Genomic DNA, 141,466 nt, shown 5'->3' with positions numbered 1-141,466 from the left:
AATGTTGGAGGATTAACACTAACCTGAAATTTACTTTGCACCTTCAACCAAAAGTTGTAAGCAACTAGGTGTCTATGAAGAGTGAATGGATATAGAAAACGTGGTGACACCGGTCAGAACGGCCACCATCAAAAAGTCTACAAACAACAAATGCTGGATAGGGTGTGGAGGAAGGGGAACGCTCTCACTCAGTTGATGGGAATGCAAACTGCTATAGCCACTGCGGAGAACAGTGTGGGATTCCTTTAAAATCTGGGACTAGAACTGCCATGTGACCCAGCAATCCCACTGCTGGGCAGACACCCCGAGGAAACCAGAAGTGAAACAGACACACGTACCCCAACGTTCACTGCAGCACTGTTTACAATAGCTAGGACATGGAAGCAACCTGGGTGTCCATTGGCAGACGAACGGATAAGGAAGTTGTGGTACATATACAATGGAATATTACTCAAGTATTAAAAGGAACGCACTTGAGTCAGTTCTAATGAGGTGGATGAACCTGGAGCCTGTTATACAGAGTGAAGTAAGTCAGAAAGAGAAAGAGAAATACTGTATATTAACGCATATATATGGAATTTAGAAAGATGGTACCAATGACCCTACATGCAGGGCAGCAAAGGAGACATAGATGTAAAGAACAGACTCGGACTCAGTGGGAGGAGTGGTTGGGATGATTTGAGAGAATAGCATTGAAACATGTACAGTACCATATGTAAAATACATGACCAGTGTTAAGTTCCATGCATGATGCAGGGCACCCAAAGCCGGGACTCTGGGACAACCCCGAGGGATAGGGTAGGGAGGGAGGTGGGAGGGGGGTTCAGGATGGGGGGACACGTGAATCCCTACGGCTGATTCACATTGATATATGACAAAAACATCACAATATTGTAAAGTAATTACCCTCCAAATAAAAGAAACTAATTTTAAAAGAGGAAATGTGGCGATATATACAATGGAATATTATTCAGTCAGAAAGAAGAAAATTCTGCCTTTTGCAACAACATGAATGGACTTCAAAGGCTTTATGCTAAGTGAAAAAGGTGAAAGAGAGAAAGACATATATTGTATGTTCTCACGTATATGCAGAATCTAAAAAAGTCAAACTTACAGAAATAAGAGTTTAGAATGGTGGTTTCCGGGCCCTGGGGAAAATGTTGAATACAGGGTACAAACTTACAGGTATGAGATGAATAAGTTACGTGGATCCAATGTATAGCATGGTGAGTATCATTAACAAAACTGTGTAATACAGTGAAAGCTAAGAGGGTAGCTCTGAGATGTTATTTCCTCAACGTTTTTTTAAAAGGATTATGTGAGGGGATAGAGTGCCAACCCTGCCATGGTAATCGTTTTGCCAGATATGTGTGTACCAAACCATCACATTGGCATCTTAAACTTACACGTTATATGTCAATAATACCTCAAAAAAGGTGGAAAAAATAAGAGAGTCCTGCATGTTTCTGGTGGGAGAGCCCTCAAGCTATATTCTGTGGCCCTCTGACATCTCCCCATCATTCTTGAACCTTCCCTTATTACTGACATGACAAGGTGAACCAGGCTCATTTATCCTTTCCTTCCTCAGCCTGGGAACCCATCATTTAGTGGAGAAAGGTGTTCAGAAGCTAGGATCTGGGGACTGGTGTAATTAGTGCCATTGGAATGTTGCTGTTTCCAGTAACTTGGGAATACATGTGTGTACACAATCACACACACAAACACGTAGACACACATCTATAGTTATAGATCAGTCTAGCCACATATGCACACCTATCGAATACAAGAAGTTTGCACGGAGACCTTTAATTCCAGTAGAATTCCTCAGAATTTGTTCTAGTTTACTTCCTTTCCATACTGGAAATTCCCTTTTCCAAAATTGACAGACGTGGCTCTCAGCATTCTTATGTATTTGCCGAGTTGATGAATGCCAGTGCATATAAGTGATCCTTCCTCCACAAAAAGGTCCTCCTCACAGTCTATGCAGAACCATCCCTGGCCCTTGACTTCCACACCTCACTCAAGCTTGAATGCAGGAAGCAGTTAGCCTCCTTCCCACCCAACCCCCAGGGATATCCTTCTTTCCACCTTGGGCTCTGAGTCTTCAGGCAGGGATGCCCCTTTACACATACACATGCCTTGCCTGGCAACACCTAATGGCTTTAGGACTGACTTGCTCAGGCACAAAAAAGGGAAGGGAAAGAAAGGGTAGGGACAGGAAAAGGTGAATATGTCCTAGTACAGTCAGCCAATCAACGTGAACTGGACCAAACCCAAGCAATGTGATGAAGCCAGCCCTGTTTTTTTTTTCTCCCCCTCATTGTCCTCCAGCTTCCCTTCCTTTGCCCCAGTTCCTTTTTCTTCTTACGTCCTGCCCCCCATCGAGAGTACCAATGTTACGAGGCATGATTCCCACATTATAACTGATCTCTGTTGCTTGGCTGACATTCAGCGTGACATCCCTGCAGCTAGGACACTCAAACTTTCTCTCTCTCTCATGATGGACCAGAAGGCTTCACTCCTAATTTCAGGGATAGGTAGGAAAGACGGTACAGGCCACATGTTGGAGCCTTTTGTCCTTCATCTGTGAAATGCGGATGATCACAAATTGTGGGCGAAACAGAGACAGCAGCAACCAGACCCCTTTCAATGAGTGCTACATGCCAAACCCAGTGCATCACAGGACTGCTTGACATTCAGGAGCACACCAAGTAGATTTCCATGCCAGGACAGTTGCATTTCTTGTTCCTTCTGCCTGGAACGCTCTTCCCTTAGATAACCCCATGGCCTGCTCCCTCACTTCCTCCAGATCTCTGCTTACTTGCCATCTTTCAGGGAGACTTTCCCTCATTACCTTGAATAAAATAATAACCTCATACCTACATATACCCTTTCCCCTGATCTAGCATTATCTTTCTTCACAGCACCTGCCACCCTTGATTTATTTACTGCCCACCTTCCCAAACTCGTCCAATAGTGCTCAGATTTATGGCAGGTGCTCAGAAAACATTTGCTGAAGGATAGTCTGAAGCCAGGCCCTTTGCACACAATGCTAACACGCACAGGTACCCTGCAAGACGCGCACTGGCCCCCCTGTATTAATTATGATACATACTGAGATTCCAGGAGACAACTGATACGCTCAATAACACACAGTCAGCATGTGAGTTTCAAGGCCTCGAAATCATGTCTGCCAGCTTCCAAACCCTCAGTTCCCGGACAGAGACCTCCCAGCCAAGAACATAAGAGGTTTTATTTCTGACACAAAGACTACAAGCAGCTCAGAGAGATACCCAGAGACACCAAAAAGAGCTCACTGAATCTCTGCACAGAGAGCACATAACTCGTGTCAGACCCTCAAACACAACTGAGACCATAACAATACACACTGTGACAAAGACCCTCCAAACAGACCAAAGTCTTCCAGACAGAAACAAATGAAAACTGCACAGATACTTCACATCATGGAGAATCACTCCCAAACCACTCGACACTTACCAATCTAATGCAAAAACCCTAAACAGAAAGAACTTTTAATAACTTTTAATAACTCAAGAACATCATATAACCTTTAGATAAAGTCCCCAGACAAATGGAAACCCTGCACCCTGTTCACAGATCCCCAAGCAGCTGATAGTTTACATCTTCACACAAACCCATCCTTAAAGCAGCTCAGAGACATCACAACTTAGGGCCCAGAATCAAAATCTCAGAGCTCTCACAATCTCAGGTGCACACGCCTACACAGATATCTCACACCCAGGGACTGAAATGCCAGAAAGCTCCAAAAATGCACACCCCGGAATACAGGGACATGCATCCTAGGGGCTCTGTACTATGGCTCCCAAAAGCCACTCAGATCAAGTATCCCACCACGCACAACTCCGCCCAAAGGCTCAAGGAGATCAAATGTACCCGAACAGCACCTGTGTTGTCACATGTAGCGATACACAAGCCCAGGCTCCCTGACACAGGTGACCCTCCGGGGAGAGACAGCAAACTCAGAGACCTCTCCCTGGACATGAATTGCATGCATTTCTGCGAATAACCGTGCGCTGCCACACGATCCAGACTGAGCGAGAGCTGAACAAGACTGAAACGCCGTCACCGTGCACAGCCAGCGACTGCGCCAAACCTAGCCACTAACCAGGGTAGCTATTCGACCCCTTCCGGAAAAGCAAAAAAACTCGCAGAACAATTGTATGCTCTAAAAAGCCGCACAGGGCAACAGGCCTCTCGCCCTCAGCTTTGGCTCTGCGGTCCCAATGTCTGTAACAGCCAGCCAGCCAATTGGAACTGGGCAGGAGACGAAGCACGGCGGAAGTCGCGGGACTTCCGGCGCCTATTCGCGCCCTGGAAGAGCTAATTCCGGCGATCACGCGGTGACCAATCAATGCCCAGAACGCTTCCGTGATGCTATACCCAGAACTGGCAGCCCATCTCGCTCCGTAGCCGTCCCCCCTCGGATGTAACCATGTGGAAACGAAGGGGTCGAATTGGAAACGAGACGAAGACAGTTGAGGCTTAATAGCGGTGTCTACTCGGACTCAAACGCAGCGGGAAGACGGAATGGAGCGAATGGGGATGGACCCAGTGATGCCACGAGTGCCTCCGCTGGGAACTCTGGTCGATGCCTGACGCGGTGTAAAAGTACTCTCTTTGTTGTCATACGCCCCGTCGAATGGTACCTTCCAGAGTGGGTGGTCTTTCCGCTACCCCTTTGTGGTACATCCCAGGACAGAACAGTTTCATCTCGCGCGCCCCTTGGTGGTGAGACTGGGGAACAGCCGATGTGGATGCTGGTGGACAATTAGCAGATGATCCTCCAAGGGTGGAAAGGTAAAGTTAGGATGAAAACCCCACCGATTGCTGCAATGTTGGCCTCAGAAAAATGTCTTCATAAATTGAAGATTACTTCTCTGTAGTGGCCACTGTCATAACAGGAAGCACTGAAAGCATTTTCTCTGTGCTGGGCATTGTGCTTGTTTGTGCTTTCCTGTTTAATACAGAATAGGTCTCAATGGGGAAAGCCAGCCACAGTCCCCCAGCGGGCAGGGGACAGAAAACTTCGGACTGGGATCTGAAGGTCTGGAGTGGGGAAGGCCTCTGTCGTTGACTGCGAGTAATATGTGAGAAGGACAACAGGACTTTCCATTCTGTTAGGAAACGGTCAACCCCGAGGGGACCCAAGGACTCCGTGTAGGTGAGATAAAGACAATGGCTTTGTCACCATCCTGTCATCCCTGAATATGTCCCTAGCAGAATCTTCAGCCTGTTTAGCTATGCCTCTCTCAACAAGTTTAAATTTGCTTTTTTCATTCCGACATTCATTCATCCTCTCCACGGTTTCTGTCAAGCACAGCTATGTGTGTTAGGAAAGAGAAAATCAACTTTGGCTTCATGGAACTTACATTGTGTTGGGGTCATACAGCCCCCAAAGATAAGTAATTTATCAGGTGTTCATAACTGCTGTGGTTAACATTAAACCGGGATAGTGAAATAGAGAAAGGGGATGATATCTAGAAAGAGTGGCCAGGGAAGTTCCTTCTAAGATTGTGAGATTTGAGCAAAAGCCTAGAGGAGATGCCTATCTGGGAGAAAAGTATCCCAGACAGAGTTAAGGCCAGTGGAAAAACTAGGCAGTGGAACTCAGTGTAGTGTGTATAAAAAGAATGAGGAGGGCTATGTGACTGTCACAGCATGATGGAGGGAGAGCCAGGAGATCCAATGAGAGCAGTGATGAGGGGCGGGTCCCCTAGGGCCTTCTGGCCATAGCGGGGACTTTGACTTGAGCCACAGGAGGGTTCTTACCAGAGAAGCCCCCAGGGTTCTTTCAGAGGCCCAGATCACCCAATGCTTGTTGAGGAGCTCTAGATTCATCCCAGGAAAACCACAGACCCTCTGCAGCTGAACGTGCCTTTCCTGGAATCCCCTACACTCAAGGGGAATCCCCCCTACTGCTCCCAGTGAACAACCGTGTCAATTGATGATACCCTCAGCAGAGACAGAGGAAGGACCCTCACGGTATGAGTGAGGTCACGGTCAGTCTCATAAAGGCAAAGAGGGAGGATGTAACAGGCACAGAGATGGCAGGCAGAAAGACAAAGATGGAACATTGGACAGGGACAGAGAGACTATTTCTGGCAGCAAAGGATCCCCAATTAGCACCCACATGTGGGCCCCCAGCCCTGCTACTGGATGATGTACCTATCTCTAGAGGAGAAAAGAAACTGCTCCCCCTGCCCCCGCCCCTCACCCCCCCACCAGGGACTGTTTCTAGAAAATGACTCAGTTGCCCATGGCCTGGGTCTTAATCATGCTCCCTTGGCACACATCAGGGTCCTCTGCCCTGATCAAGACATGGAGATGTTCCAGTCATGGGGAGGCTCATGCTGTACACAGGGTCCCTCACAACCTGTCCAGCCCTGTCTGCCCTCCTGCTGACCTCAGTGCCAATGACTGCTTTAATGGGGGAAAGAGAGGCATGGATCTCTGCATTTGTGGTGGAGCCTCATGCAAATTGGTGAATGTGAGGTTTCTCCCCACCTGCTTGGAGGCTCACCTCTGTATTTTCCACCACCATGTCCCCAGGGAATGTGCAGATTACATTCCATACATCAGGTAAGAAGCTGGATGTGTGATGGGGAGACACAGAGACATATCCTGACAGTGAGACAGTCACGGGGTCCTTGGGGCCCTGTACCAACGCCTCCCTCCCCCACTACCTGGCCAGGGTTCTGCTGAGTCTTCCCTGCCTCCTCCAAGGAGCCCAAGCCTGCATCCAGTTCCTCCTGTCCTCATGAGCCGCGACCTTCCGTCTGCACTGGGCCTTGGGCTCCCATCTGCAAATGGTGGCCTCTTTGTCGTGGGTTGGGCAGATTGTCTGAGTGAGTGTGTGTACACAGTGTTTTCACAGGGCCCCTATCAAGGGTGGTAGTCATGTCAGGAAGTACTGTTCTTATCAGTATTCTTATCAGTATTCTTATCAGCAGCGGGCTGCTTTGTACTGCACATGACTTGCCCTCCCTGAGGATGGGGCCACAAGCTTTTATCTCTGTAGGGAGGCATGGTAGAAATCGTAGCGAATGTGATATCACAGGTCTACTTCTAAGACCCACCAGAGTGGGGTCCATCCAGCCTTCCTCTTAAGACTATTCTCATATGCGGATCCATGAACAGCTCAGAGACCAACCCTCTGGACAAAACCCTCCCAAAATAGTTCAGAGACTTCATGCCTGGGACAGAGATCCATGAACAGTTCAGAGAGCACTCATCCTGGAGAGCAACACAAAACAGCTCAAATACGTCACACCTGAGGACACAGACCCTAACCATCTTAGACAATTCCAACTCTCAGTTCAGTTCGGTCATTCAGTCGTGTCCGGCTCTTTGAGAGCCTGTGGACTGCAGCATGCCAGACCTCCCTGTCCATCGCCGACTCCCGGAGTTGACTCAAACTCACGTCCATTGAGTCGGTGATGCCATCCAACCATCTCATCTGCTGTCATCCCCTTCTCCTCCTGCCTTCAGTCTTCCCCAGCATCAGGGTCTTTTCAAATGAGTCAGTTCTTCGCATCAGGTGGCCAAAGTATTGGAGTTCCAGTTTCAGCATTTGTCCTTCCAATGAATATTCAGGACTGATTTCCTTTAGGATGGACTAGTTGGATCTCCTTGCAGTCTAAGGGACTCTCAAGAGTCTTCTCCAACACCACAGTTCAAAAGCATCAATTCTTCAGTGCTCAGCTTTCTTTATAGTCCAACTTTCACATCCATACATGACTACTGGGAAAACCATAGCCTTGACTAGATGGACCTTCGTTGGCAAAGTAATGTCTCTACTTTTTAACATGCTGTCTAGGTTGGTCCTAGTTTTTCTTCCAGGGAGCAAGCATCTTTTAATTTCATGGCTGCAGTGACCATCTGCAGTGATTTTGGAGCCCCCCAAAATAAAGTCTGTCACTGTTTCCACTGTTTCCCCATCTATTTGCCATGAAGTGATGGGACCAGATACCATGATCTTAGTTTTCTGAATGTTGAGTTTTAAGCCCACTTTTTCACTCTCCTCTTTCACTTTCTTCAAGGGACTCTTTAGTTCTTCTTCATTTTCTGCCATAAGGGTGGTGTCGTCTGCATATCTGAGGTTATTGATATTTCTCCTGGCAATCTTGATTCCAGCTTGTGCTTCATCCAGCCCAGCCTTTCTTTTGGTATACTCTGCATATAAGTTAAATAAGCAGGGTGACCTTATACAGCCTTGAGTTACCCCTTTTCCTATTTGGAACCAGTCTGTTGTTCCATGTCCAGTTCTGGTTGTTGCCTCCTGACCTGCATACAGATTTCTCAAGAGGCAGGTCAGGTGATCTGGCATTCCCATCTCTTTCAGAGTTTTCCAGAGTTTCTTGTGGTCCACGCAGTCAAAGGCTTTGGCATAGTCAATAAAGCAGAAGGAGGTGTTTTTCTGGAACTCTTTTCCTTTTTCTATGATCCAAAGGATGTTGGCAATTTGATCTCTGGTTCCTCTGCCTTTTCTAAATCCAGCTTGAACATCTGGTCTCAGGTAAATTCAGATCCTGAAGACAAACAGCATTACTCACAGCCAGTTCTACAAGTGTTAAGTTGTAACCACTGTGGTTGCTGACCTAAAGTGCATTCTGAAGGAATTTAGGGTGAAAAACAGTGTGAGGCACACTGTGCGCTGGAAACGTTGGCTCAGGAAAAAGTTCAGTGACCGTAGATTCTTGCATCTTCCACACACAGAAAAGCATGAAAATAATGAACTTGTGACATCTGATCTCTGTGTTTCACAGTAATCTTTTACCACTATGCACGCTTGACTGCATGTACTTCCCAGGCAAAAATCATACTGACTTCTCTGCTACCTCCTCCAAGCCATTTCCTCAGAGCTAACGGAGGAGCTGTGTCCTGGGTTGTAGTTCCCAGGAGACTCCAAATCCAACTTAAACTCATAACTCTCCTGTTGTATGCTTTTCTTTTCTTTTTTTTAAATTTATTTATTTATTTTGCTGTTGACTGGTTTTTCTTAAAGTCCATAAATAAGAGAGTAATTCATACTCAAAATGTTACAGACATTGTTTACATAGTGAAACTCTGAAAACTGTTTTGTTGTTTTCTGCTTTTCTCTACTTTTCAATTTTTCTCTAATGAGTATGGAGTTCTTTTGTATTTTTTTTCTTTTGCAATAATTTATTTTATTTATTTATGTTTTTACTTTACAATATTGTATGGGCTTTTGCCATACATCAACATGAATACTCCACGGGTGTACACGTGTTCCCCATCCTGAAGCCCCCTTCCACCTCCCTCCCCATCCCATCCCCCTGGGTCTTCCCAGTGCACCAGCCCCGAGCATCCTGTATCATGCATCGAACCTGGACTGGCAATTTGTTTCACATATGATATTATGCATGTTTCAGTGCCATTCTCCCAAATCATCCCACCCTCGCCCTCTCCCATAGAGTCCAAAAGACTGTTCTATACACCTGTGTCTCTTTTGCTGTCTCGTATACAGGGTTATCGTTACCATCTTACTAAACTCCATATATATGCGTTTGTATACTGTATTGGTGTTCTCCTTTCTGGCTTACTTTACTCTGTGTAATAGGCTCCAGTTTCATCTACCTCATTAGAACGGATTCAAATGTATTCTTTTTAATGGCTGAGTAATACTCCATTGTGTATATGTACCATGGCTTTCTTATCCATTCGTCTGCTGATGGACATCTAGGTTGCTTCCATGTCCTGGCTATTATAAACAGTGCTGCGATGAACATTGGGATACACGTGTCTCTTTCAAGTCTGCTTTCCTCGGTGTGCATGCCCAGCAGTGGGATTGCTGGGTCGTATGGCATTTCTATTTCCAGTTTTTAAAGGAATCTCCACACTGTTCTGCATAGTGGCTGTAAGAGTTTGCATTCCCACCAATAGTGTAAGAGGGTTCCCTTTTCTCCACACCCTGTCCAGCATTTATTGCTTGTAGACTTTTGGATAGCAACCATTCTGACTGGCGTGAAATGGTACCTCATTGTGGTTTTGATTTTGTATGGTTTTAAGTAGACACTACTCTAGCTAACAGCTCTCCTTTAGCTCGGAGGCTTCACCACCCTCCCCCAGAGCCTACAGCCTGCACCCTGGGACACAGAGCCCCACATCTTTCCCTCTGGGCTGCTTTGTTGGCATTTGCACTGACTCTCTGTTCCGTCAACCCCAAGGGAGCGAGGCCTCCAGTCCTGCAGTCCCTGCAGTCTGCATTCATCAGCATGTCATCCTGAGGAAGGCAGATTCATCCCAGGGGTGGGGATTGCCTGAGAGCTGAGGGGTTCTGAAATTAATTTCCCATGTCTGGGTCCTCGGAATGGACTTAACCCACCCTGGCCACCTCTGGTCGTGGCGACTTTGTATCCTGCCCCACGGGAGGTTCAGAGGGAATCCCAGATTCACAGAACGAGTCCCAGGGACCTGGTCCTCTCTGTCATGTCTCAGCACACACTGTGGGCCACTGAATTCTGGAGATAGGAGAGGTCTTCCCCTCACTGTGCCTATGACAGCTCCCTTACATCCCTCTAATCAGCTGTCATTTCCCAGAGTCCCTCGCCTGGTGACAGCTGCCACAAATCCTCTCTATCCCCAAATCCCCACCCTCTCCCCTCACCTTCCACCAGGCCTCCCTCCCACTCCAGGAGCCTCTTTAGCCCCTCTCCTAGCCCTGCTCACAGGGCCTCAGGTACATCCTCACCCCATTTGTGGCCTCTCACCCAGCACCTGCACTGCCTCAGACGATCCCCTGAGGACCTTGCCTGGTCCCTGCATTCTGCAGGACACCTCTCTCCTGCCCACACACAGGTGTCTGTCTTAAAGTCCTGGTGAGGGCTGAACTGAAAATCTCTCCAGGATCCAGAGAAAATCCAGACCCAGACCAGGCGTCCAAGGCACTTTCCTCAGGGCTGGGGGGAAAGCGAGGGGGTCTCTGAGAGAAAGAGCTGGGCTCAAGGTCCTGCAGGGGTGACAGGGTTTTCTTCAAGTGAGATGGCACCTTACAAGTGCTTAGGACACTGCAACTCAGACGATTGATTGCCTAGAACTCAGAGATGCTTCCACGAATGCCAGCTGACTCCTAGAGTGACGTCACTAAAGCAGCCACTGACTGGGGAAGCGTCTCCAGCCTGTTTACTGGGCAGTGAACACTCCTGAAGACTGGGTTCCACTGGTCCTGCAGTGCTCAGGCCCAAGACCCCCACTGTGAACTCTTGCCCATCAACCTCAGCACCTAACTTTGTGAGCCCTGGTCTGATCTGAGGTCTCTGTCCCTGTACCCCGTGAGAGCCTGAGCCTGTGTTTTCCACGTGGGCTCCCCAGAGTGGTCTAGGATTCCTTGCCTCCCAAGCCCCACAACCAATCGCTGCTGCTTGTGAATTCAAATCTGCAGTGGGCGGGCATGGCCAAAATGGGGCTGGAGTGTCCTCCTGGACATCTGAGAAAGGTTTGAGGTTTGAGGCCTGGGTCGCAGGGTAGCAATCCCCCCATCTGTGTCAAAGGCTGCAGTTGGTCACCCTGGGCAGTGGGGGATGGTTTGTCCTTCCATACGCAGTACTTGCATTGGTACCAAATGGAACCCTCTCCCCTGTAGTGCCTTCTGCTTCCTGTGGTTGTGCTTCCCATCTCTGCAGGCACAACGGAGTGTTCCAGTCTCACACCTCACCCTCCAACACCCCCAGGAGGTGAGACCCCATGGGGAGCCATTTTGCACTCAACTTGTTGGTCCTGGCTGGGACCTGACTATTTGCATGTCTAACCATGGTGTGATCACTCACCTAGAGCCAGATATCCTGGAATGTGAAGTCAAGTGGGCCTTAGAAAGCATCACTACGAACAAAGCTAGTGGAGGTGATGGAATTCCAGTTGAGCTATTTCATATCCTGAAAGATGATGCTGTGAAAGTGCTGCACTCAGTATGCCGGCAAATTTGGAAAACTCAGCAGTGGCCACAGGACTGGAAAAGATCAGTTTTCATTCCAATCCCAAAGAAATGCAATGCCAAGGAATGCTCAAACTACCGCACAATTGCACTCATCTCACACGCTAGTAAAGTAATGCTCAAAATTCTCCAAGCCAGGCTTCAACAATACATGAACCGTGAACTTCCAGATGTTCAAGCTGGTTTTAGAAAAGGAAGAAGAACCAGAGATCAAATTGCCAACATCCACTGGATCATCGAAAAAGCAAGAGAATTCCAGAAAACCATCTATTTATGCTTTATTGACTATGCCAAAGCCTTTGACTGTGTGGAGTATGGATGTGAGAGTTGGACTGTGAAGAAAGCTGAGCGCCAAAGAATTGATCCTTTTGAACTGTGGTGTTGGAGAAGACTCTTGAGAGTCCCTTGGACTGCAAGGAGATGCAACCAGTCCATTCTAAAGGAGATCAGGCCTGGGATTTCTTTGGAAGGAATGATGCTAAAGCTGAAACTCTAGTACTTTGGCCACCTCATGCGAAAAGTTGACTCATTGGAAAAGACTCTGATGCTGGGAGGGATTGGGGGCAGGAAGAGAAGGGGACGACAGAGGATGAGATGGCTGGATGGCATCACCGACTCGATGGACGTGCGTCTGAGTGAACTCCAGGAGTTGGTGATGGACAGGGAGGCCTGGCGTGCTGCGATTCATGGGGGTTGCAAAGAGTTGGACATGACTGAGCAACTGAACTGAACTGAGTGAACCGTGCTCAGCCTCCCTCCTACACAACTGGTGAACTCCCTGATGAGCAAAGGTCTAAGCATCCTGTTCACTGCAGCAGAGTGTCTGCTCCAAGAATGATGTGACGGGGTAGTAAACAAGCTTTACTTCTCCTGCTTTACTGATGGACATCAGCTTTACAATGGACAGCATTTGGGAAGCATCTATGAAAGTGAAAAATCCTTACAAAATCTTTGTCCTTGTGGATTTAATATTAAGAATCAAATAATTTAATATACCACATCAGTAGAATGAGGGAGAAAAACCACATTATCCTCTCAGTAGCTACATAAAAAGCACTGGACAAAATTCAGCATGCGTTCAAAATACAAAGACTTAAAGTAGAAGTAGAAAGCAACATTTTCAATCCGATATAAAACATCTATGAAAACCCCACAGCTATCATCGTACTTAATGATAAAAGGCAGAAGTAGTTCCCCTGAAAATCAGGAAGAATAGAAGGATGTCCTCTCTTACCACTTCTATTCCACATTGTCCTGGAGGTTCTGGACAGGGTAATTAAGCAAGGGAAAGAAATAAAATGAATCTACATTGGAAAAGAAGTAAAACTATTCTATTTGCAGATGACGTACTCTTTTGTGGGAGCTCTCAATGACCTTTTATATATTCCACAGACACAGAGTCTGCCTGGTTGATCGTGTGGATTTCATCTGCAGCTTGTGCAGCTGGTGGGAGGGTTTTGGGTCTTCTTCCTTAGTCACACTGCCCCTGGGTTACACTTGTGGTTTTATTTCCACCTCTGCATATGGGTCGTCCACTGGGGTTTGCTCCTGAGGCTGCCCTGGAGGACTTGGGTTTGCCCCTGTGAGGGCCAGGTGTGGAGGTGGTGCAGCTGCTTGAGTGTCAGGGGTTCTGGTAATATCAGGTACTCAGAGGAGTTGGCAGCTATAATTCCTCAGCAGGAATTATAGTGCTGTAGAAGGGTATGGCAACCAGTATTGGCCAATACGCTCCAGTATTCTTGCCTGGAGAACCCCTCTCCCTGACAGAGAAGCCTGGCAAGCCACAGTCCACAGGGTCGAAGAGAGTCGGACACTACCAAAGTGACCCTGCATGCTTAGACATAAGACTTTTTTTGCCTGTGGCAGCTCTGCCCCAGCGGGGGTTGAGCGTGAACGTTGCACAGCAGCTTGGCTTGTGGGGACCCTGGCGGTGCCAAGTGTGCAGGGACACGGATTGCCTCCGCTGCAGGAGTTATGGCCCTATGGGAGCCTTTTTTTCAAGCCTCCTGTAGCTGGCAATCAGAAGGCCTCTTTGGCCAATCTTTCTCCATAGCTCCGCCCATTCAGACACTTAGAGGGCTTCCTTACGTGGGGTCCTTCTCTGTTGTACGCACATCAGGCACTTAAAGGGGCACCCTGGGTGGGGTCCTACTCTGTAGTTCAGTGCATCAGGCGTTTGATCGGCCAGCCTCTCTATTGTTCAGCTGCCAATGCTGGCATGTGGGGGTTGAGAGGCTATGGTGATGGCTCCACCCCCCTACACGGGACTCAGCAGAATCACCTTACTTCCATGGCTCCGGGGATTTCCTCCACAGGCATTTCCCACCACAGTCTCCTCCCTCACATCCCCTCCATCTGTCTCTCTGCAGTCAACAGCAGCCCTTGCCCTGGGATTGCTCCACAATCCCTAAACTCCAGCTCCCAGCCACTGTGCCATCTAGGGCATGTATGGCTGCAGCAAGGATGTCTGATTCTCATTCCATTTAGGCTGCCACAGATGGGCTGTTTCACTCTCAGCCTTAAATGTTTCTCCTCTGACTCAGACAATTGCCCCGATGTGGGGATCGGACCCCTGCTTCAGTTCCCCCACCTGCCAAGGGCAGGTCCAGCCCTACTAACACTCCCGTTTTTCCCCCTAGTTCCTTCATCCTACCGAGTTTTGCGTGGGTCTATGTATTCTTTTCCACTGGTCAGGTACTCCTGTCCGCACTCAGCTGGTGTTCTGCATGCACTTCTGTGTCTGAGGGTATATTCCTGATGTATCCGTGGAGAGAGATGTATTCCCCATCCACCTACTCCTCCGCCATCTTGTCAATCCATGATATAACCGTGCGTATAGAAAATCCTAAAGAACCACCCTGTCCCCACAGAGACTATGTATTAGACCTATTACAGGGGCTCGACAGGTTTACAGAATACAAGGTCATATACAAAGAGCAAATAGATCTCTATACACGTTCAAGACTTGTACAACACAAACTAGAAAACGTTGCTGAGTGAAATTATAGACCATCTAGATAAGTGGAAATTTCACTGCAGTTCAGTCACTCAGTTGTCTCTGACTCTTTGCAATCACATGGACTGTAGCACGCCAGGCTTCCCTGTCCAGCACCAACTCCCGGAGCTTGCTCAGATTTTTATGAATTCGGGAGATCACATTTATGGGTCGGAAGACTTACTATTGTGTTAAGATGGCAGTTCTCCCCTAATAGAGGCCTATCAAAATTCAAACTGCTCTTTTCCCCCAGAAATCAACAAACTGATCCTAGAATTGTAAGAATTAAAAGGGTCCTGGGAGAGCCAAAACAGTGTGGAGAAAGAACAAGTACTTACACTTCCCAATTTCAAAACGCACTTCAAACCTACAATAATCAAGACATTATGGTACTGACATAAGGATTGTATATAGACAGATAACGGAACAGAATGGAGAATCAAGAAACAAGCCCATATCTCTATGGTCAGTTGATTATTGTGAGGGGTGTAGAGGCCATTCAATGGCAAAGAATAATGTTTCAACAAATGGTTTTGGGATAACTGGATGTTCACATGTAAAAGAATCAGTTTTGACCTATACCTCACACTGTAGATAACAATTAACTAAAAGTTGATGAAACACCTAAATATAAGAGCTAAAACTATAAAGCACTCAGAAGAGAACAGAGATGTAAATGTTAATCTTGGATTAGGCAATGATTTCCTAGATATGATACAAAAAGCGCAAGCACCAAAGGAAACAAAAATAGGCAATTTGGAATCATCAAAATTAAAACTTTTATCCTTCAAGCGATACTATCAAGAATGTGAGACATCTAGGGCACCTACTGGACGCTGGCCGGGAGCCTTGAAACCCAGGCGGACCAGAGGAACACCAGAGCAACCCTGTATGATGTGGGGGTGGGGAGCGAGGGGGGAGTTGTGAAGGCTAGTTGGGGTTACTGTTCCTGACGGTCAGCTAGGGGAGAAAAGGGTTTCCTACGCCTGCAGAGGCACTGAAGGGGATCAGTGGGGATGGCGAGAGACCCTTGGGTTTTTGTTTTTTTAATTAATCTATTTATTTTAATTGGAGGCTAATTACTTTACAGTATTGTGGTGGTTTTTGCCATACATTCACATGAATCAGCCATCGGTGTACAGGTGTTCCCCATCCTGAGCCCCCCTCCCGCCTCCCTCCCCATCCCGTCCCTCAGGGTCATCCCAGCGAACCAGCCCTGAGCACCCTGTCCCATGCATCGAATCTGGACTGGCGATCTATTTCCCATATGATAATACACATGTTTCAATGTTATTCTCTCAAATCATCCCACCCTCACCTTCTCCCACCAAGTCCAAAAGTCTTCTTTACATCTGTGCCTTTTTGGACAGAAATGTTATGGATCTAACAGAAGCAGAAGATATTAAGAAGAGGTGGCTAGAATACACAGAAGAATTATAATGCCCCAAATATCCACGATGGTGTGCTCACTCACCTAGAGTCAGACATCCTGGAATATGAAGTCAAGTGGGCCTTAGGAAGCATCACTATGAACAAAGCTAGTGGGGTAGCTTTTGCACCAACTCGATGGACATGAGTTTGAGTGAGCTCCGGGAGTTGGTGATGGACAGGGAGCCCTGCCATGTTGCATTCCATGGGCTCACAAAGAGTGGGACATGACTTAGCGACTAAACTGAAGTTGTTTATGGTAGCCTATAGCTAAGGAAATAACTTAAACATTGTGGGAAAATCAGTAAAGAATTTTAAATGCTACGTTAGAAAATACCCATTTAATGCAAAAGAAAGCTGTAACATGAGGACCGTAGAATAAAAAGGCATGAGACAGAAAAATATATTGGCAGATGTAAGTCTGTATCAACATTAAATGTGAATAGATACAACAATACAATCAAAAGGCAGACACTGAGATACCAGTTTAAAAATCAAAACAAGATCCAACTCTATGTTCTCTACAGAGGACACAGTTTAGATTTTAAGATAATAAATTACTGTGTATGTGTGTGTGTGTGTCTGTCTTCAGTTGCCCAGTCGTATCCAACTCTTTGGGGTCCCGTGGACTGTACCTGCCAGGAATTCTGTCCATGGAATTTTCCAGACGAGAATACTGGAGTGGGTTGCCATTTCCTACTGCAGGGGATGTTTCAGACCCAGGGATCCTACCTGAGTTTCCTGCATTGGCAGCTGGGTTCTTTACGACTAGCACCAATGGGAAGCCTTATATGACCCAGCAATTCTACTCCTAGACAATTTTAACCAAAGGAAATGAAAACATGCTCACCCAGTGGCCTGCACTCAAATAGTCCACACATGTATTCCCAATAGCCACACGTAGAAACAGCCCAGTTATTCAACAACTGGTATACAGATGAAAGAAAAACAAAAGAGTATACCTGTGCAAAGGAATACTACATGGTAAAAAAAAAAAAAAAAAAAAAGAAAGAAAGAAAGAAACTACTAATGCATGTAAGAGCAAGGATGTGTCTCCACTGTGCAAATGAGAGAAACCAGCCACAGAAAGCTACATATTATATGATTTCCTGTCAATTGATTTGTGGAAAAAGCACAACTCTTCGCACAGAAATGTATCTGTGGTTGCCAGGGTATAGGAGTAGAAGAAGTCTGAATGCAAACACCCCACGGGAGCATTTTTGAATGATGGGCTGTTTTCTACATTTTTATTGTGGTAGCATTTATACCACGGTATACATTTGTGAAAACTCTACAAACTATAATGTTTAAAGTGTTGTCTTTTATTGTATACAAATTATACCTTAATACTTTCTTTTAAAGGAAAAGGAACATTTAAGTTTTAAATATTGGTTATTGTATCCATCTAGACCATGAGCTCAGAAATATAAAACTCTTATTTTGGAATTCTTCCCAGACCTGGCCAACTTCTAGGATTCCCCATGACAGTTTCATACCCTTATGACAGAACACATAAACGTGTTCTTAACCACGTTTACAACTCCCTCTCCTTCACCTCAAGTCCAAATTCTTGCTGAGTTCTGTCCATTTTATTTCATAAACGTCTAATGTGTCTCCTTTTACCCATGTCCATCACATCTGCTCTAGTCCAAGCCTCCCTCCATTTAATTGTCAACCCCCCTTCTCACTGGTCTCTTACATCCACTAAGTGTGTCTGTCTCCCTATTCCCGCCCTCTCCCTCCCTCTCTTACAGTTGCAGAGCTGTCTATGTGTTTCTAGATAAAGGCTACTCTCCTATACAAGGACTTGAAGGCATGGTCTAGCCCCTGTCTACCTTGCTAGCAACATCGAAAGTAGAGCTTCATTTTCTTGTCCCTCTTATCAGACTTCCTTCACATCCGCCAATTTCCTAAGCTTCTCCACTTAGATTGTCCCCAAGTTCTGAAGCCTCCTGCTTTGTAAACTCCTTCAAACTAGGCCTCAACAGTACGTGAACCGAGAACTTCCAGATATACAACTTAGGTTTCGAGGAGGCAGAGGAACCAAAGATCAAATAGCCAAGATTTGTTAGATCATGGGGAGAGCAAGGGAAATCCCACAAAACATCTGCTTCTGCATCATTGACTACGCTAAGACCTCTGACTCTGTGGATCAAACAAACTGTAGAAAATTCTTAACCACAGCGGAGTACCAGACTACCTGACCTGTCTCCTGAGAAACCTGTATGCCGGTCAGGAAGCAAGTTAGAACCAAAGATGGAAGAGGTGACTGCTTTAAAAGTGGGAAAAAGTATGACAAGGCTGTATGTTATCTGGTAACAGTGGCCTCATAATATGAGACAAAGGAATTAACTTCCTTGGGACTTCCCAGGTGGCGCTAGAGGTGAAGAACCTGCCTGCCAATGCATGAGGGAGTCTGGTTCAGTCCCTGGCTTAGGAAGATCCCCTGCAGGAGGCCCTGGCACCCACTCCAGTATTCTTACCTGGAGAATCCCAGGGACAGAAGAGCCTAGCGGGCTATGGTCCATAGGATTGTAAAGAGTCAGACACAATGGAAGTGACTTAGCATGCACACACATGAACTTAATAGATAGAAAGGTACTATTCATCGTCATTACTTTTTGAGTGAACGTTGCTCCTCAATATTTTTAAAGAAATGTTCTCATTTTATGTAAGTATCAATTTTTTGGAGAACATTTTTCTGCTCTCCTTTTTTAAATGTCTTTATTGAAATAGAGTTGATATACAGCAAATTGTATATTTAATGTGTACATTTTGATGAGTTTGGACATATGCAAACAATGATACTATTATCACCGCAATCAATGTAATAGACATACCCAACACCTCCTAAAATTTCCTTGTGTCCCTTTAGTTTTGTTTTATGTTAGACTCTGTGTGTGTGTGTGTGTGTGTGTGTGTAGTGAGAACACAATATTCGATTAACTCTCAACAAATGTTGGGGCTACCCACGTGTCTCCGTGGGAAAGTATTCACCTGACATGCAGGAGATGCAGGACATGGGGGTTTGATCCCTGGATCGGCAAGATCCCCTGGAGGAGGGAATGGCAACCCATTCCAGTATTCTTGCCTGGAGAATGCCATGGACAGAGGAGCCTGGCGGACACGATTCAAGAGAATTGGCACACACTTGGCATGTATGCACAAGTACTTATAAGGTGCCATTTCACTTCATCCTCACTAGGACCCTTGAAGAAAAGCCTTTCACCCCTTCAGGATTCTGAGACCAGAAGCTCCTCTCAGAGACCCTCTCCTTTTCCTTCCAGCCCCACACGAACTGCCCTGGACTGCTGGTCTGGGTCTGAATTTTATCTGGATCCTGAACAGAGTTTTCAGTTCAGTCCTCACAGGGACATTGTGACAGACCATGCATGTGGGCAGAAGATAGGTGTCCTGCAGAATGCATGGAGCAGGCAGGGTCTTGAGGGGATCTTCTGAGGGAGCGTGGGTGCTTGGTGAGAGGACACAAATGGGGTGAGGCCCTGTGAGTAGGGCTGCGGGAGGGGTTAAAGAGGCCCCTGAGGGGGGAGGGGAGGCCTGGTGGAAGGGGAGGGGAGGGGTGGCAATTTGGGGAGAGGGAGGAATTGTGGCAGCTGTTACCAGGAGAAGGACTCTGGAAAATGACAGAGGTGATTAGAGGGATGTAAGGGAGTTGTCATAGGCACAGTGGGAAACCTCTCCTATCTCCAGAATTCAGTAGCATAGAGTGGGTGCTGCGATAGAGAGGACCAGTCTCTGGGGCTTCTTCTGTGGATCTGGCATTCACTCTGAACCTCCCATGGGGCAGGATACAGAGTTACCATGACCAGAGTTGACCAGGGTAGGGTTAGGGCCATCCTCAGGACCCAGACCTGGGAAATCAATTTCAGAGCCCTTCAGCTCTAAGGCACACCACACCCCTGGAATGAACCTGCCTTCCTCAGGATGACATGCTGGTGACTGCAGGCTGCAGGAATTGCAAGACTGGAGGCCTCTCTCCCTTGGGGTTGACTGAACAGAGACTCAGTGCAAATGCCCACGCAGTAGCCCAGAGGCAAAGATGTGGGGCTCTGTGTCCCAGGGTGCAGACTGTAGGCTCTGGGGGAGGGGTGTGAAGCCACTGAGGTAAATGGGAGCTATTAGCTAGAGTAGTGTCCACTTAAAGAAACACATACAACAGAAGAGTTGTGAGTTTAGGTTGGATTTGGGGTCTCCTGGGGACTATATCCCGGGACACAGCTCCTCCGTTAGCTCTGAGAACACTGCTCTGAGGAGGTAGCAGTGAAGGCAATATGAGTTTGGCCTACGAAATACATGAAGTCTAGCATGAATACTGGCAAAAGATTACTGTGAAACACAGAGATCAGACATTGCAAGTTAATCATTTTCATGCTTTTGTGTGTGGGGCAAGGATCTGGGGTCACTGAACCTTTTCCTGAGGAAGCTGTGTGACTAAATAAGGGCCAGTTTGTCCAAAGCACAGTGTGCCTCTTCCTGTTTGTCACCCAGAATTCCTTCAGATTGCACTGTCATGCAGGAACCACGGAGGTTACAAGTTAACCCTGTGGAACTGGCTGTGAGCAATGCTGTTTCTCTTAGGGATCCTAATTCATCTGAAGCCACAGTTGGTATTTCTGAGTTGGACTGCATCTGTGTCCTCAGGCGTGACCTATTAGAGCTGTTTTGGGTTAGTGTCCAGGATGAACAGTCTGAAGTGTTTGCACATCTCTGTCCCAGGGCATGAAATCTCAGAACTATTTCGGGGTCCTTTGTCTAGAGGGTTGGGCCTCTCAGCTGTTCATGTATCTGCACATGAGAATAGTCTTAAGAGGAAGGCTAGATGGACCCCAGTCTCACAGGCCATAGAAGCAGGCCTGTGATGTCACATTTGCTACGATTTCTACCATGCCTCTGCACAGAGATAAAAGCCTGGGGCCCCAGCCTCAGAGATGGTAAAAATGCTCAGTTCACAGAAGCCCAGGTAATAACCCTGTTAAGAACAATACTTGCTGATATGACTACCACCCTTGATAGGGGCCCTGTTTCAGAAACTGTGTACACACACTCCTTCAGTCCATCTGTCCAACCCACAACAAGGAGGGCACCGATAGCAGATGGGCACCCAAAGCCCAGTGCAGATGGAAGGTCTCAGCTCATGAGGAGGAGAGAGACTGCATGTAAGCTTGGGCTCCTTGGAGGAGGCAGGGAAGAATCAGCACAACCCTGGCCGGGTAGTGGGGGAGGTGGGCGTTTGCACAGGGCCACAAGAATCCTGTGACTGACTCACTGTCAGGATATATCTCTGTGTCTCTCCATCACACACCCATCGATGTGGTGGGGGAAGGTACAGAGGTGAGCCTCCAAGCAGCTGGGGAGAAATCTCACATTCACCAATTTGCATGAGGCTCCACCACAAATGCAGAGATCCCTGCCTCTCTTTCCTCCATTAAAGCAGTCATTGGCAGTGAGATCAGCAGGAGGGCAGTCTGGGCAGGATAGGTTGTGAGGGACCCTGTGTACAGCATGAGCCTCCCCAGGAATGGAGCATGTCCTTGTCTTGATGGGCAGAGGGCCCTGATGTGGATGAAGGGAGCATGATTAAGGCCCAGGCTATGGGCGACTGAGTCATTCCCTAGAGAGAGTCCCTGCGGAGGAGCTTCTTTTCTCCTATAGGGAAAATGTACTGTACATCATCCAGTAGCAGGGCTGGGGGCCTGTAGGTGGGTGCTAACTAAGTGGGGACAGGTTGCTACCAGAAGTAGTCTCTCCGTCCCTGCCTAATGCTCTATCTTTGTCTTTCTCCCTGCCATCTCTGTGCCTCTTATATCATGCCTCTTTGCCTTTGTAAGACTCAATGTGCCCTCAGTCACACCAAGAGGGTCCTTGCCCTGTCTCTCCTGAGAATATCATCGGTTGACATGGATGTTCACTAGAAGCAGGAGGAGGCATTCCCCTTGAGTGTAGGGGATTCCAGGAAAGGCATGCTCGGCTGCAGAAGGGGTGGGGAAGGGTTTTTCTTAAAATAAACCAAGGGCTCCTCAACAATCATGTGCGATCTGGGCCTCAGAAAGAAGCCTGGGGACTTCTCTGATAAGAACCCTCCTGTGGTTCAAGTCAAAATCCTCCCAATGGCCAGAACAGCCAACGGACCTGGGCCTCATCACTTTTGTTTCCCAATCTCTTCGCTCTCCCTCCATCATGCTGTGCCTGTCACATTGCCCTCCCCACTGTTTTCATAATCACTACACAGGGTTCTACTCCCCAGCTTTTCCACTGGCCTTACCTCTGTCTAGGATACTTTTCTCCCAAATAGGCATATCTCCTCTAGGCTGTTGCTCAAATGTCACAATCTTAGAACTTCCCTGACCACTCTTTCTAAATATCACCCCCTCTCTCTGTTTCACTATCCCGATTTAATTTTAATCACGGCAGTTACAAACACCTGATATATTACTTGTATTTAGGGACCACATGATCCCAACAGAATGTAAGCTCCATGAGGAAAAGGTTGATTTTCTCTGTCCTAACATACAGAGTTGTGCTTAATGCATACTTTGGAGAGAATGCATGAATGATGGAATGAACAAACAAATTTAAACTTGCCGAGAGAGGCATAGCTAGACAGGCTGAGGATCCTGCTAGGGAACATATTCAGGGATGACAAGATGGTGACAAAGCCATGGTCTTTATCTCACCTACGTGGTGGTGTCCTTGGGTCCTCTCAGAGTTGACCCCCTTCCTAATAGAATGGAAGGTCCTGTTGTCTCTTCCACATATTACTCGCAGTCAGCGACAGAGGGCTTTCCCACGCCAGGCCTGCAGATCCCAGTCGGAAGCTTTATCTATCCTGCCCCTTGGGGGACTGCGGCTGGCTTTCCCCCATGAGACCTATTCTGTATTGAACAGGAAAGCACAAACAATCACAATGCCCAGCAAAGATAAAGTGTTTTCCATGCTCTCTGTTACGACAGTGATCCCCATAGAGACGTAATCTTCAGTTTACGGAGACTTTTTTCTGAGTCCCAAATTGCAGGAATCTGTGGGGTTTTCCCCCTAACCTTGCCCTTCCGGCCTTTGTGGATCCTCCTGGAATGGTCCACGGGCATCTATATCTGCTGTTCCCCAATCCCACCAGCAAGGGGCGCGCGAGATGAAACAGTTCTGTCCTGGGATGTACCACCGAGGGTAGCGGAAAGACCACCCACTCTGGAAGGTACCATTGGGAGAGGGCGTGTGACAACAGAGAGGGTCCCCTTACACCGCGTCGGGCATGGACCACAGTTCCCAGCAGCGGCACTCATGGCGCCACTAGGTCCATCCCCACTCGCTCCTCTTCGTCTTCCCACTGCTTTTGAATCCGAGTGGACACAGGTATTAAGCGGAAACTTTCTCCGTCTCTTTTTCAAGTCCACCCCTTCGTTGGTGGGACGACTACGGAGCGAGAGACTGGCTGTCTGGGTGTGGAGTCAGGGAAGCGTTCTGGGCAGTGATTGGCCACCGTGTGATTGCAGGCAGTGTGGTCGCAGAACAGGAACTGAGGGCGAGAGGCGCCTGTATACGCGTGCGCCTGCGTTGGCGTGCGAGACTTTTCAGAACATACAATTTTCGTCCGAGTCTTATTGCTTTTTCCAAAGGGGTCTAATAGCTGCCCTGCTTAGTGGCGAGGTTTGGCGCAGTCGCTGGCTGTGCATGGTGAAGGCATTTCATTCTGGTTTAGCTCCGCTCAGTCTGGATCCTGTGGCAGTGCACCGTCATTCACACAGCTGCTGCTGCTAAGTCACTTCAGTCGTGTCCGACTCTGTGCGACCCCATAGACGGCAGCCCACCAGGCTCCCCCGTCCCTGGGATTCTCCAGGCAAGAACACTGGAGTCGGTTGCCATTTCCTTCTCCAATCCATGAAAGTGAAAAGTGAAAGTGAAGTCGCTCAGTCGTGTCCGACTCTTAGCGACCCCAAGGACTGCAGCCTACCAGGCTCCTCCGTCCACGGGATTTTCCAGGCAAGAGTACTGGAGTGGGTTGCCAGTGCCTTCTCCGTCATTCACACAAATGCATGCAATTCATGTCCAGGGAGAGGTCTCTGAGTTTGGTGTCTCTCCCTGGAAAATAAACTGTATCTGGCAGCTTGGGATTGTGTATTGCTTCGTGTGACAACACAGGTGTTGTTTGGGTACATTTGATCCCCTTGAGCCTTTTGGCAGGGTTGTGAGTGATGGGATATTTGATCTGAGCGGATTTTGTGAGCCATAGTACAAAGCCTCTAGGATGTGTGCCTGTATACCGGGATGTGCATCTTTGGAGCTTGCTGGCCTTTCAGTCCCTGGGTGAGAGATCTCTGTGTAGGCATCTGCACCCCAGAATGTGAGATCACTGAGCTTTGGATTCTGGGTCCGAAGTTGTGATGCCTCTGTGCTGCTTTAAGGATGGGTCAGTGTAAAGGGGTAAACTATCAGCTGCTTGGGGATCTATGCACAGGTTGCAAATTTTTCATTTGTCTGGGAAATTAATCTTAAGATTATATTGTGTTCTTGAGTTATTATTAAAACGTCTGTCTTTCTGTTTAGGGGGTTTTGTGTTAGGTCGGTAAGTGTCCCAGTGGTTTGGGAGTCAGTCTCCATGATGTGAAGTATCTGTGCAGTTCTCGTTTGTTTCTGTCTGGAAGACTTTGGTCTGTTTGGAGCGTCTTTGTCACAGTGTGTATGGTTATGGTCTCAGTTGTGTTTGAGGGTCTGAGACGAGTTGTGCACTCTCTGTGCAGAGATTCAGTGAGCTCTTTTTGGTGTCTCTGGGTATCTATCTGAGCTGTTTGGAGTCTTTGTGTTAGATATAAAACCTCTTATGTTCTTGGCTGTGAGGTCTCTGTCCGGGAACTGAGGATTTGGAAGCTGGCAGATATGATTCTGAAGCCTGGAACCTGACATGCTGACTGTGTGTTGTTGAGTGTATCACTTGTCTCCTGAAATCTCAGTTTGTATCATAATTAATACAATGGGGCCAGTGCCCATCTTGGAGGGTATCTGTGCATGTTAGCAATGTGTGTAAAGGACCTGGCTCCAGACTGTCCTTCAGCAAATGTTATCTGAGCACCTGCCATAGACCTGAGCACTATTTTTTTTAAATTTTATTTTATTTTAAAACTTTACATAATTGTATTAGTTTTGCCAAATATCAAAATGAATCCGCCACAGGTATACCTGTGTTCCCCATCCTGAACCCTCCTCCCTCCTCCCTCCCCATACCATCCCTCTGGGTCGTCCCAGTGCACTAGCCCCAAGCATCCAGTATCGTGCATCGAACCTGGACTGGCATCTCGTTTCATACATGATATTTTACATGTTTCAGTGCCATTCTCCCAAATCTTCCCACCCTCTCCCTCTCCCACAGAGTCCATAAGACTGTTCTATACATCAGTGTCTCTTTTGCTGTCTCGTACACAGGGTTATTGTTACCATCTTTCTAAATTCCATATATATGCATTAGTATACTGTATTGGTGTTTTTCCTTCTGGTTTACTTCACTCTCTATAATAGGCTCCAGTTTCATCCACCTCATTAGGACTGATTCAAATGTATTCTTTTTAATGGCTGAGTAATACTCCATTGTGTATATGTACCATAGCTTTCTTATCCATTCATCTGCTGATGGACATCTAGGTTGCTTCCATGTCCTGGCTATTATAAACAGTGCTGCGATGAACATTGGGGTACACGTGTCTCTTTCCCTTCTGGTTTGCTCAGTGTGTATGCCCAGCAGTGGGATTGCTGGATCATAAGGCAGTTCTATTTCCAGTTTTTTAAGGAATCTCCACACTGTTCCCCATAGTGGCTGTACTAGTTTGCATTCCCACCAACAGTGTAAGAGGGTTCCCTTTTCTCCACACCCTCTCCAGCATTTATTACTTGTAGACTTTTGGATCGCAGCCATTCTGACTGGCGTGAAATGGTACCTCATAGTGGTTTTGAAGGAGTTTGGGACAGTACTGCTGCTGCTGCTAAGTCGCTTCAGTCGTGTCCAACTCTGTGCGACCCCATAGACGGCAGCCCACCAGGCCCCTGCCAGTCCCTGGGATTCTCCAGGCAAGAACACTGGAGTGGGTTGCCATTTCAACCAAGTCTCTCATTTCATAGACTTGTTGGTCAGTAAATAATCAAGGGTGGCAGGCGCTATGAAGAAACATATTGCTAGATCAGGGGAAAAGGTGTATGTAGATATGATGTTATTATTTTCTTCAAGATAATGAGGGAAAGATTCCCTGAAAGATGGCAAGTAAGCAGAGATCTGGAGGAAGTAAGGGAGCAGGCTGTGGGGTTACCTAAGAGAAGAGCATTCCAGGCAGAAGGAACAATAAATGCAACAGTCCTGGCATGGAAATTACTTGGCATGCTCCTGAATGTCAAGGAATCTTGTAATGGGCTGGGTTTGGCACGTAGCTCTCATCGAAAGGGGCCTGGTGCTGCTATTTCAGTTTCTCCCTCAGTTTGTGGTCATCTGCATCTGTAACCTATTTCTTTCCTGATATTGGTAAGTTTTGTCTTTAGTTATCTTTTTTTTTTTTTTAATTCTTGTGGGTGGAAACTTATGAATTCATATTGACCTTTTGAAAGAGCCAGCTTTGGGTTTTGTTGCTTATCTACATATTTTTTCTAATATCTGTTCTGATCATTATTTCCCTTATTTTGCTGACAGTCTCACTACCAAAGGGGTTTAATAAAGTCCCTGAGAGTTTCCCAAGTGTAGTGAAATCTCACAGATTCTGGGGCACTGTTGTAGCCCCACTGAGTGAGATTCACTGAGTGTAGATCATGGAATCTGCACTTTTTAAAAGAATTCCTCAGTTCTGATTGACATGGACAACTTGTCTAGGCACTAGCAGAGCAGAGGCATGGTCTAATTTTGCCTGCTTCCAGGCTCTGTCTCCATTGAGAGCATGTGACAGGGGTTTCCTGCTTTCTCTGATGCACAAACCCAAGACCACCAGTCTAGGAGACTCACTGACATGCTGTCTGATGTTCTGAGGAGGCTCTGAGACCATCGTGTCTACAAAACATCCTGATGCCAGTCTTGTCAAGCCTCCATTTGAAAGATTTCTGAAGAAATCAGATTTCTATTCAGTGTGCATTTCTATGATGTAAAAGCCATTTGTGTTATGTGGTAGCTGTTATTCTACATATTTTGCCATAGCCATTGGATCGACAGAGGATGAGGTGGCTGGATGGCATCACCAACTCAACAGACGTGAGTTTGAGTGAACTGCAGGAGATGGACGTGAGTTTGAGTGAACTGCAGGAGATGGGGATCAACAGGGAGGCCTGGTGTGCTGCGATTTATGGGTTTGCATAGAGTCGGACACGACTGAGCGACTGAACTGGACTGAACTGAACTGATGAGCTGAAATAGCTTTTTGAGAATCTTGTAATGCCTGTTGAGTAAAATTAGTCAAAGCATCCGCTCATAGCAGAACATCTGTAGTTCCCAGAGAGGGAACAAACACTGCAGCCAAATAATCATACCAGTGAAATACAGACCTTCCCCACTGAGTTTTAAGGTGTGGTAAATTAGCAGGCTTTTCTGGAAGCTCTGAAAATATGAAGCCATGAGTAAAAGCTAGACCTAGGGTGCATCTCCCTAACCAGCCAGGGGGAAGCCGTGCCCATAGGCAGGAGCCACATATCCAGTAGGTCCCGTTTGGAGCAAGCCAGCGTGACTGAGATATCCAGTCCCAATCAGTGCCTGGCCAGGCAAAGGGAGGACCTGAACTGGGGTTGGAAAATACGGGAATGATTACCTTGCATATTTCCTGAGGCAAAAGTCCCAATTGTTTCCAATCATTATAATTAAGTTGTTGGCTAACTTCTGGGGATGGCTCTATTTGTTCCCAGCATATAGGGGCAGTAGACATTAGATGTCCTTTTCCAGAAGTTAGCCATATAACCTCAATCATCCCATATTTGATAAACGTCAGGTAAAAAGCCACTAGATCTAGACCCATTTACCTTATGTGTAACGAAATAATCATTAAACCAAGACAATGTATAATCAAAATTAAAAGCCACGTTATGTCCACAAACTACAAAGTGTTGCACCAGTCCATCTTAGGGTTGTTAGATGTCATCAGATTAAGAAGAGGCATCACATACGATTGTTGTCGAAGGTATTTGCAGACTTGGAGAAAGTCTTTTCCTTGAAGTGGAGATGTCCACCATGGGAAGCCTTCCACTGATGAAGAGGGGAGCACTCTGCACACCCAGCAGTTAGACTGATTGTGGAATGCAGCATAGGAGTGAGCCCAGGACAGGAAGGCATTGTCTTGAGGATCAAACGGCAAACTCAGGATTTTTGGAGTCAGCAGAAGTAGGCTCACATAGATTATCAGGGCCATCTGAAAAGTACAAAGTCAGAGCATAGAAAGTAAAGACATAAAACGACATCACTTAGTTCTGGTCAGGATGCCACCTCTTAACTTGAGTGTGATGCACTCATGAATCTATTCCTGGCACTTTGACGGCTGTGGGAGAAGAAAGAATAACCTGGTAAGGGCCTTCCCAGAGGGGTTCGAGGGATTGGCCCCCAGATCCCAGTGTTTTTATCAGGACCTCTGTTCCTGGCTCAAATAGAGGCTTGCTTGACGCAGAGGCTGGGTCAGGAGTCACCTGCTGGAATTCCGTTAATGTCTATTGAAAAACTGAGAGCTGAGTTACATAATTAGTTAATTCTAAGGCTTCAGGGTCTATAACAATGTCTGTGCATAAGAAAGGCCTTCCATAAATACATTCAAAGGGGGACAGCCCCTCCTTGTGGGGGGCAGTCGCAGCCCTCATTAAAGCTATGGGTAGAACTTTAATCCAATTGTCCTGTGTCTCTTGAGTTAATGTGCACCGATATCTTTTGATAATGTCGTTAGCTGTTTCAACCTTTCCTGAGGATTGGGGTCTCCAGGAACAGTGTAAGTGAGATTCTATTCCTAGAGCTTTAGACACCCCCTGAGTTAGAGCAGCTTCAAAGGTGGTGCCATTGTCCCTGTGAAGCCTCCGTGGCAGCCCAAACCTGGGGATAATTTCATGGATTAAAATTCTTATAAGCTCCTTAGTGTGTTCACCGCAACAGGGAAAAGCCTCAATCCATCCAGGAAAAGTATCCACCCAAACTTGTGAGCAAGAATAATCATTAACTTGTGGCATATGAGTAAAATCGGTTTCCCAGTCTTCTCCAGGATATTTTCCACTTCGTTGTAATCCAGATTTTGCTAGCTTTTCAGTCTTTGGGTTATTTTTCTGACAAACCTCACATCTTTTGATAATGTCCTTTAAAGTTTTCACTACATTTTTACCTTCAAACAAATGAGAAGCTATCTGTTAAGTACTGTCTACATCTAAATGAAAACTCTGGTGTAAACCCTTAAGAATTTTCCATTGAGTCTTTTCAATAATTATTAATCGTCCATCCTTGGACCGTAGCCATCCTTTATCAGTAATCTTTGCTCCTCTTTTCTCATATCTTTCTAATTCTTCCTCAGTATATTACGGTTTTTCCTGTTCCACAGGACCTGTCCAGATCAAAGGCATCTGCAGTGAAGGGGATTCCCAAAGTGCCACTTTTTCTGGCTTGACATCAGCCAGCTGATTACCTTCAGCTAATTTACTCCCATCCCTGCTGTGCCCTTTGCAATGCCTAACAGCTACTCCTTTAGGACAATATATAGTCGTTAAAAGTCTCTGGATCTCTCTGAAATGCTCAATAGGTTCTCCTGTTGCCCTTTTAAACTGTTTTTCTTTCCATATTGCAGCATGAGCGTGTAAAGTCAAATAAGCGTACTTAGAATCAGTAAAGATATTTGCTCGCTGCCCTTCACTTAGCTCTAGAACTCGGGTCAGAGCCGTAAGTTCCGCTAATAGCACTGGTTCTCTGGGCGAGAGATTTTGCTTCTAAAACCTGTTCAGCAGTCAGCAGGGCATAACTTGCTTTAGGCTTCCCATCCTGATCACCAGCATCAGGGTCTTTTCCTGTGAGTCGGCTGTTCCCATCAGGTGGTTAAAGTATTGGAGCTTCAGCTTCAGCATCGGCCCTGCCAGTGAATATTCACAGTTGGTTTCCTTTAGGATTGGCTGTTTTGATATCCTTGCTGTCCAAGGAATTCTCCAGTGTCTTCTCCAGCACCACAAACCGAAAGCGTCAATTCTTTGTCACTCAGCCTTCTTAATGATCGAACTCACACATCTGTACATGACTACTGAAAAAGCCATAGTTTTGACTATACGGACCTTTGTCGGTAAAGTGATGTCTCTGCTTCATACTATGCTGTCTAGGTTTGACATAGACTTTCCTGGTGGCTCAATGGTAAAGAATCTGCCTGCATGGGTGCATCTATGGCTGATTCTTGATGATGTTTGACGGAAAACATCAAAATTCTGTAAAGCAATTATTCTTCAATTAAAACATGCATAAATTGGCAAAAACAAAAACAAACAAACAAAAAACCTCCCTGCAGTGCATGGGATGCAGGAGTCATGGGTTTCACCCCTGGGTTGGGAAGATGCCCTGCCATGCCCCATGGGAGGAGGGCACGGCAATCCACTAAGGTATTCTCACCTGGAGAATCCCATGGACAGCGGCACCTGGCAGGCTACAGTCCATGGAGTCATAGAGAGTCAGACACGACTGAAGCAATGAGCATGCATGCATACTATCTTTGTCATAGTTGTTCTTCCAAGGATCAAGTGTCTTAATTACGTGGCAGAAATCACCATCCACAGTGATTTTGGAGCCTCCAAAATTAAATGTGTCCATGCATCCACTTCCCCCCTTCTGTTTTCTGTGAAATGATAGGAGTAGATGCCATAATCTTCTATTTTTGAATGTTGAGTTTTAAGCCAGCCTTTTCATTCTCCTCTTTCACCCACATCGAGAGGTTCTTTAGTTCCTCTTCAGTTTCTGCCATTAGAGTGGTATGATCTGCATATCTGAGCTTCTTGATATTTCTGTCCTCAATCTTGATTCCAGCTTGTGAGTCATCCAGCCCAGCTTTTCCCATGATGCGCTCTGCATATAAGTTGAATAAACAGAGTGACCATATACAACCTTGTCTTACTCCTTTCCGAATTTTGAACCAGTGCGTTGTTCCATGTTTTATTCTAACTGTTACTTCTTAACCCTCATACAGGTTTCTCAGGGGACAGGTCAGCTTGTCCGGTACTCCCATCTCTAAGAATTTTCCACAGTTTGTTGTGATCCACACAGTTAGAGGCCTTGAGGTAGTCTGGTCAATGAAGCAGAAGTAGATGTGTTTCTGGAATTCCCTTGCTTTCTCGATGATCTAATGAAGGCTGCAATTTGATCTCTTGTTTCTCTGCCTCTTCAAAACCAGCTTGTATATCTGGAAGTTCTCGTTCCATATACTGTTGAAGCCTAGCTTGAAGGAGTCTACTAACCGGAGGCTTCAGAAATATGGGACAATCTAAGCTTGAGAAATTGGAGGGTATGAATGAAGCCCAATAAGAGAGACAAGAAGAGGATTCTCTACTTTCCATGATGTTAGCAAGCTGGGCAAGGGCTAGACCATACCTTCAAGTTCTTGTGTAGGACAGTAGGCTTTATCTAGAAAGTCATAAACAGTTCTGGAACTGTAAGAGAGGGAGGAAGAGGGCGGTGAGTGGGAGACAGGCACCCTGAGTGGATGTGAGAGACCTGTTAGCAGGGGGTTGACAATTAAATGGAGGGGGGCTTTGGACTAGAGCAGATGTGGTGGACATGGGAAAAAGTCGATGCATTAGACATTTTCAAAGTAAAATGGACAGAACTCAGCAAGAATATTGACTTGAGGTGAAGGAGATGGAATTGGAAACCTGGTTAAGACCCAATTTCTGTGTCCTGTCATAAGGGTACAAAGGTGTCATGGGGAATCCTGGAAGTTGGCCGGGTCTCGGAAGAATTTCAAATAAGATTTTTATGTTTATGAGCTCAAGTTCTAGATGGATACAATAACCAGTATTTACATACTTAAAAGATCCTTTTCCTTTTTTAAAAAATGAGAAGTATTGACATATAATTTATATGCCGTGGAAGTCAATGCTTTAAAGCATTACCGTTTGTCGAGTTTTGACATATGCATACCATTGTGTAAATGCTACCACAATAAAAATGTAGAAAACGTCCCATTGGTTTGAAAATGCTCCCTTGGGCTATTTCCTTTCAGACTCCTTCCTCCACTCCTATACCCTAGCAACCACAGACATATTTCTCTGCCTATAGTTGTGCCTTTTCCAGAAACCCACTGACATGAAATCATATAATACATAACATACAATCATATAATACATATGTATCACGAGTTTTGTGGTAAGGTGCCAAGAGAGAAGTGGACCGGTTGCTCTGCATGCAGACTCACCTCAGCCACAGACACTGAGAAAATCCCATAGTCAGGCTGTAAAGACTGAGCCTTTCTTCGTGTTCCAACTGAATTCCAAGAGAGTTGGGGGAAATAGGTCTGGTGAATAGGAGTGTGACAAGAGCAATAGTCCTGAATTTTTAAATTTCTAGCAGTATTTCACTAAATATCTTCATGATGGAGAATTCTGTTGTGAAATCAAACTTCCTCACAAAAATTCAGCCTTCCTGTGTACCTTAATGTGATTTCTCTGCCAGCATAGCAAAGACAAAAATGGCTTTGCAAGCAACTGTATTTGGTGTAATTGGAATGAATGTACACTCTAACGTAACCAGAATTTTCTTTTGAAAGTATTTTCACATTTAAAAAAAATAAGTCAACATATGGTCAGAAAAGTGATCAAATATAGCTGTGCTCTTAAATACATTTTCTAAATCACAATATTCTACTTTCCGGGAGAAATATCAGTGGGCAAGTGGCGTCAACATTGGGACCTATAGATCAAGATTCCCCAAGCTGGATGAACCTGTGGTTGTGAGTACCTTACCATTTGATGTTTTCTATTAGCACAAGTTTATTTTTGAGAAAATCATGTTAAGTAGTACAGATGCAATGATAAAGGTCTTCCATGCTGATAAAGGGTGACAGTTTGTCTTAGGAAGGAACATTGATCCAGATATATTACAGTCTGGCGTTGCCTATGAGTATACTGTTGAATTCCCTGGAAATGTGCCCAGTGACTCCCTCCTCCTGCTTATTAACAACAGGCTGCATACTTCCATCCCAACATAGATTTAAATAACTTCCAAAGTCTTTCTGGGTAACTCTTATGGGAGCTAACTCTTCTCTGTGGGAAGAGTAACTTTATTAAAAGTAAGTACATAGAATTGTGTTGGGAAAATGTTGTTAGGTTTACATATGCTCAGATATATCTATGTATTAAGTATATTTATGCTATTATATGTATTAACAACAAAAAGTTTTTTATTTGCATGCACTCTCTACTAGGACCAGCAGCCCAGTGTTGAGCAACCTCAACAAGAGGAACCGCCAGCTGAGATTCAGAATATCACACCTGAAAAGGAGGAAGTAAATGGAGAGGATCCAGTGAATCACAATGAAGAGAAGGAGAAGGATGCCTCTGGAGGTAAAGTGTAAGTGTGCATCATGTCTTAAGACATAACCAGTAAGAGGAGGAAAGGAAACATTAGAAAAGGACTTCAGACAGTTCCTAAAAAACTGAGGAGAGTATAGTTCGCAGGTCAGTGTGGTTGCTCAAATTTTCCCTTGTTTTCAAGACAAAGAGAAGGGGGCACCTAAGTTGTCTGAGGACAACCCTGGGAAAGGAAAATGGTGATAGCATTCGGAAAATTCTGCTTTCCTTTTTCTCCAGCAAAACATTCCCAGAATAATGCTCTTGAGGTTCTCATTCAGCACATTTTTACCATACTGGCCTAAGACTTTTAATTCATAATACTGAGGGAATCAATATCATCATTCCCTTGTTTATATTGTATGCTTTACAGCTGAATTGATACTTTTTTTTTAAAGATTCTGATCTGGAAACTGATCTCCAGGAATTGGCTGAGGCAAAGACTGGGGGTAAAGGTGGAGATGGTCCTGATGTCAGGGAGGAGTTTGCATCAAATACAGAGCCTGTTGAAATGCCAGAAGCAGGTACGTCATCCATTCAGAAAGTAATTTATGTGGTTTCTGTTTTCTCAGAATATTATATCTTTACTAATATAGAGGGAACACTACTATTATTTTAATAACAGAGTTCACATATTCTTTGAAAGATAGTTCAGACCCCAGATGCCTGAGTGCCTGATTTACAGACTTTCAAATAAAGAAACAGAAATGATCAAAGCCATATCGAATTGAAAATAGGGAACCGTTTTCTTCTCTTGTATTAGTACTTTAAGCAACAGCTAATAATTTTCAGGTTCTTTTATAATTTCTGCTTGTAGCAAATATGGCATGTATTTGTAATAAATATCAGTTTATATGAAATATGCTCAGGCATTCAGGATCTAGTACCAGCTTTAGCATAACGTGTGTGATTCTGTGAAATCCCTTAACTTCTAAACTCAACTTTACTCATAAAAGTTGTGAATTCAGAACAGATACACTAAAATGCTAAGTTTTCAATGCTGATTTTTGCGTTCTCTGATTCTCTTCGATGGAATGCATACAAGAATACTCTGTTTTTTAGTATTTATTTATCATAAAATATCATCTTGAGTCAAATTATAACAGGGGAATTGAGATTTCATTTTCTGATGGGGGACACATGTACACCTGTGGCTGATTCTTGTCAATGTATGGCAAAAACCACCACAATATTGTAAAGTAAGTGGCCTCCAATTAAAATAAATAAATTAATTTTTTTTAAGAAAATGAGCCAACATTCTTCTTGATGTTTGTTAAATTCTCTCAAATTCTGAATTCTCTAGCTCTTAAAAAAACAGTTGCATTTTAAATCCTTTCCCCAGGGAAGCATGCAATGACTGAATAATAAAATGGCAAAAGATAGTCTAGTTTCCTGTTTCTGTGGCTGATCAAGTTGAGAGACTGCATTTAGTCAGTGATACTCAAGGCAGGTGTGAGTAAGATACATATGCTAAGCACAGTACCTGCCCCCACGTTTGGCATTTTTGGGGGGGCAGGGGTGTTGCCTATTTTAATTGGAGGATCATTACTTTACAATACTATGATGGTTTTTGCTCTACATCCCACTTTCACTCTTAAAGACCTAATAAAAATCTGTGCCTCATGATATAATCGTCTCTAACCATATCAAGTATGTTATTTTTCCTTTGATACCTGCATTTAAAAAGTTCTGAAGGTCAAAGATTGTAACTCTAGTTCTTCCTGCATAATCAACTTAGTATCTTTCACATACGTGTTTTCCCAATTGCTGACAATGAATTGCAGGGTTCTGATCTTAAAGGAAGAACTTCATAGTTAGGGAAGAATTTACTGTGTATTAGCCTTCTAAATATTTTCACTTTACATTTTTGTTCCATTCCGTTAGAACATTTAGACAGAAATACAACTTTCAGACTACGTTCAAGTAACTAGAGAACATGATTAAAATGTTCTCATAGAAAAATATTAGCCCTAAATATGTGTGGTATTTAAAAAGAAAAATACATAAATTACAAGGTACATAAATACAAAATCCTATATCCAACATAAACGGTAAGAAAAAGAGCAACAGAATAAACCTAAGGGAAAAAGGAAAAGATACTTAATAAAAGACAGGTATGAATTGTTAGGAAGAGGAAAATAAACTCAACTAATAAATAAAGAGAATGTGCTAGTTTACATAATTTTTAATATATATATATGTATAGACACACACACACATTTTAAAATATTCTTTTCTGTTGTGATTTATCACAGGAGATTGGACATAGTTCCCTGTGCTGTATAGTAGGACCTTGTTGTTTATCCATTCTGAATGTAATAGTTTGTATCTGTCAACCCCAAACTGCTAGTCCACTCCTCTTAGTTTACATAACTGTGAAGAAAATGGAAAGAGCCCAAGTATACATAATAAGAAATATGAACAAGACACTAACAGTTAGTATATTACAGAATTAAAACTGAATATAATCTGGAACTCAGATATTTTTAGAATATTGATGAAATGGCTAATAGGGTAGAAAAACAAGTATTATTTAACATACCCCAGTAACTAAATAACTAAACATCACCAATACTGGTAATATGCTTGAAAAGTCTATAGAATCTCGAGAGGATTAACTGAAGGTAAGCCAAAGGGTTACCCTTAGTGTTCTTGTTTTAGTCCATTTTGTAAAACTACAACTGCAGTGAGCTTTGTATACCTCTCCTGTCATCAAAGTTCTGCTGAGGAACTTTTCTAATGTTTATATTATACGTGAAGGGCAACCATTTGCTTGAAAGAAGATAAACTGAAACGATTTATGCTGTTCTTATTTGTATATTTGACTGCTAAATTTGTGGAAATAAAGTTTCGTTTTCTACTTGCACATTTTTGTTAAATTTATCCCTGGCTATTTAATGTTATTGAAAATTCATGGTTTGTGATTTTTATTGTCTAGTTGAGGATGTATGTCGAGATAGAATGTCTATATATAAATTTTCTATCCAACAATTCCTCTAAATATGCATATTAATTCCACAAATTTAGATCTAGATTATTTTTGCTTTTCAAAATATATTATTGCATTTGAATATCAACAGTTTCTACTGGCTTAAACCTTAAACCTGTCCTCATTTTTCAGCATTGAACAAACCTAACCAGAATAGTCTTGACTAAAGCAGGTGATAATTGGCATTTTTCCCAATAGGAAATGAAAAATCTTCTCCATTTCAACCTGTTTACATTGCGTTTTTTGTAGATATAGTTTATCAGAGTAAGTTCCATTCTATTCCTAGTTTGCTGTCTTGAATATAGATTAATTTTCATCAAACACGTATAATGTATCAATAGTGATGATCATAGAATTGTTATTCCTCCATTTTTCTATTAGTGTGGTGAAATGCATTGGTAACCTTATACATTTAAACCACCCTTGCACTTCTAGAGTTAAAAAAATTGGGTCATAACATATTCTTTAGGTGTAATCTACATGTTAATGCATATACATACATATATATATACCTACACATAAAAATTGCATAAAAGCCTTTGGTCTTCTCTTGAATAAATGGGTTTACAAAATGTGCCACCCAAATCTCATATGGTGGTGTCCCTGATGAAATCATTGACAGGGAAACATTTTTTAAAACTTAATATGATTGTATTGTCCTATAGAGAAATGGAATGCCAAAGCCATTGTCAAAGGTTGTAGGGAGACAAGAAAAAAACTGCTGTCAAATTCCATGGCAAATGCCACACCATATCTTTCACACACTTCTGACTTGCCTTCCAAGTTTTTTTGGGTGCAGGGAGAGAGCAGCCACAAACATATTTTCTTCTCCATGACATCCTCCATTGGCTTGATAGTCACCAGATCTCAGAAGCCCTCCACCTGTGTGTGTGTGTCTGTGTGTGTGTGTGTGTGAATCACTCAGTCTGTCCGACTCTTTGCGACCTCACGAACTGTAGCCGCCAGGCTTCTCTGTCGATGGAATTCTCCAGTCACGAATACTGGAGTGGATTGCCATTCTCTTCTCCAGTGGATCTTCCCAGCCCAGGGATTGACCCAGGTCTCCTGCAGATTCTTTACCGTTTGAGCTACAGGAAGTCCTCCAGCTGTCTGATTCCTCCCTATTCTTATTATTACATAATAACAAAATGCTTATATATCTGAGGCCCCATCTGTATCCTCACGCACCAAAAAAATATATTTCTGCTACAAAGGACCTATTCAGAATGCACTCTGCTTAAGGAATAACAAGGGATTATAAATAGCAGCTGTTGTGCCCTTACAGAGGTATGAAAACGCAGGTCCAAAAGGACTGAAAATGGGAGGTTCAAATCTACCTTGAGACTTAAATAAGAGTATCCCATCTTACCAAAAAGTATGTGAAGAAGCCCCTAGGTCATGGAGCTGTCTGACAAGATTAGATCCTAGGTAGAAGAAAAGGGAAAGGAATGAGGGGAACTTCGTGAGACAAAATGACTTGAGTCTTATCTGCTCTGTCTCCTTATTGGCTATGACATGACATAACTGGGCTTCCCTTGGTGGCTCAGATGGTAAAGAATCCGCCTGCAGTGCTGGAGACCTGGGTTCAATCACTGGGTCGGGAAGATCCCCTGGAGAAGGCCAGGGCAACCCACTCCAGTATTCTTGCCTGAGGAATCCCCATGGATAGTGGTGCCTGACGGGCTACAGTCCATGGGGTCACAAAGAGTCGGACGGGACTGAGCGACTAAGCACAGCACGTGACATAACTGGTCAGAGTATGTCAGAGTATCAGTACTGGCTCTGACACATACTGTGTGAAAGTGAGAAAGGTATTTTCATCCTTTGGACCTGTTTCCCCATTTCTAAAGTGGAAATTACAATTTTACACTAAATATTTGTTATGAAGAATAAACAAGATAACGTGCAGTAGGCATTACATTGCAAATGGATTTGGCTTATTCTACTCCATTTTTTCATTTAAACATTTACCTTTACAATGACAATTCTCTCACAAGTGATACAGATTTTGAATTTCAAATAGACTATAAGGTTAACTTTTAAAATGAATTGGACTTCAGAAACATATTTTGTCTAAATAAATATATTGATTCAATAGCAGATTCAGTAGCTGGTATCCGACATGGTATTCATTCTAAGGTTGGTTTGTTAATGAGGACTGACAAAGCCACCCTAAGTCATAATATGTAGTAAAAACTGTGCTCCTTGCTGTGTGTGATGACAAAGAAAATAAGCCAGTATTCTGGTCACGCAACATCACACAACTCAACACCAGACTCTGTCACGTAGTCAGTCAGCCAGTCCCTAAGTCGCAGCACAGGACTGGGCACCTCAGGGCACCACTGCAGTTGTTAGTTTGGCTTGTCACCTTCTACGGGCTTGGCCAGTAAGGAGACAATGAACCCAAATGGATTCTGATTCTACCTTACAGACAGTGCAGAAGCAATATGACCCTGGTGTCAGTTGCCTTGTCCCTAGTCCCGCGGTTTGCCACTGAATTGGAAGGACTCAGTAAAGGCACTACAGGTGGTGGGTCTGTGCCAGGAAGGAGCCCGCAGTTGTGCCCTATGGCACTGAGCAACTCTGTAGTCCACAGCTGTATCTCAGCTGGGGCTAGGGAGACCATCCTATGTTCAACTGAAACCAGAGGTGGGTGAGTACCAACTTTGTGTCACCTCCAGCTGGATGAGGAGGCAGGTGAGAAATGGCCTCATAGCAGCTCTTCATCAGGCTGCTTCTCTCCCCTTGCTGCAAGACCAATCAGGAGGTTCTCTGCCAAGATTCAAGTCAGCCTGCAGTTTAGCCTTGCCTACGTAGCCTAAGTGGGGACATGCAAGGGCACCAGGGCACCAAGACAGAGTCACACTCCTACAGTGTCTGGAACAACACACAAGACTGTGTATGGTGCTACAAATATGACGCCTATATACCGACTCCTACATGGAGGAGATGCTTTTCCTGTCAGTCATTAAAAATATTCCTTCATTGAGTACACACACATTGATTACTAGCATGTCTCAGGACGTGTCTGCAATGCTTGAAATAACAAGACCAGTGATGTGAGGTGGATGATGGGAATATCACACTGGTGGACCAGACAGACACATAAACAGAAAAGAAGTGCAAAGGAGAAACACAGGGAATGGACCTAAGGGAAAAGCAAAGCAAAACGGTGAGCAGGGTGGCCAAGAAGCAGGAGGAAAGCTAGAAGATAAGGTTCATTCTAAGAGTGAAAGAGGTTATATATAACACAGCTGTGCTTTGACCCAGGCTGTGGATGAGAGTCACAACCTCCCCTGCATCAATGCCCCTTTTGAGGATGGTGTCTGGGAGTCTAGAGATTCTGAAGGGAGAGAAGGAAAATACATAGTGCAGGGGGTACGTGCATCCGCCCTGATAGAGATACAGGTGCAGCTTTTTACAGTAACCAGGTGGGGATGAGCAGAGTTGGATTCGGTGACTCAAGAAGAAATGTGCAAGGAATGTAAAGGGAGAAAACACATTGAGAGGGTGGTAAACAGCTCCAACTCCCATTTCTGTACCAGAGTAGGTGCTCCATTACTGTTGTGAGAAGGCTCCCTGGTCTGAGCTCTGGGAGGGAGTGATGAGCATTCTAAGGACCCATCATCACCTAAGCAGGGGGCACTGAGTGTGTAAAGACATAAGTCTCAGCTTTTCCCACTGACAGACACAGAAAGCTTCTTCGCCCTGCTGAGAGTGGGGCTCTGGCAGCTTCTGCTGCTGTTGCTGCTAAGTCGAGTCAGTCGTGTCCGACTCTGTGCGACCCCATAGACGGCAGCCCACCAAGCTCCCCCGTCCCTCCCATTCTCCAGGCAAGAACACTGGAGTGGGTTGCTATTTCCTTCTCCAATGCATGAATGTGAAAAGTGAATGTGAAGTCGCTCAGTCGTGTCCGACTCCTAGCGACCCCATGGACTGCAGCGCACCAGGCTCCTCCATCCATGGGATTTTCCAGGCAAGAGTACTGGAGTGGGGTACCATTGCCTTCTCCGTCTGGCAGCTTAGGGAAGCTCAAAGGTAAGGTGGAGGTGGTGGTGGTTGTTCAGTCGCTCAGTTGTGTCCAACTATTTACTACCCATGGCCTGCAGCATGCCAGGCTCCTCTGTCCTACACTATGTCCCTGAGTTTGATCAAATTAATGTCCATTGGGTTGGTGATGCTATCTAATCATCTCACCCTCTGTCGCCCCCTTCTCCTCCTGCCTTCAATCTTTTTGCATCAGGGTCCTTTCCAATGAGTCAGCTATTCGCATCTGGTGGCCAAAGTATTGCAGCATCAGCATCCATCCTTCCAGTGACTATTCAGAGTTCACTTCCTTTAGGATTGGCGGGTTTGTTCTCCTTGCTGTCCAAGGGATTCTCAAGGCTCATCTCTAGCACCACAATTCGAAGGCATCAATTCTTTGGCACTCAGCCTTCTTAATAATCCAACTCACACACCTGTACATCACTATTGGAAAAACCATAGTTTTGACTCTACAGACCTTTGTCAGCAAAGTGATGTCTCTGCTTTTTAATATGTTGTCTAGGTTTGTCATCAGAGAAGGCAATGGCACCCCACTCCAGTACTCTTGCTTGGAAAATCCCATGTAAGGAGGAGCCTGGTAGGCTGCAGTTCATGGAGTCGCTAAGAGTCGGACACGACTGAGCGACTTCACTTTCACTTTTGACTTTCAGGCACTGGAGAAGGAAATGGCAACCCACTCCAGTGTTCTTGCCTGGAGAATCCCAGGGACAGTGGAGCCTGGTGGGCTGCTGTCTCTGGTGTAGCACAGATTCAGAGATGACTGAAGTGACTTAGCAGCAGCAGGATTTTCATGGGCTTCCCTGGGGGCTCTGCGGTAAAGAATCTGTCTGTTATGCAGCACACTTAGGAGATATGGGTTCAATCCCTGGGTCAGGAAGATCCCCTGGAGGAGGGCATGGCAACCCACTCCAGTATTCTCATGTGGAGAATCCCTGGACAGAGGAGCCTGTTGGGCCTCGGTCCATAGGGTCGTAAAGAGCCAGACACTACTGAAGTGCCTGAGAATGCATGCAAGCTAGGTTTGTCATAGCTTTCCTTCCAAGGAGCAAGCGTCTTTTAATTTCATGGCTGCAATCACCATTTGCAGTGATTTTTGAGCCCAAGAAAATGAAATGTGTCACTGCTTCCACTTCAGTTCAGTTCAGTCACTCAGCTGTGTCCGACTCTTTGTGACCCCTTGAACCGCAGCATGCCAGGCCTCCCTGTCCATTACAAACTCCCTGAGTTCACCTAAACTCATGTCCATTGAGCTGGTGATGCCATCCAACCATCTCATCCTCAGTCATCCCCTTCTCCTGCCCTCAATTTTTGCCGGCATTAGGGTCTTTTCAAATGTCAGTTCTTCGCATCAGGTGGCCAAAGTATTGGAGTTTCAGCTACAACATCAGCCCTTCCAATGAACACCCAGGACTGATCTCCTTTAGGATGGACTGCTTCCACTTACCCCCCTTCTATTTGCCATTAAGTGATACGACCAGATGCCATGATCTTAGTGTTTGAATAGTTGAGTTTTAAGCCAGTTTTTTCACTCTCCTCTTTAACCCGTATCCAAAGGTTCTTTAGTCGCTCTCACTTTCTGCCATTAGACTGGTATCATCTGTGTATCTGAGCTTGTCAAGATTTCTCCCAGCAATCTTCATTCCAGCTTTTGAGTCATCCAGTCCAGCGTTTTGCATGATATACTCTGCATATAAGTTAAATAAGCAGCATGACAATACACGGCCTTCCTGTTCTCCTTCCCCAATTATGAAGCAGTCATTTGTTCCAACTCTCGTTCTAATGGGTGCTTCTTGGCCCCCATACAGGTTTCTGAGGAGACAGGTCGAGTAGTCTGGTACTGCCCTCTGTTTAAGAATTTTCTCTATTTGTTGTGATCCATGCAGTCAGAGGTCTTAGCATAGTCAATGACACAGAAATAGATGTTTTAGAAAAAGTAGATGCGTTAGACGTTTACGAAGTAAAACGGACAGAACTCAGCAAGAATTTATAGCTGAGGTGAGGGAGAGGGAATCGTAAACATGGTTAAGACCAAGTTTCCTGTCATAAAATACAAAACCGTCATGGTGAATTCTTAAAGTTGTCCAGGTCTGGGAAGAATTCCAAATAAGATTTATATGTTTTTGAGCTCATGGTTTACATGGATACAATAACCAGTATTTAAATACTTAAAATTTCCTTTTCCTTTAAAAAAAGTATTGTGGTATAATTTATATACAATAAAAGCCAACACTTTAACATATTACCGTTTGTAGATTTTTGACAAATGTATACCGTGGTGTAAATGCTACCACAATAAAAATGTAGAAAACGTCTCAATGTTTAAAAATGCTCCCTTGGGCTATTTGCATTCAGACTCCTTCCTCCACTCCTGTACCCTGGCAACCACAGATACATTTCTGTGCCAACAGTTGTGCCATTTCCAGAAATCCATTGATATGAAATCATATAATATGTAGCCTTCTGTGTCTGGTTTCTCTCATTTGCACAGTTGAGATGCATCCTTGCTCTTACATGCATTAGTTACTTTTTTTTTTTTTTTACTATCGTGTAGTATTCCTTTGTACAGGAATACACTTTTGTTTTTCTTTCAACTGTATACCAGTTGTTGAATAGCTGGGTTGTTTCTACGTTTGGCTATTAGGAATACACGTGTGGAATATTTGAGTGCAGCCCACTGTGGGAGCATGTTTTCATTTCTCTTGGGAAAACTGCCAAGAGTAGAATTGCTGGGTCATATAAGGCTTCCCAGGGGGCGCTAGTGGTAAAGAACCCATCTGCCAATGCGGAGACTCAGGTTCAATCCCTTGCTCTGGAAGATCCCCTGGAGTAGGAAATAGCAACCCACTCCACTATTCTTGCCTGGAAAATTACATGAAGAGGGGTCCTGGCAGGTTACAGTCCATGGGGCCCCAGAGAGGTAAACACGACTGAGCGACTGAACACACACACACACATACATGGTAATTTCTGTATCTTAGATTCTAAACTGTGTCCTCCGTAGACAACATAGACATGGATGTTTTTTTTAACTGTTCTCGCAGTGTCTGCCTTCTGGTTGGATTGTTTTATCCATTTACATTTAATGTTGATACAGACTTACATCCGCCAGTGTATATTTCTGTCTCATGTCATTTTGTTCCATGGTCCTCATTTTACTGCTTTCTTTTCCATCCAATGGATATTTTCTAATGTAGCATTTTAAACCCTTTACTGATTTTCCACTACTTTTAAGTTGTTTCCTAGCTGTATGCCACTGTAAACATCTTACTTTATCACAATCAGCTTGAAACTTACACAAATGCTAATGAGATACAGAAACATTACTCCTATATCGCTCTATTCAGGTTTCCCTCTTTTCCTCATATTGTCACATATATAATAAATCCATAAAGGGTAAGCCCATTAATACATTCTTATTATTATTACATTATATATAATGTTATGTGATGAAAAGCTGATATATGGCAGCATATCAGGTATCTATTTATAACTTCTGTTATATTCACCCTCTTTGTCATGATTTCTGATACTTTGCATATGTTTGTATGGATTTGACACCATCCAGATTTGTTTCCTTACCTAATACAACTTTGCTCCAAACCACCTCCTTTGTGCTGCTACTACAAATATATTACATGCCATGTGTTGCTGGCCCAACAATAATTGGGCTTCTCTGGTGGCTCAGACAGTAAAGAATCTGCCTGCAATGCAGGAGACCTGGGTTCAATCCCTTGGTCAGGAAGATCCCCTGGAGAAGGGAATGGCTAACCACTCTGGTACTCTTGCCTGGAGAATCCCATGGACAGAGGAGCCTGGCAGGCTACAGTCATGGGGTTGCCAAGAGTCAGACATGACTGAGCAACTACTGCTTTCACAACAATAAATTATGTGATATTGTTTTAGACAGTTGCTTTTTAAATACAGGAAGAAAGGAGGGAAATATGTGTCCATAAAGAATTTTTCTTCATATAATTACCTTTACCTGTGCTCTTTGCTTTTTCACATGGATTCACATTAACCTTTGAATTCACTTATTGTAGCATGAAGAACTTCCTTTAGTTTTTCTTGTAAGCCAGTTCTACCAACACATTCCCTGAGGTTTTTTTTTTTTATAATTTGGACATACCTTTACTTTGCTTTCATTTTTATTTTCTTAAACCACTTTATTGTGGTATGTGTGACATGTAAAAAGCTGTGTACACACCCGTGAAATCATCACGAGCTCCAATATACAAAACTCAACTGTATTTCCATACTAGTGGTGAATACTCCTAATAAGTAAGAAAATTCCAGTTACAATATAAAAAGAACTTAAGAATTAATTTAACCAAGGAGGTGTGAGATTTGTACATTGAAAATGACAAAACCAGTTGAACGAAATTAATGAAAATTTCAGTAAATGGTCGCTGACTATCAATGGGCACTAGAGTTTCTCCTAGAAATTTGCTGTCATTGTACACACATCTCTGAGCCTGTGGGAATATTTCGCTAAGGCACATTCATAGCAGGGAGACCGCTAGATCAAAGACTTCCTTGGCTAAACACACATCTGTGGAGTACCTACTATGTGCATGTGCCTGACGCTGTTCTAAATGCCAAGGAGGCATCACAGAATAGGACTGACACTTGTCCCTCCTTCATGAAGGCAAATGCTGCTGAGGGTGAGGACAGGATGGAAAGTAAATTTCTGATGGGTGCTGCCACAGACCCCTGCAAAGGTGTTTCACCAGTTCACACTGGCCTCAGTGGGGCAGGGGAGTGAATGTGCCTTTACGGGCATCTGGGTACCATTTGGAGGGTGGGAGGTTTTGGCAGGAGGCTGGACAACTTGTGTCCAGTTCCTTAGAAGAGCTTCAAGTCCACAACTAGGATTGATCCACGTAGGGATTTCAGGGGACGTGAATACCCTAGGTGTCCATACCCTTGGTTGTGACATCACAAAGTGTATTTGTCAAAGAATGGGAGGGATCTAACCCATCGGTGGTTCTGCACCCTGAGTGTGCCATCTCTGACCTGGAGATAAGTCTGTGAACCCGGGATTGAGGGTGCTGAAACCTTGAGGGGTTTACTCTGCCTTAGGCTGTGAACTTTGCGGTTTGTAGGATGCAGGGTACCATGGTCTGAGGTTTCTTTGTGGTGGCTGCATGGAACACTGTGATAGAGCTGTATGCCTTCACCATACCAGTGGTCTGTGCAGTTGGATTTCTCCATGGCAGCTTATGAAGTTGCTAAAATGCATGTCGGCCTGTATTCGAATTTCATCTTAGGTGATTTCATGTGTCTTGCCTCATTTATTGAGTCTCTAGAGTTTCAGTTTGGTGGATTGTTTGGTGTTGCGTGTCCAGTGCAGTGAGGTCTGCCAGCTGCTATTTCCTTGGTCCATATCTGGTCGAGGGTATCATTGATATTTGGGTTTTGTGACCCATAGTGTGAGGTCCCTTCCTTTCCCTTCCCTAACCTTTCCCTTCTCCAGGGGAATCTTCCCAACACAAGGATCGGACCCAGGTCTCCTGCATTGCAGGCGGATTCTTTACCAGGTGAGCCATAAGGGAAGCCCAAGAATACTGGAGTGAGTAGCCCATCCCCTCTCCAGCGGATCTTCCCAACCCAGGAATCGAACAGGGTCTCCTGCATTGCAGGAGGATTCTTTCACAGCTGAGCTATCAGGGATTGAAACATTTCACATTGTTGTTCAGTGGCTCAGTCGTGTCTGACTCTTTAAAACCTTGTGGACTGCAGCATGCCAGGCTTTCCTGTCCTTCACTATATCCCAGAGTTTGCTCAAACCCATGTCCATTGAGGCAATGATGCCATCCAACCATCTCATCCTCTGTTGGTCCCTTTTCCTCCTGCCCTCAATCTTCCCCAGCAGCAGGGTCTTTTCCAATGAGTGGGCTCTTCACATCAGGTAGCCACAATATTGGAGTTTCAGCTTCAACATCAGTCCTTCCAATGAATACCCAGGAATGATTTCCTTTAGGATGGACTGGTTGGATCTCCTTGCAGTCCAAGGGACTCTCAAGAGTCTTCTTCAACACCACAGCTCAAATGCACCAATTCTTTGGCACTCAGCTTTCTTTATAGTCCAACTCTCATATCCATACATGACCACTGGAAAAACCATAGCCTTGAGTAGATGGACCTTTGTTGACAAAGTAATGTCTCTGCTTTTTAAGATGCTGTCTAGTTTGGTCAAAACTGTCCTTCCAAGGCGTAAGCGTCTTTTACTTTCATAACTGCAGTCACCATCTGCAGTGATTTTGGAGCCCCAAAAAATAAAGTCTGTCACTGTTTCCACTGATTCCCCATCTATTTCCCATGAGATGATGGGACCAGATGCCATCATCTTAGTTTTCTGAATGTTGAGCTTTGAGCCAAATTTTTCACTCTCCTCTTTCACTTTCATCAAGAGGCTCTTTAGTTCTTCTTCACCTTCTGCAATAAGGGTGGTGTCATCTGCATATCTGAGGTTATTGATATTTCTCCTGGCAATCTTGATTCCAGCTTGTGCTTCCTCCAGCCCAGCGTTTCTCATGATGTACTCTGCATATAACTTAAATAAGCAGGATGACAATATACAGCCTTGATGTACTCCTTTTCCTATTTGGAACAAGTCTGTTGTTCCATGTTCAGTTCTAACCGTTGCTTCCTGACCTGCATTCATGTTTCTCAAGAGGCAGGTCAGGTGGTCTGGTATTCCAATCTCTTTCAGAATTTTCTAGTTTATTGTGATCCACACAGTCAAAGGCTTTGGCATAGTTAATAAAGCAGAAATAGATGTTTTTCTGGAACTCTCTTGCTTTTTCCATGATCCAGTGGATGTTGGCAATTTGATCTCTGGTTTCTCTGCCTTTTCTAAAACCAGCTTGTACATCTGGAAGTTCGAAGTTCACGTATTGCTCAAACCTGGCTTGGAGAATTTTGAGCATTACTTTACTAGCGTGTGAGATGAGTGCAATTGTGCTGTAGTTTGAGCATTCTTTAGCATTGCCTTTCTTTGGGATTGGAGTGAAAACTGACCTTTTCCAGTCCTGTGGCCACTGCTGAGATTTCCAAATTTGCTTACATATTGAAAGCAACACTTTCACAGCATGATTTTTAGGATTTGAAATAGCTCAACTGGAATTCCATCAACTCCACTAGTTTTGTTCGTAGTGATGCTTTCTAAGGCTCACTTGACTTCACATTCTAGGATGTCTGGCTCTAGGTGAGTGATCACACCATCGTGATTATCTACGTCGTGAAGCATAGTCAATGAATTTTTTCCCGGAATTCCTTTGCGTTTTCTACGATCCAATGGATGTTGGCAGTTGGATCTGTGATTCCTCTGCCTTTTCTGAATCTACGTTGTACATCTGCTACTTGTCTGTTCACATATCATTGAACCTAACGTGATGGATTTTGAGAATGACCTGGCTAGCATCTGAAATGGGTGCAGTTGTGCAGTCGTTTGAACATTCCTAGCCATGACCCTTCTTTAGGATTGGAATGAAAACTGACCTTTCCAGTCCTGTGGCCACTGCGGAGTTTAGCAAATTTGCTGGCATATTGAGTGCAGCACTTTAACAGCGTCATCTTTTAGCATTTGAAATAGCCAGGATTGTGTCAACTCCACCAGCTTTGTTCACAGTAATGTTTCCTAAGGCCCACTTGACTTCACATTCCAGTATGTTTCACGTTGTTTCCATTGGCACAACCAAATTCATCAAAAATTGTGAACTTGTGTTTCAGAAGCTACAACAATTTGTACTCAATGTGGATGCCAAAAAACTTGAGGCCCAAAGTAAAGTCTAAACATTGAAAATACGTACATTCCTTTAAAGACAGGCGTTTACACTTTGAAGTGAAGCCAGGTGAGTTCTGAGTCTCAGGTCACGGAGCTGCTGGGTTGGAGGTGTGGCTGAAACTGAGGCAGCCGCACCTTGAGGCCCTCTCCCTGCGTGGAGGGAGGGCCTGCCCCAAGGACGAGAAGAACAGGACCCCCAGGGGTCTCACAGGGGAAGCAGGGAGGCAGGCACATTGCTTCAGGCAGCACATATGCATCGAGGCTTTTCCTGGCTCTCTGTGGTGGATATAAGTGGCTAGCCCACAGAAATCCCTGTGCTGGACTTAACTGTCCCCAAAGGGGAAGAGGTAGGGGTAGGAGGCACCCTGCCTCATAACAACCCAGGACATTCTACAGTGTGTTAGGAGGGGGTGGTGCTGTGATCAGATACATGTAAGTCCTGTAAGGGACTGGTACTGTGGGCAGCAAGGGGGAAAGCTGCAAGTCACAGTACTGAACAGAGCAACCAGGGCGGGCTTCATTGAGGAGCTGATATTTTAACAAAGACTTGAAGGGGGAAAGGAGTCAGCACAGCAGACATCTGGGGTCAGGATATTGCAGAAGAGGGAACAATGGGGATAAATGCAGGGGGCAGATACTGCCAGGAGGCCAGGGCAGCTGGGAGCAGGGAGTGAGAGTTGAACAGAAAGTGGGGACTAGATACCATGGCACTGGGTAAGCATCTGCTCTGTCGGCGAACCAACATGGACAAGCAGGGGTCATAGGTGCTGATGAACATGCCTGTGCCAGGCCTGTGAGGGCAGCAGAGGCAGGACAGGGGGAAAGAGCAGAGACAGCTGAGGTGGGGCAAGCAAGGAGTGAGGAGGATGCACGAGGGGCAGCTCCGAGTGAGGCTGACGGCCTCCCCTGGACTCGACACGCCTTTCCTACCTGTACTGGTGTCCCCGCCTCCATAGATGCCTGTTCTCCAGGCACAGTGTCAGAGACTCCACTAGCAGCCTGATGTCATTCAACTGTCCATCGTCTGGACACATAGTTGCGGGGCCTACATTCCCACTTGGTCCTTCGGAAACGTTAAGTGACCTGAATGGTGCTCTCAGGATCTTGACCCCAGTTCCACTGTGAGGCTACAACTGTGGCTGATGAGGCAACAGTGTGACCCACATGTGTGTAATGAACCTTGCAGCCTCTTTGATCAGGAGTTGCCAGAATTAGGGGTCATATGAAACATGCACTCCAATCCCCACCCCCAAAGGGAAGAGAATCTGATTCCACAGATGTCCTGCTTACTCCATTCTCCTGTGTCGTTATTAATACAAAAGTAACTGGTCCACGAAGAGCTACGCTTTATTGACTGAGAATTTACTTTGAGTCCCGGTCCTTCATTCATTGAGGAAGTAGTTCTAAGCAGGGACCAGATGCTATGTCTTCTCCAACTGTGGCTGGATTGGTTAGGGATGATGGGGACTGTCCCCTGCAAGCAGATGACTGCCACGTGCTGTGTGAGAAAAGCGATGGCAGGATTTAAATTATAGAACTCTGGGAACACAGAAGAGAGCATCTGACCCCTGCCATATGTCCGGGGGTGGGATGTGGTGTGGGTCTGTAGTGAGGACACATTCTCAGAGGGACGGGGAGATTTCTTGAGGTGGCACTTTGACCTTCCACAGTTTACACACACACGAGCAAAAGAGCACAGACCTGGACACAGGTGGAGCCAGACAGACTTTCATTCCCAGTTGTCTGGAGACCATCATGGCAGCTGGGTCATCTCCAGCGCTGTCTTACAGCCGCTAAAAAACCTTCCTGTGCTTTGGCGTGCCTCCCGATTCCTTATACCTGGTAAATAGAGTGAGACTGCTGGAGACATAACTGGGGTCGGGGTTGGTTGCAAAGCCTCTCTGATATGGCAGAGTGCCTCCCCCAGGGGAGGTTAAAGTACTACTTGGTGTTGCCTCTGGAGCAACCCTTTCCTACCAGCGGACTCCAGTTTCTTGGCTGCAAGGCTGCTCCTCCTAAGGCGCACACAAAGGCGCTTAGAACCTTTCAGGGTGGCTTTGCCCTACTGGGTACCTGCGTTTCACAAGCGGACAGGAGATTGGGACACTAATGGCTCTCCTCTCATGGAACAACATCTGCATCTCGGTAACTGAAACACAAGCCACGTGTGTTGTTGTGACTGCAGAGAAGACTGGTTTGTACTCAAGAGAAACTAGGGCGTGACTCCCACCCAGATCCAGCTTTTACTGTATCAGCCACCTAAGCTCTTTCAGCTTGCTTACTTGTCTGTGAGAAGGCTGGGGTTCATCCATACCCCTCTGGGTCTGAGGGGAATAAAACCACACATACCTGGCTCCCATAAGCTCAAGAAGGTGCTGTGACATTCCCTAGGAGGGTCCCCATACTGAGCTGGCAGCTCATCCTTGCCTCCCTGATGACCACAGGGACTAGTAAATCACACCCTGCATAGGGAGGACCTGTCAATATACTTCATCTTGTCCTAACAGGAACTCAAAACAATAGAGTGAAAAATAGTAAAAATCTCATCAACACACAGTGCGTGGGTAGGGTAGCTCAAGCCCTGTTCCGTGTACTGGGTCACAGACACCATAAAGTGACATTTTGAAATTTCCATGCTTCGGCTTATCCCTCCTCACTGTGAAGCAGGTGGTCACCCTGGATCCCTTTATGCTTCCAATACTGTGACCAAATTCAAAAGGCCGTATTCAAAGACAACAACGGGCCCATAAAAAGAAAGAGGAGAGCTTTTCTGTCTGTATCCTATTCTTAGCAAGGAAGCCTTTCACAGACAAATTCTGCCATCAGATTGCGTTTCTCATCAGCTCATCGTGCAGCGGGGATTCATAGTGAAATCTCCACCACCTTCCATTTGGTAAAAATATCAAAACTGTTAACTGTGACTTTTCTCCCAGGTACTCCCCAGGAAAAACGGAAACTGATCTACCCAGCCTGGCAGCTGAACCTAAGAAGGAATCAGGCAGATGAAGAGGGAGGAAGGGCATGTAAGATGGAGGCATAGGCAGGAGTGAGACTGTGAAATCGGTGGGTGGGGAGGGGGAGAGAGGGGGCGGAGGGGGTGGCTAGGGAGTAGGAGTGTGAGCACACCGGCCATCTGATGAACAGAAAGAGGTCTGGGTGGTTGGAATATCAAGTGGGGCATGGAGCAGAAGGAGGGTACATCCCATTAATACACTCTTATCATTATATTACTATAATGTTACGTCTATGAAAACCTGATATAAGGCAGAATATCAGGTATATGTTTACAACTTCTGTTCTATTAACCTTCTTTGTCATGGTTTCTGATACTTTGTATATGTTCGTGTGGATCTGACACCATCCTGTCTTGTTTCCTTAACTAATACAGCTTTGCTCCCAACCACCTCCTTTGTGCTGTTACTGCAAATATATTACATTCCATATGTTATTGGCCCAACAATAATTGGGCTTCCCTGGTGGCTCAAACAGTAAAGAATCTGCCTGCAATGCAGGAGACTCGTGTTCAACCCTTGGTCAGGAAGATTCCCTGGAGAAGGGAATGGCTAACCACTGCAGTATTCTTGCCTGGAAAATCCCATGGACAGAGGAGCCTACAGAGGCGGGCTACAGTAATGTGGTTGCCAAGAGTGAGACACGACTGAGCAACTACCACATTCACAACAATAATTTATGTGATATTGTTTTAGACAGTTGCTTTTTAAATACAGGAAGAAAGGCATGAAATGTGAACTCATAAAGTACTTTTGTTTACATAATTACCTTTACCTGTGCTCTTTGTTTTTTCACATGGATTCTAATTAACATCTGAATTCACTTATTGCAGCCTGAACAACTTCCTTTAGTTTTTTTCTAGTAAGCCAGTTCTACCAACAAATTCACTGAGGTTTGTTTTTTTTTTTTTTTTGTAACTTGGGAATGCGTTTATTTTGCTTTCATTTCTATTTTTTAAATCACTTTATTGTGGTATGTTTGACATGTAAACAGCTGTGTACACACCTGTGAATTCACCACCAGCTTCAATATACAAAACTCAACTGTATTTCTATACTAGTGGTGAATACTCCTAATAAGTAAGAAAATTCCAGTTAGAATAAAAAGAACAGTATACTTAGGAGTTAATTTAACAAAGGAGGTGTAAGATTTGTACACTGAAAATGCCAAAACACAGTTGAAAGAAATGAATGAAAATAGAAACAAATGGTCACTGACTATGAATGGGCACTAGAGTTTCGCCTAGAAATTTGCTGTCATTGTACACACATCTCTGAGCATGTGGGAATATTTTCCTAAGGCACTTTCACAGCAGGGAGACTGCTGGATCAAAGACTTCCTTGCCTAAGCAGACATCTCTATAGAGTGCCTACTATGTGCATGTGCCTGACACTGTTCTAAATGCCAAGGAGGCATCACAGAATAGGACTAACACATGTCCCTCTTTCAAGAAGGCAAATGCTGCTGAGGGTGAGGGCAGGACAGAATGTGAATTCTGATGGGAGCTGCCACAGACCCCTGCAAAGGTATTTTACCAGTTCACACTGGCCTCAGTGGGGCAGGGGAGTGAATGTGCCTTTACTGGCATCTTGGCACCATTTGTAGGGTGGGAAGTCTAGGCAAGAGGCTGGACTCCTTATGTCCAGTTCCCTAGAAGAGCTTCAAGTCCACAACTAGGAATGATCCATGTAGGGATTTCAGGGGACGTGAACACCCTAGGTGTCTATACCCTAGCTTGTGACATCACAAAGTGTATTTGACAAAGCACGGGAGGTATCTGCCCCATCGGTGGCTCTGCGGCCTGAGTGTGCCATCTCTGACCTGGAGATAAGTCTGTGAGCCAGGGATTGAGGGTGCTGAAACCTTGAGGGGTTTAGTATGTCTTGGGCTGTGAACTTTGGGGTTTGTAGGATGCGGGGTACCATGGTCTGAGGTCTCTTTGTGGTGGCTGCATGGAACATTGTGAAAGAGTTGTATTCCTTCACCATACCAGTGCTCTGTGCAGTTGGTGTGGTTGTGTCCTATGGTGTGAGCTGTGTGATTGCAACTTCTGTGTCCAGGGTGTGAGGTCTCTGAACTCTCAGGTTTCTCCATGGCAGCTTATGAAGTTGCTAAAATGCATGTCGGCCTGTATTCAAGTTTCATCTCAGCTGATTTCATGTGTCTTACCTCACTTATCGAGTCTCCAGGAGTTTCAGTTTGGTGGATTGTTTGGTGTTGGGTGTTCAGTGCAGTGAGGTCTGCTAGCTGCTGTTTCCTTGGTCCGTATCTGGCCGAGTGTATCATTGAAATTTGGGTTTTGTGACCCATAGTGTGAGGTCCCTGGGGTATGTGTGAGTCTGGATCCAGGCTCTGATGCTGCACAGCTGGTGGGAGACCAGGGTCCCAGAGGGAGTTGCTCTGTCTTTGGTCCTGTGCTGCAGGGACTGAAACCCTGAGCCACTTGGGCATTTATGTCTCAATTGAGATACTTTGTCACTTGCCAGGCTTCAGACATGAGGTGTTTGTGACCTCCTGATGTCTCCATCTGACAGCTGTCTAGAGAGAAAGTGAGAGGTTGATCGATCTGAATTGACTGTGAAGTCGTCCACTGCTGCTTCCATTAACCAGGCTTCCTTGTCTAGACCATTGAGGTATGGGGCTGCCTTCCTTGAGGCCCTCCGTGGGGGCCAGTTTCTTGCTACTGTTTTCAAGGTCTCGCTCAGGCACAGTGGTGGAAATGCCATTGTGGAGGATGAGTTTTTTTCTGTGACTCTGAGAAAATGCAGCAGGGACACCCTGCTGTTTCCTAATATATCCTCTGTGTGACATAAAGCTGCCCCTCTCTCCATCTTAACTTATTCCCAAACCTGCAGAACATCATCACCTCCACACCAAAGCTGTCAGCTTGGAGCCCCACTGTACACCCAGCCCTGGGAAACCTTCCTTGTCATTGACGTGTCTGCTTTCTTCAAACCTGCCTCTGCTTCTGAGCCCTGCTCTCTGTTGAGGCCCCTTGGCTCAGCTGTCTGGTGGCCTGAAGTCTGGGGAAGCCTTCCAACTTGAGATGGGCAGGGGAACTGGAGGTCACACCCCAAGGGGAAAACGACAAGGCCATTCTAACTTTTCCCAACATTTCCTGTCATTCCAAAATGTAAACGAATGCCTGTTAGCCTCTCCTTTGCAAAAGTAATTGAAGTCTTCCTGTAGTTGTGTGTCAGGCAGGAGTGCATTGAACACACTGGGAACAAGTCACCTGAATGTTGGGGGTGGGTGCATGGGTGATCAGTCCTGTCTGCCTCTCTGTGACACCATGGTCTTCAGCCTGCTGGGCTCTTCTGTCCATGGGATTTTCCAGGCAAGAATACAGGAGTGGGTTACCATTGCCTCTCCCTGGGAATCTTCTCAATCCAGGGATCTAACCCGTGTCGTCCTGTCTCCTACATTGGCAGGCACTGTGCCACCTGGGAAGCGCTTTTGGCGCTGGGAGCAGGCAGGGAGTGTGTGGAAAACTTCCTCTTGCTTTTTGAAATAGAAAGCTTGACAAGTGAGAATAAGACAGGGGGGAAAACAACTACTACACCTGCTGAAAGTGAAAGTCGCTCAGTCGTGTCTGACTCTTTGTGACCCCATGGTCTATAGAGTCCATGGAATTCTCCAGGCTAGAATACTGGAGTGGGTAGCCTTTCCCTTCTCCAGTGGATCTTCCCAACCTGGGGATCAAACCCCAGTTTCTGCATTACAGGCGGATTCTTTACCAGCTGAGCTATCAGGGATTGAAACATTTCACATTGTTGTTGTTCAGTAGCTCAGTTATATCCAACTCTTTACAACCTCATGGACTGCACCAACCCAGCTTCCCCATCCCTCACTATATCCCGGAGTTCGCTCAAACCCATGTCCATTGAGGCAGTGATTTCATCCAACCATTTCATCCTCTGTCACCCCCTTCTCCTCCTGCCCTCAATCTTCCCCAGCGTCAGGGACTTTTCCACTGAGTCAACCCTTCGCATCAGGTAGCCAAAGTGTTGCTGCTTCAGCTTCAGCATCAGTCCTTCCAATGAATATTCAGGACTGATTTACTTTACGATTGACTGGTTTGATCTCCTTGCAGTCCAAGAGACTCTCAAGAGTCTTCTCCAACACCACAGTTCCGAAGCATCAATTCTTCAGCACTCAGCTTTCTTTATAGTCCAAGTCTCACATCCATACATGACTACTAGAGAGATGATAGCTTTGACTAGATGGACCTTTGGTGGCAAAGTAATGTCTCTGCTTTTTCATCTGCTGTCTAGTTTGATCATAGCTTTTCTTCCAAGAAACAAGCCTCTTTTATTATCATGGCTGTAGTCACCATCTGCAGTGATTTCGGAGCCCAAGAGGATAAAGTCTCTCATTGTTTCCATTGTTTCCCCATCTAATTGCCATGAAGTGACGGGGCCAGATGTCATGATGTTAGTTTTCTGAATGTTGAGTTTTAAGCCTACTTTTTCACTCTCCTCTTTCCCTTTCATCAAGAGGCTTTTTAGTTCCTCTTCACTTTCTGCCATAATGGTGGTGTCATCTGCATATCTGAGGTTATTGATATTTCTCCAGGCAATCTTGATTCCAGCTTGTGCTTATTCCAGGCCACCGTTTCTCATGATATACTCTGCGTATAAGTTAAATTAGCAGGGTGATGATAAAGAACCTTGATGGACTTATTTCCCTCTTTTGAACCAGTCTACTCTTCCCTGTTCATTTCTAACTGCTACTTCTTGACCTGCATACAGATTTCTCAGGAGGCAGGTAAGGTGGTCTGGTAGTCCCATCTATTTAAGAATTTTCCACAGTTTGTTGTGATCCGCAGAGTCAAAGGATTTGGTGTAGTCAATAAAGCACAAGTAGATATTTTTTCTGGAATTCTCTTGCCTTTTCAATGATCCAATGGATGTTCGCAATTTGATCTCTGATTCCTCTGCCTTTTCTAAATCCAGCTTGAACACCTGGAAGTTTACAGTTCACTTAGTGTTGAAGCCTTGCTTGGAGAATTTTGAGCATTATTTTACTAGCGTGTGAGATGAGTGCAATTGTGGGATAGTTTGAGTACTCTTTGGCATAGCCTTTCTTTGGGATTGGAATGAAAACTGACCTTTTCCAGTCCTATGGCCACTGCTGAGTTTTCCAAATGTGCTGGCATATTGAGTGCAGCACTTTCACAGCATCATCTTTTAGTGTTTGAAATAGCTCAACTGGAATTTCATCACATCCACTAGCTTTCTTTGTAGTGATGCTTCCTAAGGCCCACTTGACTTCGCATTCCAGGATGTCTGGCTCTAGGTGAGTGATCACACCGTCATGGTTATCTGGGTCATGAAGATCTTTTTTGTATAGTTCTTCTGTGTATTGTAGCCACATCTTCTTAATATCTTCTGCTTCTGTTAGCTCCGTACCATTTCTGTCCTTTATTATGCCCACATATACACGAAATGTTCCCTTGGTATCACAAATTTTCTTGAAGAGACCTCTAGTTTTTCCCATTCTATTGTTTTCCTCTATTTCTTTGCACTGGTCACTGAGGAAGGCTTTCTTATCTCTTCTTGCTATTCTTTGCAACTCTGCATTGAAATGGTTATATCTTTCCTTTTCTCCTTTGCCTTTAGCTTCTCTTCTTTTCTCAGCTATTTGTAAGGCCTCCTCAGACAACCATTTTGCCTTTTTCCATTCCTTTTTCTTCGTGAACGTCTCGATCACTGCCTCCCGTACAATGTCACGTACCTCTGTCCATAGTTCTTCAGGCACTCTGTCTATCAGATCTAATCCCTTGGATCTATTTGTCACTTCCACTGTATATTTGTAAGGGATTTGGTTTAGATTGTACCTGAATGTTCTAATGGATTTCCTTACTGTCTTCAATTTAAGTCTGAATTTTGCAATATGGTGCTCATGATCTGAGCCACAGTCATCTCCTGATCTTGTTTTTGCTGACTGTTTAGAGCTTCTCCATCTTTTGCTGGAAAGAATGTAATCAATCTGATTTCATTATTGACCATCTGGTGATGTCCATGTGTAGACTCTTCTCTTGTGTTGCTGGAAGAGGGTGCTTGCTATGACCACTGCGTTCTCTTGGCAAAACTCTGTTAGTCTTTGCCCTGCTTCATTTTGTACCCCAAGGCCAAAGTTGCCTGCTACTCCAGGTATCTCTCAACTTCCTACTTTTGCATTCCAGTCCCCTATGGTGAAAAAGACATCCTTTGGGGGTGTTAGTTCTAGAAGGTCTCGTAGGTCTTCATAGAACCATTCAACTTCAGCATCCCTGGTTGGGGCAAAGACTCGGGTTACTGTGATATTGAATGGTTTGCCTTGGAAACAAACAGAGATCATTCTGTCGTTTTTGAGATTGCACCCAAGTACTGCATTTCAGGCTGTTTTGTTGACTATGAGGGCTACTCCATTTCTTCGAAGGGATTCTTGCCCACAGTAGAAGATACAATGGTCATCTGAATTAAATTCGCCCATTCCAGTCCATTTTAGTTCACTGATTCCTAAAATGTCAATGTTCACTCTTGCCATGTCCTGTTTGACCACTTTCAATTTGTCTTGATTCATGGACCTAACATTCCAGGTTCCTATGCAATATTGTTCTTTACAGCATCAGACTTTACTTCCATCAGCAGTCACACCCAGAACTGGGCGTTGTGTTTGCTTTGGCTCTGTCTCTTCATTCTTTCTGGTGTTATTTCTCCACTCTTCTCTAGTAGCATATTGGGCACCTACCGACCTGGGGAGTTCATCTTTCAATGTCATATCTTTTTGCCTTTTCATACTGTTTATGGGGTTCTCAAGGCAAGAATACTGAAGTGGTGTGCCAGCACCTTCTCCAGTGGAGCACGTTTTGTCAGAACTCTCCACCATGACCTGTCCATCTTGGGTGGCCCTACGCAGCCTGGCTCATAATTTCACCGAGTTAGACAAGGCTCTGGTCCATGTGATGAGTTTGATTAGAAGTGCTTAGGACACTGCAACTCAGAAGAATGATTACCTAAAACTCAGAGACGCACCCCAGGATGCCAGCTGACTCCTTGAGTGACCTCACTAAAGCAGCCACTGACTGGGGATGTGTCAGTGAGAAAGGGGATTCCCCTCCATCCAGATTTGAGGCCTGGGTCGCCAAGATAGCAGCCTCCCTATCTGTGTCAAAGGCTGAGGTTGGTCACCTTGGCCGTGGTGGACGTTTTGTCCTTCCATACGCAGGACTTGCATTGTTGCCAAATGGAAGTCTCTCCCCTGTAGTACCTCCCACCTCCTGTGGTGGTGCCTCCCACCTCTGCAGGCACAATGGAGTGTTCCAGTCTCACACCTCATCTTCCAGCACCCCCAGGAGGTGAGACCCCCATGGGGAGCCATTTTTCACTCACTCTTGTTGGTCCTGGCTGGGACCCGACTATTTACATTTCTGCTGCTGCTGCTGCTGCTAAGTCATTTCAGTCATGTCCGACTCTGTGTGACCCCATGGATGGCAGCCCACCAGGCTCCCCCGTCCCTGGGATTCTCCAAGCAAGAACACTGGAGTGGGTTGCCATTTCCTTCTCCAACGCATGAAAGTGAAAAGTGAAAGTGAAGTCGCTCAGTCGTGTCTGACACTCAGCGACCCCATGGACTGCAGCCTTCCAGGTTCCTCAGTCCATGGGATTTTCCAGGCAAGCGTACTGGAGTGGGGTGCCATTGCCTTCTCCATTTGCATTTCTAACCCTGCTCGATCTCCCTCCTACACAACTGGTGAACTCCATGATGAGCAATGGTCTACGTTTAGACCTTTAAACTCTAACAAGCTTTCCTCTTGTTAACTGTAACAGAGTGTCTGCTCCAAGAATGATGTGAGGAGGGAGTCAACAAGCTTTACTTCTCCTGCACCACTGATGCACAGCATTGTGGCAGCATCTATCAGGGTGAAAAATCGTTATAAATCCTTGTCTTGTCTCAGAGGGAACTTGTTCAGGTCATGTTGTAAATATTTGAGGGAGGGAAAGCAAAAGCATTTTGAAGCCCAAAGTGGGGCCTCTTCTGTGTGAGTGTGTGTGTGTGTGCACTTTCAATACAGAGAAACGTGTTTGAAAGGAACAGGGAGGCACCAATAACTAACCCCTGTGGTAGGCCCTGGAAGCAGAGACTGTGGAGTGTGATGACCTGTGTAGTCCGTGTACTGATACACTAATGAAATCTTTCTCCAGCCCCGTACTCATGTAATATTTGAGTAACCAAAGGGACTACGACAGGGCTGTCTGCTGTCACCCTGTTTGTTTAATCTATACGCTGAGTACATCATGAAAAATGCCGAGCTGGATGAGTTACAAGCTGGAATCCTGATAGGCAGGAGAAACATCAACAACCTCAGATATGCAGATGATATAACACTAATGGCAGAAAGCAAAGAGGAACTAAGGAGCCTCTTGATGAGGGTGAAGGAGGAGAGTGAAAGAGCCGGCTTAAAACTAAATATTAAAAAAACTAAGATCATGGCATCTGGCCCCATGACTTCATGGCAAATAGAGGGAGAAAGGTGGAAGTTGTGACAGATGTCCCCATCTTGGCCTCTAAAATCACTGCAGAAGGTGACTGCAGCCATGAAATCAGAAGACATTTGCTTCCTGGCAGGAAAGCTCTGAGAAGCTTAGTGTGTTAAAAGCAGAGACATTACTCTGCCGACAAAGGTCCATATAGTCAAGGCTATGGTCTTCCCAGCAATCATGTATGGTTGTGACAGCTGGACCGTAAAGAAGGCAGAGTGCTGAAGAATTGATGCCTTCAAAGTTTGGTTCTGGAGAAGACTCCTGAGAGTCCCTTGGATAGCAAGGAGATCAAGCCAGTCAATCTTAAGGGAAATCAACCCTGAATACTCATTGGAAGGACTGATGTTGAAGCTGAAACTCCAGTATTTTGGTCGTCCTATGTGAACAGCTGACTCACTGGAAAACTCTCTGATGCTGGGAAGGATTGAGAGCAGAAGGAGAAGAGGGCATCAGAGGATGAGATGGCTGGATGGCGTCACCGATGCAATGCACATGAACTTGGGCAAACTTTGGGAGATGGTGAGGGACAGAGAGGCCTGGTGTGCTGTAGTCCATGGAGTCGCAAAGAGTTGGAAACAACTGAGCAACTGAGTATATTGTAGAATTCCTGGAACACAGGTTAACAGAATGTGAAGCTGGGTGGAGATAGGGAGGACCACAGAGAGAGAAAGAGAAAGAGACAGCACAGGATCGAGCACTACAGATATTTGCACAGGGTTCTCTGGGAGTCAAAATGGCTGTCTGGGGAGGCCTTACAAATAGCTGTGAAAAGAAGAGAAGTGAAAAGCAAAGGAGAAAAGGAAAGATACAAACATCTGAATTCAGAGTTCCAAAGAATAGCAAGAAGAGATAAGAAAGCCTTCTTCAGCAATCAATGCAAAGAAATAGAGGAAAACAACAGAATGGGAAAGACTAGAGATCTCTTCAAGAAAATCAGAGATACCAAAGGAACATTTCATGCAAAGATGGGCTCGATAAAGGACAGAAATGGTATGGACCTAACAGAAGGAGAAGATATTAAGAAGAGATGGCAAGAATACACAGAAGAACTGTACAAAAAAGATCTTCACGACCCAGATAATCACGATGGTGTGGTCACTGACCTAGAGCCAGACATCCTGGAATGTGAAGTCAAGTAGGCCTTAGAAAGCATCACTACGAACAAAGCTAGTGGAGGTGATAGAATTCCAGTTGAGCTATTCCAAATCCTGAAAGATGATGTTGTGAAAGTGCTGCACTCAATATGCCAGCAAATTTGGAAAACTCAGCAGTGGCCACAGGACTGGAAAAGGTCAGTTTTCATTCCAATCCCAAAGAAAGGCAATGCCAAAGAATGCTCAAACTATTGCACAATTGCACTCATCTCACACACTAGTAAAGTAATGCTCAAAATTCTCCAAGCCAGGCTTCAGCAATATGTGAACCGTGAACTTCCTGATGTTCAAGCTGCTTTTAGAAAAGGCAGAGGAACCAGAGATCAAATTGCCAACATCCGCTGGATCATGGAAAAAGCGAGAGAGTTCCAGAAAAACATCTATTTCTGCTTTATTGACTATGCCAAAGCCTTTGACTGTGTGGATCACAATAAACTGTGGAAAATTCTGAAAGAGATGGGAATACCAGACCACCTGACCTGCCTCTTGAGAAATTTGTATGCAGGTCAGGAAGCAACAGTTAGAACTGGACATGGAACAACAGACTGGTTCCAAATAGGAAAAGGAGTACATCAAGGCTGTATATTGTCACCCTGCTTATTTAACTTATATGCAGAGTACATCATGAGAAAGGCTGGGCTGGAAGAAGCACAAGCTGGAACCAAGATTGCCAGGAGAAGTATCAATAACCTCAGATATGCAGATGACACCACCCTTATGGCAGAAAGTGAAGAGGAACTAAAAAGCCTCTTGATGAAAGTGAAAGAGAGGAGAGAAAAAGTTGGCTTAAAGCTCAACATTCAGAAAACGAAGATCATGGCATCTGGTCCCATCACTTCATGGGAAATAGATGGGGAAACAGTGGAAACAGTGTCAGACTTTATTTTTTTGGGCTCCAAAATCACTGCAGATTTTGATTGCAGCCATGGAATTAAAAGACGCTTACTCCTTGGAAGGAAAGTTATGACCAACCTAGATAACATATTCAAAAGCAGAGATATTCCTTTGCCAACAAAGGTCCGTCTAGTCAAGGCTATGGTTTTTCCTGTGGTCATATATGGATGTGAGAGTTGGACTGTGAAGAAAGCTGAGCACCGAAGAATTGATGCTTTTGAACTGTGGTGTTGGAGAAGACTCTTGAAAGTTCCTTGGACTGCAAGGAGATCCCACCAGTCCATCCTAAAGGAGACCAGTCCTGGGTGTTCATTGGAAGGACTGATGCTGAGGCTGAAACTCCAATACTTTAGCCACCTCATGCGAAGAGTTGACTCATTGGAAAAGACCCTGAGCTGGGAGGGATTGGGGACAGGAGGAGAAGGGGACGACTGAGGATGAGATGGCTGGATGGCATCACCGACTCAATGCACAGGAGTTTGCGTGAACTCTGGGAGTTGATGATGGACAGGGAGACCTGGTGTGCTGCGATTCGTGGTGTATCAAAGAGTTCGACACAACTGAGTGACTGAACTGCAGTGAACTGAAGGCTCTTATGTAAGAAATGGGTATAACATCAATTGAAGGCATATTGTAAGAAGTATAAAATGCATATTGTAAACTCTAGAGCCACCCTAGAAAGAATTTTTTGGCTATACATGCAGCTCATGGGATCTTAGTTCCCTGGCTAGGGACAGGACCTGGGGCCATGGCAATGAAAGCACCGAATCCTAATCATTGGACCACCAGGGAATTCCCTAGAAAGATTTTTAATAAGATGTATATCTAGAAAGCCAATAGTAGCAATAAAATGGACTAATAAAGAAATAACCAATCTAAATGAAGAAAAGAAATGGGAAACTTGTCACTAAAAAATATACATGATATAAAGAAAAGCACATTCAGATAGTAGATTTAAAACTGAACGATTTACCCACTAATTGAAAGTTGCGCACACACGTCAATTGTAAGACCTACTTTGGGGGACTCCCCTGGTTGTCCAGTGGTTCAGGATCTGCTTTTCAATGCAGGGGACACAGATTTGATCCTTGGTCTGGCAAGTACGCCCTTGTGCCGCAGCAAGAGAAGCCCACACACTGCAACTAGAGAGAAGCCTGAGTGCAGCAGCAAAGATCAATGAAGCCAGATAAATAAAGACCTTACATTATGTATGGTAAAAAAAAAATAATCTCACCTTAAATAATTTATAATTAATTATTACAGCTAATAATTTAAAAATTATTATACCTAATAATAAAAAATTATTATAGCTAATAATTTAAAATTAAATGTGTGGAAATACTTATACCTCCAAATCCCAAATCAAATGAAATCTGGAGAGGCTGAATTAACATCATAAAAGTATACTTCAGAATGAAGATTTTTTGCGGAAGATAAAGGGCAGTACATAATGATAGAGAATTCAATTCACTGAGGAGACATAATAGTCAGGAATGTGTATGCAATTTCAGAATACAGGAGCCAAAATCTGATAGAATGGAAAGGAGAAACAGACAATCCACAGTTGTAGTTGAAGACTTTCACTTTTCACATTCAGCCATTAATACAGTAAGTGAGCAACACAATGAAAAAATATATAGAAGACTTGAACAATACTATTAACCGACTTGACCTAATTGATATTTATAGAACGTGCCCAGTCCCAGTTGTGTCCAACTGTTTGAGACCCCATGGACGGTAGTGTCCATGGAATTTTTCAGGGAAGAATACTGGAGCAAGTTGCCATTTCTTACTTCAGGGGACTTCCCAGACCCAGAGATTGATCCCATGTCTCTTGCCTCTCTTGCGTTGGCAGGCAGATTCTTTACCACTGCGCCACCTGGGAAACCCATTTATTGAGCAACAGAAACTAAATACATATTCTTCTGAAGTGAATATGGAAGTTCAACCAAATACGCCAGTTAAAAACCTTACTAAGTTCAAAAGGACTGAAATCACACAAAATATATTTCCTGACCAAAAAATAATTAAAATAAAGATTAACCATGGAAAGTGACCTAGAAAATCACAAACTGCTTGTAAATTGAACAAAACTTCAAATTAATGCAAGGATCAAAGGAGAAATAGAAAATACAATATATCAAAATTATGAGGTGATGCCAAAGTTTCACAGAGGGATATTTATAGTATTAAATGTTTGTATTAAAAAAGGGAAAAGGCCAATTATCATTCAAAGATCAATAATCTTCTTTAAGAAACTAGAATACAACAAAATTTAACCCAAATCCAGCAAAAAAAAAAAAAAAAAAAAGAATAACAAACATCTTGGCAGAAATCAATTAAATAGAAACCAGAAAATCAGTAGTACCAAAAAATTCAGTTGAAACCAGTGGCTGATACTGTGAATAGATTAATATGATAATAAACCTATAGCCTGATTGATTAAAAAAGAGAGAGACAAAGAAGGAAGAGTGACACTAATTACCAACTTCAGTAATACCATAGGAGACAGCAGTACAGAGCTCTCAGATATTAAATGCACAATGAAGGAAGATTTTAAAAAAAAGGTTATTCAAAATTTTTTGCATGGTTGGTCGTATTGGACTCTTTGTGACCCTGTGGACTATAGCCCACCAGGCTCCTCTCTCCATGGGATTTTCCAGGCAAAAATACTGGAATGGGTTGCCATTTCCTCTTCCAGGGGATCTCCTGATCCAGGAATCGAACCTGAGTCTCTTATGTCTCCTGAATTGGCAGGTGGTTCTTTACCACTGAGCCATCTGGGAAGACCCAAAATTTGTTGAATGTAAATCTAAAAGTGGGTTCTCACTACACAAACACACACACACACACACACACACACACACACATACACACACTTTAACAAGAAAAGAAACAAAGAAAGGGACAAAAAGAAATTTTAGGATGTGTTGGATATGTCTATTACCTTGATTCTGGTGATGATATTATCATTGTGTGCATATGCCCAAACTCATCAAATTGTACACAGTAAATATATACCATTTGTTGTATATCAATTATGCTTCAATAAACTATTTAAGAAAGGAGAGCAGAAAAATGTTATCCAAAAAATTGATACTTGGATAAAATGAGAACATTTCTTGAAAAATACTGACTAACCAAGGTCACTCAAAAATAAATAAGGATGAATAACTTTATTAAGGAAGTTAATGTGCACGCATTGCTTCCGTCATGTCTGACTCTTTGCGTTTCTATGGACTATAGGCCTCCAGGCTCCTCGGTCCATGGGATTCTTCAGGCAAGAATAGTGGAGTGGGTTGCCAGGCCCTCCTTCAGGAGATCTACCTGTCCCAGGGATTGAGCCTGCGTCTCTTACCTCTCTTGCATTGGCAGGCAGGTTCTTTACCGCTAGTGCAACCTGGGAAGCCCCAAAGAAGATAATTCTTCTGCTTCATTTTATGAGGCCATTGTTACCCTGATACCAAACCAAACCAAAAAAGACAACACAAGAAAAAACCACAGACCAATATTTTTATGAATACAGACACAAAGATTCTTAGTAAAATACTGCTGCTGCTGCTGCTGCTAAGTCTCTTCAGTCGTGTCCGACACTGTGCGACCCCATAGACAGCAGCCCACTAGGCTCCTCTGTCCCTGGGATTCTCCAGGCAAGAAAACTAGAGTGGGTTGCCATTTCCTTCTCCAATGCATGAAAGTGAAAAGTGAAAGTGAATTCGCTCAGTCATGTCGGACTCCTAGTGGCCTCATGGACTGCAGCCTACCAGGCTCCTCCATCCATGGGATTTTCCAGGCAAGAGTACTGGAGTGGGGTGCCATTGCCTTCTCCGAGTAAAATACTAGTAAACCAAATTATATACCATGAGGAAGTAGGATTTATCCCAGGAATGCAACTTTGATTTAATATTAAGACTGAAATAAGTTAATCAGTCATCATCATCATCAGTTCAGTCGCTCAGTCGTGTCCATCTCTTTGCGACCCCATGAACCGCAGCACTCCAGGCCTCCCTATCCATCACCTAGTCCCGGAGTCCACTCAAACCCAAGGCCGTTGTGTCGATGATGCCATCCAACCATCTCATCCTCTGTTGTCCCCCTCTCCTCCTGCCCTCAATCTTTCCCAGCATCAGGGTCTTTTGCAATGAGTCAACTCTCTGCATCAGGTGGCCAAAGTATTGGAGTTTCAGCTTCAGCATCAGTCCCTCCAATGAACACCCAGGAATGACCTCCTTTAGGATGGACTGGTGGGATCTCCTTGCAGTCCCAGGGACTCTCAAGAGTCTTCTCCAACACCACAGTTCAAAAGCATCAATTCTTCGACACTCAGCTTTCTTTATAGTCCAGCTCGCACATCCATACATTAATGCACCACATCAACAGAATAAAAGACAAAAACCACATTAGCATCTCAGTACCTACATGAATAGCATTGGACAAAATTCAGGGTCCCTTCAAGACAAACAGACTCAAACTAGAAGTAAAAGGCAACAGTTTCAACCTGATATAAAACATCTCTGAAAAACTCACAGCTATCATCGTACTTAATGATAAAAGGCAGAAGTACTGACTTCCCCTGAAAATCAGGAACAATACAAAGATATCATCTCTTACCACTTCTATTCCACATTGTTCTGGAGCTTCTGGACAGGGTAATTAAGCAAGGGAAAGAAATAAAATGAATTTACATTGGAAAAGATGTAAAACTTTTCAATTTGCAGATGGCATAATCTTGTGTATAGAAAATCCTTAAGAATCACCCTCTCCCCACAGAAACTATTAGACCCAATACAGGGGCTCAACAGGTTTACAGAATACAAGGTCATATACAAAGAGCAGATATATTTCTATACACAGTCAAGACTTGTACAATAAAAACTACAAAACACTGCTGGGTGAAATTAAAGACAGTCTAGGTAAGTGGAAAGGCATCTCACATTTATGGATTGGAAGACTTACTATTGTGTTAAGATGGCAGTACTCCCCTAATAGAACCCCATCAAAATTCAAACTCTTCTTTCCCCCCAGAAATCAACAAACTGATCCTAGAATTGTAAGAATTGAAAGGGTCCTGGGATAGCCAAAACAGTGTGAAGAAAGAACAAGTACTTACACTTCCCAACTACAAAACCCACTTCAAAGCCAAAATAATCAAGACATTATATATGGTGTTATAGCCACGCGTTCCAGGAAACAAACTCACTCAGAAGGACAATACAGATAGTGGAGTGCAGTTTATTACACCAGCGCACCCAAGGCAGAGTCTCCTCTTGGTGGAGGACCCAGACCAGTTTTTGCAAAAACCTTGTATACCCTAAAGTGTATGTGCCCAAACCCACTTCCCCAAATTCCCTGAAATTAGTCTGAACAAAGGAAAAGAAAGATATAATCAAAGTTAACCCGTGATTCATATGCCTTAAGCCTAGGTAGTTAACAGTGGACAATTATCAATAGGCCTGTGGTCATACCCCAATAAGCATAATAGAACTTATGATTCTCTTCAGTTACACAGATAATTAGGGTATTCTTTTAGGTGATGGGGAGTCTAGGTATGAGCCCTGGGGCTCTTCCACCCAGGGGCTCTGGTTTTCCAGTTGGTATGTCGTTTCCATAGATACTGAGCATATAGCTCAAAGTCCACAGTCCAGCCCAAGATGGAGTCCTGCTTTCAAGACGGAGCCGGTTCTGTCTGTTTCCTCCTTCAATGGTAGTGACATAAGGATTGTATATAGACAGATACCAGAATAGAATGGAGATGCAAGAAACAAAACCATATGTCTGTGGTCAATTGATTATTGTGAGGGGTGCAGAGGCCATTCAATGGCAAAGAATAATGTTTCAACAAATGGTCTTGGGATAACTGGATGTTCACAACCAAAAGAATCAGTTTATACTTATACCTCACACTGTATATAACTAACTAAAAATTGATCAAAAACCTAAATATAAGAGCTAAAACTATAAAGCACTCAGAGGAAAACAGAGATGTAAATGTTACTGTTGGATTAGGCAATGATTTCCTAGATATGCTACAAAAGCACAAGCACCAAAAGAAACAAAAACAGGCAATTTGGAATCATCAAAATGAAAACTTTTTTTTTTTTTTGGCATTGCATGGGATCTGTACTCCTCTAAGAGTCTGATCCGTATATTCATTTTCTTTTTTTTTTCCCCAAGAAGCACATTATTTTATTTACAGAAGCACATTATTTATTTACATTATTTTATTTTTATTTAAATTTTAAATATTTATTTAAATATTTATTTAAAAATTAAAACTTTTATCCTTAAAAGGACACTATCAAAAAAGTGAAACTTTCTGGGCACCTACTGGATACTGGCAAGGAGCCTTGAATCCCAGGCAGACCAGAAGAACACCCAAACAACCCTATATGGTGTGGGGAAGAGTGAAACGAGGGGGAAGGACATGTGCAGGCTAGGTGGGATCAGTGCTCCTGAGGTGCAGCTAGGGGAGGACAAGTTCCCACACCTGGAGAGGCACTCTTACCTCGAGGGGATCTGTGGGGATGGGGAAGGACCTTTGGGGTTATGGAGGAATGCACCTGGTGTTTCTGCCCCCACTCCCCCCATTCAACCTCCAGGAACCTGCTGAGGCCTGGGGCTTACTCCTCTGTACTCTGAAACTGGAGGCACTCTGGGGCCCCCTCCAGGCCACACTCAGCATAGGCCACACCCCTGCCTAAGCCCACCCTGCCTGAGCTCCACCACACCTAAGCCCTGCCCTTACAGCAAAGGTTTCTTCTACCTTTTTAAAAATTTCCCTATTTTGCTAGTGTAGCTGTGTCTTACCTTCCAGTGATTGTTTCGTTTATATGTTTAATTTTTCTAATTTATCTGTTAGTTTTCTTATTTATTTTATTTTTTATTATTTGTCATTGTCTTCCACATTTCTTTTCTTTTCCTTTATTTCCTGGTGTGCCATACAGGATCTTGATTCATGGGCTTGAGCTCCTGTGGTGGGAGGACCAAGTCCAAACTGCTGGATTAATAGAGACACTCAGACCTCACGGAATACTATTTGGAGTGAGGTCTCCTGGAGGGCCACATCTAAACACCTGGTCCTGGCCCTACTTAACTGCCTGCAAACTCCAGTGCTAAAATTCTCAGGCCAATCAATCAGCGAGAGAAGAACACAGTTCCGCCTAACAAAAACAATGATATGACAAAAAATATGTTACAGACAAAAGAGCAAGGTAAAAAAACCTAAAAGACCACATAAATGAAGAGGAAATAGGGAAACTACCTGGAAAATAATTTAGAGTAAGGATATTAAAGATGATCCAAAATCTTGAAAATACAATGGAGGCATGGATTTAAAAAAATACAAGAAATGTTTGACAAAGATTTAGAAGAAATAAGGCACAAACAAATAAAGTTGAAAACACAATAACTGAAATGAAAAATACACTAGAAGAAATCAATATGAGACTCACTGAGCAGGAGAACAAATAAGTGAGTTGGAAGACAGAATGGTGGAAATAACTGCTGAAGAGCAGAATAAAGAAAAAAGAATGAAAAAAACACAATATCTATTTTTGTCATGACTGTCTTTCTGAGACACATTCTCCACTAAGGGTAACCTGGGACTACCTATCACCACAGGTTGTGGATGCATAAGAACGACTGCACTGGAAGGAAAAAAATATAGCCTTCAAGCCCCTTTCTCATCCTCCAGAGACCCTGCGGTTCTAGGACTCTACCTCAATGGCAGGAAAACTGCAACCTGCACTGCACAGGCCCAACTCAGTGAGCATGCGCAGTGTGTGGGTGTGCATCCGTTGCTGCGCATGCGCCTTGGTGCGCATACGCCTTCCTGAGCGTTCTGTGAGGAGCGTTGGGCCTGAGACGGGTCTGTTTATTCAGTCCCGGTTCTTTCTCACTACTTGAGACTCACCAGGTAGGTTCACAGGTCTGTCCTGTCTGGAGTTTAAGTGTGTGTGCGTGTGAGGGGGAGCCAGCGAGTTTCGCGCGGGTTGGGCAGTGCGATCTAGGGCCGTTGAGGAGGAAGGCCCTCAAGGTAGTCATCTTTCTCCTCACAAGTGTCGCGACGCCATAGTTCTTGCCTTGATGGCGGGAGAGGAAGGGCAGTGGGCAGAGGAGGGCAGGGGGTAGGATGATGGTTGGGGGAGACTTGGGGGTGCTATTTGAGATATTTAGTTCATTGGGGCCCTGGAACTGACGACAGAGCACAGAATCTGGGGCCGGCAGTGGGACCTGGGCAGGGGTTGGGGTGGGCGATTAAGGAAAGGCCTAGAAACCGGACCGCAGTGGGGTTGTGACTGTATTGCGGGTTTTGTGGTAAGGTGCCAAGAGAGAAGTGGACCGGTTGCTCTGTATGCAGCCTCACCTCAGCCCCAGACACTGAGAAAATCGCCATAGTCAGGCTGTAAAGACTGAGCCTTTCTTCGTGTTCCAACTGAATTCCAAGGGAGTTGGGGAAAATAGGTCTGGTGAATAGGAGTGTGACATGAGCAATAGTCCTGAGCTTTTGAATTCCTAGGAGTATTTCACTAAAGATCTTCATGATGGAGAAGTCTGTTGTGAAATCAAACGTCCTCACAAAAATTCAGCCTTCTTGTGTACCTTAAGGTGATTTCTCTGCCAGCTTCACAAAGACACAAATGGCTTTGCAAGCGACTGTATTTGGTGTAATTGAAATGCATGTACACTCATACTTAACCAGAGTTTTCTTTTGAAAGTATTTTCACATTAAAAAAAAAAAAGTCAACATAAGGTCATAAAAGTGATCAAATATAGCTGTACTCTTAAATACATTTTCTAAATCACAATATTCTGCTTTCAGGGAGAAATATGAGTGGGCAAGTGGCATCAACATTGGGACCTACAAAGCAAGATTGCTCCCAGGTGGATGAACCTGTGGTTGTGAGTAACCTTACCATTTGATGTTTTCTATTAGCACAAGTTTATTTTTGAGAAAATCATGTTAAGTAGTACACATGTGGTGATAAAGGTCTTCCATGCTGATAAAGGGTGATACTTTGTCTTAGGAAGGAACATTGATCCAGATATATTATAGTCCAGTGTTGCCTGGATGATTATACTGTTAAATTCCCTGGAAATGTGCCCAGTGACTCCCTCCTCCTGCTTATTAACAACAGGCTGCATACTTCCATCCCAACATAGATTTAAGTAACTTCCAAAGTCTTCCTGGGTAACTCTTATGGGAGCTGACTTCTCTGTGGGAAGAGTAACTTTATTAAAAGTAAGTACATAGAATTGTGTTGGGAAAATGTTGTTAGGTTTACTTATGCTCAGATATATCTATGTATTATGTATATTTATGCTATTAGATGTATTAACAACAAAAGTTTTTCTTTGCATGCACTCTCTCCTAGGACCAGCAGCCCAGTGTTGAGCAGCCTCAACAAGAGAAACCGCCAGCTGAGAGTCAGGATATCACACCTAGAAAGGAGGAAGTACATGGAGAGGATCCAGTGAATCGTGATGAAGAAGAGGAGAAGGATCCCTTTGAAGGTAAAGTGTATCTGTGCGTCATGCCTTAAGACATAACCAGTAAGAAGAGGAAAGGAAACATTAGAAAAGGACTTCAGACAGTTCCTAAAAACCTGAGGAGAGTATAGTTTGCAGGTCAGTGTGGTCGCTCAAATTTTCCCTTGTTTTCAAGACAAAGAGAAGGGGGCAACTAAGTTGTCTGAGGACAACCCTGGAAAAGGAAAATGGTAATAACAATCGGAAAATTCTGCTTTCCTTTTTCTCCAGCAAAACATTCCCGGAATAATGCTCCTGAGGTTCTTATTCATCACATTTTTAGCATACTAACCTAAGGCTTTTAATTCATAACACCGAGGGAATGAAGATCATCATTGCCTTGTTTATATTGTATGCTTTACAGCTGAATTGATGCGTTTTTTTAAAGATTCTGGCCTGGAAGCTGATCTCCAGCAATTGGCTCTGGCAAAGACTGGGGGTGAAGGTGGAGATGGTCCCGATGTCAGGGAGGAGTTTGCATCAAATACAGAGCCTGGTGAAATGCCAGAAGCAGGTATGTCATCCATTCAGAAAGTAACTTATGTGGTTTCTGTTTTTCAGAATATTATATCTTTACTAATATAGAGGGAACATTACTATTATTTTAATAACAGAGTTCACATATTCTTTGAAAGGTAGTTCGGACCCCAGATGCCTGAATGCCTGACTTACAGACTTTCAAATAAAGAAACAGACAGGATCAAAGCCATATCGAATTGAAAATAGGAAACCGTTTTCTTCTCTCGAGTATAAGTACTTTAAGCAACAGCTAATAATTTTCGGGTTCTTTTATAATTTCTGCTTGTAGCAAATATGGAATGCATTTGTAATAAATATCAGTTTATATGAAATATGCTTAGGCATCCAAGTAGGTTCTAGTACCAGCTTTAGCATAATGTGTGTGATTCTGTGAAATCCCTTAACTGCTAAACTCAACTTTACTCATATAAGTTGTGAATTCAGAACAGATACACGCAGATGCTGATTTTTCAATGCTAATTTTTGCATTCTCTAATTCTCTTTGATGGAATGCATACAAGAATACTCTGTTTTGTATGATGTATTTATCATAAAATGTCATCTTGCGTCAAATTATAACAGGGGGATTGAGATTTCATTTTCTGACGGGGGACACATGTACACCTGTGGCTGATTCATGTCAATGTATGGCAAAACCCACCAGAATATTGTAATTAGTCTCCAATTAAAATCAATTAATTAATTTTTTATAAAAGAAAATGAGCCAACATTCTGCTTGACGTATGTTAAATTCTCTCAAATTCTGAATTCTCTAGCTCTTTAAAAAATAGTTGCATTTTAAATCCTTTCCCCAGGGAAGCATGAAATGACTGAATAATAAAATGGCCAAAGATAGTCTAGTTTCCTGTTTCTGTGGCTGATCAAGTTGAGAGAGTGCATTTAGTCAGTGACATTCAAGGCAGGTGTGAGTAAGATACGTATGCTAAGCACACTACCTGCCCCCACGTTTGGTCTTTTTTTTGAGGGGCGCGGGAGGTTGCTTATTTTAATTGGAGGATGATTACTTTACAATACTATGAAGGTTTTGCCATATACCCCACTCTCACTCTTAAAGAACTAATAAAAATCTGAGCCTCATGATATAATCCTCTCTAACCGTATCAAGTATGTTATTTTTCCTCTTTGATACATGAGTTTAAAAAGTCTTGAAGGCCAAAAATTGTAACTAGTTCTTCCTGCGTATTCAACTTAGTATCTTTCACATACCTGTTTTCCAACTTGCTGACAATAAATTGCATGATTCTGATTTTAAAGGAGGAACTTCATAGTTAGGGAAGAATTTACTGTGTATTAGCCTTCTAAATATTTTCACTTTACATTTTTTTCCATTCCATTTGAACAATTAGATGAAAATACAACTTTCAGATGACTTTCAAGTAACTACAGAACATGATTAAAATGTTCTCATAGAAAAAATCTTAGCCCTAAATATGTGTGGTATTTAAAAAGAAAAATACTTAAATTACAAGGTACATAAATATAAAATCCTACATCCAACATAAAAGGTAAGAAAAAGAGCAACAGAATAAACCTAAGGGAAAAAGAAAAAGATATTTATTAAAAGACAGGTATGAATTGTTAGGAAGAGGAAAATAAACTCAACTAATAAAGACAATGTGCTAGTTTACATAATTTTTAATATATATATATATATACACACACACACATTTTTTAATATTCTTTTCCTTTGTGATTTATCACAGGAGACTGGACATTAGTTCCCTGTGCTGTATAGTAGGACCTTGTTGTTTATCCATTCTGAATGTAATGGTTTGTATCTGCCAACCCCAAACTGCCAGTCCATTCCTCTAGGTTACATCATTGTGAAGCAAATGGACAAAGCCCAAGTACACATAATTAGAAATATGAACAAGACACTAACAGTTAGTATATTACAGAATTAAGACAGAGTATAATCTGGAACTCAAATATTTTCAGAATATTGATGAAATGGCTAGTAGGGTAGAAAAACAAATATTATTTAACATACCCCACAGTAACTAAATAACTAAACATCACAAATACCATGGATGAACTTTTGAAATTGGTCAGAGTTTTCCCTCAAAAGCCATTATCATTTAGAAACAAAAAAATCTGCTTTTCCAGATTTTCTTTCTCTCTTCCTACTTGCTTTTCTCTCTCTCTCATACTCCCTCTTGCTCTCCCTTTTCTTCTCTCCTTTTTTTCTTTCTTTTTTTTTTTTTTGGTGTGGCTGTGAGAAACAGTCCTATTTCTGCTTCACATTTTGATGTCACCATGTCGCCAGTGATAGTAATGACTTAAAATTAGTGTCAGATATAATTTATTATACCAATTGGAATGCTTCCCAGGGTGAAAAAAAAACATTTAGAATTACATGAGGGCCCCAGGTAAAAAAGGGGACAAATGTTTAACCGACTTAAAACAACCATATCAGGGATAAAGTAGAACAAATGAAAATTTCTACAGTTTTCCACAGTAGAGAAGAAACAAATGTAATACTGGCCTTTTTATTTACTTCACTTAAGCAGTAACAGAGATAACAACTGTTTAGCTATCCTATATTCGGAATATTATTTCAAACCAATGCATTTAAATGATACTTTTTGGGGATTTTTTGTTTCAGTTTTTGTGTATTTTGTTCTCCTTAGGGTGCATTTTGTTGTTAGATATTTTACTGAATGTGTAAAATTCAGTGATTCACACACACACACACACACACACACACTCACAGACAACTGGAGGGCTTCTGAGATCTGGTGACTGTCAAGCCAATGGAGGACATCATGGAGAAGAAAAGATGTTTGTGGCTGTTCTCTCCCTGCACCCAAAAACCCTTGGAAGGCAAGTCAGAAATGTGTGAAAGATATGCTGTGCCATTTACCATGCAGTTTGACAGCAGTTCTTTTCCTGTCTCCCTACAACCTTTAACAATGGCTTTGGCATTCCATTTCTCTCTATATTAAGTTTTATATATAATATATATAATATACAATATATATAATATAATATCTCTATATTAAGTTTATATATAATATAAAACTGTGTATTATAAAACAGTTTTGCCTTCTACTGAAAACTACCTTCTGATAGGTTCCATTGATTTCATTTGTCTGAACTCAGTGTCCTTTTCTTGTATAACTAGCAAGAGTAGTGTGTTTTTAAAAATACTGGTAACATGCCTGAAAAGTCTATAAAATCTCTAGAGAGGATTAACTGAAGGTAAGCCAAAGGTCGCCCTTAGTGTTCCTGTTTTAGTCCATTTTATAAAACTACAACTGCAGTGAACTTTGTATACCTCTCCTGTCATCGAAATAAAGTTCTGCTAAGTAACTTTTTTAATGTTTATATTATAGGTGAAGGGCAACCATTTGCTTGAAAGAAGATAAACCATCTATGCTGTTCTTATATTGTGTATTTGACTATTAAAGTTCGGTCAATAAAGTTTCGTTTTCTACTTGCACATTTTTTGTTAAATTTATCCCCGGGTATTTAATGTTATTGAAAATTCATGGTTTGTGATTTTTATTGTCTAGTTGAGGCTGTCTGTAGAGATAGAATGTCTATATATAGATTTTCTGTCCAACAATTCCTCTAAATATGCATATTAATTCCACAAATTTAGATCTAGATCATTTTTGCTTTTCAAAATATACTATTATATTTGAATATCAACAGTTTCTACTGGCTTAAACCTTAAACCTGTCCTCATTTTGCAGCATTGAACAAACCTGGCCAGAATAGTCTTGACTAAAGCAGGGGATAAACGGCATTTTTCCCAATAGGAAATGAAAAATCTTCTCCATTTCAACCTGTTTACGTTGCTTTTTTGTAGATATACTTTATCAGAGTAAGTTCCATTCTATTCCTAGTTTGCTGTCTTGAATATAGATTAATTTTCATCAAACACTTATACTGCATCAATTGTGATGATCATAGAATTGTTTTCCCTCCATTTTTCTATTAATGTGGTGAATTGCATTGGTAACCTCATACATGTAAACCACCCTTGCACTTCTAGGGTTAAAAAAATTGGGTCATAACATATTCTTTAGGTGTAATCTACATGTTCATGCATATACTATATATATATGCACACATAAAAAATTCATAAAAGCCTTTGGCCTTCTCTTGAATAAATGGGTTTACAAAATGTGCCACCCAAATCTCATACGGTGTCCCTGATGAAATCATTGACAGAGAAACATTTTTAAAAACTTAATATATAGAGAAATGGAATGCCAAAGCCATTGTTAAAGGTTGTAGGGAGACAGGAAAAGAACTGCTGTCAAATTGCATGGCAAATGGCACAGCATATCTTTCACACATTTCTGACTTGCCTTCCAACGGTTTTTGGGTGCAGGGAGAGAACAGCCACAAACATCTTTTCTTCTCCATGACATCCTCCATTGGCTTGATAGTCACCAGATCTCAGAAGCCCTCCAGTTGTCTGTGAGTGTGTGTGTGTGTGTGAGTGTGTGTGTGTATGTATGTGTGACTCACTTAGTCGTGTCCAACTCTCTGTGACCCGACGAACTGTAGCCTACCAGGCTTCTCTGTCCATGGAATTCTCCAGGCAAGAATACTGGAGTGGATTGCCATTCCCTTCTCCCGAGGATCTTCCCAGCCCAGGGATCAAACCCTGGTCTCCTGCAGATTCTTTACCGTTTGAGCTACGGGGAAGTCCTCCAGCTGTCTGATTCCTCCCTTATATCCTTATTATTAATATAATAACAACGCTTACATCCTGAGCCCCCATCTGCATCCTCATGCACCAAAAAAATATATTTCTGCAACAAAGGACCTATTCAGACTTCACTCTGCTTAGTGAATAACGGGATTATAAATAGCAGCTGTTGTGCCCTTACAAAGGTATGAAAATCTAGGTCCAAAAGGATTGAAAATGGGAGGTTCAAATCTACCACAAGACTTAAAGAAGAGTATCCCAACTTTACCAAAAAGTATGTGACAAAGCCCCTAGTCATGGAGCTGTCTGACAAGATTAGATCCTAGCTAGAAGAAAAGGGAAAGGAATGAGGGGAACTTCGTGAGACAAAATGACTTGAGTCTTATCTGCTCTGTCTCCTTATTGGCTATGACATGACATAACTGGGCTTCCCTGGTGGCTCAGACAGTAAAGAATCCACCTGCAGTGCTGGAGACCTGGGTTTGATCCCTGTGTTGGGAAGACCTCCTGGAGGAGGCCACGGCAACCCACTCCAGTATTCTTGCCTGAAGAATCCCCATGGATAGAAGTGCCTGACGGACTACAGTCCATGGGGTCACAAAGAGTCAGACACGACTGAGTGACTAAGCACAGCACGTGACATAACTCAGAGTATCAGTACTGGCTCTGACACATACTGAGTGAAGGTGAGAAAGGTATTTACATCCTTTGGATCTGTTTCCCCATTTCTAAAGTGGAAATTACAAGTTTACAGTAAATATTTGTTACAAAGAATAAACAAGATAACGTGAAGTAGGCATTACATTGCAAAAGGATTTGGCTTATTCTACTCCATTTTTTCATTTAAACATTTACCTTTACAATTCTCTCACAAGTGATACAGATTTTGAATTTCAAGTAGGCTATAAGGTTAACTTTTAAAATGAACTGGACTTCAGAAACATATTTTGTCTAAATAAATGTATTGATTCAATAGCAGATTCAATAGCTGGTATCAGACATGGCATCCATTCTAAGGTTGGTTTGTTAACGAGGACTGACAAGGCTACCCTAAGTCATAGCATGTAGTGAAAACCGTGCTCCTTGCTGTGTGTGATGACAAAATAAGCCAGTATTCTGGTCACGCAACATCACACAACTCAACACCAGACTCTGTCACGTAGTCAGGCAGCCAGTCCCTAAGTCACAGCGCAGGAGCTACAGGGCCTCAGGGCACCACTGCAGTTGTTAGTTAGGCTTGTCACCTTCTACGGGCTTGGCCAGTAAGGAGACAATGAACCCGAATGGATTCAGATTCTACCTTACAGACAGTGCAGAAGCAATATGACCCTGGTGTCAGTTGCCTTGTCCCTAGTCCCGCGGTTTGCCACTGAATTGGAAGGCCTCAGTAAAGGCACTACAGGTGGTGGGTCTCTGCCACGAAGGAGCCCGCAGTTGTGCCCTATGGCACTGAGAAGCTCTGTAGTTCACAGCTGTACTCTCAGCTGGGGCTAGGGAGACCATCCTATGTTCAACTGAAACCAGAGGTGGATGAGTAACAACTTTGTGTCACCTCCAGCTGGATGAGGAGGCAGGTGAGAAATGGCCTCATAGCAGCTCTTCATCAGGCTGCTTATCTCCCCTTGCTGCAAGAGCAATCAGGAGGTTCTCTGACAAGTTTCAAGCCAGCCTGCAGTTTAGCCTTGCCTACATAGCCTAAGCGGGGACATGCAAGGGCACCAGGGCACCAAGACAGAGTCACACTCCTACAGTGTTTTTTGGAACAAGACACAAGGCTTTATGTATGATGCTACAAATATGACACCTATATACTGACTCCTACATGGAGGAGATCCTTTTCCTGTCACTCATTAAAAATATTCCATCATTGAGTACACACACATTGATTACTAGCATGTCTCAGGACGTGTCTGCAATGCTTGAAATAACAAGACCAGTGATGTGAGGTGGATGATGGGAATATCACACTGGTGGGCCAGACAGACACATAAACAGAAAAGAAGTGCAAAGGAGAAACACAGGGAATGGACCTAAGGGAAAAGCAAAGCCAAACGGTGAGCAGGGTGGCCAAGAAGCAGGAGGAAAGCTAGAAGATAAGGTTCATTCTAAGAGGGAAAGAGGTTATATATAACACAGCTGTGCTTTGACCCAGGGTGTGGATGAGAGTCACAACCTCCCCTGCATCACTGCCCCTTTTGAGGGTGGTGTCTGGGAGTCTAGAGATTCTGAAGGGAGAGAAGGAAAATACATAGTGCGGGGGGTACGTGCACCCGCCCTGATAGAGATACAGGTGCAGCTTGTTACAGTTATCAGGTGGGGATGAGCGGAGGTGGATTCAGTGACTCAAGAAGAAATGTGGAAATGAATGTAAAGGGAGAAAGCACATGGAGAGGGGGTAAACAGCTCCAACTCCCATTTCTGTACCAGGGTAGGTGCTCCATATTACTGTCGTGAGAAGGCTTCCTGGTCTGAGCTCTGGGAGGGAGTGATGAGCATTCTAAGGACCCACCATCGCCTAAGCAGGGGGCACTGAGTGTGTGAAGACTTAAGTCTCAGCCTTTACCACTGACAGACACAGAAAGCTTCTTCGTCCTGCTGAGAGTGGGGCTCTGGAAGCTTAGGGAAGCTCAAAGGTAAGGTGGAGGTGGTGGTGGTTGTTCAGTCGCTCAGTCATGTCCAACTATTTACTACCCATGGCCTGCACCATGCCAGGCTCCTCTGTCCTCCACTATCTCCCTGAGTTTGATCAAATTAATGTCCATTGGGTTGGTGATGCTATCTAATCATCTCACCCTCTGTCGCCCCCTTCTCCTGCCTTCAATCTTTTTGCATCAGGGTCCTTTCCAATGAGTCAGCTATTCGCATCTGGTGGCCAAAGTATTTCAGCTTCAGCATCAATCCTTCCAGTGAGTATTCAGAGTTCATTTCCTTTAGGATTGGCAGGTTTGTTCTCCTTGCTGTCCAAGGGATTCTCAAGGCTCATCTCTAGCACCACAATTCGAAAGCATCAATTCTTTGGCACTCAGCCTTCTTAATGACCCAACTCACACATCTGTACATCACTACTGGAAAAACCATAGTTTTGACTCTACAGACCTTTGTCAGCAAAGTGATGGCTCTGCTTTTTAATATGGTGTCTAAGTTTATCATGGTCTTCCCTGGGGGCTCAGCAGTAAAGAATCTGTCCGTTATGCAGCACACTTAGGAGATATGGGTTCAATCCCTGGGTCAGGAAGATCCCCTGGTGGTGGGCATGGCAACCCACTCCAGTATTCTCATCTGGAGAATCCCCTGGACAGAGGAGCCTGTTGGCCCTTGTCCATGGGGTCGTAAAGAGCCGCACACTACTGAAGTGCGTGAGAATTCATGTAAGCTAGGTTTGTCATAGCTTTCCTTCCAAGGAGCAAGCGTCTTTTAATTTCATGGCTGCAATCACCATTTGCAGTGATTTTTGAGCCCAAGAAAATGAAATGTGTCACTGCTTCCACTTCAGTTCAGTTCAGTCACTCAGCCGTGTCCGACTCTTTGTGACCCCTTGAACCGCAGCACGCCAGGCCTCCCTGTCCATCACCAACTCCCGGAGTTCACCCAAACTCATGTCCATTGAGTCGGTGATGCCATCCAACCATCTCATCCTCTGTCGTCCCCTTCTCCTCCTGCCCTCAATCTTTGCCAGCATTAGGGTCTTTTCAAATGAGTCAGTTCTTCGCATCAGGTGGCCAAAGTATTGGAGATTCAGCTTCAACATCAGCCCTTCCAATGAACACCCAGGACTGATCTCCTTTAGGATGGACTGCTTCCACTTACCCCCCTTCTATTTGCCATGAAGTGATAGGACCAGATGCCATGATCTTAGTGTTTTAATAGTTGAGTTTTAAGCCAGTTTTTTCACTCTCCTCTTTCACCCGTATCCAAAGGTTCTTTAGTCGCTCTTCACTTTCTGCCATTAGAGTGGTGTCATCTGTGTATCTGAGCCTGTCGAGATTTCTCCCAGCAATCTTCATTCCAGCTTTTGAGTCATCCAGTCCAGCATTTTGCATGATGTACTCTGTGTATAAGTTAAATAAGCAGCATGACAATACACGGCCTTCCTGTTCTCCTTCCCCAATTATGAAGCAGTCATTTGTTCCAACTCTCGTTCTAATGGGTGCTTCTTGGCCCCCATACAGGTTTCTGAGGAGACAGGTCGAGTAGTCTGGCACTGCCCTCTGTTTAAGAATTTTCTCTATTTGTTGTGATCCACGCAGTCTTAGTGTAGTCAATGACACAGAAGTAGATGTTTTAGAAAAATTAGATACATTAGACATTTACGAAGTAAAATGGACAGAACTCAGCAAGAATTTGTAGTTGAGGTGAGGGAGAGGGAATCGTAAACATGGTTAAGACCAAGTTTCCTGTCATGAAGTACAAAACTGTCATGGTTATTTCTGGAAGTTGTCCAGGTCTGGGAAGAATTCCAAATAAGATTTTTATGTTTTTGAGCTCATGGTCTACATGGATACAATAACCTGTATTTAAATTCTTAAATTTAAATTCTTTAAATTCTTCGTTTTCCTTTAAAAAAAAATAGTGTGGTATAATTTATATACAATAAAAGCCAACACTTTAACCTATTACCATTTGTAGATGTTTGACAAATGTATACCGTGGTGTAAATGCTACCACATTAAAAATGTAGAAAACGTCTCAACGTTCAAAAATGCTCCCTTGGGCTATTTGCCGTCTGACTCCTTCCTCCACTCCTGTACCCTGGCAACCACAGATACATTTCTGTGCCAACAGTTGTGCCATTTCCAGAAATCCATTGACATGAAATCATATAATATGTAGCCTTCTGTGTCTGGTTTCTCTCATTTGCACAGTTGAGATGCATCCTTGCTCTTACATGCATTAGTTACTTTTTTTTTTTACTATCGTGTAGTATTCCTTTGTACAGGTATACTCTTTTGTTTTTCTTTCATCTGTATACCAGTTGTTGAATAACTGGGTTGTTTCTACGTTTGGCTATTAGGAATACATGTGTGGAATATTTGAGTGCAGCCCACTGTGTGAGCATGTTTTCATTTCTCTTGGGATAACTGCCTAGGAGTAGACTTGCTGGATCATATAAGGCTTCCCAGGTGGCGCTAGTGGTAAAGAACCCATCTGCCAATGCAGGAGACTCAGGTTCAATCCCTTGCTCTGGAAGATCCCTTGGAGTAGGAAATAGCAACCCGCTCCAGTATTCTTGCCTAGAAAATTCCATGAAGAGGGGTCCTGGCAGGTTACAGTCCATGGGGCCCCAGAGAGGTAAACACGACTGAGCGACTGAACACACACACACACACACACACACATATACATGGTAATTTGTGTATCTTAGCATCTAAACTGTGTCCTCTGTAGACAACATACACATGGATGTTTCTTTAACTGTTCTCACAGTGTCTGCCTTCTGGTTGGATTGTTTTATCCACTTACATTTAATGTTGATACAGACTTACATCCACCAATGTATATTTCTGTCTCATGTCATTTTGTTCTATGGTCCTCATTGTACTGCTTTCTTTTCCATCCAATGGATATTTTCTAATGTAGCATTTTAAACCCTTTACTGATTTTCCACTACTTTTAAGTTGTTTCCTAGCTCTATGCCACTGTAAACATCTTACTTTATCACAATGAGCTTGAAATTTACACAAATGCTAATGAGATACAGAAACATTACTCCTATATCGCTCTATTCAGGTTTCCATCTTTTCCTCATATTGTCACATATATAATAAATCCATAAAGGGTAAGCCCATTAATACATTCTTATTATTATTACATTATATATAACATTATGTGATGAAAAGCTGATAAACAGCAGGATATCAGGTATCTGTAACTTCTTTTATATTCACCCTCTTTGTCATGATTTCTGATACTTTGCATATGTTTGTATGGATTTGACACCATCCAGATTTGTTTCCTTACCTAATACAACTTTGTTCCAAACCACCTCCTTTGTGCTGCTACTGCAAATATATTACATGCCATATGTTGCTGGCCCAACAATAATTGGGCTTCTCTGGTGGCTCAGACAGTAAAGAATGTGCCTGCAATATAGGAGACGTGGGTTCAATCTCTTGGTCAGGAAGATACCCTCGAGAAGGGAATGGCTAACCACTCTGGTACTCTTACTTGGAGAATCCCATGGACAGAGGAGCCTGGCAGGCTACAGTCACGGGGTTGCCAAGAGTCAGACATGATTGAGCAACTACTGCTTTCACAACAATAAATTATGTGATATTGTTTTAGACAGTTGCTTTTTAAATACAGGAAGAAAGGAGGGAAATATGTGTCCCTAAAGAATTTTTGTTCATATAATTACCTTTACCTGTGCTCTTTGCTTTTTCACATGGATTCAGGTTAACATCTGAATTCACTTATTATAGCATGAAGAACTTCCTTTAGTTTTTCTTGTAAGCCATACCAACACATTCCCTGAATTTTTTTTTAATTTGGGCATACCTTTACTTTGCTTTCATTTTTATTTTCTTAAACCACTTTGTTGTGGTATGTGTGACATGTAAAAAGCTGTGTACACACCCGTGAAATCATCACCAGCTTCAATATACAAAACTCAACTGTATTTCCATACTAGTGGTGAATACTCCTAATAAGTAAGAAAATTCCAGTTACAATATAAGAAGAACTTAGGAATTAGTTTAACGAAGGAGGTGTAAGATTTGTACACTGAAAATGACAAAACCAGTTGAAAGAGATTAATGAAAATTTAAGTAAATGGTCGCTGACTATCAGTGGGCACTAGAGTTTCCCCTAGAAATTTGCTGTCATTGTACACACATCTCTGAGCCTGTGGGAGTATTTCCTTAAGGCACATTCACAGCAGGGAGACCGCTGGATCAAAGACTTCCTTGGCTAAACACATCTGTGGGGTACCTACTATGTGCATGTGCCTGACGCTGTTCTAAACCCCAAGGAGGGATCACAGAATAGGACTGACACTTGTCCCTCTTTCATGAAGGCAAATGGTGCTGAGGGTGAGAGCAGGATGGAATGTAAATTTCTGATGGGTGCTGCCACAGACCCTGCAAAGGTGTTTCACCAGTTCACAGTGGCCTCAGTGGGGCAGGGGAGTGAATGTGCCTTTACTGGCATCTGGGTACCATTTGGAGGGTGGGAGGTCTTGGCAGGAGGCTGGACACCTTGTGTCCAGTTCCTTAGAAGAGCCTCAAGTACACAACTAGGATTGATCCACGTAGGGATTTCAGGGGACGTGAATACCCTAGGTGTCCATACCCTTGGTTGTGACATCACAAAGTGTATTTGTCAAAGCATGGGAGGTCTCTGACCCATGGGTGGCTCTGCACCCTGAGTGTGCCATCTCTGACCTGGAGATAAGTCTGTGAGCCAGGGATTGAGGGTGCTGAAACCTTGAGGGGTTTACTGTGCCTTAGGCTGTGAACTTTGGGGTTTGTAGGATGCGGGGTTCCAAGGTCTGAGGTTTCTTTGTGGTGGCTGCATGGAACATTGTGAAAGAGCTGTATGCGTTCACCATATCAGTGCTCTGTGCAGTTGGGTTTCTCCATGGCAGCTTATAAAGTCGCTAAAATGCATGTCGGCCTGTATTTGAATTTCATCTCAGCTGATTTCATGTGTCTTGCCTCATTTATTGAGTCTCTAGAGTTTCAGTTTGGTGGATTGTTTGGTGTTGGGTGTCCAGTGCATCACCCTTCTTTGGGACTGGAATGAAAACTGACCTTTCCAGTCCTGTGGCCACTGCGGAGTTTTCCAAATTTGCTGGCATATTGAAGGCAGCACTTTAACAGCATCATCTTTTAGAATTTGAAATAGCCAGGATTCCGTCAACTCCACCAGCTTTGTTCACAGTAATGCTTCCTAAGGCCCACTTGATGTCATACTCCAGTATGTTTCACGTTGTTTCACATTGGCACAACCAAATTCATCAAAAATTGTATACTTGTGTTTCAGAGGCTACAACAATTCGTACTTAATGTGGGTGCCAAAAAACTTAAGGCCCAAAATAAACTCTAAACATTGATAATACCTATATTCCTTTAAAGACAGGCATTTACACTTTGAAGGGAAGCCAGGTGACTCCTGAGTCCCAGGTCACTGAGCTGCTGGGCTGGAGGTGTGGCTGAAACTGAGGCAGCCGCACCTAGAGGGCCTCTCCCTGCGTGGAGGGAGGGCCTGCCCTAAGGACGAGAAGAACAGGACCCCCAGGGGTCTCATACTCTAGCAGGGAGGCAGGCACATTGCTTCAGGCAGCACATATTCATCGGGGCTTTTCCTGGCTCTCTGTGGTGGATACAAGTGGCCAGCCCACAGAAATCCCTGTGCTGGACTTACTCTCCCCAAAGGGGAAGTGGTAGGGGTACGAGGCACCCAGTAAACCCTCCTCATAACAACCCAGGACATTCTACAGTGCGTTAGAAGGGGGTGGTGCTGTGATCAGATACATGTAGGTCCTGTAAGGGACTGGTACTGTGGGCAGCAAGGGGGAAAGCTGCAAGTCACAGTACTGAACAGAGCAACCAGGGCGGGCTTCATTGAGGAGCTGATATTTTAACAAAGACTTGAAAGGGGAAAGAGCACAGCAGACATCTGGAGTCAGGATATTGCAGAAGAGGGAACAGTGGGGATAAATGCGGGGAGCAGACACTGCCAGGAGGCCAGGGCAGCCGGGAGCAGGGAGTGAGAGTTGAACAGAAAGCGGGGACAAGGTACCGAGGCACTGGGTAAGAATCTGCTCTGTTGGCGAACCAACAGGGACAAGCAGGGGTCATAGGTGCTGATGGACATGCCTGTACCAGGCCTGTGAGGGAGGCAGAGGCAGAACAGTGGGAAAGAGCACAGACAGCTGAGGTGGGGCAAGCAAGGAGTGAGGAGGATGCACCAGGGGCGGCTCTGAGTGAGGCTCATGGCTTCCCCTGGACTTGACATTCCTTTGCTACGTGTGCTGGGGTCCCCGACTCCATAGACGCCTGTGCTCCAGGCACAATGTCAGAGACTCCACTAGCAGCCTGAGTTCGTTCAACAGTCCATCGTCTGGACACATAGTTGCAGGACCTACATTGCCACTTGGTTCTTGGGAAACATTCAGTGACCTGAATGGTGCTCTCAGAATCTTGACCCCAGTTCCACTGTGAGGCTACAACTGTGGCTGATGAGGCAACAGTGTGACCCACATGTGTGTAATGAACCTTGCAGCCTCTTTGATCAGGAGTTTCCAGAATTAGGGGTCATATGAAACATGCACTCCAATCCCCGCCTCCACAGGGAAGAGAATCTGATTCCACAGATGTCCTGCTTACTCCATTCTCCTGTGTCATTATTAACACAAAAGTAACTGGTCCACAAAGAGCTACGCTTTACTGACTGAGAATTTACCTTGAGTCTTGGTCCTTCATTCATTCAGGAAGTAGTTCTAAGCAGGGACCAGATGCTATGTCTCCTCCTACTGTGGCTGGATTGGTTAGGGATGATGGGGACTGTCCCCTGCAAGCAGATGACTGCCACGTGCTGTGTGAGAAAAGCGATGGCAGGATTTCAATTATAGAACTCTGGGAACACAGAAGAAAGCATCTGACCCCTGCCATATGTCCGGGTGTGGGATGTGCTGTGGGTCCGTAGTCAGGACACATTCTCAGAGGGACGGGGAGATTTCTTGAGGTGGCACTTTGACCTTCCACAGTTTACACACACACAGGAGCAGAAGGGCACAGACCTGGACACAGGTGGAACCAGACAGACTTTCATTCCCAGTTGTCTCCAGACCACCATGGCAGCTAGGTCATCTCCAGTGCTGTCTTACAGCCACTAGAAACCCTTCCTGTGCTTTGGCGTGCCTCCCGATTCCTTATATCTGATAAACAGAGTGAGACTGGTGGAGACATAACTGGGGTGGGGGCTGGTTGCAAAGCCTCTCTGATATGGCAGAGTGCTTCCCCGCAAGGGAAGTTAAAGTCCTGCTTGGTGTTGCCTCTGGAGCAACCCTTTCCTACCAGCGGACTCCAGTTTCTTGGTTGCAAGGTAGCTCCTCCTAAGGCGCACACAAAGGGGGTTAGAACATTTCAGGGTGGCTTTGCCATACTGGGTACCCGCGTTTCACAAGCCGACAGGAGATTGGGACACTGATGGCTCTCTTCTCATGGAACAACATCTGCATCTCGGTAACTGAAACACAAGCCACCCGTGTAGTTGTGACTGCAGAGAAGACTGGCTTTGCACTCAAGAGAAACTAGGGCGTGACTCCCAGATCCAGCTTTTACTGCATCAGCCACCTAAGCTCTTTTAGCTTGTTTCCTTGTCTGTGAGAAGGCTGGGGTTCATCCTTACCCCTCTGGGTCTGTGTGGAATAAAACCCCATATACCTGGCTCCCACAAGCTCCATAAGTAGGCTCCAGGTGAGTCATTTACACTGCACCCTGTGTTATGGACACATCAGTGGGGAGGGTGGCATGCCAGAACCCTGAGAATCTACTCGATGCTCTGGTTGGGGTGGGTGTTGGGGTGGTGGAACTGGTGCCGTGTCCAACTATTTAATTGGCTTTACATACCACAGGCACACACTTCATTTCATATTAGGTGTGTTCTGCTCAGAGGAGTTGTAGTGAAAGAAGTCAGTCGTCACAGTTGAATCTGTAGCAGGTAGAAGCCGCAGTGGGGTCGCTCCCTCCACTGGCCATTACAGGAACTGGCAGTTCCCTCCATGGGTTGATGGCACCAGGTGGAGACACCTGAGGAGTTGCAAGAAGGTGCTGTGACATTCCCTAGGAGGGTCCCCATACTGAGCTGGCAGCTCATCCTTGCCTCCCTGATGACCACTGGGACTAGTAAATCACACCCTGCATAGGGAGGCCGTGTCAATATACTTCATTTTGTCCTAACACTAACTCAACACTATAGAGTGAAAAATAGTGAAAATCTCATCAACACACAGTGCGTGGGTAGGGCAGCTCAAGTCCTGTTCCGTGTACTTGGTCACCGACACCGTAAAGTGACATTTTGAAATTCCCATGCTTCGGCTTATCCCTGCTCACTGTGAAGCAGGTGGTCACCCTGGATCCCTTTATGCTTCCAATGCTGTGACGAAATTCAAAAGGCCGTATTCAAAGACAACAACGGGCCCATAAAAAGAAAGAGGAGAGCTTTTCTGTCTGTATCCTATTCTTAGCAAGGAGGCCTTTCCCAGACAAACTCTGCCATCAGATTGTATTTCTCATCAGCTCATCATGCAGCAGGGATTCATAGTGAAATCTCCACCACCTTCCATTTGGTAAAAATATCAAATCTGTTAACTGTGACTTTTCTCCCAGGTTCTCCCCAGGAAAAATGGAAATTGCTCTACTGAGCCTGACAGCTGAATCTAAGAAGGAATCAGGCAGATGAGGAGGGAGAAAGGGCATGTTAAGATGGAGGCAAAGGCAGGACTGAGATTGTGAAATCGGGTGAGGAGGGGACGACAGGGGATGGGGTGTGGCTAGGGAGTAGGAGTGTGAGCACACTGGCCATCTGATGAACAGAGAGAGGTCTGTGTGGCTGGAATATCAAGTGGGGCATGGAGCAGAAGGAGGGTGTCTGGTGAAGATAGGGCATTTGGGGGAAGACAAGACCTGCTGTGCCTAGTACAGGAGGCTGGACAATATCCTAAGAGCAGCAGGCAGCCCATGCAGAGTTTTGAGCAGGGGTGTCATGCCCAGATTGCACTGAGGAAGTCTTCCTTTCCTCAGGCAGCAGGACAGACCATGTGTTGGAAAGCATCAGGATTGCTGGTGCTTGTCAAGGAGAGAGATGAGGGTGACCTGGCCTAGGGAATTCACTGTGCTGATGGTGAGAAGGAACAGAATCTTACTTAGATTTAAGAGGCAGAGAGGTGAGGCTTGATGATTGAGAGTGTGGTGAGAGAGGCAGCAGGCAAGGATGGCTTTAAGCATCTCTGGCCTAAGCAGCTGGGAGAAGGCTGCCTGGCACTGAGTCAGGGGACAGTAAAGGAGGTGCAGCTGTGTGGGGAGTGGGGGTTGGGGGGATGGGTGCAGTTTGGACATGTTGAATATTCCTTGCCTGGGGGACTCAAACACGTACTATCACAATGACTTGGGGTTGCTGACCTAACTTCTCTGTGCCCGTAATGCCTCATCTGTGATGGGGGAATGAGGCTAAGAATTAAGAAAAAGACTAATTTCCTGTTTCATTGCTTTAGTCTAGGAGAATGTTCTCCACAGAGAAGTGCTGTCTTACTGTCAGGTATTCCGTCGGTATAATGGGAATGTATCTGCTTATCCATATATCCGCTTGGTTTTACATATCTGCTTTGTGTATTTTCACCATGTGGTATGTATTGTCAACCGTAAAGAGAAATAAACTCAAAGGAACAAGTGTTTCTTGTCACATGCATGCAGAACGGCAGTCCATCAGCCTGTCTCTCAGAGAAACAGCCCCCTTTAGAACCTCCTGTAGCTCCTCACTCCCTCCACGGGGTGGGTAGAGGCCTGTGGGACCCAGTGTGTCTTTCACTTCTCTTCCCTGTGAAGGCATCTCCGGTGTCCCAGAAGTTGCCCAGCACTTGTTGAGTGCAGTCTCCCTGCAGCCCTGTCAGTTGTCTGTAGTCAGGAAGAGAATGCTGAGCCTGATGTGTGGATCTGGAAACCATCAGCCTGTGGTGCCGAGCTGGGAGGTGATGAAGCCACAGATACCTAGATCTGAATCAAGGTCCCACCACGTATTCCTTCTGTGACCGTGGGCAAGTTACTTACACTCTCTGGGTCTCAGTTTCCTCAGTTGAAGAGGATGATGATTCTATTCTGCGATAATGACTCCCTTTTTTTGCCCTCATTTACATTACCAAAAAACAAACAAACAAACAAACCTTTTGAGAACTACACAGTGATGTTCAAGTGTCTATTATTTCCAGAGTAAAAACGGAACCTGTCAACAAAGACATGAAAAGATGCTCAACCTCCCTCATCATGAGAAATGAAAATCAGAACCACAATTAGCTATCTTGTCACAGCAGTCAGAATGGCCATCATCAGAACTCTACACAAAATAAATGTTGGAGTGGACATGGAGAAAAGGGAATCCTCTTATACTCTTTGTGAGAATGAAAATTAATACAGTACTATGGAGAACAGTATGGAGATTTCTTTAAAAACTGGGAATAAAACTACCATGTGCTGTGCTGTGCTTAGTTGCTCAGTTGTGTCCGACTCTTTGCAACCCCAGAGTAGCCCGTCAGTCTATTCTGTTCATGGGGATTCCCCAGGCAAGAATACCAAGGTGGGTTGTCATGCCCTCCTCCAGGGGATCTTCCCAACCCAGGGACCAAAGCTGGTCTCCTGCAGTGCAGGCGAATCCATTATTGTCTGAGCCACCAGGGAAGCCCGTAAATACTGGAGTGGCTAGCCTATCTCTTCTCCAGGGGGTCTTCCCGACCCAGGATTTGAACTCGGTTCCCCCACACTCTACATGGATTTTCTACCAGCTGAGCTACCACGGAAGCCCATAAAACTACCACATGACCCAGAAATCACACTATTGGGCATACGCCCTGAGAAAACTATAATTCAGAAAGACGCATGTACCCAAATGCTCCTTGCACCAGTATCTACAATATCCACGACATGAAAGAAATATAGATGTCTGTCAATGAATGGATAAAGATGTTGTGGTACATGTATACAATGGAATATTCATCAGTTATAAAAGGGAACGAATTTGAGTCATTTCTACTGAATTGGATGAAGCTAGAGCCTGTTATACAGAGTGAAATAAATCAGAAAGAGAAAAACAAATATCCTACATCAACACACATATGTGAAATTTAGAAAAACGGTACTGATGAACCTATTTGCAGGGCAAGATTAGAGTCTCAGTCATGGACAAGAGAATTATGGACACAGCAGGCAAGGAGAAGATGGATTGAATTGAGAGAGTAGCACTGAAATATACAGATTACCATGTGTAAAATAGATAGCTAGGGCAAGCTTCTGTATAGCACAGGAAGCTTAGTTTGGTGCTCTGTAATGACCTAGAGGGGTGGGGTTCGGGGGTGGAAGAGAAGTTCAAGAGGGAGGGGATATATGTATACACTTATAGCTGATTCACCCTTGTCCTACAGCAAAAATTAGCACAACATTTAAAGCAATCATAATCCAATTTTAAAAGGTGAGGGGTGTTCGAACCTCTCTGCCTTTATACTTATCTACTGGGACCGGCATGAAAGATGCTCATATTTACCATGCTGACAAAGTTCAACTTCACCTGAGCTGTTAAGAAAAGCCACAGTAAAGAAATCTCTGCAGACTTTCATGTCCCCAAAATGACTTAATGCAAAGCACCACCCTTGCCCGTCGGACTTTGGTAAGACTCATCCAAAGCATCCAGTGACTCCTGGGTTTACCTACCACAAGGTCAAGTACAGACCTTCCTCCTTGTCATTAAAGGGCAGACACAGACCATCCAACTCCTTCTTTTCTGTCTCATGACTAGGAACAGTGATTAAAAGTCAGTTCTCCTGAAACTAGCTAGTCACAAAGATAATCATTTCCTCTTCTGTCGACGGGATTTCCCCCTAAACGTTTTCCCCCCTGCAAAGGTCCCCACTGTCACTTCTCTACTACTCTCTGTGGAATGAAGTACAGTGCAAAACCACCTTGCTGACAGTCTGATCATCAGGTCTGTGGTGCTCTTCCAATTGCAATCGGCAGAGATACAGTCAGTGTCTTTATTCGTTTGCTTTTACTCTTTCCCTTTGTCTTACTGGTAATCATTGGTAGAAAAAAAGATTTAAAAAAGATTTAATCTCAAAAAATATACAAACAGCTCATGCAGCTCAATAACAAAACAATAAATGACCCAATCAAAAATGGGCCAAAGAAATTAATGGATATCTCTCCAAAAAAGACATACAGATACCTAACAAACACCTGAAAAGATGCTCAACATCACTCATTATCAGAGAAATGCAAATCAAAACCACAATGAGGTATCATCTCATACTGGTCAGAATAGCTGCTCTCAGAAAGTCTACAAACAATAAATGCTGGAGAGAATGTGGAGTAAAGGGAACCCTCTTACACTGTTGGTGGGAATGCAAACTAGTACAGCCACTATGGAGACCAGTTTGGTTATTCCTTAAAAAACTGGAAATAAAGCTCCAATATGACCCAGCAATCCCACTGCTGGGCATACACACCGAGGAAATCAGAATTGAAAGAGACACCTGCACCTCAATGTTCATCGCAGCACTGTTTACAATAGCCAGGACATGGAAGCAACCTAGATGTCCATCGGCAGACAAATGGATAAGAAAGCTGTGTTACATATACACCATGGAATATTACTCAGCTATTAAAAATGCATTTGAATCAGTTCTAATTAGGTGGATGGAACTGGAGCCTTTTATACAGCGTGAAGTCAGACAGAAAAACACTAATACAGTATACTAACCTACATACATGGAATTTAGAAAGATGGTAATGACGACCGTATATGCGAGACAGCAAAAGAGACACATATAAAGAACAGGCTTTTGGACTCTGTGGGAGAAGGCGAGGGTGGGATGATCTGAGAGAACAGCATTGAAACATGTATATTACCATATGTGAAATAGATGACCAGTCCAAGTTCCATGCATGAAACAAGGCACTCAAAGCTGGTGAACTGGGACAACCCAGAGGGATGGGATGGGAGGGAGGTAGGAGAGGGTTCGGGATGGGGGACACATGTACACCCGTGGCTGATTCATGTGAATATATGGCAAAAACCACCAGAATACTGTAAAGTAATTAGCCTCTACTGCTGCTGCTGCTGCTGCTAAGTCACTTTAGTCATGTCCGACTCTGTGCGACCCCATAGACGGCAGCCCACCAGCCTTCCCCGTCCCTGGGATTCTCCAGGCAAGAACACTGGAGTGGGTTGCCATTTCCTTCTCCAATGCATGAAAATGAAAAGTGAAAGTGAAGTCATTCAGTCGTGTCCGACTCTTAGCGACCCCATGGACTGCAGCCTACAAGGCTCCTCCATCGATGGGATTTTCCAGGCAAGAGTACTGGAGTGGGTTGCCATTGCCTTCTCCAGTTAGCCTCTAATTAAAATCAATTAATTAAAAAAAAATTTCAAGTAACACCAGCTGCTCCTAACGTAGACAGATGACAACACAAATTACCAGGCAACCAGGGAGACGCCCCCGACCTCAACCCCAAGAGCCGACCATCACCAGGTGTCATCTGTGAGGGCATCTCCAGTACCCGACAACTCTTCTTGTGACTCTGGATGTGATCGTCCCTCCTAGCCTCCAAGCTGCTGGGAGAGACCCTCGGGGCACACGGTCCAGAGGGCCCGACACTACCTTCTCACCTCCGAATCACCCCCACCCTACTGCCACCATCCCAGGGGAAAACCTACTTTTCTTCAGGCCACTCCGGGCTTCCTCTCAATCCACCACAACCAAGGGAATACTCAGGAAGGTCCTTCTATAAGGAAGGGAGGGGTAAATGTCCCATCTTTGTGCTGTCAAAGCCAGGCCCACAGACTCCTCCCCTGTGAAGGGCAGGTAGCCGCTATAGGACCCTGGATGACTCCTCGTCTTGGTGGTCTTCACCCTTCTCTTCCACACACACTGAGGATGGGAGGCTGACCCACCACTCCAGGCTCCTCGACTGGCCTGAGGATGGGAAGCACTGCATTGGCATTCCGTTAGTGAGAACCTGATCCTGAGAAAGAACGCGTGAGAGCGAGGGATATAGTCAGGGACAGACACGCAGACAGAGGGAGACATCTATCGCTCTAGGACCGACTAGGTGTGCGTTAGTGCCACAGGACCGCAATCCTGTTTAGTCAAGTGGGATCCCAGCTCTCTCAGAACTGTTGTTTTCCACAAACACCCCCACCTCTTCAGGATCAGAAGACAGTTGGACAGTCTATATGACTTATTTCTCTTTCTCTCGATGGGGATTGACACTCTTAAGCCGATACTGTATCTTCCTATGGACATTGGTCGATCCGGAATAATTGCGCTCAAATCGGTGTTCACCAGGTTCAGAAGTAGGCTCTTTCCTTGGCATCACCTCCCTCCCCACCTCATGCCCCACTTCACAAAATGAGACAATATAATGAAGTATTTTCAGGGGAGATGCATTTCCCGTATTGAAATCATCTCAGCAGGTGTTCTTTCTCAAAAGTGTGTGAGTTAGGCCCTGATGTGACATAGAAATAAGAACATACTTTTAAAAGGCTCCTTGAGTCCTGCCTTGGTTTGCAATGCTTTTGAAAACTTTTATCTCCTGAATCGCGCAGTAGCGGTGTATAGTAATTCTAAAAGGAAGGTATCTTTCGTTGTCTGGATTCCTGGAGTACAGCTGATCCTAGGTAGTAGACCTGTGCTGTGGTCAGAAATTTGGATATATGATTAGTTAGGGGTTTCCATTTATATTTCAATTGTTCATTAGTCCTTAAGTTGTGTCCCATTCTTTTGCGACCCCATGGACTGTACCCACCAGGCTTCTCTGTCCATGGGATTTCCCAGGCCAGAATACTGGAGTGGGTTTCCATTTCCTTTTTCAGGGGGTCTTCATGACCCAGGGATCAAACCCCAGTCTCCTGCATTAGCAGGTGAATTCTTTATCACTGAGCCACCATGGAAGCCCTTGTATTTCCGATACCATTGCCTTATATTTGAAACACCTCTATTGGCTGTATTACATACGTCTATGTGCCTGTGTGTAGGGTTGCTTTGCTTGTTTGTTTTGTCAGAAAGAGTAAAGTGAAGTGGCTTGGCTTTGCTTAAGTCTTTCAGGGTACCAGCAATAGACAAAATGTATAAAGAGAAAGGGTTTCCTTAACTTGAGGAAAAGAATTTCCACAACTCCCCATGAAAGGGGTTTAGTCTCCTGACTAGAACCTATTAATATTCAATGAAATCTTTCATGACTGCTCATTATAGGAAAGCAATGGTTCTACTGTTTTTACTTGAATATTGGCTACAGTTAAAATTATGCTTGAGATTGTGTGAAAAAGATAAGTAAAACTACAGATCCCGGTGATCCATCGGCTTTACCCTGCATATGGGTGCAGTACAAGCTCAGTGTAAACCATCAGATTGGGTGAGTACAATGTGCCCTGCAAGGAAATAGTTTTTATAAAGTAGACACACTGGATGTGCTAACAGGAAATCTATACTTTGTTCAGCAGATTATTTATATAATAAACAAAGACTTAGAGCCAAGGGAATGTATAAGGTGGTGATTGTGAGTGAAAATAGGTGACAACATTGAGAGAGACAGAGAGTGGTGTAATGAATGGTGCAGAGACCTTCATATTTTAACAGATGTATATGAAAGATGGTTAGGACCACTACCAAGCAGTGTGACCTTGAGTAAGATGGTCACCATCTCTGATCCTCGGTTCCCTTGCCTGCAAATGGGGACAATAATATTATATATTATCCCACCCCCAGGCAAAGCCATTCCTCACGGCCTGATTCCACCCTCCGCTGGCCCCTGTGGCCAAGGCTCTCTTCATACTTGTTTCACCATGGTTTTCAGTCTGGCTTCCTGCCCACCCCACCATGAGCTCCTTGAGGACCTTTTAACCACAGGGGCTCAGAACACGTTTACCATCTTATGAGTGATGATAAGGTGAGGTACACAGAGCAGTGCAGCTGCTGTTATGCTGTCAATTCGTTGCAAACAACGCATAGGAAACGAGTGGCTGGAGCAAACCTCTCTACTCGGTTTTCTGTTGCTCCAGGGCCGTTTGTGTTTTTTATCCCCACATCGTCCAGAAGCTTATTGTACAAGAGAAACACCCTCCTTTCCCCTTCCTAGTGCATAGTAATTATAGCAGCCATTTCTCAACTGAATTGTCAGTGAGTGAACCCTGAAAATCCTCAGCTCAAATTTTGGTTCTTTCGAGTGGGTGAGGGGAATCCTGTCGTCTCTCCCCACTCTGACAGGAGTGTCTAATGTCCGTCTCCCTTTATTCTGATATAATAAAGGCTTCCCCTTTATTCTGTATCTTGGACACTCCTTTACCTTCTGAGACTGAGGTCTGTCCTAGGCTATGGCCGCTTTCAGCACTGTGCTGAGGGCATTGATGACCAGGCAGGCGCTGGGGGGATACTTGTTGGTTGAATACAGCTCAGAGAGCCAGGCTACTTTATTTCACAGGTGAGAAGTGTAACTTCCACGCAGGCTGCCATCAGCAGTATGGACGGTTTGAACCTGCTGATCAGTGTCCTTGGGCAAGTCCATAGGCTTTCTGTCACCCTGCTCTCCCCTCTTCCTCTTGCTTCCATAGCTTCTTCTACTCCGTACCTTCCCCGTGCCCTCCTTTGTGCTCCCTCTGCTCTCCGTGTACATGTACACCGTGCCAGAGACCACCCTGTCTCCCGGCTTCATGTTGTGTGATTGTCAGTTCCCTTTCTAATTAGACCGCTTTGAGGAGTTTTCTCTTCGCTTACAGTCCATGGTGGACAGTAAGCATCATGGGTCTCCTTTTATTCTTTTCCCTTTGTTTTACCCTTCCCCCCACCTTTTTTTTTTTTTCCTTTTTTAAGGAATCAATATGGTATTGTGAGTAAGGACACTAGCTCTGATTCAGATAACCTTCCTTTCCACCTAGTTCTGCCTCTTGTTATCACATCATCTTGAGAAATTAAATTGGCCCACTGGGCCACAGCAGACTTGCCTGAAAATGGGTGAATTATTCTTAATAACGACATGAACTGAGCAGGTGGGTTTTGTATTAAATGAGGTTCGTAGAAATGTGTAGGAATGTTCCCTGTTGTAACAAATGCTGAGCTGCAGTGGGGCAGGTTGCAGGTCAGGCCTTACCCTCAAGCTTCACGAAGCACTTCAAGGTCACATTAGACATCTGTGTCCAGCCCTAGAGGCTCCTTCCTTCTCAGCCACAGTCCTCAAGCTTTTACCTCACAGCTAGACGAACACTCACCAGGAGGCTGGCTTTTCTGTTACACCTCTCCCACCTGGAAACCACCCACAGACTTCATCTCTGTTGCATGCATCATTCTTTTCCTGGTAATGTTGTCCTCAGATGGATTGAGGCTTCTCCTATTGCAAGGAGATGCCCATGAGTAATAACAAGGATGTGATGTTTCCCTGCTCCCCCATGGTATGGAAAGTCTCTGGGACCTGTGCCCAAACTCCTCTCTCTCCCCATGTCATCTCCCTCCGTCCCACAGTTCACAGTTTACACTCAAGCTGGGTTCCAGTGCAGGCCCTACCTGCCCAGGCACTCTGCTTCAGCCTCAAATTCCTTATCTGTAAAGTGGCAATAACTCTACCTGTTGGTGAGGTTTATTGGGAGACCTAGTGGGGATAACAGATGTAAAACACCTAGCGCCCATGACCTGGCAGTTGGAAGGCACTAAATAAACGGCTGTGTCCTCTATCAGCTCCTGTAATGCACAGCATCTGGTGTGGGATAATACAGTGACTCAGTCGATGTCTTTGGACTGAAGGGTCTAGCCTGTGCAAGGGGCAAAACAAGAAATGAAATTGTGGAATAATAAGAAATAAAGAATTGAAACCTATGTCCACACAAATACTTGTCCTTACTTACATGTCTTTCACAGCAGCACTGTCTGTATTCTCCAAATAGAGGAGCAGCCTAAAAGCCTGTCAGCTGGAGAGTGGTAAACAGAGTATTCTGTAGCCATTCAGTGGAACAGCATAGATGGATGAAAAGTGATGAACTTCTGCTTTCTGCTGCTACATGGGTGAGCCTCCAAAGCATTATGCTCAGTGAAAGAACCCAGACACAAAAGGCCACTTCCTGCAGGAGACCGTTGATATGAAATGCCCAGAAAGGGCAAATCTACAGAGACAGAAATTAGATGAGAGGATGCCTGGGCCTGCAGGTCCTATTGGGGGCTGACTGCTGATGGGTACACGGAACCTGTTAGTGGTGCTGGCAGTGTTCCACAACTGCACTGTGGAGGTGGTTGCACCACTGTGTGAAGTTACTAAAAGTCACTGCCCTGGAAATGATGGGTGTGATTTGTGGTGTGTAACTATACCTCAGTGAAGCAGTTTAGGAAGGTAATGCAGATGCCCAAGTGAGACATGGGGGGAAAGATATGCCATTGCTTTTGTAACAGCGAGGAGTGCCCCTGCTTCTTCCACGTTCTGGGTCCGGCCTCCTCCACATGTGCTAGATGCTCCCTCCAGAGACAGTCGCTGTGCACGTCAGGACAGAATCCCCAGTGAGCACACGTCTAGTGTGTCTCTGTGTTTACGCACAGGCACCCATTGGGTGACCACAAGTCAGTGGCTCTGGACAGGCTCCCAGAACCCACCCTGCAACTGAAATTCTACTTAGTTGTTTTCCCATTCTTCTCAAATCACGTCGACCCAGCTTCCGTTTCCCAGATTCAATAACAGATCTCAGCCCTTAGCTCCAACCTCTGGTCACAGGAATACCTGTTAACCTGGTGTGAGGCCCCCTGCCTGAGCTCAGCAACCCGGGAGGCATGCTCAGCCAAGCAGTAACCAAGACAACGGAACTCCATCCATCTTCCTTCTGCCGCCAGGGCTGAGGTGCGTTCCCTCCCCTCCATCTGCCTGAGTGTCTGTAAGGAAGGGGACTCGGGGGCATAACACACCACTGAGTCATTGAAATGGTTCTAAATATGGCTGTGAATAAATATGTCAAAATCCATCTCAGAAGGGAAGACATGTAATTACAAATTTTTTGAAATTTCATTAGTAGCAAACATGGCTCTTCAGTTCAGGAATCTGTTTAAAACCAGGACAGGTGAAGCATCATGCGATTGTGCTTCTCAACCTAAACTATGCATTAATTCTCCCCTGGAGAGGCTTTAAAAGAGCTGATACGGGCAGGACAGCCCCAGAGAATCTGAAGTAGTAGGTCTGGAATGCGGCCGTGGCCTGAGCATTATCTGAAAAAGTTCTCTTATGAAGGCCGAGCTTGCAGCTGTGGAAACAGAACCCTTTCTTACAGGAGGAAATCGAAGATCAAAAATTTGTGACTCCTCTCTACAGTGAAAGCAGGTTTTCATCATGACCCGCTATACTTGACAGCTGTCTTAGGCTGAGGAAAGGGACAACTTGCCCAAGTTAATACTAGTTTGAAAACTGACCTTGTGCTTGCTCTGCTGCGTGTTCCTGAATCCAAAGTTTTACAGTTAAAACCCTGCTGTTGTTAGTGAAACTCCATACGTTTTAGTTCTTGTCAGGACCCCTTGTGCCTAGTTGAATACATTTCTAAAACACTGTGGAGATAACTTCATTCGACAGATCAGAATAATGCTTTAAAGATCAAAGATGGCTGAGAATTGTAGCTGCTGATGTTGATGTAGAAGGATCGGCTGTCAGTGTACCTGCTGCCTGTGCTCAGCTGCCGTTTTAAACTGTTTGCTGTGTTATCAAATTAACTCCCGTGCTCAGATGAAGACCAAATCGGAACAGGATGCTTACTGGGACAAATACAGTTAAGGAATCCCTTGTTTGATGCACACCCATGAAGACTCACCTCTTGAAATGTTCTCTTTAGGGATCTCTTCTGGATAGTCTTTGGCATGTTCCCCAATGACGGGCTTACACTGCTGTGCCCTGACTCACCGTCCTGTTAAAGACAGGGCTTTCAACCTCTCAGGTGCATTACAGTGGCCAGGTTCCCTCAGACATCCAAAAGAGGGTGATGACCTGTGCTCAGGACACCTTCAGAGCGTGTTTGTAGGAACAGGGCCTCTGAGAGGAACGGATCCCCACCTGTGGCAACAGGAAGATCTCGGGTCCGCCTTTTCCAGAGCAGCTCCAAGGGAGTCCTGGCTCGGTGAAGATCACACCCAGCAGCATGTCCTGGATTGTGGTTTAAGGAACTGGGTGGATGGCGGTGCCCATCCATGAGACACCCCAGGGAACATTGGCCTGGGGCTACTAGCAGGTCTGCAGGGCTTATGGGACATCTGAGTGCAGATAGCCCATACGTCTCAGCCTGTGGGGGAAGTGCGGCCCAGTTGAGACATCTTAGGTAGATTTGGTGATTCAAAAAGGCATCAGCATACAGAGGGATACAGATGAAAACAAGTCAGATGGGTAAAAGCTCTGGGGGGTGACGTGGTCACCCAAGGATCATGTATAGAATGGAAGAGCACAGGGCACAGGTTGAAAACCAGAGGAAAGCAAAATCAAGATTTAGGAGGGGATAAAAGTAAATGGGGGAGAAGGCAATGGCACCCCACTCCAGTACTCTTGCCTGGAAAATCCCCTGGACGGAGGAGCCTGGTGCGCTGCAGTCCATGGGGCCGCTAGGAGTCAGACACGACTGAGCGACTTCACTTTCACTTTTTACTTTCATGCATTGGAGAAGGAAATGGCAACCCACTCCAATGTGCGTTCTTGCCTGGAGAATCCCAGGGACGGGGGAGCCTGGTGGGCTGACGTCTACGGGGTCGCACAGAGTCGGACACAACTGAAGTGACTTAGCAGCAGTAGCAGCAGCAAAGTAAATGGACAATAAGGAGACTTAGAAGTAGTGAACTGAGAGGGAGGAGGAAAACCAGGATGGTTGTTGTCACAGACTCTGACCAAAGAAAGTGTTTTTGAAGACGGAATGTGCCTGTGGACAATACAGCACTGGGTACTACGGTTTGGCCCATGGAGCTCTTGGGATACGTTAGCAAGGGGATGTTCTGTGGATGGGCACTCAGAGGAGGAATCAAGAGGTAACCACATAAGGATGCTCCTGGAGTCTATACCTTCAAGAAGCATGGGTTGAAAGGAATGAAGGACTCAGGGTATTGGAAGTAGAGGCCTGTGTGCTTGCAGGGTATGCTATTTTCTATTCCCCAAACCAAAGAGACTAGGACGCCAGTTCGAAAAGAATCGTCAGGACTGTTGGCTAAAAGACAGACTGGAGAATTGGAATGATCTTCACAGCTGAGTATTCATGTTGAGAGGGGAGTGTGGTATTTTCAAAGCAACAGTGGAGTTCCAGGAAGACCTCCTTCCTCTCCCTCTGGGCCCCACTGGTGGTGGGGGGGACGTGGGTTGCTGAGATCACAGTCTCAATGTATGCTCCTTAGACTCCACAGACACTTTAATGTATTTTTTCTCCCTGGATGATCTGATCTTCCTCATGAGTGTTCACCCTTCATACTGGTTAGTAACGGGAAAACCCAACTGAAGTTGCTTCTGACTTGGAAAGTGTGGTTGCATGCAACCAACTGAATATCCACAGATACAAATGCTCAGTCTATTCTGGTGAAAATGCTCTCTACTTCTTTCAGCGATGGAGCAAGGGTATATGTCACTTACAAGGCTCGCAGTCATGTGGGAGAGGGAGTCTATAACACGGCATAGGTTTGTTCCTCACAGAGGCCTCAGTGTTTCCTGAGGGAAAAATGACTGTCCTCTCCTGGCTCCAGCTATTGATGCTGACCTGTACCGCCCATGGGTGGGGGTGGTGAAACTTGCATTTTTGTCTCCCTCCTCTTGCTGTGGACCTAGTGCTCCCTGGCTGACTGAGCTTCAGCCACCCTGCTCATATCTGCAGACCCCTCTGAATCTGGGCATCATTGTCCAGCCCGTCCCTGGGCAGGGACTTCAACTCCTCGGCCGCAAGGTCCCCTAGCCCATTGCCTGCTTAGGCTTCATCTGGATTCAGTCCCTTTCCACATTTCTCCCTAAAGTGATGCAGGTCCCTCCCTTGGATCTCACCTGCACCGCAGCAGGAACCAAGATCAGCCCCAGAAAACGAAATTCCTAAACTGCAGCCACCCTTCTGCCAAAGACTCCGTTGGGTCATTGTACAGTGTGCCCCTGGAGTCCCAAGTGTGAATGGGATGGAACCCTCCTGTCCCTGGTGTTCATTTCTTGTCACACCTCCCTTGTCTGAGCTCTCTCACCTCTGCCTGCCAGTTCCTCTGTGGGCCATTCCCCATTGTGACTGGGATGCTCTTTCCTTTGGCTTGTCTTTCATTTGACCCAAGACTTCCCATACAATACCCAGGTCAAAGGGGGCACAGTGTAGAATGTGTACCTTGTGGAGATCAGTTAGGATACTTTGGTGTCACATATGCCCCATGCCCCTGAAATATAAAAACAGAGGGATAAAGAACACAAGAGTCAAATATGCCAAAGATGCCTGAGATGTTGTCTTAGATGAGCACTGAAGAGTGTCTGTGGGATCAGGAAGTATTAATATCAGGATATTAACGATGGCCATGACGAGACCAGTTACACTGGAGTGACTGGGACAAAAGCTCCACGGAAGGGGGCTGAGGAGACAATATCTCTGCAGAATTTGAAGCAGTTTTACTTTGAAGGGCAACCGGTAATGTGCCAGGAGCTGCAGAAGAGGGTGGAAGACGGTGGGTTTCCCTCTGTGCTGTGGAATGCTGGGATGAAGAGGGAACAGGTTCTGGTTCAGGACAGAGGAGTGATAACTGCAGGTGCAAAGTCCCTGGGAAGGTGCAAGGCATGGGATCCCGAGCAGAGGTGAGGGGCTGGGTGTAGTCAGGAGCACATGTGCAAAGGGGCAGCTGACTGCCAGGGCAGAAAACATGGAGTTTGGGACTGGGAAACTTGAGAAATCCCACGGGATTGCTTCTTCCTTCTCCAAGAATTATTGCCGGGTGGGGCTGGTGGTCATTAGGATGGAGGAAGGTCACTACTGTGTAGTGTAGTAGTGTAGGTAGGTGAGAGTGAAAATAAACAGCAGTTCTACTCTGGCCACGGATTTAAGATAAAACACTTCTGTAAAGTTCTGAAGTTTGGTCCTCAACGCTCAGGTGCTCAGACACAGGCAGGGCTGGAGTAGGTAGGAGGGTGCAAGGAGCACAAGAGATGTGTTTGCAGGGGACAGCTTCCAGCCCTGGCTCAGCGGATCCAGGAGGGGCCTGGCGGGTAGTGTTGAAGGACATGTGGTAGGTGAGGCAGGGGTTTCCAGGGGGTTCTGGTATCAGTGCATTGGCACTAGAGCGAGGGAGCTGGAGGATAGGACATCATGTTGAGGGTGATGAGAGGGAGGAAGGCTAGAAACAGGACACCATGAGGGGCGCGGTCTTTCCTGATGCCCTGGGCGGGACCATGGGCAGGGGGATGCTCCGGTGAGGAGGAAGGGAAACATCGAAGAGGACGGAGAGTCTCCAGGATGACCGGGTGAGCCTCGTGGGCAATGAGGACGGATTAGAAGAGTGAGGGCTGAGAGAACAGTGAGTGTACCACGGGAGGAACGCGTTCACAGGCCGGGGGTGGGCGGGAGGAGAAATACAGGGGACTTTTACCGGTCCCGCACTTTGGGGGCTTCGGCAGTGGGCGACAGGACCCGGACGTACCCGGTCAGGTTGCTCAGTGAATGAAGACTTAGAAACAAGGTCCAAGAGAAAACTCCCAACCGACCCGGACCAGGAGACTGGCGCGGGGCTCACTGGGTTTCTGCGCGCAGCCCCGCCCACCAAGCTCCGGATTTTCCAGATTCCCTGACTTCCTGCCTGTGTTGCCTTGGTTCCCTGGGCCAGTGGAGAGGAGCCCGCGGTCCACGGGTGGTTTGGCCGGGCCCCTTCGAGAAGATCCCTTCCTTTCTCTGGTCCTCATGGGCATCCCCCTCAACTTCCGCGTCCACGCTGTCCAGTCCTCTGCGCGAAAACCCAACAGAAAGAGTGGATTTTCTTTCGGCCTTGTGGCGTTTTGGTTTCTGTGATCTGCAGGGGGCAGTGTTGCTCCAATTATCGCCATTCCGTTTCTCCCCCGCCCTTCGCCACTGAAAAAAACGCGACGAAACCTTTCCCCACAAGAAGTGCTGTATATTTTTCTCTGCTTGCAAGGGTTGGCTGGTTCAAACTGCAGCTGAGCCCTTTCAGACAGCCCTTTGTGGAAACTTTGAACAAACCTAATGACACTTAAAATTACAATAAAATAATATAAGCTGATATATTGAATAATGGGGGAGGGAGTGAACTCCCTTGTCTTGCTTCTGATCCTAGAGGAAATGCTGTTTTTAAAAAGACCTTTATTATGACAGTGAGTTTTGACTTGAAAATGTTTATGTGAAGTGGAAATGGAAGTTGCTCAGTCCTGTCAGATTCTTTAAGACCCCTTGGACTGTGTAGGCTGCCAGGCTCCTCTGCCCATGGGATTCTCCATTCAAGAATATTGGAGTGGGTTGCCATTTCCTTCTGCAGCCGATCTTTCCAACCCAGGGACTGAACCTGGGTCTCCTGCACTGCAGGCTGACTCCTTACCATCCGAGCCACCTACAATAATAACATGACAGGGACAAGTGGCAAGCTAAGATTCTGCTGGGTAATTGATCCTGGACACCACCCAGGAAGCAGGTGGTGCTACTGCCCTCATTTTTGCCTTTGAGAACTGTGGCACATAGAGGAAGAATCAGCTGCCAAGGTTCCCCGGGTTCCTCCAAGAGTGTCCCTCCATTCAGGTTTCAAGTCTGTCAGATTGTAGTTTGCACACTGGTTTGCAGGATGCTTTCCTATCCCCAAGAGAAGAATGAAATAAAACAATGGGAATGAGGGTAAAGTGAAAGTGTTAGTCGCTCAGCCCTGTCTGACTCTTTGAGACCCCCTGGACTGCAGCCCAGCAGGCTCCTCTGTCCATGGGGATTCTCCAGGCAAGAATATTGGAGTTGGTTGCCATTCCCTTCTCCAGCAGATCTTCCTGACCCAGGGATTGAACCGAGGTCTCCCACATTGCTGGCAGATTCTTTACCATTTGAGCCTCCAGGGAAGCCCAAAATGAATGTAAAATAGCCTACAAAACTTTTTAAAATGTATAATAACACAGTTATTACAATAAAATGCTAAATGAAAAGGGAGGGTGCCACACAGAAAACAATTCATATACTGTATCAGTATCATGACACAACACAATGATAAAGTAAAGCACCTGGAACAAATCAGGTACTTTTCATTTGCTCTATATTTGACCAGATTTATATTGAGAACAGACTGCGGGTCATTTCTTGGTTGATAATGGAAATACTAGTGTGAGGAAAAACACAGCAAAAGATACAGCACCTGTCCTTAGACAGTTCTATTATATTTCCCATTCAGGTAGGGGATCAGAGATGAGAACTATAGCTCTGGGGACTACCTGAGAGACAGATGGGCAGAGAGCAGAATTCATTTTCACTTCTGAAGAATCTCATGGGCATTTGCTGGGTACACAACATTGAGCTCTGAGGGTGGGGAGGAAAAGTATATTTCATCACTCCTGTCTCCTGTAATGAAAAGGGAAGCTATTTGTTATTAGGGGAAAGATGTTTGTGAATCACAAGTATGAGAAAGGTCTTATATTCGGAATACATAAGGAATTGGAAAATTGCAAAGGACAAAATGTAGTGAAGGCAGACAGATCCTTTTGTCAGGAATTCAGGTGTGGAAGGAGAAACGAGAAAGTGGCAGCTCCTGGGCATTTTCAAGGTGATGGGCGTGGCCTGTTCCTGGTCATGGTGGTGATCACTGGAATTTGCCGTGTGTCAGAGCTCAGAAAGCTTCACACCCAAAGATAAGCAGGGCAGGACTTCCCTGGTGGTCCAGTGGTTAAGATTCCGCCTGCCATATAAAATTAATACACAGAAATCCCCTGCATTTCTATACACTAACAATGAAAAATCAGAAAGAGAAATTAAGGAAACAATCCCATTCACCATTGCAACAAAAATAATAAAATACTTAGGACTAAATTTACGTAAAGAAACAAAAGATCTTTATACAGAAAAATATAAAAAAAAAACTGGTGAAAGAAATCAAAGATAACACAAATAGATGGAGAAATGTATCATGTTCTTGGATTGAAGAATCAATATAGTGAAAATGATTCTACTACCCAAAGCAATCTGTAGATTCATCACAATCCCGAACTACCAATGGTATTTTTCACTGAACTACAAGAAATAATTTCACAGTTTGTATGGAAACACCAAAGACCCCGAATTCCCAAAGCAATGTTGAGAGAGAAGAGTGTAATGTAGGAATCAACATTCCTCACTCAGACTATATTACAAAGCCACAGTCATCAAGATGGTATGGTACTGGCACAAAGACAGAAATATAGATCAATGGAACAAAACAGAAAGTTCAATGATAAATCCCTGCACCTATGAACACCTTGTCTTTCACAAAGGATGCACAAATATGCAATAGCTAAAACACAGTCTGTTCAACGCACGATGCTGGGGAAATTAGTCACCTATGTGTAAAAGAATGAAACTGGAAGACCTTCCAACACCATACACAAAAAGAAACTCAACATGGATTAAAGACCTAAATGTAAGACCAGAAATTATAAAACTCTTAAGAGGCAAACATAGGCAGAACACTCTGTGACATAAATCACAGCAAAATCCTCTAGGATCTACCTCCCAGAGTAATGGAAATAAAAAGAAAAATAAACAAATGGGACCTAATTATACTTAAAAGCTTTTGAACAGCGAAGGATTCTATAAGCAAGGTGAAAAGGCAGCCCTCAGAACAGGAGAAAATAATAGCAAATGAAACAACTGACAATGAATGAATCTCCAAAATGTACAAGAAACTCATGCAGCTTGATATCAAAAAAATGATCAACCCAATAAAAAGTGGGCAAGTGACCTAAACAGACATTTCTCCAAAGATATACAGATGGCTAATAAACACGTGAAAAGATGTTCAGTATCACAGATAATTAGAAAAATGCGAATCAAAACCACAATGAGGTATCATCTCACACAGGTCAGAATGGCCATCATCAAAATGTCTACAAACAATAAAATGCTGGAGAGGGTGGGGAGAAAAGGGAACATGATTTCACGGTTAGTGGGAATGCAAACTGGTATAGCTACTATGGAGAAGAGTGTGCAGATTCCTTAAAAAACTGGGAATGAAATTGCCATACGACCCGCTGCAGGGCATACACCCCAAGGAAACCAGATTTGAAAGAGACATATGTACCCCAATGTTTACTGCAGCACTATTTACAATAGTTAGGACATTGAAGCACCCTAGATGTCTATGAGCAGATGAATGGATAAGGAAGTTGTGGTAAATATACACAATGGAATATTACCCTGCTATTGAAAAGGAACACCGCTGAATCAGTTCTAATGAGGTGGATGAACCTGGAGCCTGTTATACAGACAGAAGTAAGTCAGAAAGAGAAAGACAAATACTTATATTAATGCATCAAAAAGTGCCGAGGACCAGCCCCGGCTGATCCAGGGTATTCGAAGGGGAGACTGCGTCGGCGACTATTTATATGCTAATTAGAGATATAGAGAACAATAGAATGAGGATAGCTCAGTAGGAAATTTCAGTGGAGAAAAGAAGCTGAGTAGCTTGGTTTACGCGGGAGACCAATAAAACTTCAAGACAAGAAGTTTGCACCACTTACGTAGGCCGCAGGCGCCCTCTCGAATAGCGGAAGGTGTCTCACCCTAGACACCTTCTCGAGTGGGTCTTAGAAGCCCAGGCATGATTAGTAAGCGTGGTGGGTTCCGCGCTCCAGATGGAGACTCAGCTGGAAGTTAAAAGAATGACATGGGGAGACCAAGCGTTGGTGAGCAAGGCCCGTAGCTTTATTTTTAACAGGGGCTTTTATACCCTAAGTTACACATAGAGGATAATAGGGGATGCAAAGTCAGCAGTCTTTGATTCTTATCAAAAACCAAGGTTTCTTTCCTGCAAATGTATCGTATACAAATGGTTTAGGTGATTTACATCATCTTCTGGCCAGAAGGCCTACTAACATTTTATGACTCTTGACAAGGACTTATCAACAAAGACTTACTTTCTCTAAGAGTAATTATTTCAAGGTTTGGCACCATCTTCCAAAGATAAAATTGCATTCCTATAGGGCGGATGTGTAATGGGTTTACAACAAAGAAAGAATTTATTACCTTAAGGGTCTAAAGTTACTAACACCAAGGCCACTACTTATTTTTTCTACATACCCACTATTAATTGATACATATTCAAGGATACAATTCAGGGGATGTGAAAACTTGGCAACAAGCATTGACTCATCAATGAAATCCTTTACTAGTTTATTCTGACAGTTTTTAACTCTCTGAGAGGCTCTAAGCTATTTGAATATCTTAAGCTTCCCATGCCTCTCGAGGCTGGGAGACTGTAAACAATCGTATGCATAGCTGCAGGAGTCCGGGTAAACTTGTCAGGCGAGTTAGAGAGCCATCAGAGGGGTTTGGATTTAAACACTCCTAATTGCCCAGGAACTTTATTAATTGGAGCTGTAAGTTAACTCTTTGACAGAGAGAGAGCGAGATGGTGGTAGGGGACAGCCCCCAGTAAAGTCAGAGGTGAGAGCACAAAGCAATAAAGTAGGCAGACTCTGGTTTTTTGGGGGAAAATGCTCGAGAATATCCGGGGGGACTCCTGAGGCTCGATCCCGCCTTTGCGTATGCCGAGCCTCCTTCCTCATGACCTTTGTCACGAGTGGAATGCCTCACCGGCTCCCCGCAAAAAAGCAATTTAGAAAGGCGGTAACAACGATTCTTCATGCAGGGCAGCAAAGAAGACAGAGACCTATACAACAGACTTTTCAACTCAGTGGGGGAAGGGGAGGGTGGGATGATTTCAGTGAATAGCATTGAAACATACACATTACCATATGTAAAATAGATGACCAGAACAAGTTCAATGCATGAAGCAGGGCATGGGGATGGAGGTGGGACCCCCAGTTCCGGAATGAGGGGACATATATATAACTGTGGCCGATTCATGTTGATATATGGCAAAACCCATCAGAATATTGTAAAGAATTATTCTCCAATTAAAATAAATTAATTATTAAAAAAAAAAAGAATCCACCTGCCAATGAAACGGGCAGGTGTTCAGTCCCTGGTCCAGGCAGTTTCCACGTGCCACAGAGCAGCTAAGACTGTGTGTCACAACTCCTGAACCTGCCTTCTCCAACTACTGGAGCCACGAGCCTAGAGCTCATGCTCTGCAACAAGAGCAGTCTCTGCAATGAGAAGCCCGTGCACCACCGCTAGAGAGTAGTGCTCCTTCTCCACAGCTAGAGAAAGCCCTCGTGCAGCGACAAAGACTCAGTGCAGCCACAATAAAGAAAGAAATGAGAAAGAAAACCAGGCCAGTCTTATTTTATGTTCATTTGAAAAATCCAGTGGTAGATACTGAAGTACGTGCATCTCTATATTCTTTGAATAATCATATCTTGGGTGAAGCTAACAAAATTTACATCACAGGCTATATTAAAACTTTAGAGCAGCTTCCCAGGCACTTCTTGTTTCTAGAAACTACTTTCCTCAGAGAACTTACTTCGGAACTTTAGTAACCGGAACTGCAGCCTCCAGCACATTTAAGGGCAGGGAACAAAACACAGTAGGAAGACACGGTTCAAATCCTGTGAGTTGCCTGTGACCACAGGCTAGGATGAACACACATCCCAGAAAGAGTCTCTTCACATTTCAGTAACTCATCCTGTATTTCAACCACTTAGTTCAGTTCTTCAGGGCCACTGCTGTCCCCTGAAACAAACACTTGGTGTGAAACATTTGGAAAATGACCTCAACCCAATTCACTCCCAACCACTTTTCACATGTCACAAGGAGTCTCTCACAATGATATTTCTTCACCTAGAAAGCCAATTCTCAGATAAAGAAAAGAATTCACACACACCTTGTGAAGAAATAGTGAGATTTTAGAAACTGACTCACAAGTAACCCATGGATCAACATTCTTTTCTCTCTTCTCCCTCCATCCACTCTGAGAAATGAATATTTGGCCATGCTGTCTGCTTTGCCCACCAAGTTTCTCAAACCACACACGTGGTGTTAATAGTGAGCCTATACACAAAGGCATTAATACCAGTTAGACCTATTGAAGTCGGCTACTTGGGGGCAGGGAGGTGGCTGGGGCAATGAATTCATTATCTCATTTCCTTCACCACCCCACCCCATTTCATTCCCTGCAGTCACTGGGCCCAAATGAAAAAAGATATCATACCAAATCTCTCCTTAAATCACCACTGCCTCAACATTCCTTCGTTATCTTATATGGTTTCTGAGGCCAGGGAACAGATTTTACCTGAGATGAGTAAAGCTAGAGAGACAGCCCACTGGCCAGAGATTCTGTTTGGGACGTGATGTCTCAGTGTACTGCTTCCCCACTGTGATGAATGAAGTAAAAGTCATCTTGGCTTGGCTCTGGTGCCCCATTTTTCAGATGTTAGCCACTAGATGGCGGGCGAGTAAGGTACGTGGATACTTGATCAATAGACTTTCAGTTCAGTTCAGTTCAGTTCAGTTGCTCAGTCATGTCCAACTCTTTGTGACCCCATGGACTGCAGCATGCCAGGCCTCCCTGTGCATCACCACCTCCCGGAGCTTACTCAAACTCATGTCCATTGAGTTGGTGATACCATCCAACCATCTCATCCTCTGTTGTCCCCTTCTCCTCCCACCTTCAATCTTTCCCAGCATCAGGGTCTTTTCAAATGAGTCAGTTCCTCACATCAGGTGTTCAAAATATTGGAGTTTCAGCTTCAGTATCAGTCCATCTAGTGAATATTCAGGACTGATTTCCTTTAGGATGGACTGGTTGGAGCTCATTGCTGTCCAAGGGACTCTCAAGAGTCTTCTCCAACACCACAGTTCAAAAGCATCAATTCTTTGGCACTAAGCTTTTTTTATAGTGCAACTCTCACATCCATACATGACTACCGGAAAAACCATAGCTTTGATTTGACAGGCCTTTGTTGGCAACATAATGTCTCTGCTTTTTAATATGCGGTCTAGGTTGGTCATAACTTTTCTCCAAGTAGACTTTAAGGGAATTATATTACCTGGCATAATGGGGAAGCGGGGGAGGGGGGGAGTGCAGTTTCTTCATCCAATCAGTTGAAAAAGCTTAAGAGCAGGGACTGAGGCTTCCTGAGGATGAAACAATTTAGCCTCAAGACTACAGCCTGAGAAACCCTGCATGAGACTCGACATTGCTGGCCTGCTCTGCAGATTTGGGTCTCTAGAGTGCAACCTGGATTTCTAGCCAGCCGACCTGCCCAAAGGACATCAGAACTGTCAGCACCCACAAGCCCATGATCCACTTCCCTAAAATAAGTCTCTCCCTATTGGCTGTGTTACTCTGGAGAAGCCTAATATACCCCCAGTATGTCACATCTTTCTCTGTCCAATCTAAAAACATTGGCTGAGACACAGTATTATTCCACACCAGATGCTGTGCATTAAAGAAGCTGACAGATAGAGGACACAGCCGTTTATTTAGTGCCTTCCACCTGCCAGGTCATGGGTGCTAGGTGTTTTACATCTGTGATCCCCAGCAGGTCTCCCAAGAAACCTCACCAACAAGTGGACCTATATCCATTTTAAAGATAAGGAATTTGAGGCTGAAGGAGAGTGCCTGGGCTGGTAGGGCCTGCACTGGAACCCAGCTTGAGGGTAAACTGTGAACACTGGTATGGGGGGAGACGATATGGGGAGAGGAGTTTGGGCACAGGTCCCAGAGAGTTTCCATGCCATGGGGGAGCATGGAAACGTCACACCCTTATTTTCAGTCCTGGGTTTCCCCTTGCACTAGGAGGAGCCTCAATCCATCTGAGGACAACATTACCAGGAACAGAATGATGAACGCAACAGAAGATGAAGTCTGTGAGTGGTTTCCAGGTGGGACAGGTGTAACAGAAAAGCCAGCCTCCTGGTGAGGGTGCATCTAGCTGTGAGGGAAAAGCTCGAGGACTGTGGCTGAGAAGGAAGGAGCCTCTAGGGCTGGACACAGATGTTTAATGTGACCTTGAAGCTCAGTAGTCATGACACCAGGGAATATGCCAGCACATCTCTACTAACCTCATTCCATACTCACAAATACAACCTGCTCAGTTCATGTCATTATTCAGAATAATTCACCAATTTTCAGGTGAGGCTTCAATGGCACAGTGAGCCAATTTAATTTCTCAAGATGTGATGATAACAAGTGGGAGAACTGAGTGCAAGGAAGTTGTCTAGAATCAGAGCTAGTGTCCGTACCCACACACTGTATTGTTTCCTCATAAAAGGGAAAAAAGGAAGAAAAAAAGGAGAAAATGAAAGAAAAAGAATAAAAGGAGACCCATGATGCTTACTGTATGGCGGCATCCACCTTGGACTGTGAGTAAAGAGAAAACTGCTCAAAGAACCTAATCAGAAAGGTAACTGACAATCACACAACATGAAATCAGGGGAATGGATGGGCTCAAGCACAGTGTCCATGTACAAGGAGAGCAGTGGGAGCACAGAGGAGGGCACAGCAAAGGTACGGAGTAGAAGAAGCTATGGAAGCAAGAGGAAGAGAGGAGAGCAGGGTGACAGGGCTCCTGTGGACTTGCCCAGGACACTGATCAGCAGGTTCAAAGCGTCCATCCTGCTAATGGCAGAATGAGTGGAAGTTACACCTCTCACCGGTGAAATAAAGTAGCATGGCTGTCCGAGCTGAATTCATCCAACAAGTATCCCCCCTGCGCCCACCTGGTCATCAGTGCCCTCAGCACAGTGCCAAAAGCAGCCATAGCCTAGGACAGAACTCAGTCTCAGGAGGTAACGGATTGTCCAATTTATAGAATAAATGGGAAGCCAAGTGGGAAGGGACGGACACTAGACACTCCTGTCCGAGTGGGGATAGAAGACAGGATGCCCATCACCCGCTCAAAGGAACAGAAATGTGAGCCTAGAATTTTCAGGGTTCACTCACTGGCAATTCAGTTGAGAAACAGCTGCTTGATGGTGATGCACTAGGAAGGGGAAAGGCGAGTGTTACTCTGGTACAATAAGGTTCTGGACAAGGTGGGAATAAAAGACAGACACAGCCCTGGGCCTATGAAAATTGAGTCAAGAGGTTTGCTCTAGCCACTTTTTTCGTGTATTGTGTTTGCAGCAAACAAATTGACAACGTATCAGCAGCTGCACTGGTCTGTGTACCTCACCTTATCATCACATATCAGATGGTGAACGTGTTCTGAGCACCTGTGGGGCACCAGACTCCCAGACCGGTGCTTTCCAGACTTTGTGGGCACAAGAACGTTTCAGGCAGCAAGAGGGTCCTCAAGGAGCTCACCGTGGGGTGGGCAGGGAGCCAGACTGAAGACAACGGTGACACAAGTGTGATGAGAGCCTTGGCCTCAGGAGCCAGTGGAGGCTGGGATCAGAGGGTCAGGAATGGGCTTCGCCTGGGGGCGGGATAACATAGAATATTATTGTCCCCATTTGCAGACATGGGAACCGAGGAACAGAGAGGGTGAGCATCTTACTCAAGGTCACACTGCTTGGTAGTGGTCCTGACCATTTTTCATCTGTGTGGGTTGAAATGTGAAGGTTTCTGCACTGTTCATAATGCCACCCTCTCAATGTTGTCACCTATTTTAGCTCACAATCACCACGTTACACATTCCCTTGGCTCTAGGTCCTCCTTTATCAGATAAATAATCTGCTGAACAAAGTGTAGATTTCCTGTTAGCACATACAGTCTGTCCACTTTATAAACAAAATGTCCGTGCAGGGCATGTTGGCTCTATCGAAACTGATGGTTTACACTGAGTTTGTATGGCACCCACATGCAGGGTAAAGAAAATGGATCACTGGGATCTGTAGTTTTACTTACCTATTTCACACAATCTCAAGCATAATTTTAAATGTAGCCAATAATCACTTAAAAAGAGTAGAACCATTTCTTTCCTAAAGTGACCACTCATGAAAGAGTTCATTGAATGTCAGTACGTTCTAGGTAGGAGACTAAACCCCTTCATAGCGAGTTGTGGAATTTCATCTCCTTAAGATATGGAAATACGTTTTTTTTTTTTTAACACATTTTTACTGTTGCCGATTCCCTGAGAGACTTAAGCAAGCAATGCCACTTCACTTTTCTGTTTCTGACAAAACAAACAAGCAAAGCAACCCTAACACACAGGTGCATAGACGTATTTAATACACCCAATAGAGGTGTGTCAAATATAAGGCAATGGTATTGGAAATACAAGGGCTTCCCTGGCGGCTCAGCGGTAAAGAATCCACCTGCTAATGCAGGAGACTGGAGTTTGATCCCTGGGTCATGAAGATCCCCTGACAAAGCAAATGGAAACCCACTCCAGTATTCTGGCCTGGGGAATCCCATGGACAGAGAAGCATGGTGGGTACAGTCCATGGGATCACAAAAGAATGCGACATGACTTAGGGACTAATCAACAACAATCAAAATACAAATGGAAACCCTTAACTAATCATATATCCAAATCTCTGACCTCAGCAGAGGTCTACTGCCCAGGATCAGCTATAGCCCAGGAAATCAGACAACTAAAGATGCTTTCGTTTTTAAATTACTATACACTGCTACTGGTCGATTCAGGAGATAAAAGTTTTCAAAAGCATTGCACACCAAGGCAGGACTCAAGGAGCTTATTAAAAGTATGTACTTATTCCTATGTCACATCAAGGTCTAACTCACACACTCTTTTTTTTTTTTTTTTGGTATAGGAAAATTTATTACTATCGTGCTTTCATCATCAAAATTTATGATCTTGGTCTTTCCTTCTTGCCTTTGTATAAAGCCAAAAGAGAGACATTGGCTACTTTGACAACCTTAAAGCGGACTCCAGGAATGTCATCAACAGCATGACCTTTGCGACCAAATCCAGCAACCAGAACTTCATCATTTTCCTCAATAAAATTCAAGCAACCATCATTGGGTACAAAAGCAGTGACCTTTTGCCATTCTTGATTAGCTGAACCCTGACACACTTCCTGATGGCAGAATTTGGCTGTTTGGCTTCAACTCCTACTTTTTCCAGCACAATTCCCTTAGCGTGAGAAGCGCCGCCAAAAGGGTTAGCCTTCAGGGCTGTGCCCAGATGGGCTTTCTTGTACTGCTTATCATGCCACTTCTGGTCTTGTCGGTGGCTACGGAGCTTCCCATCCTGCCGGCGCCACGGGCCTGAGCGAAAGAGCTCACACACTCTTGAGAAAGAACACCTGTGATGATTTCTATACGGGAAATGCATTTCCTCTGAAAATACTTCATTATTTTGTCTCATTTTGTGACGTGTGACAGGAGGTGTGGAGGAAGCTGTTGCCAAGGAAAGAGCCTACTTCTGAACCTGGTGAACACCAATTTGAGCCCAGTTATCCTGGTCATCGCCTGATGTCCATAGGATGTTTCGATATCAGTTTAAAATGGCAATCCACAGGGAGAGAAAGAGAAATAAGTCACATACAGACTGTCCATACTGTTCATGGGGTTCTTAAGTACCTCAAGGCTATATATTGTCACCCTGCTTATGTAACTTATATGCAGAGTACATCATGCGAAATGCTGGGTCGCATGAACCACAAGCTGGAATCAAGATTGCTGGGAGAAATATCAATAACCTCGGATATGAAGATGACTCCACCCTTGTGACAGAAAGTGAAGAAGAACTAAAGAGCCCCTTGATGAACTTGAAAGAGGAGAGTGAAAAATACACCACCCTTATGGCAGAAAGTGAAGAAGAACTAAAGAGCCTCTTGATAAACTAAAAGAAGAGAGTGAAAATGTTGGCTTAAAACTCAACGTTCAGAAAACTACGATCATGGCATCCGGTCCCATCACTTCATGGCAAACAGATGGGGAGACAATGGAAACAGTGAGAGACTTTATTTTTTGGACTTGAAAATCACTGCAGATGTTGACTGCAGCCATGAAATTAAAAGACGCTTTCTCCTCGGAAGAAAAGCTATGACTAACTTAGACCGCATATTAAAAAGCAGAGACATTACTTTACCAAAAAAGGTCCGTCTAGTCAAAGCTTTGGGTTTTCCAGTAGTCTTGTATGGATGTGAGAGGTGGACTATAAAGAAAGCTGAGTGCCGAAGAACTGATGCTTTTGAGCTGTGGTGTTGGAAAAGACTCTTGAGAGTCCCTTGGACTACAAGGAGATCCAACCAGTCCATTCTTGAGCAAATCAGTACTGAATATTCATTGGAAGGACTGATGCTGAAACTGAAACTGCAATACTTTGGGCCACCTGATGAGAAGAACCGGTTCATTGGAAAAGACCCTGATGCTGGGAAAGATTGAAGGCAGGAGGAGAAGGGGACAACAGAGGATGAGATGGTTGGATGGAGTCACCGACGGGATGGACATGAGTTTGAGTAGGATCCTCGAGTTGGTAACGGACAGGGAAGCCTGGGGTGTTGCCGTCCATGGGGTCGCCAAAACTCGGATATGACTGAGCAACTGAACTCAACTGAAAACTGTCCAACCGCCATCTGATACTGAAGTGGTGGGGCATCTGGGGAAAATAACTGTTCTGAGAAAGCACGGATCCCAATTGGCTAAAGAGGATTCTGATCCTGTGACACTAAGGCACACCTGGTTGGTCCTAGAGAGATAGATGTCTTCCTCTTCATGTCTGTCCCTTTCTCTACTCCTCGCTCTCACACATTCCTTCTCAGGATCAGGTTCTCAACAGCAGGACGCCAATGCAGTGCCTCCCATCCTCCGCCCGTGCAAGAAGCCGGGAGTGGGCAGCGGTCGGCCTCCCATCCTTAGTGTGTGTGGAATAGAAGGGTAAAGACCACCGAGAAGGAAATGGCACCCCATTCCAGTACCCTTGCCTGGAAAATCCCATGGATGGAGGAGCCTGGTGGGCTGCAGTCTATGGGGTCGAGAACAGTCGGGCACGACTGAGCCACTTCACTTTCACTTTTCACTTTCATGCATTGGAGGAGATGGCAACCCACTCCAGTACTCTTGCCTGGAAAATCCCATGGATGGAGGAGCCTGGTAGGCTGCAGTCCATGGGGTCGTGAAGAGTGAGGCATGACTGAGCGACTTCACTTTCACTTTTCACTTTCCTGCATTGGAGAAGGAAATGGCAACCCACTCCAGTGTTCTCGCCTGGAGAATCCTGGGGACGGGAGAGCCTGGTGGGCCGCCATTTATGGGGTTGCACAGAGTCAGACACGACTGAAGTGACTTAGCAGCAGCAGCAGACCACCAAGAGGAGTCCTCCAGCGTCCTACAGAGCCTACCCGTCCTTCAGGGGTGAGGAGTTGGCGGGCCTGGTTTTGATGTCACAAAGATGGGACATTTACCCCTCCCTTCCTTATAGAAGGACCTTCCTGCGTATTCCCTGGGTTGTAGTGGATTGAGAGGGAGCCTGGAATGGCCTGAAGACAAGTAGGTTCCTCCACGGGGACGATGGCAGTAGGGCGGGGGGGGATTCGGAGAAGAGGAGTTAGTGCCGGGTCCTCTCGACCACGTGCCCGGAGGTCCTCTCCCAGCAGCTTAGAGGCTAGGAGGGACCATCCTTGCCAGAGTCGCAGGAAGTTTCCTTCCGCACAGATGACAGCTGGTGATGGTCGGCTCTTGGGATCGGAAGGCGGGGGCTTCTCCCTGATGCCTGGTAATTTGTGTTGTCGCCTGTCCACGTGAGGAGCAGCTCCTGTTACTTGCATGTTTTTCTACCAATTGTTACTAGTAACACACTAGGAAAGAGTAAAAGCAAACTATTAGAGACACTGGCTGTATTTCTACCGATTGAAATTGGGAGAGCACCACAGACCTGAAGATCAGACTGCCAGCAAGGTGGTTTTGCACTGTACTTCATTCCACAGAGAGTAGTAGAGAAGTGACAGTGGGGACCTTTGCAGAGGGGGAAAACGTTTAGGGGCAAATCTCGTCGACAGAAGAGGAAATGATTATCTTTGTGACTAGGTAGTTTCAGGAGAACTGACTTTAAATCACCGTTCCTAGTTATGAGACAGAAAAGAAGGAGTTGGATGGTCTGTGTCTGCCCTTTAATGACAAGGAGGAAGGTCTGTACTTGAACTTGTAGTAGGTAAACCCAGCAGTCACTGGATGCTTTGGATGAGTCTTACCAAAGTCCGACGGGGAAGGGTGGTACTTTGCACTAAGTCATTTTGTGGACATGAAAGTCTGCAGAGATTTCCTTACTGTGGCTTTTCTTAACAGCTCAGGTGAAGTTGAACTTTGTCAGCATGGTAAATATAAGCATCTTTCATTCTGGTCCCAGTAGATAAGTATAAAGGCAGAGAGGTTCGAACACTCCTCACCTTTTAAAATTGGATTATCATTGCTTTAAATGTTGTGCTAATTTCTGATGTAGGACAAGGGTGAATCAGCGGTTAGTGTATACATATATCCCCTCCCTCTTGAACTTCTCTTCCACCCCCGAACCCCACCCCTCTAGGTCATTACAGAGCACCAAACTAAGTTTCCTGTGCTATACAGAAGCTTGCCACTAGCTATCTATTTTACACATAGTAATCTGTATATTTCAGTGTTATACTCTCAACTCAATCCATCCTCTCCTTGTCTGCTGTGTCCATAATTCTCTTGTCCATGACTGAGACTCTAATCTTGCCCTGCAAATAGGTTCATCAGTGCCGTTTTTCTAAATTTCACATATGTGTGTTGATGTAGGATATTTGTTTTTCACTTTCTGATTTATTTCACGCTGTATAACAGGCTCTAGCTTCATCCAATTCACTAGAAATGACACAAATTCGTTCCCTTTTATAACTGATGAACATTCCATTGTATACATACATTTACCACAACATCTTTATCCATTCATTAACAGACATCTATGTTTCTTCCATGTCATGGATATTGTAGATAATGGTTCAAGGAACTTTTGGGTACATGTGTCTTTCTGAATTATAGTTTTCTCAGGGCGTATGCCCAAGAGTGTGATTTCTGGGTCATATGATAGTTTTATGGGCTCCGTGGTAGCTCAGCTGGTAGAGAATCTATGTGCAATGTGGGAGAACCCAGTTCAAATCCTGGGCCAGGAAGACCCGCTGGAGAAGGGATAGGCTAGCCACTCCAGTATTTATGGGCTTCCCTGGCGGCTCAGACAATAATGGATCCTCCTGCACTTCGGGAGAACGGCTTCGGTCCCTGGGTTGGGAAGATCCCCTGGAGGAGGTCATGACAACCCACCTCGGTATTCTTGCCTGGGGAATCCCCATGGGCAGAGTAGCCTTGTGGGCTACAGTCCATGGTGTTGCAAAGAGACGGACACAGCTGAGCAACTAAGCACAGCACAGCACGTGGTAGTTTTATTCCCAGTTTTAAAGGAAATCTCCATACTGTTCTCCATAGTGGCTGTATCAGCTTTCATTCTCACAAACAGTATAGGAGGATTCCCTTTTCTCCACATCCACTCCAACATTTATTGTGCGCAGCTTTCTGATCATGACCATTCTGACCGCTGTGACTAGATACCTAATTGTGGCTCTGATTTGCATTTTTCTGATGGTGAGTGAGGTTGAGCATCTTTTCATATCTTTGTTGACAGGTTCCGTTTTTACTCTGGAAGTAATCGACACTTGAACATCACTGTATAGTTCTCAAAAGGTTTTTTGTTTTTTTTTTTTTTGGTAATCTAAATGAAGGCAGCAAAAAGGAGTCATTATCGCAGAATAGGATCATCATCCTCTTCAATTCAGGAAACTAAGTCACGCAGACTGTAAGTAACTTGCCCACGGTCACAGAAGGAATAAGTCATGGGACCTTGATTTAAATCTAGGTATCTGTGGCTTCATCACCTCCCAGCTCGGCACCACAGGCTGATGGTTTCCAGATCCACACATCAGGCTCAGCACTCTCTTCTTGACTACAGACTCCCCTAGTCAACTGACAGGGCTGCAGGGAGACAGCACTCAACAAGTGCTAGGCAACTTCTGGGACACCGGAGATGCCTTCACAGGGAAGAGAAGTGAAAGACACACTGGGTCCCACAGGCCTCTACCCACCCCGTGGAGGGAGTGAGGAGCTACAGGAGGTTCTAAAGGGGGCTGTTTCTCTGAGAGACAGGCTGATGGACTGCCGTTCTGCATGCATGTGACAAGAAACACTTGTTCCTTTGAGTTTATTTCTCTTTACGGTTGACAATACATACCACATGGTGAAAATACACAAAGCAGATATGTAAAACCAAGCGGATATATGGATAAGCAGATACATTCCCATTATACCGACGGAATACCTGACAGTAAGACAGCACTTCTCTGTGGAGAACATTCTCCTAGACTAAAGCAATGAAACAGGAAATTGGTCTTTTTCTTAATTCTTAGCCTCATTCCCCCATCACAGATGAGGCATTACGGGCACAGAGAAGTTAGGTCAGCAACCCCAAGTCATTGTGATAGTACGTGTTTGAGTCCCCCAGGCAAGGAATATTCAACATGTCCAAACTGCACCCATCCCCCCAACCCCCACTCCCCACACAGCTGCACCTCCTTTACTGTCCCCTGACTCAGTGCCAGGCAGCCTTCTCCCAGCTGCTTAGGCCAGAGATGCTTAAAGCCATCCTTGCCTGCTGCCTCTCTCACCACACTCTCAATCATCAAGCCTCACCTCTCTGCCTCTTAAATCTAAGTAAGATTCTGTTCCTTCTCACCATCAGCACAGTGAATTCCCTAGGCCAGGTCACCCTCATCTCTCTCCTTGACAAGCACCAGCAATCCTGATGCTTTCCAACACATGGTCTGTCCTGCTGCCTGAGGAAAGGAAGACTTCCTCAGTGCAATCTGGGCATGACACCCCTGCTCAAAACTCTGCATGGGCTGCCTGCTGCTCTTAGGATATTGTCCAGCCTCCTGTACTAGGCACAGCAGGTCTTGTCTTCCCCCAAATGCCCTATCTTCACCAGACACCCTCCTTCTGCTCCATGCCCCACTTGATATTCCAGCCACACAGACCTCTCTCTGTTCATCAGATGGCCAGTGTGCTCACACTCCTACTCCCTAGCCACACCCCATCCCCTGTCGTCCCCTCCTCACCCGATTTCACAATCTCAGTCCTGCCTTTGCCTCCATCTTAACATGCCCTTTCTCCCTCCTCATCTGCCTGATTCCTTCTTAGATTCAGCTGTCAGGCTCAGTAGAGCAATTTCCATTTTTCCTGGGGAGAACCTGGGAGAAAAGTCAGTTAACAGATTTGATATTTTTACCAAATGGAAGGTGGTGGAGATTTCACTATGAATCCCTGCTGCATGATGAGCTGATGAGAAATACAATCTGATGGCAGAGTTTGTCTGGGAAAGGCCTCCTTGCTAAGAATAGGATACAGACAGAAAAGCTCTCCTCTTTCTTTTTATGGGCCCGTTGTTGTCTTTGAATACGGCCTTTTGAATTTCGTCACAGCATTGGAAGCATAAAGGGATCCAGGGTGACCACCTGCTTCACAGTGAGCAGGGATAAGCCGAAGCATGGGAATTTCAAAATGTCACTTTACGGTGTCGGTGACCAAGTACACGGAACAGGACTTGAGCTGCCCTACCCACGCACTGTGTGTTGATGAGATTTTCACTATTTTTCACTCTATAGTGTTGAGTTAGTGTTAGGACAAAATGAAGTATATTGACACGGCCTCCCTATGCAGGGTGTGATTTACTAGTCCCAGTGGTCATCAGGGAGGCAAGGATGAGCTGCCAGCTCAGTATGGGGACCCTCCTAGGGAATGTCACAGCACCTTCTTGCAACTCCTCAGGTGTCTCCACCTGGTGCCATCAACCCATGGAGGGAACTGCCAGTTCCTGTAATGGCCAGTGGAGGGAGCGACCCCACTGCGGCTTCTACCTGCTACAGATTCAACTGTGACGACTGACTTCTTTCACTACAACTCCTCTGAGCAGAACACACCTAATATGAAATGAAGTGTGTGCCTGTGGTATGTAAAGCCAATTAAATAGTTGGACACGGCACCAGTTCCACCACCCCAACACCCACGCCAACCAGAGGATCGAGTAGATTCTCAGGGTTCTGGCATGCCACCCTCCCCACTGATGTGTCCATAACACAGGGTGCAGTGTAAATGACTCACCTGGAGCCTACTTATGGAGCTTGTGGGAGCCAGGTATATGGGGTTTTATTCCACACAGACCCAGAGGGGTAAGGATGAACCCCAGCCTTCTCACAGACAAGGAAACAAGCTGAAAGAGCTTAGGTGGCTGATGCAGTAAAAGCTGGATCTGGGAGTCACGCCCTAGTTTCTCTTGAGTGCAAAGCCAGTCTTCTCTGCAGTCACAACTACACGGGTGGCTTGTGTTTCAGTTACCGAGATGCAGATGTTGTTCCATGAGAAGAGAGCCATCAGTGTCCCAATCTCCTGTCGGCTTGTGAAACGCGGGTACCCAGTAGGGCAAAGCCACCCTGAAATGTTCTAACCCCCTTTGTGTGCGCCTTAGGAGGAGCTACCTTGCAGCCAAGAAACTGGAGTCCGCTGGTAGGAAAGGGTTGCTCCAGAGGCAACACCAAGCAGGACTTTAACTTCCTTTGCGGGGAAGCACTCTGCCATATCAGAGAGGCTTTGCAACCAGCCCCCACCCCAGTTATGTCTCCACCAGTCTCACTCTGTTTATCAGATATAAGGAATCGGGAGGCACGCCAAAGCACAGGAAGGGTTTCTAGTGGCTGTTAAGACAGCACTGGAGATGACCTAGCTGCCATGGTGGTCTGGAGACAACTGGGAATGAAAGTCTGTCTGGTTCCACCTGTGTCCAGGTCTGTGCCCTTCTGCTCCTGTGTGTGTGTAAACTGTGGAAGGTCAAAGTGCCACCTCAAGAAATCTCCCCGTCTCCCCGAGAATGTGTCCTGACTACGGACCCACAGCACATCCCACACCCGGACATATGGCAGGGGTCAGATGCTTTCTTCTGTGTTCCCAGAGTTCTATAATTGAAATCCTGCCATCGCTTTTCTCACACAGCACGTGGCAGTCATCTGCTTGCAGGGGACAGTCCCCATCATCCCTAACCAATCCAGCCACAGTAGGAGGAGACATAGCATCTGGTCCCTGCTTAGAACTACTTCCTGAATGAATGAAGGACCAAGACTCAAGGTAAATTCTCAGTCAGTAAAGCGTAGCTCTTTGTGGACCAGTTACTTTTGTGTTAATAATGACACAGGAGAATGGAGTAAGCAGGACATCTGTGGAATCAGATTCTCTTCCCTGTGGAGGCGGGGATTGGAGTGCATGTTTCATATGACCCCTAATTCTGGAAACTCCTGATCAAAGAGGCTGCAAGGTTCATTACACACATGTGGGTCACACTGTTGCCTCATCAGCCACAGTTGTAGCCTCACAGTGGAACTGGGGTCAAGATTCTGAGAGCACCATTCAGGTCACTGAATGTTTCCCAAGAACCAAGTGGCAATGTAGGTCCTGCAACTATGTGTCCAGACGATGGACTGTTGAACGAACTCAGGCTGCTAGTGGAGTCTCTGACATTGTGCCTGGAGCACAGGCGTCTATGGAGTCGGGGACCCCAGCACACGTAGCAAAGGAATGTCAAGTCCAGGGGAAGCCATGAGCCTCACTCAGAGCCACCCCTGGTGCATCCTCCTCACTCCTTGCTTGCCCCACCTCAGCTGTCTGTGCTCTTTCCCACTGTTCTGCCTCTGCCTCCCTCACAGGCCTGGTACAGGCATGTCCATCAGCACCTATGACCCCTGCTTGTCCCTGTTGGTTCGCCAACAGAGCAGATTCTTACCCAGTGCCTCGGTACCTTGTCCCCGCTTTCTGTTCAACTCTCACTCCCTGCTCCCGGCTGCCCTGGCCTCCTGGCAGTGTCTGCTCCCCGCATTTATCCCCACTGTTCCCTCTTCTGCAATATCCTGACTCCAGATGTCTGCTGTGCTCTTTCCCCCTTCAAGTCTTTGTTAAAATATCAGCTCCTCAATGAAGCCCGCCCTGGTTGCTCTGTTCAGTACTGTGACTTGCAGCTTTCCCCCTTGCTGCCCACAGTACCAGTCCCTTACAGGACCTACATGTATCTGATCACAGCACCACCCCCTTCTAACGCACTGTAGAATGTCCTGGGTTGTTATGAGGAGGGTTTTCTGGGTGCCTCCTACCCCTACCACTTCCCCTTTGGGGAGAGTAAGTCCAGCACAGGGATTTCTGTGGGCTGGCCACTTGTATCCACCACAGAGAGCCAGGAAAAGCCCCGATGAATATGTGCTGCCTGAAGCAATGTGCCTGCCTCCCTGCTAGAGTATGAGACCCCTGGGGGTCCTGTTCTTCTCGTCCTTAGGGCAGGCCCTCCCTCCACGCAGGGAGAGGCCCTCTAGGTGCGGCTGCCTCAGTTTCAGCCACACCTCCAGCCCAGCAGCTCAGTGACCTGGGACTCAGGAGTCACCTGGCTTCCCTTCAAAGTGTAAATACCTGTCTTTAAAGGAATATAGGTATTATCAATGTTTAGAGTTTATTTTGGGCCTTAAGTTTTTTGGCACCCACATTAAGTACGAATTGTTGTAGCCTCTGAAACACAAGTGTACAATTTTTGATGAATTTGGTTGTGCCAATGTGAAACAACCTGAAACATACTGGAGTATGACATCAAGTGGGCCTTAGGAAGCATTACTGTGAACAAAGCTGGTGGAGTTGACGGAATCCTGGCTATTTCAAATTCTAAAAGATGATGCTGTTAAAGTGCTGCCTTCAATATGCCAGCAAATTTGGAAAACTCCGCAGTGGCCACAGGACTGGAAAGGTCAGTTTTCATTCCAGTCCCAAAGAAGGGTGATGCACTGGACACCCAACACCAAACAATCCACTAAACTGAAACTCTAGAGACTCAATAAATGAGGCAAGACACATGAAATCAGCTGAGATGAAATTCAAATACAGGCCGACATGCATTTTAGCGACTTTATAAGCTGCCATGGAGAAACCCAACTGCACAGAGCACTGATATGGTGAACGCATACAGCTCTTTCACAATGTTCCATGCAGCCACCACAAAGAAACCTCAGACCTTGGAACCCCGCATCCTACAAACCCCAAAGTTCACAGCCTAAGGCACAGTAAACCCCTCAAGGTTTCAGCACCCTCAATCCCTGGCTCACAGACTTATCTCCAGGTCAGAGATGGCACACTCAGGGTGCAGAGCCACCCATGGGTCAGAGACCTCCCATGCTTTGACAAATACACTTTGTGATGTCACAACCAAGGGTATGGACACCTAGGGTATTCACGTCCCCTGAAATCCCTACGTGGATCAATCCTAGTTGTGAACTTGAGGCTCTTCTAAGGAACTGGACACAAGGTGTCCAGCCTCCTGCCAAGACCTCCCACCCTCCAAATGGTACCCAGATGCCAGTAAAGGCACATTCACTCCCCTGCCCCACTGAGGCCACTGTGAACTGGTGAAACACCTTTGCAGGGGTCTGTAGCAGCACCCATCAGAAATTTACATTCCATCCTGCCCTCACCCTCAGCACCATTTGCCTTCATGAAAGAGGGACAAGTGTCAGTCCTATTCTATGATCCCTCCTTGGGGTTTAGAACAGCGTCAGGCACATGCACATAGTAGGTACCCCACAGATGTGTTTACAGTGTTTACAGTGGCATAGAGCTAGGAAACAACTTAAAAGTAGTGGAAAATCAGTAAAGGGTTTAAAATGCTACATTAGAAAATATCCATTGGATGGAAAAGAAAGCAGTACAATGAGGACCATAGAACAAAATGACATGAGACAGAAATATACATTGGTGGATGTAAGTCTGTATCAACATTAAATGTAAGTGGATAAAACAATCCAACCAGAAGGCAGACACTGTGAGAACAGTTAAAGAAACATCCATGTGTATGTTGTCTACAGAGGACACAGTTTAGATGCTAAGATACACAAATTACCATGTATATGTGTGTGTGTGTGTGTGTGTGTGTGTGTGTGTGTTCAGTCGCTCAGTCGTGTTTAACTCTCTGGGGCCCCATGGACTGTAACCTGCCAGGACCCCTCTTCATGGAATTTTCTAGGCAAGAATACTGGAGCGGGTTGCTATTTCCTACTCCAAGGGATCTTCCAGAGCAAGGGATTGAACCTGAGTCTCCTGCATTGGCAGATGGGTTCTTTACCACTAGCGCCACCTGGGAAGCCTTATATGATCCAGCAAGTCTACTCCTAGGCAGTTATCCCAAGAGAAATGAAAACATGCTCACACAGTGGGCTGCACTCAAATATTCCACACATGTATTCCTAATAGCCAAACGTAGAAACAACCCAGTTATTCAACAACTGGTATACAGATGAAAGAAAAACAAAAGAGTATACCTGTACAAAGGAATACTACACGATAGTAAAAAAAAAAAGTAACTAATGCATGTAAGAGCAAGGATGCATCTCAACTGTGCAAATGAGAGAAACCAGACACAGAAGGCTACATATTATATGATTTCATGTCAATGGATTTCTGGAAATGGCACAACTGTTGGCACAGAAATGTATCTGTGGTTTCCAGGGTACAGGAGTGGAGGAAGGAGTCAGACGGCAAATAGCCCAAGGGAGCATTTTTGAACATTGAGACGTTTTCTACATTTTTAATGTGGTAGCATTTACACCACGGTATACATTTGTCAAACATCTACAAATGGTAATAGGTTAAAGTGTTGGCTTTTATTGTATATAAATTATACCACACTATTTTTTTTTAAAGGAAAACGAAGAATTTAAAGAATTTAAATTTAAGAATTTAAATACAGGTTATTGTATCCATGTAGACCATGAGCTCAAAAACATAAAAATCTTATTTGGAATTCTTCCCAGACCTGGACAACTTCCAGAAATAACCATGACAGTTTTGTACTTCATGACAGGAAACTTGGTCTTAACCATGTTTACGATTCCCTCTCCCTCACCTCAACTACAAATTCTTGCTGAGTTCTGTCCATTTTACTTCGTAAATGTCTAATGTATCTAATTTTTCTAAAACATCTACTTCTGTGTCATTGACTACACTAAGACTGCGTGGATCACAACAAATAGAGAAAATTCTTAAACAGAGGGCAGTGCCAGACTACTCGACCTGTCTCCTCAGAAACCTGTATGGGGGCCAAGAAGCACCCATTAGAACGAGAGTTGGAACAAATGACTGCTTCATAATTGGGGAAGGAGAACAGGAAGGCCGTGTATTGTCATGCTGCTTATTTAACTTATACACAGAGTACATCATGCAAAATGCTGGACTGGATGACTCAAAAGCTGGAATGAAGATTGCTGGGAGAAATCTCAACAGGCTCAGATACACAGATGACACCACTCTAATGGCAGAAAGTGAAGAGCGACTAAAGAACCTTTGGATACGGGTGAAAGAGGAGAGTGAAAAAACTGGCTTAAAACTCAACTATTAAAACACTAAGATCATGGCATCTGGTCCTATCACTTCATGGCAAATAGAAGGGGGGTAAGTGGAAGCAGTCCATCCTAAAGGAGATCAGTCCTGGGTGTTCATTGGAAGGGCTGATGTTGAAGCTGAATCTCCAATACTTTGGCCACCTGATGCGAAGAACTGACTCATTTGAAAAGACCCTAATGCTGGCAAAGATTGAGGGCAGGAGGAGAAGGGGACGACAGAGGATGAGATGGTTGGATGGCATCACCGACTCAATGGACATGAGTTTGGGTGAACTCCGGGAGTTGGTGATGGACAGGGAGGCCTGGCGTGCTGCAGTTCAAGGGGTCACAAAGAGTCGGACACGGCTGAGTGACTGAACTGAACTGAAGTGGAAGCAGTGACACATTTCATTTTCTTGGGCTCAAAAATCACTGCAAATGGTGATTGCAGCCATGAAATTAAAAGACGCTTGCTCCTTGGAAGGAAAGCTATGACAAACCTAGCTTACATGAATTCTCAGGCACTTCAGTAGTGTGCGGCTCTTTACGACCCCATGGACAAGGGCCAACAGGCTCCTCTGTCCAGGGGATTCTCCAGATGAGAATACTGGAGTGGGTTGCCATGCCCACCACCAGGGGATCTTCCTGACCCAGGGATTGAACCCATATCTCCTAAGTGTGCTGCATAACGGACAGATTCTTTACTGCTGAGCCCCCAGGGAAGACCATGATAAACTTAGACACCATATTAAAAAGCAGAGCCATCACTTTGCTGACAAAGGTCTGTAGAGTCAAAACTATGGTTTTTCCAGTAGTGATGTACAGATGTGTGAGTTGGGTCATTAAGAAGGCTGAGTGCCAAAGAATTGATGCTTTCGAATTGTGGTGCTAGAGATGAGCCTTGAGAATCCCTTGGACAGCAAGGAGAACAAACCTGCCAATCCTAAAGGAAATGAACTCTGAATACTCACTGGAAGGATTGATGCTGAAGCTGAAATACTTTGGCCACCAGATGCGAATAGCTGACTCATTGGAAAGGACCCTGATGCAAAAAGATTGAAGGCAGGAGAAGGGGGCGACAGAGGGTGAGATGATTAGATAGCATCACCAACCCAATGGACATTAATTTGATCAAACTCAGGGAGATAGTGGAGGACAGAGGAGCCTGGCATGGTGCAGGCCATGGGTAGTAAATAGTTGGACATGACTGAGCGACTGAACAACCACCACCACCTCCACCTTACCTTTGAGCTTCCCTAAGCTTCCAGAGCCCCACTCTCAGCAGGACGAAGAAGCTTTCTGTGTCTGTCAGTGGTAAAGGCTGAGACTTAAGTCTTCACACACTCAGTGCCCCCTGCTTAGGCGATGGTGGGTCCTTAGAATGCTCATCACTCCCTCCCAGAGCTCAGACCAGGAAGCCTTCTCACGACAGTAATATGGAGCACCTACCCTGGTACAGAAATGGGAGTTGGAGCTGTTTACCCCCTCTCCATGTGCTTTCTCCCTTTACATTCATTTCCACATTTCTTCTTGAGTCACTGAATCCACCTCCGCTCATCCCCACCTGATAACTGTAACAAGCTGCACCTGTATCTCTATCAGGGCGGGTGCACGTACCCCCCGCACTATGTATTTTCCTTCTCTCCCTTCAGAATCTCTAGACTCCCAGACACCACCCTCAAAAGGGGCAGTGATGCAGGGGAGGTTGTGACTCTCATCCACACCCTGGGTCAAAGCACAGCTGTGTTATATATAACCTCTTTCCCTCTTAGAATGAACCTTATCTTCTAGCTTTCCTCCTGCTTCTTGGCCACCCTGCTCACCGTTTGGCTTTGCTTTTCCCTTAGGTCCATTCCCTGTGTTTCTCCTTTGCACTTCTTTTCTGTTTATGTGTCTGTCTGGCCCACCAGTGTGATATTCCCATCATCCACCTCACATCACTGGTCTTGTTATTTCAAGCATTGCAGACACGTCCTGAGACATGCTAGTAATCAATGTGTGTGTACTCAATGATGGAATATTTTTAATGAGTGACAGGAAAAGGATCTCCTCCATGTAGGAGTCAGTATATAGGTGTCATATTTGTAGCATCATACATAAAGCCTTGTGTCTTGTTCCAAAAAACACTGTAGGAGTGTGACTCTGTCTTGGTGCCCTGGTGCCCTTGCATGTCCCCGCTTAGGCTATGTAGGCAAGGCTAAACTGCAGGCTGGCTTGAAACTTGTCAGAGAACCTCCTGATTGCTCTTGCAGCAAGGGGAGATAAGCAGCCTGATGAAGAGCTGCTATGAGGCCATTTCTCACCTGCCTCCTCATCCAGCTGGAGGTGACACAAAGTTGTTACTCATCCACCTCTGGTTTCAGTTGAACATAGGATGGTCTCCCTAGCCCCAGCTGAGAGTACAGCTGTGAACTACAGAGCTTCTCAGTGCCATAGGGCACAACTGCGGGCTCCTTCGTGGCAGAGACCCACCACCTGTAGTGCCTTTACTGAGGCCTTCCAATTCAGTGGCAAACCGCGGGACTAGGGACAAGGCAACTGACACCAGGGTCATATTGCTTCTGCACTGTCTGTAAGGTAGAATCTGAATCCATTCGGGTTCATTGTCTCCTTACTGGCCAAGCCCGTAGAAGGTGACAAGCCTAACTAACAACTGCAGTGGTGCCCTGAGGCCCTGTAGCTCCTGCGCTGTGACTTAGGGACTGGCTGCCTGACTACGTGACAGAGTCTGGTGTTGAGTTGTGTGATGTTGCGTGACCAGAATACTGGCTTATTTTGTCATCACACACAGCAAGGAGCACGGTTTTCACTACATGCTATGACTTAGGGTAGCCTTGTCAGTCCTCGTTAACAAACCAACCTTAGAATGGATGCCATGTCTGATACCAGCTATTGAATCTGCTATTGAATCAATACATTTATTTAGACAAAATATGTTTCTGAAGTCCAGTTCATTTTAAAAGTTAACCTTATAGCCTACTTGAAATTCAAAATCTGTATCACTTGTGAGAGAATTGTAAAGGTAAATGTTTAAATGAAAAAATGGAGTAGAATAAGCCAAATCCTTTTGCAATGTAATGCCTACTTCACGTTATCTTGTTTATTCTTTGTAACAAATATTTACTGTAAACTTGTAATTTCCACTTTAGAAATGGGGAAACAGATCCAAAGGATGTAAATACCTTTCTCACCTTCACTCAGTATGTGTCAGAGCCAGTACTGATACTCTGAGTTATGTCACGTGCTGTGCTTAGTCACTCAGTCGTGTCTGACTCTTTGTGACCCCATGGACTGTAGTCCGTCAGGCACTTCTATCCATGGGGATTCTTCAGGCAAGAATACTGGAGTGGGTTGCCGTGGCCTCCTCCAGGAGGTCTTCCCAACACAGGGATCAAACCCAGGTCTCCAGCACTGCAGGTGGATTCTTTACTGTCTGAGCCACCAGGGAAGCCCAGTTATGTCATGTCATAGCCAATAAGGAGACAGAGCAGATAAGACTCAAGTCATTTTGTCTCACGAAGTTCCCCTCATTCCTTTCCCTTTTCTTCTAGCTAGGATCTAATCTTGTCAGACAGCTCCATGACTAGGGGCTTTGTCACATACTTTTTGGTAAAGTTGGGATACTCTTCTTTAAGTCTTGTGGTAGATTTGAACCTCCCATTTTCAATCCTTTTGGACCTAGATTTTCATACCTTTGTAAGGGCACAACAGCTGCTATTTATAATCCCGTTATTCACTAAGCAGAGTGAAGTCTGAATAGGTCCTTTGTTGCAGAAATATATTTTTTTGGTGCATGAGGATGCAGATGGGGGCTCAGGATGTAAGCGTTGTTATTATATTAATAATAAGGATATAAGGGAGGAATCAGACAGCTGGAGGACTTCCCCGTAGCTCAAACGGTAAAGAATCTGCAGGAGACCAGGGTTTGATCCCTGGGCTGGGAAGATCCTCGGGAGAAGGGAATGGCAATCCACTCCAGTATTCTTGCCTGGAGAATTCCATGGACAGAGAAGCCTGGTAGGCTACAGTTCGTCGGGTCACAGAGAGTTGGACACGACTAAGTGAGTCACACATACATACACACACACACTCACACACACACACACACTCAAAGACAACTGGAGGGCTTCTGAGATCTGGTGACTATCAAGCCAATGGAGGATGTCATGGAGAAGAAAAGATGTTTGTGGCTGTTCTCTCCCTGCACCCAAAAACCGTTGGAAGGCAAGTCAGAAATGTGTGAAAGATATGCTGTGCCATTTGCCATGCAATTTGACAGCAGTTCTTTTCCTGTCTCCCTACAACCTTTAACAATGGCTTTGGCATTCCATTTCTCTATATATTAAGTTTTTAAAAATGTTTCTCTGTCAATGATTTCATCAGGGACACCGCATGAGATTTGGGTGGCACATTTTGTAAACCCATTTATTCAAGAGAAGGCCAAAGGCTTTTATGAATTTTTTATGTGTGCATATATATATAGTATATGCATGAACATGTAGATTACACCTAAAGAATATGTTATGACCCAATTTTTTTAACCCTAGAAGTGCAAGGGTGGTTTACATGTATGAGGTTACCAATGCAATTCACCACATTAATAGAAAAATGGAGGGAAAACAATTCTATGATCATCACAATTGATGCAGTATAAGTGTTTGATGAAAATTAATCTATATTCAAGACAGCAAACTAGGAATAGAATGGAACTTACTCTGATAAAGTATATCTACAAAAAAGCAACGTAAACAGGTTGAAATGGAGAAGATTTTTCATTTCCTATTGGGAAAAATGCCGTTTATCCCCTGCTTTAGTCAAGACTATTCTGGCCAGGTTTGTTCAATGCTGCAAAATGAGGACAGGTTTAAGGTTTAAGCCAGTAGAAACTGTTGATATTCAAATATAATAGTATATTTTGAAAAGCAAAAATGATCTAGATCTAAATTTGTGGAATTAATATGCATATTTAGAGGAATTGTTGGACAGAAAATCTATATATAGACATTCTATCTCTACAGACAGCCTCAACTAGACAATAAAAATCACAAACCATGAATTTTCAATAACATTAAATACCCGGGGATAAATTTAACAAAAAATGTGCAAGTAGAAAACGAAACTTTATTGACCGAACTTTAATAGTCAAATACACAATATAAGAACAGCATAGATGGTTTATCTTCTTTCAAGCAAATGGTTGCCCTTCACCTATAATATAAACATTAAAAAAGTTACTTAGCAGAACTTTATTTCGATGACAGGAGAGGTATACAAAGTTCACTGCAGTTGTAGTTTTATAAAATGGACTAAAACAGGAACACTAAGGGCGACCTTTGGCTTACCTTCAGTTAATCCTCTCTAGAGATTTTATAGACTTTTCAGGCATGTTACCAGTATTTTTAAAAACACACTACTCTTGCTAGTTATACAAGAAAAGGACACTGAGTTCAGACAAATGAAATCAATGGAACCTATCAGAAGGTAGTTTTCAGTAGAAGGCAAAACTGTTTTATAATACACAGTTTTATATTATATATAAACTTAATATAGAGATATTATATTATATATATTGTATATTATATATATTATATATAAAACTTAATATAGAGAGAAATGGAATGCCAAAGCCATTGTTAAAGGTTGTAGGGAGACAGGAAAAGAACTGCTGTCAAACTGCATGGCAAATGGCACAGCATATCTTTCACACATTTCTGACTTGCCTTCCAAGGGTTTTTGGGTGCAGGGAGAGAACAGCCACAAACATCTTTTCTTCTCCATGATGTCCTCCATTGGCTTGACAGTCACCAGATCTCAGAAGCCCTCCAGTTGTCTGTGAGTGTGTGTGTGTGTGTGTGTGTGTGTGTGAATCACTGAATTTTACACATTCAGTAAAATATCTAACAACAAAATGCACCCTAAGGAGAACAAAATACACAAAAACTGAAACAAAAAATCCCCAAAAAGTATCATTTAAATGCATTGGTTTGAAATAATATTCCGAATATAGGATAGCTAAACAGTTGTTATCTCTGTTACTGCTTAAGTGAAGTAAATAAAAAGGCCAGTATTACATTTGTTTCTTCTCTACTGTGGAAAACTGTAGAAATTTTCATTTGTTCTACTTTATCCCTGATATGGTTGTTTTAAGTCGGTTAAACATTTGTCCCCTTTTTTACCTGGGGCCCTCATGTAATTCTAAATGTTTTTTTTTCACCCTGGGAAGCATTCCAATTGGTATAATAAATTATATCTGACACTAATTTTAAGTCATTACTATCACTGGCGACATGGTGACATCAAAATGTGAAGCAGAAATAGGACTGTTTCTCACAGCCACACCAAAAAAAAAAAAAGAAAGAAAAAAAGGAGAGAAGAAAAGGGAGAGCAAGAGGGAGTATGAGAGAGAGAGAAAAGCAAGTAGGAAGAGAGAAAGAAAATCTGGAAAAGCAGATTTTTTTGTTTCTAAATGATAATGGCTTTTGAGGGAAAACTCTGACCAATTTCAAAAGTTCATCCATGGTATTTGTGATGTTTAGTTATTTAGTTACTGTGGGGTATGTTAAATAATATTTGTTTTTCTCCCCTACTAGCCATTTCATCAATATTCTGAAAATATTTGAGTTCCAGATTATACTCTGTCTTAATTCTGTAATATACTAACTGTTAGTGTCTTGTTCATATTTCTAATTATGTGTACTTGGGCTTTGTCCATTTGCTTCACAATGATGTAACCTAGAGGAATGGACTGGCAGTTTGGGGTTGGCAGATACAAACCATTACATTCAGAATGGATAAACAACAAGGTCCTACTATACAGCACAGGGAACTAATGTCCAGTCTCCTGTGATAAATCACAAAGGAAAAGAATATTAAAAAATGTGTGTGTGTGTATATATATATATATATTAAAAATTATGTAAACTAGCACATTGTCTTTATTAGTTGAGTTTATTTTCCTCTTCCTAACAATTCATACCTGTCTTTTAATAAATATCTTTTTCTTTTTCCCTTAGGTTTATTCTGTTGCTCTTTTTCTTACCTTTTATGTTGGATGTAGGATTTTATATTTATGTACCTTGTAATTTAAGTATTTTTCTTTTTAAATACCACACATATTTAGGGCTAAGATTTTTTCTATGAGAACATTTTAATCATGTTCTGTAGTTACTTGAAAGTCATCTGAAAGTTGTATTTTCATCTAATTGTTCAAATGGAATGGAAAAAAATGTAAAGTGAAAATATTTAGAAGGCTAATACACAGTAAATTCTTCCCTAACTATGAAGTTCCTCCTTTAAAATCAGAATCATGCAATTTATTGTCAGCAAGTTGGAAAACAGGTATGTGAAAGATACTAAGTTGAATACGCAGGAAGAACTAGTTACAATTTTTGGCCTTCAAGACTTTTTAAACTCATGTATCAAAGAGGAAAAATAACATACTTGATACGGTTAGAGAGGATTATATCATGAGGCTCAGATTTTTATTAGTTCTTTAAGAGTGAGAGTGGGGTATATGGCAAAACCTTCATAGTATTGTAAAGTAATCATCCTCCAATTAAAATAAGCAACCTCCCGCGCCCCTCAAAAAAAAGACCAAACGTGGGGGCAGGTAGTGTGCTTAGCATACGTATCTTACTCACACCTGCCTTGAATGTCACTGACTAAATGCACTCTCTCAACTTGATCAGCCACAGAAACAGGAAACTAGACTATCTTTGGCCATTTTATTATTCAGTCATTTCATGCTTCCCTGGGGAAAGGATTTAAAATGCAACTATTTTTTAAAGAGCTAGAGAATTCAGAATTTGAGAGAATTTAACATACGTCAAGCAGAATGTTGGCTCATTTTCTTTTATAAAAAATTAATTAATTGATTTTAATTGGAGACTAATTACAATATTCTGGTGGGTTTTGCCATACATTGACATGAATCAGCCACAGGTGTACATGTGTCCCCCGTCAGAAAATGAAATCTCAATCCCCCTGTTATAATTTGACGCAAGATGACATTTTATGATAAATACATCATACAAAACAGAGTATTCTTGTATGCATTCCATCAAAGAGAATTAGAGAATGCAAAAATTAGCATTGAAAAATCAGCATCTGCGTGTATCTGTTCTGAATTCACAACTTATATGAGTAAAGTTGAGTTTAGCAGTTAAGGGATTTCACAGAATCACACACATTATGCTAAAGCTGGTACTAGAACCTACTTGGATGCCTAAGCATATTTCATATAAACTGATATTTATTACAAATGCATTCCATATTTGCTACAAGCAGAAATTATAAAAGAACCCGAAAATTATTAGCTGTTGCTTAAAGTACTTATACTCGAGAGAAGAAAACGGTTTCCTATTTTCAATTCGATATGGCTTTGATCCTGTCTGTTTCTTTATTTGAAAGTCTGTAAGTCAGGCATTCAGGCATCTGGGGTCCGAACTACCTTTCAAAGAATATGTGAACTCTGTTATTAAAATAATAGTAATGTTCCCTCTATATTAGTAAAGATATAATATTCTGAAAAACAGAAACCACATAAGTTACTTTCTGAATGGATGACATACCTGCTTCTGGCATTTCACCAGGCTCTGTATTTGATGCAAACTCCTCCCTGACATCGGGACCATCTCCACCTTCACCCCCAGTCTTTGCCAGAGCCAATTGCTGGAGATCAGCTTCCAGGCCAGAATCTTTAAAAAAACGCATCAATTCAGCTGTAAAGCATACAATATAAACAAGGCAATGATGATCTTCATTCCCTCGGTGTTATGAATTAAAAGCCTTAGGTTAGTATGCTAAAAATGTGATGAATAAGAACCTCAGGAGCATTATTCCGGGAATGTTTTGCTGGAGAAAAAGGAAAGCAGAATTTCCCGAATGTTATTACCATTTTCCTTTTCCAGGGTTGTCCTCAGACAACTTAGTTGCCCCCTTCTCTTTGTCTTGAAAACAAGGGAAAATTTGAGCGACCACACTGACCTGCAAACTATACTCTCCTCAGGTTTTTAGGAACTGTCTGAAGTCCTTTTCTAATGTTTCCTTTCCTCTTCTTACTGGTTATGTCTTAAGGCATGACGCACAGATACACTTTACCTTCAAAGGGATCCTTCTCCTCTTCTTCATCACGATTCACTGGATCCTCTCCATGTACTTCCTCCTTTCTAGGTGTGATATCCTGACTCTCAGCTGGCGGTTTCTCTTGTTGAGGCTGCTCAACACTGGGCTGCTGGTCCTAGGAGAGAGTGAATGCAAAGAAAAACTTTTGTTGTTAATACATCTAATAGCATAAATATACATAATACATAGATATATCTGAGCATAAGTAAACCTAACAACATTTTCCCAACACAATTCTATGTACTTACTTTTAATAAAGTTACTCTTCCCACAGAGAAGTCAGCTCCCATAAGAGTTACCCAGGAAGACTTTGGAAGTTACTTAAATCTATGTTGGGATGGAAGTATGCAGCCTGTTGTTAATAAGCAGGAGGAGGGAGTCACTGGGCACATTTCCAGGGAATTTAACAGTATAATCATCCAGGCAACACTGGACTATAATATATCTGGATCAATGTTCCTTCCTAAGACAAAGTATCACCCTTTATCAGCATGGAAGACCTTTATCACCACATGTGTACTACTTAACATGATTTTCTCAAAAATAAACTTGTGCTAATAGAAAACATCAAATGGTAAGGTTACTCACAACCACAGGTTCATCCACCTGGGAGCAATCTTGCTTTGTAGGTCCCAATGTTGATGCCACTTGCCCACTCATATTTCTCCCTGAAAGCAGAATATTGTGATTTAGAAAATGTATTTAAGAGTACAGCTATATTTGATCACTTTTATGACCTTATGTTGACTTTTTTTTTTTTAATGTGAAAATACTTTCAAAAGAAAACTCTGGTTAAGTATGAGTGTACATGCATTTCAATTACACCAAATACAGTCGCTTGCAAAGCCATTTGTGTCTTTGTGAAGCTGGCAGAGAAATCACCTTAAGGTACACAAGAAGGCTGAATTTTTGTGAGGACGTTTGATTTCACAACAGACTTCTCCATCATGAAGATCTTTAGTGAAATACTCCTAGGAATTCAAAAGCTCAGGACTATTGCTCATGTCACACTCCTATTCACCAGACCTATTTTCCCCAACTCCCTTGGAATTCAGTTGGAACACGAAGAAAGGCTCAGTCTTTACAGCCTGACTATGGCGATTTTCTCAGTGTCTGGGGCTGAGGTGAGGCTGCATACAGAGCAACCGGTCCACTTCTCTCTTGGCACCTTACCACAAAACCCGCAATACAGTCACAACCCCACTGCGGTCCGGTTTCTAGGCCTTTCCTTAATCGCCCACCCCAACCCCTGCCCAGGTCCCACTGCCGGCCCCAGATTCTGTGCTCTGTCGTCAGTTCCAGGGCCCCAATGAACTAAATATCTCAAATAGCACCCCCAAGTCTCCCCCAACCATCATCCTACCCCCTGCCCTCCTCTGCCCACTGCCCTTCCTCTCCCGCCATCAAGGCAAGAACTATGGCGTCGCGACACTTGTGAGGAGAAAGATGACTACCTTGAGGGCCTTCCTCCTCAACGGCCCTAGATCGCACTGCCCAACCCGCGCGAAACTCGCTGGCTCCCCCTCACACGCACACACACTTAAACTCCAGACAGGACAGACCTGTGAACCTACCTGGTGAGTCTCAAGTAGTGAGAAAGAACCGGGACTGAATAAACAGACCCGTCTCAGGCCCAACGCTCCTCACAGAACGCTCAGGAAGGCGTATGCGCACCAAGGCGCATGCGCAGCAACGGATGCACACCCACACACTGCGCATGCTCACTGAGTTGGGCCTGTGCAGTGCAGGTTGCAGTTTTCCTGCCATTGAGGTAGAGTCCTAGAACCGCAGGGTCTCTGGAGGATGAGAAAGGGGCTTGAAGGCTATATTTTTTTCCTTCCAGTGCAGTCGTTCTTATGCATCCACAACCTGTGGTGATAGGTAGTCCCAGGTTACCCTTAGTGGAGAATGTGTCTCAGAAAGACAGTCATGACAAAAATAGATATTGTGTTTTTTTCATTCTTTTTTCTTTATTCTGCTCTTCAGCAGTTATTTCCACCATTCTGTCTTCCAACTCACTTATTTGTTCTCCTGCTCAGTGAGTCTCATATTGATTTCTTCTAGTGTATTTTTCATTTCAGTTATTGTGTTTTCAACTTTATTTGTTTGTGCCTTATTTCTTCTAAATCTTTGTCAAACATTTCTTGTATTTTTTTAAATCCATGCCTCCATTGTATTTTCAAGATTTTGGATCATCTTTAATATCCTTACTCTAAATTATTTTCCAGGTAGTTTCCCTATTTCCTCTTCATTTATGTGGTCTTTTAGGTTTTTTTACCTTGCTCTTTTGTCTGTAACATATTTTTTGTCATATCATTGTTTTTGTTAGGCGGAACTGTGTTCTTCTCTCGCTGATTGATTGGCCTGAGAATTTTAGCACTGGAGTTTGCAGGCAGTTAAGTAGGGCCAGGACCAGGTGTTTAGATGTGGCCCTCCAGGAGACCTCACTCCAAATAGTATTCCGTGAGGTCTGAGTGTCTCTATTAATCCAGCAGTTTGGACTTGGTCCTCCCACCACAGGAGCTCAAGCCCATGAATCAAGATCCTGTATGGCACACCAGGAAATAAAGGAAAAGAAAAGAAATGTGGAAGACAATGACAAATAATAAAAAATAAAATAAATAAGAAAACTAACAGATAAATTAGAAAAATTAAACATATAAACGAAACAATCACTGGAAGGTAAGACACAGCTACACTAGCAAAATAGGGAAATTTTTAAAAAGGTAGAAGAAACCTTTGCTGTAAGGGCAGGGCTTAGGTGTGGTGGAGCTCAGGCAGGGTGGGCTTAGGCAGGGGTGTGGCCTATGCTGAGTGTGGCCTGGAGGGGGCCCCAGAGTGCCTCCAGTTTCAGAGTACAGAGGAGTAAGCCCCAGGCCTCAGCAGGTTCCTGGAGGTTGAATGGGGGGAGTGGGGGCAGAAACACCAGGTGCATTCCTCCATAACCCCAAAGGTCCTTCCCCATCCCCACAGATCCCCTCGAGGTAAGAGTGCCTCTCCAGGTGTGGGAACTTGTCCTCCCCTAGCTGCACCTCAGGAGCACTGATCCCACCTAGCCTGCACATGTCCTTCCCCCTCGTTTCACTCTTCCCCACACCATATAGGGTTGTTTGGGTGTTCTTCTGGTCTGCCTGGGATTCAAGGCTCCTTGCCAGTATCCAGTAGGTGCCCAGAAAGTTTCACTTTTTTGATAGTGTCCTTTTAAGGATAAAAGTTTTAATTTTTAAATAAATATTTAAATAAATATTTAAAATTTAAATAAAAATAAAATAATGTAAATAAATAATGTGCTTCTGTAAATAAAATAATGTGCTTCTTGGGGAAAAAAAAAAGAAAATGAATATACGGATCAGACTCTTAGAGGAGTACAGATCCCATGCAATGCCAAAAAAAAAAAAAAGTTTTCATTTTGATGATTCCAAATTGCCTGTTTTTGTTTCTTTTGGTGCTTGTGCTTTTGTAGCATATCTAGGAAATCATTGCCTAATCCAACAGTAACATTTACATCTCTGTTTTCCTCTGAGTGCTTTATAGTTTTAGCTCTTATATTTAGGTTTTTGATCAATTTTTAGTTAGTTATATACAGTGTGAGGTATAAGTATAAACTGATTCTTTTGGTTGTGAACATCCAGTTATCCCAAGACCATTTGTTGAAACATTATTCTTTGCCATTGAATGGCCTCTGCACCCCTCACAATAATCAATTGACCACAGACATATGGTTTTGTTTCTTGCATCTCCATTCTATTCTGGTATCTGTCTATATACAATCCTTATGTCACTACCATTGAAGGAGGAAACAGACAGAACCGGCTCCGTCTTGAAAGCAGGACTCCATCTTGGGCTGGACTGTGGACTTTGAGCTATATGCTCAGTATCTATGGAAACGACATACCAACTGGAAAACCAGAGCCCCTGGGTGGAAGAGCCCCAGGGCTCATACCTAGACTCCCCATCACCTAAAAGAATACCCTAATTATCTGTGTAACTGAAGAGAATCATAAGTTCTATTATGCTTATTGGGGTATGACCACAGGCCTATTGATAATTGTCCACTGTTAACTACCTAGGCTTAAGGCATATGAATCACGGGTTAACTTTGATTATATCTTTCTTTTCCTTTGTTCAGACTAATTTCAGGGAATTTGGGGAAGTGGGTTTGGGCACATACACTTTAGGGTATACAAGGTTTTTGCAAAAACTGGTCTGGGTCCTCCACCAAGAGGAGACTCTGCCTTGGGTGCGCTGGTGTAATAAACTGCACTCCACTATCTGTATTGTCCTTCTGAGTGAGTTTGTTTCCTGGAACGCGTGGCTATAACACCATATATAATGTCTTGATTATTTTGGCTTTGAAGTGGGTTTTGTAGTTGGGAAGTGTAAGTACTTGTTCTTTCTTCACACTGTTTTGGCTATCCCAGGACCCTTTCAATTCTTACAATTCTAGGATCAGTTTGTTGATTTCTGGGGGGAAAGAAGAGTTTGAATTTTGATGGGGTTCTATTAGGGGAGTACTGCCATCTTAACACAATAGTAAGTCTTCCAATCCATAAATGTGAGATGCCTTTCCACTTACCTAGACTGTCTTTAATTTCACCCAGCAGTGTTTTGTAGTTTTTATTGTACAAGTCTTGACTGTGTATAGAAATATATCTGCTCTTTGTATATGACCTTGTATTCTGTAAACCTGTTGAGCCCCTGTATTGGGTCTAATAGTTTCTGTGGGGAGAGGGTGATTCTTAAGGATTTTCTATACACAAGATTATGTCATCTGCAAATTGAAAAGTTTTACATCTTTTCCAATGTAAATTCATTTTATTTCTTTCCCTTGCTTAATTACCCTGTCCAGAAGCTCCAGAACAATGTGGAATAGAAGTGGTAAGAGATGATATCTTTGTATTGTTCCTGATTTTCAGGGGAAGTCAGTACTTCTGCCTTTTATCATTAAGTACGATGATAGCTGTGAGTTTTTCAGAGATGTTTTATATCAGGTTGAAACTGTTGCCTTTTACTTCTAGTTTGAGTCTGTTTGTCTTGAAGGGACCCTGAATTTTGTCCAATGCTATTCATGTAGGTACTGAGATGCTAATGTGGTTTTTGTCTTTTATTC

The 141,466-nt window shown here is 44.4% G+C and overlaps 2 protein-coding genes, 1 long non-coding RNA gene and 1 pseudogene across 8 annotated transcripts in view; 2 read left to right on the top strand and 2 right to left on the bottom strand.

The window, feature by feature from the left end:
- Positions 1-3,955: 3,955 nt before the first annotated feature.
- LOC139181697 (uncharacterized) lies at positions 3,956-13,321 on the top strand. Its single transcript, XR_011565466.1, has 2 exons — positions 3,956-5,203; positions 11,645-13,321. It is a non-coding gene; the product is annotated as an uncharacterized lncRNA (long non-coding RNA).
- A 6,716-nt stretch (positions 13,322-20,037) lies between these two features.
- On the top strand, positions 20,038-75,867 carry LOC139181696 (P antigen family member 1-like). Of its 6 annotated transcripts, none has more exons than XM_070785311.1 (8): positions 20,038-23,786; positions 33,263-33,328; positions 33,803-33,941; positions 34,346-34,471; positions 71,179-71,258; positions 71,732-71,870; positions 72,274-72,399; positions 75,056-75,867. In XM_070785311.1, the coding sequence occupies exons 1-8, from the start codon at positions 23,715-23,717 to the stop codon at positions 75,091-75,093; spliced, it is 786 nt and encodes a 261-aa protein (XP_070641412.1). In that variant the 5' UTR covers positions 20,038-23,714; the 3' UTR covers positions 75,094-75,867. The 6 variants fall into 6 exon arrangements, with proteins under 6 accessions (XP_070641412.1, XP_070641413.1, XP_070641410.1 ...); XM_070785312.1 differs by having other exon boundaries at positions 33,254-33,328; positions 75,761-75,867; XM_070785309.1 differs by having other exon boundaries at positions 33,254-33,328.
- A 38,692-nt stretch (positions 75,868-114,559) lies between these two features.
- LOC139181193 (small ribosomal subunit protein uS12-like) lies at positions 114,560-115,106 on the bottom strand (annotated as a pseudogene).
- A 17,228-nt stretch (positions 115,107-132,334) lies between these two features.
- LOC139181441 (P antigen family member 1-like) overlaps positions 132,335-141,466 on the bottom strand; it is a 181,053-nt gene continuing 171,921 nt past the window's right edge. The window contains exons 5-8 of the mRNA XM_070784899.1: positions 136,945-137,024; positions 136,333-136,471; positions 135,804-135,929; positions 132,335-132,441 (exon numbers count right to left, since the gene is read on the bottom strand). Coding sequence (XP_070641000.1) covers positions 132,419-132,441; positions 135,804-135,929; positions 136,333-136,471; positions 136,945-137,024 — 368 coding nt within the window. The 3' untranslated portion in view covers positions 132,335-132,418. The remainder of the gene's footprint in view (positions 132,442-135,803; positions 135,930-136,332; positions 136,472-136,944; positions 137,025-141,466) is intronic.

The sequence above is a fragment of the Bos indicus genome, chromosome X (assembly GCF_029378745.1).
Source record: "Bos indicus isolate NIAB-ARS_2022 breed Sahiwal x Tharparkar chromosome X, NIAB-ARS_B.indTharparkar_mat_pri_1.0, whole genome shotgun sequence".
Taxonomy (NCBI): Eukaryota; Metazoa; Chordata; class Mammalia; order Artiodactyla; family Bovidae; genus Bos; species Bos indicus.
This window is presented reverse-complemented; position numbering and strand designations above follow the sequence as displayed.

Excerpts from the sequence above, each read along its gene's own strand:
- LOC139181696 (XM_070785309.1), top strand. The coding sequence starts at position 23,715 with ATGGCGCCACTAGGTCCATCCCCACTCGCTCCTCTTCGTCTTCCCACT. Across the intron at positions 34,472-71,178 it reads TGTTGAAATGCCAGAAGCAG|GGAGAAATATGAGTGGGCAA; the intron begins GTACGTCATCCA and ends TTCTGCTTTCAG. Across the intron at positions 71,259-71,731 it reads AGGTGGATGAACCTGTGGTT|GACCAGCAGCCCAGTGTTGA; the intron begins GTGAGTAACCTT and ends ACTCTCTCCTAG.